This window comes from Glycine soja, chromosome 7 (genome assembly GCF_004193775.1).
Source record: "Glycine soja cultivar W05 chromosome 7, ASM419377v2, whole genome shotgun sequence".
In the NCBI taxonomy this organism is placed as follows: Eukaryota; Viridiplantae; Streptophyta; class Magnoliopsida; order Fabales; family Fabaceae; genus Glycine; species Glycine soja.
This window is the reverse complement of record NC_041008.1, coordinates 8618879-8763057: the sequence shown is the minus strand read 5'-3', so window position 1 is coordinate 8763057 and position 144179 is coordinate 8618879. Positions and strand designations below refer to the sequence as shown.

At 30.7% G+C, this 144179-nt stretch overlaps 14 protein-coding genes and 1 pseudogene across 21 annotated transcripts; 9 read left to right on the top strand and 6 right to left on the bottom strand.

Annotated features, from left to right (window-relative positions):
- The first annotated feature begins 9427 nt into the window (after window positions 1-9427).
- On the top strand, window positions 9428-16786 carry LOC114418615. The gene is made up of 10 exons (XM_028384049.1): window positions 9428-9732; window positions 10383-10653; window positions 10844-11078; window positions 11558-11727; window positions 13725-13867; window positions 14012-14189; window positions 14278-14857; window positions 15197-15309; window positions 15844-16087; window positions 16417-16786. Exons 2-10 carry the CDS (start codon window positions 10463-10465, stop codon window positions 16642-16644), a joined length of 2082 nt encoding a protein of 693 aa, XP_028239850.1. The 5' UTR covers window positions 9428-9732; window positions 10383-10462; the 3' UTR covers window positions 16645-16786.
- Window positions 16787-19221: 2435 nt separating this feature from the next.
- Window positions 19222-19785, bottom strand: LOC114419794 (VQ motif-containing protein 20-like). Its single transcript, XM_028385577.1, has one exon. The coding sequence runs from the start codon at window positions 19783-19785 to the stop codon at window positions 19222-19224; it is 564 nt and encodes a 187-aa protein (XP_028241378.1).
- A 7871-nt stretch (window positions 19786-27656) lies between these two features.
- On the top strand, window positions 27657-35349 carry LOC114418614 (synaptotagmin-4-like). Its single transcript, XM_028384048.1, has 14 exons — window positions 27657-28212; window positions 28840-28914; window positions 28995-29102; window positions 29313-29345; window positions 29467-29556; window positions 30122-30247; window positions 30555-30698; window positions 31270-31683; window positions 31855-31989; window positions 32812-33033; window positions 33148-33417; window positions 33613-33750; window positions 34263-34565; window positions 34771-35349. Exons 1-14 carry the CDS (start codon window positions 28018-28020, stop codon window positions 34996-34998), a joined length of 2481 nt encoding a protein of 826 aa, XP_028239849.1. The 5' UTR covers window positions 27657-28017; the 3' UTR covers window positions 34999-35349.
- A 1042-nt stretch (window positions 35350-36391) lies between these two features.
- On the top strand, window positions 36392-42806 carry LOC114418613 (CRM-domain containing factor CFM3, chloroplastic/mitochondrial-like). The gene is made up of 10 exons (XM_028384047.1): window positions 36392-37265; window positions 38046-38499; window positions 38581-38711; window positions 39322-39666; window positions 40135-40291; window positions 40369-40661; window positions 40751-40810; window positions 41508-41594; window positions 41930-42098; window positions 42353-42806. The coding sequence occupies exons 1-9, from the start codon at window positions 36522-36524 to the stop codon at window positions 42032-42034; spliced, it is 2376 nt and encodes a 791-aa protein (XP_028239848.1). The 5' UTR covers window positions 36392-36521; the 3' UTR covers window positions 42035-42098; window positions 42353-42806.
- Window positions 42807-44199: 1393 nt separating this feature from the next.
- On the bottom strand, window positions 44200-45471 carry LOC114417789 (caffeoylshikimate esterase-like). The gene is made up of 4 exons (XM_028382846.1): window positions 45351-45471; window positions 45123-45263; window positions 44919-45017; window positions 44200-44493 (listed from the first exon to the last, which is right to left on the bottom strand). The coding sequence occupies exons 1-4, from the start codon at window positions 45432-45434 to the stop codon at window positions 44266-44268; spliced, it is 552 nt and encodes a 183-aa protein (XP_028238647.1). The 5' UTR covers window positions 45435-45471; the 3' UTR covers window positions 44200-44265.
- Window positions 45472-52949: 7478 nt separating this feature from the next.
- LOC114418612 (NAC domain-containing protein 92-like) lies at window positions 52950-55917 on the bottom strand. The gene is made up of 3 exons (XM_028384046.1): window positions 55469-55917; window positions 54444-54709; window positions 52950-53939 (listed from the first exon to the last, which is right to left on the bottom strand). Exons 1-3 carry the CDS (start codon window positions 55620-55622, stop codon window positions 53385-53387), a joined length of 975 nt encoding a protein of 324 aa, XP_028239847.1. The 5' UTR covers window positions 55623-55917; the 3' UTR covers window positions 52950-53384.
- A 5735-nt stretch (window positions 55918-61652) lies between these two features.
- LOC114418611 lies at window positions 61653-65663 on the top strand. Of its 2 annotated transcripts, none has more exons than XM_028384045.1 (6): window positions 61653-62053; window positions 62147-62583; window positions 62683-63033; window positions 63660-64037; window positions 64496-64713; window positions 64874-65663. In XM_028384045.1, the coding sequence occupies exons 1-6, from the start codon at window positions 61908-61910 to the stop codon at window positions 65117-65119; spliced, it is 1776 nt and encodes a 591-aa protein (XP_028239846.1). In that variant the 5' UTR covers window positions 61653-61907; the 3' UTR covers window positions 65120-65663. The 2 variants fall into 2 exon arrangements, with proteins under 2 accessions (XP_028239846.1, XP_028239845.1); XM_028384044.1 differs by having other exon boundaries at window positions 61654-62053; window positions 62680-63033.
- A 15533-nt stretch (window positions 65664-81196) lies between these two features.
- On the top strand, window positions 81197-83150 carry LOC114418610. The gene is made up of 4 exons (XM_028384043.1): window positions 81197-81351; window positions 81696-81907; window positions 82023-82086; window positions 82363-83150. The coding sequence occupies exons 2-4, from the start codon at window positions 81753-81755 to the stop codon at window positions 82630-82632; spliced, it is 489 nt and encodes a 162-aa protein (XP_028239844.1). The 5' UTR covers window positions 81197-81351; window positions 81696-81752; the 3' UTR covers window positions 82633-83150.
- Window positions 83151-98407: 15257 nt separating this feature from the next.
- LOC114418609 (LOB domain-containing protein 41-like) lies at window positions 98408-100055 on the top strand. The gene is made up of 2 exons (XM_028384041.1): window positions 98408-98693; window positions 99344-100055. The coding sequence occupies exons 1-2, from the start codon at window positions 98504-98506 to the stop codon at window positions 99850-99852; spliced, it is 699 nt and encodes a 232-aa protein (XP_028239842.1). The 5' UTR covers window positions 98408-98503; the 3' UTR covers window positions 99853-100055.
- Window positions 100056-101201: 1146 nt separating this feature from the next.
- Window positions 101202-103056, top strand: LOC114418608 (NADH dehydrogenase [ubiquinone] 1 beta subcomplex subunit 10-B-like). The gene is made up of 3 exons (XM_028384040.1): window positions 101202-101555; window positions 101719-101781; window positions 102738-103056. The coding sequence occupies exons 1-2, from the start codon at window positions 101267-101269 to the stop codon at window positions 101748-101750; spliced, it is 321 nt and encodes a 106-aa protein (XP_028239841.1). The 5' UTR covers window positions 101202-101266; the 3' UTR covers window positions 101751-101781; window positions 102738-103056.
- Window positions 103057-103876: 820 nt separating this feature from the next.
- On the bottom strand, window positions 103877-111451 carry LOC114418606 (zinc finger protein CONSTANS-LIKE 16-like). 7 transcript variants are annotated; one of them, XR_003668062.1, is made up of 5 exons: window positions 110190-111448; window positions 109108-109583; window positions 108910-108977; window positions 104313-104401; window positions 103877-104222 (listed from the first exon to the last, which is right to left on the bottom strand). XR_003668062.1 is itself a non-coding variant. In XM_028384039.1 (2 exons), the coding sequence occupies exons 1-2, from the start codon at window positions 111234-111236 to the stop codon at window positions 109347-109349; spliced, it is 1284 nt and encodes a 427-aa protein (XP_028239840.1). In that variant the 5' UTR covers window positions 111237-111448; the 3' UTR covers window positions 109013-109346. The 7 variants fall into 7 exon arrangements, 1 of the variants encoding a protein (XP_028239840.1); XR_003668061.1 differs by having other exon boundaries at window positions 103877-104406; XR_003668060.1 differs by having other exon boundaries at window positions 103877-104401.
- A 4572-nt stretch (window positions 111452-116023) lies between these two features.
- Window positions 116024-121013, top strand: LOC114419787 (annotated as a pseudogene).
- Window positions 121014-122682: 1669 nt separating this feature from the next.
- LOC114417757 (ethylene-responsive transcription factor ERF117-like) lies at window positions 122683-124440 on the bottom strand. Its single transcript, XM_028382827.1, has one exon. It carries the CDS (start codon window positions 123708-123710, stop codon window positions 122769-122771), a length of 942 nt encoding a protein of 313 aa, XP_028238628.1. The 5' UTR covers window positions 123711-124440; the 3' UTR covers window positions 122683-122768.
- Window positions 124441-128591: 4151 nt separating this feature from the next.
- Window positions 128592-132358, top strand: LOC114418605 (syntaxin-81-like). The gene is made up of 7 exons (XM_028384038.1): window positions 128592-129105; window positions 129257-129340; window positions 129452-129556; window positions 130513-130656; window positions 131062-131304; window positions 131426-131557; window positions 131902-132358. The coding sequence occupies exons 1-7, from the start codon at window positions 129028-129030 to the stop codon at window positions 132043-132045; spliced, it is 930 nt and encodes a 309-aa protein (XP_028239839.1). The 5' UTR covers window positions 128592-129027; the 3' UTR covers window positions 132046-132358.
- A 1259-nt stretch (window positions 132359-133617) lies between these two features.
- Window positions 133618-140034, bottom strand: LOC114418604 (translation initiation factor eIF-2B subunit beta-like). Its single transcript, XM_028384036.1, has 11 exons — window positions 139903-140034; window positions 139731-139799; window positions 139392-139546; window positions 138571-138858; window positions 138018-138147; window positions 136687-136794; window positions 136487-136589; window positions 136281-136406; window positions 134625-134812; window positions 134379-134506; window positions 133618-133927 (listed from the first exon to the last, which is right to left on the bottom strand). The coding sequence occupies exons 2-10, from the start codon at window positions 139781-139783 to the stop codon at window positions 134410-134412; spliced, it is 1248 nt and encodes a 415-aa protein (XP_028239837.1). The 5' UTR covers window positions 139784-139799; window positions 139903-140034; the 3' UTR covers window positions 133618-133927; window positions 134379-134409.
- Window positions 140035-144179: the final 4145 nt, after the last annotated feature.

Below are 144179 nucleotides of genomic sequence, written 5' to 3'. Positions count from 1 at the left end.
AAAAAAAAAATCTAACATCTGCATCAAACGATAATTTACACCTCCAAGCGTTTGTTTTGTTGTCTTTTGCATGTCCTCTGCCTTGTTATCCTTTATTTTGGTTGAACTTTATAATTCCTCATTATCACTTGACAAATATTTAGTTTAATCATTTATTCACTTAAAATTAGATATATACAAACTCCGAGTACAATCAAAGTCTATGTAGACTCAACACTCTATCTTACCATTTTAATACTACATGGATGGATTGATACACTTGTCAAGGAGTTAATATGGGACGAGGTGGCGAAACCCAATCCTCAAGCAGGGGCGGGGATGGTCTAATTTTTGGACCTCTGAGGATCGAGGGCAGGGGCAGGTGCAGAAAGGATTTCGGGAGTTGGAGGGCACAGAGACTAAGCTCGTCCCCACCCCACCCTGTTGCCTTGCCTATTTATGAAGTTAAACATGTTTGCATGACATCATAGGATATGAACTATGTATGTATGTATGTATAATCTTAACTCACAACATTCTTCCGGAGTTTATATAAAAAATACAATCTCTCAATTGAATTGGGAAAAGTTATAACCAACCATATAATGTTAATTTTAATCAATAGCTATAATTAGTATTGAACTTGAAAACAATTTTATTTTTTGTTTTAATGTCATTAAATAATATCTAAAATAGTCTGTAAAAAATAATATTAATATAATTAATTATTTATATCTAATTAAGTCAATCATTGTTCTATAAAAATGTCAATGATTATGTATTTATATTATAATTAATTTTTTTACTGATAAATTTGATTAGATCATATCAACAATCTGTAAAATTTAAGTATCTACCAATGATTTACATTATTTTTAATTATTATTCTTCTTGAAATATATTTTAATAATGAAATTAAAAATAAACTATATATAAGGAGTGTTTGCTTCACATAATTATTTTGGATTTCAAGGAATCATATTTCTAAGAATATTATAGCCATGAATGTTACTCCTTAGCATATATAAAAAGTGTGTTTGGTTAACTTTTAACATTTCTAGAAATACATTTAAAGTTTTTAAATAAAAAATAAAAAAATGAAAATTATGACAAAGTTAAAAAATAACTTCTCACATTTCCATAGGAATGTAATTTTCCCACCTCATTAGCGTACAAGGATGGAATCATGAAAAAAATGTGTTGGTGGGGGAATTTAATTGCTAAATTTCTTTTTTTATCATTAATTGTGATTTATTAATGATACATACTCATTTTTTATGAAAGTAAATGCATTTATTGGATTATTAATAAAATAAGGTATGCTTATTGACTAAAAAATTATTTTAAAAAAACAAAAGTCACTTAAACCATTTAATGTTATGAATAATTTTGAAATAAAATTAATTTTTTATATTATTAATTAAAATTAACTAATTTAACTATTTTTTATTGATTTTGATGAATTAAGTATTTTTTTATTTTTATATATAGTACGAGAGATAGTATATGATAAGCAAAATCAACAATGACCGTTTCTATTATTAATAAATTTTAAATTAGTCAAAGAAATATCATATGTCCTACAAGGCAAATATAACTTTTTTCTTTTATGCGAAGACAATACATAAAACAATGAAGCATTTATTTTGGTATGTAATTCAAATTATATTTTTTTTATAACGTAATTCAATTATATTTATTAGTTTGGGTCATTAATTATATTACGTGAGTGTTGATTATATGGCTTAATTGCCCTCATTTTGTTCTATAATTTTTATTTATTTTAGTTTTTCTATGAATCATGAATGATAAATGACATAGGCGAACGAATGCATTGATCTAGGATTCAACTAGTTCACTAGCCTGCGTTGGCGCAGATAAGCTAAAAAATAAAAATTACAATAAAAGTGTGAACTATATAATTATAATATTATTATTTCTTAAATTTAAAAGTAAATGAATAAGGTAAAAAATAATATAAGCTAAAAAATAAATATTCAATACATACAAATTAAATTTGATGATGATGCAAAAGAAAAACATATATTATATACCAAAACAAAAACAACAAAGTCATATTATTAAAAACTAAATCCCTGCACTCCGTGTCCAAACATACAATTACCTAGTCATGCTCTATCCGGTTCTAAAGATTCAAAACATTTTCCAATGCTAAAAATCCTAACTTTACACGCAAATGGATGATCAGTCCACAAGCATGCAATAATTAAATGCAAATATAAGCAATGAATACATCAAAGCAACATTAAATAGATAGTAAAGAGTTTTTACATTAAGGCTCAGCAGAAATCCCCAACAAAAGCTTTAGCCTTCCATGGCAAGTTATCACCTTTTAGCCACAATAGGGGTTTTTGGAAGCAAATTTCAGATTACACAGTGGTGGGGATGTCTCCTCTACCTCTAGGAACCTATAAATCACTCTAAAACCTAGAATTCTCTTGAAAGCTGAGGTTTTTGGTGCTCCCTTGCCCTGTTGTGTCTCTCACGTATATCTCTATTCTTCCAAAAACTAAAAAGACTCCTCCTTTTTTATGCCAACTTCGGCTTTTAAGGGCTTTCTGTCCTCGAAGGCTCGCTAAGCGCGAGTTAATGATTTTTGGCTGAGCAAGTCAGGCGCGCTAGGCGCCAGAAGAGACAAATGACTCGCTGGACGAGCTAATGACGCGTTGAGCGCGTGCATGCGTGGCAGATTCTCTTCGAGATTCTCCTAACTCGCTATGCAAGCTGATGTCTCGTTTAGAGGTTGTTGCTTGCTAAGCGCATATACTTCGCTTAGCGAGACACCAGCTATTGCAACCTTCTTATTCTTCATCTTTTCACCTGAAACTGAAGTTGAAAACACATTAATTCACAATGAAGGGAATATCTACTGCATAAAAATTAAACTAAACATAAAAATATGTACAAACCTACAAAAAGAACTATAAATTGGAGGAAAGACATAAATTTCATAATGTTTTTCAATACAAAAGTTAGTCGTAAATGACGACTAACAATGAGCCTAACTCTCTTCAGACTTTGTTCTTGATCCCTCAACAAACTTGTTCTAAAAGAGTTGCACTAAGCCTACAATGCAAAATGAACTAGATCACTGCACTCTATTCCTAGACATACAGATTTCTAGCTTGCTCTATCAAGTTCTAAGATTTTAAAGCATTTTCCAATACTAAAAAGCCTAACTACACATACAAATGGGTGATCAAGCTACAAGCATGTAAAATAAGCATAGATAGAAGCAATGAACACAGAGAAATAACATTTAAATAGATAATGAGAATATTACATCAAGATTGTTCAATAGAACTCCCCAACAAAGAGACTGAGCCTTCCATTACAAGCAAAGCTTCAAAACTACGAGAAAGAAACTATTTTTGGTGAAAGAAATTGGAAGAAGATGATGGAGGATGTCTCCTCCAACATCTAAAACCTAACTCTCTCTGTTTTCCTGAACTAAGCTTTCTTTGTTGCTCAAAAACTTGTCTCTCTTTTGAAACTCCGCCAACCTCAGTATTTTAAAGGCTCTTGGACTTTTTAGCTTTCAAAGGCTCACTTAGCGAGCATATCTCACTAAGCGAGAGTTAGTGAATTTTCGCTTAGCGAGAGTGGGTGCGCTGAGCGCAAGAAGAGACAACGTCCTCGCTGGGAGGGTTGGCTGCGCGCTGGGCGTGTATATCATTGACTTATCCTCTTCTAGGGTTTCCCATCCGCTAAGCAAGCCGGATGCCTCGCTAAGCGGATGCATCTCGCTGAGCAGATCTACCTCGCTGAGCGAGTCATCAGCTGCTTTAACCTTCTCTTCGTTGGCCTGAAACTAAATTGGATTCAGCATTAAGTCACAAAAATGGAGTTTCTACCCTATAAAATCACACAATAAAGTAAAATATGTGCAATTCTACAAAAAGAACCATAAATTGGAGGTAAAGTGCTATTTCCTTGCAATTTTTCAATACCAAACTAATTTATGAATAACAACTAACATACCCATCATAAATCCACTCATTTGGCTACCAATAACTTGCTTATAGTAGCCACAATGACGCACACACACTCCTACAACAAAAATGATTCTTTATAAAAATGAATTACGATATTTCAAACCCAACGAATATATCAAATATTATCTCAAACCTTTTTCAATTGGCTAAGTTCATCAAAGCATTTCACTTGGGTATTATGCAGTAATCGATCTGCAAGAGAATACACTGAAGATCCCAAAATTTGACTGCCTATTTGGGTACACAGAACCGTTGTTAGTTGTGTCGGATCAATTATGAAATAAGTAAACATATGTATTGATAAATAAATTTAAAATATTCAAAACTAAATCACAACATAGATGGAAGTAGCATGAATGAAGTGGCGAACCGATCCTTGAATTCCATAATTTCTTTCATGTCAGTATTCACAAAAATTTGAGAACCATACATTAAATTCTGGATTGCTATTGGATAAGTTCCTATAGAAAACGAAAAAAGTTTATATTAGTTCAAAATGAAATGTATATTTAGAATATGCACTTACAATGAAACAACCTCTTGGTTCTTTGATTTTAGCTAGACTGAGCAAAAACACCACAAGACCAAAAACATGTTTATCAAAACAATCCTTAAACTCCAAAGCCAGTGACTCCCACAAAGTACAACTCATGATACTTCCATTGTGTCACATTAAAAATGAATTATTCATGCAACTAACATTTAAAACTGACTCAGGTTTCTATTTTGGTAAATAATAATGAATACCATCCATCTTTCATTGTAAATACAACTTTCTTTGGCTTTCCATGCAGATTCCATTGTCCAATCTCAACAACCTCACCAATAACATCTTCAAAAAAACCCATCATTAGAGAAAATAATGATACTAACATGTAAAGTTGTTCAATAAGCACATATTCAAAAATTGTACCTATTAAAAAGTTAATGTTGGTTGAGCCACTTAAAATGTCATCAAACATTATGAAGTTGTACATTATTTTAGGTATTTCTGGTATTTCGTGAGGTGTGAGTTTAGTTGCATTTACAAAATTTATTTTAAAGTCATGGTGTGTTGCTTTATAATGATCACTATTCTTTTCTACTTCAAAATTCTGAATAACATAAGTGTAACCAACATCAAAAGTTACATTATCGAGTTGAACATCAACATTCCTCATTTGTGCTAGAATTTGATTATCCTAGACAATCAACATGGGAAGTGATAGTTTTAAAAAGATTTGGTATAAACAACTATCAACAACCAATCCATACAACATATCCAATAAAAATAAGTTAACCTAACCTTCTTGTCAACTAAAATTAGCTCAACAATAGATTTAGGCGATCTTGTTATAGTCCACATGTTTATCACTCGAACAACCATCTTCCAAGTTTTCTTTTGGTCATCTATTTCAACTATAAAGTTCAACCTACGAAACAATGCTACACAAATACACAAATTACAGTTATTCCAAACAGAACCACTACACATGCCAGCTATTATCAATACAATCACTACAACTTAAAGGAACTGCTTGAAATCCATACTAGTTGCCATTAAACATTCAACACCAACTGAAAAAATTCCAAATATCCAAAACATGATTGTCAAAAAGACATTAAACATCCATTAGTCTAAGTGAGTCCATATACAAAGCGATACACACTTACGAAGCAGGGTGAGTTTGTTAATCTGACACTTGTAGAAGCTTCCTATAGCATAAAACAAAAATGCAGAATATAACAAATGTTAATGCATATAGAATCTCGATAATATAGTAAACACGCAGAAACTAAAAAAATAAGGCTCTTTATAGTACATAGAACAACATTATTCTATCTTCAAAACAGAACATGACCCTTACCAATTGACGTTAGGTTGTTGAATAACCACAGTTCAACAACCTTTGTATAACGGATAATCAAACTGCAAGATCCCGTTTAGGTTGCCAAGAATCCAACTGGAATCGAGAAATTAGATCGAAAAAAAAACTAATGGGAAGCTAGGCACAAATGTTGAAACGGAAACACAACAACTGATATCTGGTTGGGATTTTTGCTATGAAGTGCATAATGAAGATAGTCGGCTCAGGTCACCTCGTAGCTCTGGAAGCTAGTGAGAATAAAGCTATGAGTTTTGAAATTGGAATTTGAAATAAACTGCAAAATGAAGGAACGAAGCAGATGAGGAAGCTCAGCGCTGGTAGATGCAGTTGAGGCTCAACGATGTGACCTCCCAGGTCTACAACCTAGCATCAATAAGTTATCATTATTGGACCAAAATGTCAATCATTTTCTATTGTATCAAAATATCAATGATTTTTTGTTGAACATAAATATCAATATGTTTCTATTAGACTAATTTATTAGACCCCAAATATTCATTAGTAAACAAATATACTAATATGATTATATAAAATGTTCAAAAAATCAACACAAAATTGAAATATGATACAATATTAAACATTAAATAAAATACTTCTTCAAATAAAATTTCAATTAACGTCATCAAACATTTTTCTTTGGGTATTTTGTATTATTGTAAATTTTGAAATAAATTAAATAATATATGCACAAATATTAAAACTAAATATCTAAAAAAACTCACTCTTTTTATAATAAAGTAATATATATAAGATGAAATAAATTTATAAAGTAATTATATATTAAATTTATTTTTAAATTTTGCAATTTTTTAACTATCATTTTAGTTTACACTAAAATAAATGAGTATGTTTACATTCTAAATGATAATAAAGGTAAATTAGTTAAAACTATTTGCTTTTTTTCTATTTTTTGAGGCAATTTTTTTATGTACAGATATATCTTCTTCCTTAAAAAATAACCTTGCATTCCTCATTAAAATATAGTCATAATTAAGGTTATTCATTTCTTCCCAAGTTTGTTGAGTTAGTTCCAGAATTCAAGCTGAGATACACCTTTTGACACTACTACAAATATATGATTTTGAGTTGGTTGTAGATGATATTTTAGGACGGTTTTGAACTGTCATAAAAAGCAGTGTCATAATAAAGCATCACATTTATAACGACGGTTTTGAAACTGTCTTAGAAAGTAGAGGTTTCTAAGATAGTTATTGAATGATCGTCTTAGAATGATTCCTTTTTTAAGATAGTTTTAAGCATTCACTCGTTGTAGTCTTATTGACTTTCTAAGACGGTTATTCAGGAACCGTCATAGAATGTTTTACTATCTAACACAATCATCTAAGAACCATTATAGAATGGCATGTAATAACTAATATTATACAATCCAGTAGCACGTACAATATGATTTTACTCTCAATTCTTAACAGACAAATGCAATATATATAAACGATATTATGAAAGAAGCCCTCTGACACTATACCAATAACTTGGCTGCCAAAAATGTAACACGAGGCTCCCTAGTTGCTTCAATAAATTCCTTATGGGTATCAAAAGGCACTATACCAATTACTAATCAGCACATTATGAAAGAAGCCCCCTGCCCTCTATTGAAATAAACATTGATGATTAGCAGTTCAACATTACTTCTTTACAACTATATCACTAACTTTGACACCGTCGTAGCTAAAGAAACCAGAAATTGCCCTGGTACCATATTGAATTGTAGCAACAGTCCCTATATAACAGGGAGAAAAATATTATCATAGAGAAAAACATCATCTCAGCATCTCTTTTACAGGTCCATAATAGCAAGTGGGCAAAAATAGAAGAACATATAAAGCTATTGCATCTCCTCTCTCCAAATCTACAAAACAGCATTCATAGTGTGATTTTTTCCTTCAACAAATCCATAATTAGGAAACATTTTAAGATTTGAAGTAGATTTTTTTCCTTACAATTTCCATTAATTTTGGTTTTGATCCTTATATAATAATTTTGTTTCAGTTTCCATGTTTTCACTCAATTTTCTAAGAAAGATTGCTTGTGATACATATCAAGGCAATGGTCCTTGAGAGACCAAAATCTTAATAGTACTATCAAACTATAAGGACCAATATCCAAGGAAAAGAATTACAAGGATTTTTTCAAGTCAGGCAATAATAAGGATTAAAACTCAAATGAGTCAAATAGGGACCAAAATTTATTTTGCACCATGTTTAAATACACACACCAAGAAAAAGGTCTTGTACATTAAGATGGCAATGCCCTTAGAACCATGTAAATCAGAGATAGAAAATTAAAATTAGAAGTTAACCAGTGTTGAAGTTAAGAGGCATTAATAGCAACGATAGCCATTTTGGTATTAATATACTCTAAAATCATATGTCGCATAAATTAACTTAGTCACAAACGAATAACTTAGTCACATACTCTAAAATCATATATTGGCATTTGAGAGAGAGAGATGGTGAATTTAGTTAGCGGAGGCGTCAAAATGAAATGAAATGGAAAACGATTTGAAAACTATGTTTTTTATGTTACGGGGTTGCCGTGCTTTGCAAAATTGACCATTTACTTGAGTAAACCAGTTTTTTTCTTTAATTTAATTTTCTCGAAAGCTTTGAATCAAGGCTAAACTCATAAGTTACCGGTAAAAAAGCACTAAATAGCCATTTTGATACCTAAATATATTAGTCGTTGCTAACAAATTCATCCTTCAAAGATTAAAATTGAAAAATTGGGAAAAGTTTACCATAAAATTATATTTTATCCATAAATGAAATAAAATTTGGGGTCTAACAAATTATTCTAATAGAAAATACTGATATTTAGGTCTAATAAAAAAATTATTGGCATTTACATGTAATAAAAAATTATTGACATTTTGGTCCAATAATAATAATTTACTAACATTTTTGTCCAAAAAAAAAGTTAGTGACATTTTCGTTCAAGAAAAAGTTATTGACATTTATGTTCAATAATAATAACTTATTGACATTTTCGTCTAATCTATTCAACATGCCTACACTAGTCATCAATTTTGTGATAAATTTGTTCTTCTTTTTCATGTACACTATTTTATTAATAGTTACAGACAAAAGTTAATGATTGAATGAATTTGTCATAATTTTTATACTTTTGAAGATTAAATTTTGAATTTTAATTTTTTAGAGACGAATTTATCAAAATTTATACATTCAAAAATAAAAATGATTATTTATCCTAAAGTTTAAGACAAAATTTTTAAATGAAACAAAAACAAAAGTTGAAAAGGTATGAAAACCAGCAAAAAGTGAAAGTTCCATTTCTATATACACAATTAATATAAAAAATTTGTATTGTTAACTAATTTGTCCACTAACTGAAAATTAAAATAGGTATAAATTTTAATTTAATTAATGAAAAAGTTAACAATATAAAATTATACTGTCAATGCTTAGATTATTTTCTAAAAAATAAAGCATAATTTAAAAATGGAATATCTACAAAATTTTGTTTTTCAAAAACAGATAAAAAAAAAAATAAAGAAGAGAAAAAGAGATTTCCCTGCACCTGCCAGCTCCTGATTGTGTCCCAACACAGGGTAATGACTCGAATACTTCCACTTTGAGAAAGCGAAACCTCTGTCTTTCTTCCTTCATGCTTATCCATCATCATCACTGAACATTCTTTTTCTTTCATGAACCTCAATCCAACTATGCTTCCTTACATTATCTTACATCTTTCTAATCCAAGTTATCCATTTGTTCGTCTGTGTCGTGGAAGTGGGTTGGTTCATAATTCCTTCGCTCTCTGAGATCGTGGAGAATCTCGTAATTTGAAGCTACCACCATTTGCCAAAGTTGAGATTTTTACGCACCTAAGAGGTAGGTCACTTGGGTTTTGTTCGGTGCTGTTTGTTGGGGTCATCTGTGATTCAGTGATTGTCTAATTCATTCCTTTTTATGAATTTGGGATCATGGTGATCGTTGATGGGTTTTTGCAAGTGGAATTGTAATTGTGTGTTTTTGTGTGTATGCTTTTAGAGATTGAAATAGTTAAACACTCTTTTTGTTGCGCACCCTCTTGGGTTTATTTGTCCTCAATTTGCATGTTTGCTTTGTGGGTTAATGGCACATTGTCACTGGTGCTTAGATCTTAGAATTTGCAGGATTATGAAAAGTTTCATAATTCAACTTATGTTCTTCAACTTTTATAAAAAAAAAAAAAAGCTCTCTCGTTCTACTTCTCCAAAAGCTGAGATGTATAAATTAATTTTATCTGATGGAAGAAGTTTAGTTCATTTTTCTTCTTCTTCCATAAGTGCTTATTAACAAGTTTATTTACCATTGTAAGAATTGTTTTTAGCTTATTAGTTATATGTCTGATCACTCGGTTCCAACTGTAATACCTATATGTCAAGCAGATGGGAGTGGATAGGTTGAGCCTTTTTGGTTGGTACCTGGTAATTTGATTTTATAGTTTTGAGGATTCAATTTGGTGTGACTGACTTTTTTGGGAACCTTTTATGTTTCAGTAAATGCAAGAACTTTAAGAAAGATTAGGTACTGGGTATCTTGTATTCCAACTCAATAAGATAGTGGGGAGGAAAGAGATATGGCCGTCGCTAGCAAAACCAGAAATATGCTTGAAGGTCTGGTAAAAGAAGGATCATTGAAATGGTTGCTTGGCAAGAAGAGTTACTTTGGTGAAGAATTTGAAGAGATGGAAAATTCTCCTTCTGCTGGGAAGAACTTTATACGAGAGCTCTCTCCTGTTGCAAACCTAGTTGTTCGTAGATGCTCAAAGTAAGTGCATTTCTGTACATCTTAGCTTGTTTTCTTGGAAATTATTGCTTCATAATCAGTTTTCAATTTTCAGTCTTGTTGGATTTAGTTTGAGTATTTGGTATATTGGACCTTGCACTCCTTTTTGTTTGACACAATGGGTCATACTTTTGATTGGAAATTCAACTGTAATATAAAACAAATAATGCAGAATCCTTAGGACCTCTTCAAGTGATCTTCTGGAGAGCTTCAATCAAGAGGCTTCTGATTCTATGAAGCATCCATCACGATATGCGAGGAACTTTTTGGAATATTGTTGTTTCAAGGCACTTTTCCTGACAACACAAATGACTGGTCATCTCTTTGATAAAACATTCCGGCGTTTGACATATGACATGATGTTAGCTTGGGAGGCCCCGGCTGCTGACAGCCAACCTTTAACTAATGTATGATTTTCAGAGTACAATGAGATTTTCTTGGAGTAATGTGTCGAGATTGGTTTTTATCAGGAAATGGTTTTGAAATCATATATAGAATCTTGCCTTACTGAATACCTTTTTGTTGTTGGGATTGGTGGGCATTATACAATAAAATGTGGAAAATGGTTGATAAATAGCTAGAACTAGAATATCCTTAAATTAATAACATATTTCTGATTTTCTGTGTATGTTAATTATTTCTCTTTATATTTATGGATGAAAACAAATTATACTCAAAATTTATTCTTTCCTACTTTCTGAACTTGATATGTTGTTAGTTTCCATTGTTATGTGCATATCAAATAAATATAAATAACTATCAACTGTATGTCCTCCTAATGATCTATATTCTTGTGTCTTATATAATACTATATTATAGGTTTGTTTGTGGTGTCTTTAGTACTCCAATCTTTCTGAGTATTGATGGGCTTCAATTTTTCTAAAAGGTCGATGAGGACATATCTGTTGGTTTAGAAGCTTTCTGCCGAATAGCTCCTTCAATTCCTATCATTGCCAATGTCATCATTAGTGAAAATCTTTTTGAGGTGCTGAGTTCATCAACTGGTGGTCGCCTTCAGTTCCCCATCTATGACAAGTACCTCACTGGCCTGGAAAGGTATCAACCTTTACCTTGAAATACATTGTAACTTTCCCCTTTGTCTGGTATTGATTTGACTTCCAAGTTTTTTTATGCAAGCCACCTTTCCTTCATTTTGTGTATGTTTATGTATATATGTTTAATTGTTTATTTTTTCCTCCTATCCTTTCTTCATTTTTTGGGGGCAGGGCATAGAACATATTTGTAGGAGTGGCTGAACGTATATCTCTTTCACTGTTGATTTGTACTTTAAAAGGAAACTGACTGGATATACATAATACATCTGCTTAGATTGATTACTCACCCTTCACCTAGTTTTATAGAATTCCTACTTGGGTAGTGTTTCACCTACTGTTTTTTGGGCTTCTTTTCTCCTTCAAAGTAGAAGCTCCTCTAATGAGCTTCTACTGAAGCTCTGTTTTCTGGGCTTTTGTTCATTTTAAAAGCTACTTTTATTTTCCAGAGCTTCACTGTAATGGTGCTTGGTTTGACTTCTCCTTTTAAGGAGGAGAGAAGCACAAAAAAAGTTGGGTCAGATGCTACCCTGGCTGGAAAAAAGATGAAGACATTTAAGTTTTAGAATCCAGACGTAATTGTAACTTTTAGCACATATAGTTTAACATTTTTTTTACTGTAATATTTTTATGATATAATTTAATGGAATCCCTCCCATCTATTTTCTGTAATGGCTATCCTATGAATATAGAAGAGAATGAAACTGTGGGAGGGGCTTACAAGGATATAGATGGTACTGCTCTGCATATACCTGTTGAAAATTTAAGGGCATGGAAAGGGAAAGAGAGCTAGAGAGGGAACAATATGAAATATAATTCAGTACTAGAGCTTTGTATAGTTATGTTCGAACAATGGCATAACACTGCAATTATACCCTCCACTTTGTGTGCACTACAAGTAACTACATGCAATTAACCAAGAAGACTTTTCAAATCAAATAATAATAACATATGTTAATTAGCATATTTTTAGGAGGGCATCTTCTGCTTGTGTATTTTATTTCTTTGTTATTAGTATACATATATTTCTTTAATAGCATGGATAGCATTGAAAAAAATCCATTACGAGCTTTTAGTTCTACTTAAAATTCAGTAGCAATTTTTCAAAAGTAGTTTGAGAAATTTACGGAACCCTTAGAATTAATGTTTGTGCCAAGCCCAAGAGTACTCAGAGATGATAGAGCCAGAGAGTAGTTAGTAGTTAGAATAGTTGTTGGTTAGAGGCAGGGACTGTTTTGCCATCATTTGAGATCTGAACTTTTGTTCTGCTGTAGAAAGGGGAAATCCTTAGAAGGAGAATTTTCTCCATAGGTTCTTTGTTTATATAGAATCTGTGTGTGTCTTGGATGACCACACAGAGCCTTTATTTATAATGAGCAAATAGGATCAGTATTGATTACATAGGATCAATCTAGTGATAAGAGTAATAAGAAACAAATCCCTAATTGCTATCTAATAATAAATAAGAGAATATTATGTAATCTAACAGTTTATAATACAACAGAGTACCAAAACATTCTTTTTCGCTTTCTCTGTTTTTCCCATCTCTCTCTCTCGCTATGAAAACTCAACTCATTTCTGGGTTCCTTTAACAATTGGAAAAGGGGATGGTATTGTTTAGACATAAAACTGTCAAACTTAATTTTTTGAGCAAGCCCTTCTCCCTGTATTAATGAATGAGCGCCCTATTAAGTTTGTACTGAAAAATTTAGGTTAGTGTATGCACATAAATGTGATGGCTATTCTGCCAGACAGGCTTGTGGACTGAAGTCCAGGTTCATTGCTTCTAATCACACACCAAAATGATTGAACATTTTCAGTTTAGATTTTAGTATGTACTTTATGTTGTTAACTTCCAAGGTGGAATATCTGTATATCTGCTTCAGTGTCTGATTCCAAAGTCTGTAATTTTGTTGTATTATTTAGTATGTGATCAGTGGTATGCACTTTTTTTAAAAAAAATTGCGTAAACTATTTAATATTTTTTTAAAATTTTCACAGGGCTGTAAGAAAAATGAAGAGCAATTCAGAGTCGTCTCTCCTGGTGGCTGTAAGATCCTCTAAAGGTGAGAAGATTCTCGAGGTTGATGGAACAGTGACAACACAGCCAGTCCTTGAGCATGTAGGAATATCCACATGGCCTGGTAAGTGTGCGAAAAAGATACATTTATCTGCCATCTTTCTCAAGCATATGTTCCCGTGAAGTTATTATATATACTTGGTGATTAAGTAGAAGTATGCATTGTTTACCCTTAACTTTTGCAACACTTCTTTGTGGCATGATGCAGGAAGGCTAATCTTGACAGATCATGCACTTCATTTTGAAGCACTTCGCGTTGTATCATATGACAAACCAAAAAGATATGAGTTATCAGAAGATCTTAAACAAGTTGTTAAACCTGAGTTGACTGGACCATGGGGTACTCGACTTTTTGACAAGGCAGTCTTCTATAGCTCATCATCCTTGTAAGTAATTTCACAATTATTTTTTAGATAATAGATAACTGCTGAAAATTTATCTTGCCATCAACTTTCAAAAGTACTTTTCTTGTAGATCAGAACCAGTTGTACTAGAGTTTCCAGAACTGAAAGGTCATGCTCGTCGTGATTATTGGCTAGCTATCATCCAAGAGATTCTATATGTTCACAAATTCATAAGCAAGTATAAACTTAAAGGGGTTGCACGGGATGAAGCGCTTTGGAAGGCTGTTTTAGGAATTTTGCGTTTACAAGCCATTCAAGATATTAGTTCCACGATTCCTATACAGAATGATGCTCTTCTCATGTTTAATTTATGTGATCAGCTTCCAGGCGGAGACTTGATATTAGAAACCCTTGCAAATATGCCTAACTTAAGAGAGTCAGATCATGAGAATGATTTCAAGGGTGTAAGTGGAATGTATTCTATCTCAGCTTTGGACATGGTTTCTAACTTGGGATTTGTATTTGGAGCAAGTTCAAACAACTCAAATGAGAGTAGGATTGCTGTGGGTGAAATATCTGTTGGAGAAATGACTGAATTGGAAAGAGCAGTTAAAGAATCTAAGAACAATCATAAAAAGGTCATATCTGCACAAGCGACAGTTGATGGTGTTAAAGTTGATGGTATCGACACTAATCTGGCTGTCATGAAGGTACTATTTTAGTATCCTCTTTAACCTTTAGTTAAACTGTTATACTTTTAATGGTGAATATGAAATTAAAGGCTATTGCATTTTAGTTGTAATTTGTGAAGATACATTGGATTGTGGATCCTACTTACTCTTCACAGGAAAATCGATAAACATGCAAGCCTGAATATAGATCATGTAGTGTGAATTTTATGCAGTGTAGAACTTCTCTCTTTTCCTAAAATGATGTAATAATAATGGAATGAAGCCTAATCGTATAATAATCAATTTTAGAATTGTTAACCTGGTTTCCAAGAATTATCCTACTTTGACTCTGATACTTGTCATTTCATCTACTTTCAGGAGTTACTTTTTCCTCTAAATGAACTTGGGAAGTCTCTTCAGTCCTTGGCATATTGGGATGATCCACGGAAGTCTTTAGTGTTTTGTTTGTTTTTCAGTTACATCATCTACAGGTAAAACATTTTGAGATCAATTAGTATTCAGTTTACCTGTTTTTTATTGAGATGCAGGAGAGAAGCGAGGTAATTTTTTATGGAAATTTATGAAATTGTTATAGAAATTAGAGAAGTAATTGAGGGGGGAAATTCTGGATGATTTGATATGGATACTATTTTAATAATAAAAGTTGTTGGTATCTCTTTATTGTCTAGTCAGTGTTTTGTATATGTTTTCATATGATGCAATTTTAGGTTTTTCTTGTTAATATATGAAAATCCAAATATTTTATGCGAGAAAAAAAAAATACTGAAGACTTCAGAATTTGTTGGATTTGAGAAAACGTCTTCCTTTGCTTTGTTTACGTTTACAATTTCAACAATGTTGCTTTGTTTTCTTCTAGTTTCATATTTTTCAAAATATTGTACAAGAAATGATAAAAACAGAAATTGTTTTCTTCAAACAAAATACACCCTTTAGTTCTCATTTTCAACATTCTTTTTGGTGCTTGTTATGATGATAGACTTCCCTTCTTTTGATAACTATTGCAGGGGTTGGCTTGGCTATGCAGTAGCGCTGGTGCTCTTGTTACTTGCAGTTTTTATGATAATTACTCGATGTTTTAGCCAAGGTAGGTCAGTTCCTGAAGTTAAAGTAATTGCCCCACCACCGTTGAATACAATGGAACAGCTTTTGGCTGTTCAGAATGCTGTCTCTCAAGCTGAACAGCTCATCCAGGATGGTAACGTAATTCTGCTCAAGTTCCGTGGCTTGTTGCTGTCCATTTTCCCTCAGGTGCTCTCTCATTCTTTCCCCTTTGCTGATATTTTAGCTTTGAGTAAATAATACATGCACTGTTTACACTGTCACCAAATTATAAATTGTCCTCTGACAAGTTTGTTGATTTTATAATAACTACCTTAAAAGTCATATCTCTAATTGGTTGATAGGGTAAAAACTTTTACATTGATAGTGTATGCCTATTAAATTCTTCACAACTTTTGTCTGGACAGAAGCATGTATGTACTTATTAAAATATTATTTTGAGAATTTTATTCAATATTCATTGCAAACTTGAGTGTCACACTCACATTATTAATTGGTTCCATTTATATGATAATCAGGCCACGGAGAAGTTAGCCTTTGGTCTTCTATCAACAGCCTTGATTTTGGCTTTCTTGCCTACTAAATACATAATTCTGCTACTCTTCTTGGAGATATTTACAAGATATTCACCTCCAAGAAAAGCTAGCACTGAGAGATTGACGAGGAGATTAAAGGAATGGTGGTTCAGCATACCAGCAGCTCCTGTTACACTTGAAAGAGATAAAGAGGAAAAGAAAAGAAAATAGTATTGATGCATGGTGTAATCTGTTGTGCATATGTTTTTGTTTAATGCTGTTTTGGTCTTGTACATAGAGATGTTAAAGGTGTAAAACTCATCCGTGGAAGCAAAATAATAAATATTTATTAGAAAATAAATTACACTCTTACCAAAATCTCGTATAACAACATACTGGTTTTTCAATATATATGGACGTGAACTGAAAAAGGATCTATATTCAGTTACAATCATGTGTTGGGACAAGTAGGGGTGGATAAGCGGGCCGGTCCGTCCGCATTGGCAGTAGGCCGGGCCAGTCCGTCCCGCTTTTTACACGGATCAAATAAATTGGTTCATTCCCGCGGGTCAAACAGGCCGATCCGCGAGCCTAGTTTTAAAAGAATTTCAATTTTAATAAAAATACAATACAATCAAATTAAATTTAATACAGATGTAAATAAAATCTCAATAATTAGTCAATTACATCAATAAAATAAATAATGTCTTAACAAAAGAAAATTCCAACAATAAATCTAAAATATGAAATTTAAACATCTCTAACAACAAATGATTTCATATTTGAAGTAGCTTGAGCTTTCTCCATCTCCACATTTAAGAGTACAACACTGAATTAGTCCTAACAAAAATAGGATAAAAATAAATTCTAGAGAGGAGAGATGTACTTTGTGTGGTGGCGCTGTGTCGCTATTGGTGTGTGGCATGACTGCGTGAGTGGTGTGTGGCATGACTGCGTGAGTGTGAGTCGCATTTTGTTTTTCTTGTAAGGGAAAGAGTCGTATATGTGAGTTATTTTTTATAATAAAAATATATTGAAATATTTTTAAAAATATTTATTTAACAATTATTTTTAGCTTAAATGATAAAAATTGATATTTTTATTATTTATGGTTTGCAGATATAGAAAGGATAGATTAAAAGAAAAAAAATCGAAAAAATATCAAAAAAGAAGATTTTTAACATGTTATCACTTATCCTTCTTTATCTTAATCTTTTATCTCTGTTATCTTTTATTTTTCTCATTTTATCCTTTTTTATCTTTATCATCTTTTAATTTAAATCTTATATTTTTATCTTTAAATCTTTATCTGATCTAATATATTTCTTTATCTGTTATTTTAAAAGAAAAGTTTAAAGTGAAAAAGAGAAAATCAAATCTAATATAATTGGATCAGGGTCACACAAATCAAACCTAATGCAGGTTGCAGACAACCCGCGGATCCCGCGGACCAAACCCGCATAGTCTGCTAGTTAAGCGGAAAAGACTCAAAAATATGACATAACCATTGACCGTTTAAAAAAATTGGTTTATAACTCGTGCGGACCGCGAATCCCACGAGCTGAATCTGGGCCCGTTTACCCATCCCTACAACCAAGTATAACATGCTATTGTCTCACATGTTATTATTAATATTAGATAACATCTAAAAACATAAATTAAATGAAAAATGTTTTAAATTGTAAAAATATGCATAATTAATTAATTCGACAAAATTTAAGATATATATTTTAAAATATTAAAAATAACATGTATTATTTTAAAATAAATAATAATGACTTGTTGAAAGTATAATTTAATATAGAGAGCGGCATGATATTCATACATCTCAACTTCTTACTACTCATTTCTATTCTATTTTTTCTCTCTATTTCTTTCTACAATTTTTTTATCATATCACACTATCACTCCTCTATTTCTTTTGCCTTTCCACACCCCAAGATGGGGGTGGACATTTATAATTTTTAAACGTACATGACCAAATTTTCACCTTGCCTAAAACAAAGTGATACAGCTCGGGCTAAAGTTCAGATTCACAAACTTTGATCCTCCCAAAATAATGCAATTTATCGTCTAGGGACTAAAAAAAATATTGCCTGTCATCAACTCATCAAGTTTACCTACTTTGTTCATGCTGTCTTGTCATTTGTGTGACTTTTCCAAAAGTAATGTTTGTTTATGTTTTAAAAATTGAACAAAACAAACAAACAAATGTTCAGAAAATAGACTGTTGGGACAAGCCATTTTTTATTGCTGCCATTGTCTTATGCGTTTTGTTTCATTATAATCCTGAGTTGTCAAATATCATGCCATTTTACTTCGAATTCAAGCAAAAAAAATGGAGGAAAAAAATGTGATTCGTTCTTATTATAATTGATCACCACATGGATTATGCTTTTAAAAAAATTATAATATATAGTATCGCTTGAAAACTTTTGCAGCTTCATGATTAACATCATGTTTTTCCTAAACTATACATGTAGGTAGATAAAAACAAAGATGATTCACAAAGCATGCGGAAATTCTGAGAAGCTAACAAAGAAAGAAAGGATCATGTATATATAATGACAAACAAACATATAAGTTAGAAAGCTATATATTTCTTTATTATTCTGAATTACAAATCTATGAAACTATGTATCAAAGTAATAAATGGAATAATTCCTTTTTTCTACAAAAACAAAAACTTTAATTAATTCCTCAAAAAGGAATCCCCATAAAAAAAAATATTGAAGTTCTATCCTGGAAAACTAGAACTTTTATTGGCACTAATAAAATTTCAAACAAGAAAAAAAGCTTCAAAGATAGTCAATGCTCACGGAACTCTTTCATCCCTTCCAATGTCACAGATGATGGAATAGAGTTCCTCATGTTATGAGAGAAAAACAAAGAATCCGTGTAATTCAAGAATGGCTGACTCGAACACGCAAACTCCGCCGAGCTCGGTGCCAACACCGGCAAATTTGTCACGTAAGGGTTCAACCTAGGCTCTAGCATTGATGGCTCCCCCGTCATGAAACAAGAGTTAACTTGGTTTTCTCCCACGCTACTACAATAATTTTCTTCGGTTGTTATGACCGATGATGTCTCGTTGTCCTCATTTTTTCGACCACTTTCTTTGTCTCCCACGGCCACCGCAACGTCACCCCCAAATTTCTGGTTTGAGGGTTGTTGCGGCGTTGGGTTGCCACCGTCCTCATCCTCCTTTTCATCTGAGCGAGAGAGGCCGGTGAGCTTTTGCACCAATGACATGAAATCTTTAGGCTGAGTATGAATGACCTTTGGAGAATGTGTGTAGATAATTACCGGGTGGCATTGTTGTTGTTGTGGTGGCGTTTGTTTGTATAATGACACTGGCATTGCCTGTGTCATGGCACTATTAACAAGGGATGATGATGATGTTGATGATGATGATGGTGATGTAGATGATGATTTTTTTATTAAATGTGATTCCTTGTTGATTCTCAAAGATGGTGATAGCAACCCATTAATGTTGTTGTTATTGGTGGTGGAGGTAGTTTGTTTCTTTGCATGGAATTGTGAGGGACTCATGGCTTTGGTTTTGATTTTTGAAGAAAGGTAACAATCACCCACAACACAAAGAAACGAAAGGTGAGGTTATGGAATTAGTTATCATATTAGTTTGCTTTAAATGGATTTGAGGCAAAAAAAAATACTAAAAAAGTTTGGAACAAATGGAAGTAAAATGAAGATTATGGTTTAGATTATTAAGGTTTTGTGTTGAGATGGTTAGGGCAAAGATATATAGGGTTTGGGTTTTGCATGGTGCATGCAGATTTTGTTAAAAGTGAGTGTGATGACCAATAAAATTATGACACGTAGACAATGTAAGAATTGGGAAAGGGCAATTTGGGAATTCCGATAATGTGGAGGCCGTGTTGAGGTGTCGGAAGGAGCGGAATGGCGCGAATCAATTGAGGGGGTATGGGCCCCACGCGTCACTCTGAGCGGTACTTAATGCTGTCGAGGTGTGGCTGCGCATTCGGAGGAAAATGTTAAGCTTGTTCTTCCACAAAACACAAAAATATCGAGAATGGCGTTTATTAGAAAGAAAATAAAACATGTTTATGAAAAAGATGAAGCAATAGAGTTTTGCTTCAATTAATCCATTTCATTCAAATACTAATAGTGCTAGTAGGAAAATATTTATGATATATCATATATATATATATACATATATATATATATATATATATATATATATATATATATATATGTATATGTATATTTTGAAACAATCTTACTCATAGTAACTTAGTTCAAGATTTATTCAGCAAACAAAAAAGCTTAGTTCAAGATTAAATTTATGATTATATAATTTATTCTTTCGCATCACATTATCGTTTACTTACCGTGTTAAGCCAACTCTTTTAAAGTATACACCTTGAAATGTTTTATTAAACCGTTTTTCAATGTTAAAAAAGAGGAACGAATTAAAGAGAAAGGGTTTTAGCTTTGGCCCATGAGTCTTACGAGATTATATAACACTTCGTTTGGTATAGTTGAAATTTGAAAAGTTGAGGAAGGAATAATGACGGAATATTTATGCATGTTCTTCCATCTATTATTTCATATTGTATGTTTTTAGATGATGATTTTGTTTGTATCATTGACACTTAAGGAAAAAGAAGGTGTTAATATTTTTCTTAAAAAGTATATATTACGGTCATAAAAGACAAATAATGTGAAGCGGAAAGAGTATGTGTCATTTATCCAAACTCCAAGTCCTAGAACTTTTTGCATAAAGTTGATTATGATATTGTGCAACTTTTAGTATGACACAAATATGGAATGAAAGAGAGATTCATTTATGAAAGATGTTTGTTTTGCTTTTCTGGCCAGTTTGGTTTAGATAATTTAATTTTTAGATAAATAATTATTTAATTTATTAAAAAAATGTAGTTTGGTTTGAATCATAATGTCAAATCCAATCTTCTTGTAGGTGGTTTAAATTTTGGATTAACTATATTTGATTTTTCACTTGTTTTTTTTAAAAGAATGCAAATGTTAAATATTAAAAGATTGAATACATAATAAATACATCATCTAAAATATTATATATCTCACTATAACTTACAACAGCATCTAAATTATAAATTACCTGTCAAAATTATATTGAGTTTTTGAAACATAAAAATACATATTCATACATGAATTTATAGCCTTTACCTTGCATCGGACTGGATAGCCTATTTTGCGACCTCCATTTATTTCACCTACCTAGGTCAATATAATGTTGATATAATGATGTGTTTTCACATAACATGGAGATATACTTCACAAATTGAAAAACAAATGTGAAGTGAGAGAAGTGGCTCGTGTTGAAAAATAAATCACAATTAATTGTTCATCAACCTCTCTTTGAGCTTGACCATAAAATTGATACCACAATTACATGTACTACGAGTCTACAACCGTGGAATTACTACGCTCCATAAAAAAGTTAACGAAATGTTCAAACGAAATTTTGGCATCCTAGAAGCATGTTCTACATAAACAAGAAGCATATTCTAGTTGCCTAAAAAAAGCATATTCTAGATAAACATTAAAAACAATTATATATATAATATAATATAATATAGGATTAATTATTAGTTTTATTTTTGCTTTAAAGTAATTTACTTTCTCTAATTTTAATTGGAGAAAATGCCGTACTTTAAGTTGTTTTTATTTATTAAATCTATAATCTCAATTCGGCATCTTGTTATTTGATTAGAGCAATTAATGACAATAGTTATCCGTTTGTAAGAATGAATCCTGTTAAGTAAAATAATGATTAATATTTTTTTTTCTTAATCTTCAGTTCATCAGAAAAAATTATAACTTCTATGGGGTTCTACCAGAAAATAAGTTAAACCTGACCAATAACAACCTCCATTAAAGATTGAAGTTGTGTATTTAAATCTGAATAATTTAACTTTAATTTCATTATATTAATTACTTGTATTTAATAATTTAATTAATAATAATAATTTTTTAAGGAATAATATTAGTTAATGATACAAAATTTTATCAAGGATAATATTTGGTTAAGAAAATCAAGGATAATATTATATCAACTACTCTATTTTCTCTTTTGGCTACCAAATTAAATAGATTTGAATCGAATTTGTGTTTAAAGAAAATCATTGCTATGATAGACAATAAGAACATATATATTTGGATAAATTATGTTTTTAGTTTCTAAAATTTTTAAATTTGTTTATTTTTGTCTCTAAATTTTTATTTTTATTTTTAATTCCTTAATTTTATTTTTATTTTTACTTTTAGTCCTTAAGCTTTTTTTCATTCATACTTTTAGTCACTTTTAAGTACTAAAATAAAGAACGAAAAAAAGTTAAAGGAATAAAAATAAATTTAAAAAAAATCAAGAATTAAGGCATAAATTCTAAAAAATTAAGGATTAAAAAAATAATAAACTTTATATATTACTATTTTAACAACCAAAAGAGGTATCGAAGTAATATAAGAAAATAATATTTTTTAATAAATATATTAAAATTGAAGATTTTGATTGAAAATTGTTTTTTATTCAGCAAGACTAAGAGTGTGGAAATGAAATAAAAAGAAAAAAGAAAAAGAAAGCTAGTAAAAAAAGTTGGTCTAGACTCTGGTGGGTAATTCAACAACATTTTTTATGTTGTATACAGTAGTACTTACAAGTACTGAATCATTAGGATGTGCCTATCAATGAAGAAACGCCGCGTTGAAGAGGGGAAAATAACAAAGGAGTTTAATTTGAATATGTTTGAATTGGATTATTCCGTATTGAAATAATTTATAATTAAAAATTTATTAAATAAATATTTTTTTTCTTTAAAAAAAGAAAAATCAACGCACATTCTAACCGATACTGTGCTATGGTAGTCGTTTATGGATTGCCTGCAGCTATGCTGCCTCTGCGGCAGTGATATTGACCATTAGATTTAAATATAATGGTTATTAAAAATAAGAATATAAAAAAATATATTATATATTTAATGATAAAAGGCTAATAGGCTGCTGTTGGTGCGTAGGACGATAGTACTTTTTCTACTTGGTACGTGATGATTTTAAATAAAATTAGAATAGATTCTGATATTAAGAAAAAATTTAAATTTAACTCAATTTGGATGAGAATTGTCCTCACCTTATAAACTTTATCTTAAAATTATTTTTAGTTAATATTGGACTTGAATTTTTTCTAATTCATTGAATATAAAGCATCAATTAATTCATTGGTAATTTTGGAGTACTCTTCTTATTTCCAATTCAAAGAGCCAAGTTTTTGTCTGTGTTCAAAATTATTTTTCAAAAAGGATGAATAATCTTTAAATTGTCTTTTTGCCATTGTCTGTTTTACTTTTCTGTCACATATTGTATCTCTGGGAGACTTTTTTTTGGATACAATATTTGGGAGTCTATGTTTTCTTTATTTTGAAAACAATTCTCAATTAATTTTTGGAAGACTATGTTTTCTTTATGTTGAACACAATTCTCAAATTTTCGGGTCAGTTCTGTTGGCTTATAATAATTACCGCCTTTCTTTCTTTATCATCTTTTGAGACAACATTTAATAAATAAATAAATATTTCAAAAAAGATAAATTATCCTTTGTATAATAAATTGTACAGCGAAGTGTACAACTAAGATGAATTTTTAGGTTATTTAGTTGTGTTAAAAGTAAAAGAAAAGAGAAAATATGTGTGACAATGAAAAAAAAGACATATATATATATATATATATATATATATATATATATATAATGACACAAATATATTAGATAAGAAAACAATAAGTATAATAAATAAGGAGTTGTTTTTCTTTATATCGAATTTAGATTCAATGACATCGAGGAGAGAAAATTCTGGTGACTTTTTTTCATTAAATTAATCTGATGCTGCATATTTTTTCACTTGTTTTAAAATATATTTTTTAAATTTAATTATTATTTTTTTATACTTTAAAATCATAAAAAGTACTAATGAGAGTATAAATTAAACGTTATTTTAGTTTAACTAGTACTCTTGAGAAAATTTGTTACTATGCATAACATGTGGGTGTTTTTTTAATGTATTATTATTAATGATTAATATTGTTTATTTATTATCTCAGTTTCTTACCTTAATACACAACAAACCGTAATTAAAAACTAAACTAAAATTGTTTTGAAGTAAAAATATCCATATAATGAGTAAATAACATATATTTTAATTTATAATATAATAGTTTCCATTATATTGTAAAAATAATATTTATATAAAATCACAAATTATAAATATTTTAAAGCATCAAATTTACGATCAATTTAAGTATTTTTTTTTTTGTAGAGGATCAATTTAAGTTATGTTTGTAATCAAACTCAATAAATGGGTTAATTATTTAATATATTAACCATTGTCTTTATTAATTTAAGAATCTAAAAATGATAATTTTATATTATTATTTATTAAATCATAAATATTAAAGTAACAAATATATTTTTCGCAAAATTTCATTATGTTCAGATATTTAAAACTAATTTTAAAAATGATGTTCAGTCATATATGAGTACAATGGGTCAAGATAAGTAGGTGAATTTTAAAATAAATTTTTGTTTTCAAATTGAATAGTACTTTCTTCTATGTCTGTGGCTTCGAGCCCATTAGTTTTGACCAACTTGCACGCGTCTACACGACGTGCATGTGGGTCCCATGATACTTCCAAGTTTCGTCGAATTAATCACAGCCGTTGAATGTCCCAACTGAGTTTGAACCGCCGGCTGATCATCAATCTGTCTTCCATAATTGTGCCTGGGTCCCATCCACCTATTATATGTATTTTTATTTATTTATTTTACGATCTTAATTAATGAGTTAAAAATAAAAAGAAATCAATAACAGAAAGTGTTATAGAGTGTTTGGTTTCGGGTCCGTCCCACAAGATTCACATCCAATTCTCACGTTAAAGAAGAAATTATACTCTCTGTGGTATTTGATCCACATTCTTAAAAGGTTGAACACTAATGTAAAGTATAAAAAAGTATTACCAACATTTCTAATATTATATAATTAAGTATTAAATAATAATAAAATCAGGTGTAATAAATTAAAACTGATTATCATAATACAATGTTTACATTTAATAATGGTAATTTAAATTTATACTCCATGTATCTACACCTATATTATAAATTAAAATGTACAAATAAGATAACTCATTTGGTTGACCTAGGTTTGTTTCATCATTTTACACACACAAAAAAATGTATACAAATAAGACTCTCATTTTTTTCACTCTCTCAAATTAATGCTGAGATTGAGATAAATGCGAGACTTAGGTTTGATCAATTGTTGTAAAAAAAAAAATACAAATAAGATTCTCACGTTTCTCACACTCTCAAATCTTAATTAGACATTCTCAATATTCTCTCTTTATTTTTAAATATATTAAAAAAATTCTTTAAATCATCTCAAATTACTTTCTTTATATATTTTTAATGTGAATTTGATCTTTTTAAACACATTCATTTTCCTCTCTTTTTTTTTTATAAAAATACCCACATATTTCTTTCAATCATTTAACACGTCGATAAATTAGTGTGAAGTTATTTTAACTTAATCTATGATGGTTGAGCTAGCATGTAGTAGTTACATATTAAATATTACACACTCTGAAATAAATTTTTTATTGTCCATCATAATCTTATTTCATTCAAACAATATTATTTTTCATAGAGGTTCAATTTTTTTTGCAACACATCTCATAGAATTTACCTTTGCTGTGAAACATACATTTTAAATCTATTTTCTTTCATCTTTATTTTTAAATTAAAATAATTCAAAATAATCTTATATCATAAATTAAATTGTTCATTATTTTTCGGTCTAGACCATATGCATTTTTTATTGGAGATAATCATATTCAAACATTCAAACCATGTAGGATCATTATGGGAAAAAAGTTTTTCTTTAAGAATTTAACACAATTACATGCTTAGGACTAAAATTCAAGATCTTTGGATAGACTGAAACAATCTCATGTTAGTTGATTCACGTCGTTTGGTAGTATTTAAATTTTTTATTATAAATTCAAAATATAATTTATATAATAAAAAATTATTTATTATAATTTTTAACTATAGTGTAGTGAACCATTAAAAAATAATAGTAAAAATTATTATAATGTCAAAGTAAAATTACCACTTTATAACTGATAGTAAGAAATCTTCCGTACAGGCGCCACACAGACATAAATGGTATGCCGTATAATAGAGGCTAAGTTGCCATCATCCTGTTCCTGTCTCCCCGTTACTATCGCATCTCATCACTCATCTGATTATCGCAGTTAACTTCGCTGCCACATAGTATCTCATCTCTGATTTTTATGATGTTCACTTGTTCCGTTTCTTTTTGTTTTTTTTCCCACTTATCTGAAAAACAACATCATGAATAACTATTTGTTAAATAAAGTTAAACTTAACATGCACCTGCACCTGCTCTTCGCCAGCATGCGTTACAATGGCGTTAAATTTTATAAATTCTAACGTTCAAATTAACGAAATTTAAGGTTCCATTTAAGGAACTTAGTAGTTGGAGGATTGAATTTGATGCATGAACGGTGATTGGTGCAATGCAAGTGGTAAGTTATGAAGTAGGGCTATTTCATTTTCTTACAATGGCCCCCAATAAAGGATGTAATGGGTACCATACGCGTTAGGTACATTTTATATATTCATCAAAATTATTTCTCTAAAAAACAGCTGGAAATGATTTTTGTATGACTAGTAAAATTAGGTTCAACTTAGATTAAATTTTGTGTTTCTGATAGATTATTTTGTCATTTTCTCTTTTTTCGTGTTTATTTTTTCTATTTAATTAAACCCATTCATTCTTATTAAACAAGAAATGAGTTTTTCTTACTTATTTTAATTATAAATGTTTCTATAATAACATATAAATATATTATTACATCCTTTGTTTATAATATCTAGAAATTTTCTTAACATATATACCTATCTTTAATTTTTGTGAAACAATGAAGTATTTTATTTTGTACACATGTTTATGCCAATCATTGATACCGCACCAGAATTCATGCATAGCTCCAAATTAAACAGCTTATTATCCTTAGATTAGTTAGAGGCAAAATGATGTGACGCTGAAAAATAGTAATTTTAATGAAAAAATGTTGAAAATGGGACCCACGTAGCTTTTGGAACAGGAAGCATTACAAAAGTGGTGGCTGAAGGACAGAACTGTGGCACTATAGATTTGTTTCAGCGTCTACCTTTCCAAATTGTGATTACTTTCAGTTCTATCCAACACAAACGTCTTTTTATGCAACAAAGTGTTTGTTTTTTATTCCCTTCAGCTGACTTTTCCTCTTGTCAGTTTCTTCCAAGTTCTAACAACCCTTCAAGATTTGTTAACTCCCAAACATTTCTTTGGTTTATGTTTCTATCCCATCCCACGAGGTTTGAGTTTGACCTTGGTCTTGTAACAGCCATGGATAGGAAACGTTGACACTTGTGGAAATTGAGAGAACCGAAGTGCAAGATCACACAAATTTGAATACCAAAAAGTTCCCTTTTTTGTGTTTTTGGTACTGGCAAAGAGCAAAGCAATGAGCTTGAAGAAAAGGGCACTTTCCATTAACATTGAAGAGGCTGCTGTGGACTTCTTCAACCACCTCTTGCAGGAGAAGCCTAGGATTCCAGTCTTTATTCCTTTGATTCTGATTGCTTGGGCAATTGAGAGATGGGTCTTCTCTGCCTCCACTTGGGTTCCTCTTGCACTTGCTGTGTGGACTACTATACAGGTTCTCACTCCTCACTTTCATTCATTCATTACTATATTGTCTTTATTATGCTTTTTGCCCCTACTATGTTTCCACAAAAGTTATTTTGTTATGGATCATCTTGCCTGGTCAATTTGATTTCAAGTTAAAATGCATTTATTATTTTTTGTTCTTGTTGAATTGGGATAATTTCATAATTCATCCTTACTTGGGAGATGTGTGAGTTTTTTTTTTTTTTTTTGTTGAATAAAAGTTGTAGAAGGGAGAGACACCCCTAATACTACCGGATAGTCCGCCAATGCCAGCAGAAGCCTACCCGTAGGATTATTGCACAGGCAATGCATAAACTCATTTATATTACTTGGGAGATGTTTTCACAACAATCTATAAATATCTTACACTCTTCATTTATATTCATTATGAAATTATAATAATGTTTCCATATCTTCAATTTTTAAAAATTGCTGTATTTTGTACATGTATCTGTCACAGTTATCAGTTACTTTCTAAAAAATATGTTTAGTTAACTTCAAATTCTGTGCAAGGAAATCTCCCTGATTTGTCATCTATGAGTTATGAGTTATTGGCTACTTTTTGGTAGTGTACAATACTAGTAGTTAATGTTAGATGTTGCTCTTTCATTTTCAGTACGGTAGATACCAACGCAAACTGCTTGTGGAGGATTTGGATAAGAAATGGAAGCGAATCATACTGAACGTTTCGGTACCTTTTCCCTTACCTTTCCTCCCTTTGACATTTCCAGTGTGACTTTTGAAGTTAACTTCAAGTTTCTGTTCATTTAGCCCATCACACCATTGGAGCACTGTGAGTGGCTGAATAAGTTGTTGACAGAAGTCTGGTCCAACTATTTTAATCCCAAGTTTTCAATAAGGATATCTGCTATAGTTGAGGTGAAATTTCACTACCTTTTCTCATTTACTACACATTGATTAGTTTTTCATCCTTATTCAAGAGTCAATACTGAAAATGTTGTTAAAGAGCTTCTACTTATTATGGTTTCACTACACACACATATATACAAACTTGTTATTCTCTCTTCGGACATGCATTTTATACTTTGATATATGGACTAATTTAATTTCTTTCTTTTGTGTCTCTAGAAACGTTTAAAGCTCCGGAAACCAAGGCTCCTAGTAAGTAACCCACATTTTATTCTATGAAAGAATTTTAATTAGTTTACCAAAACAGCTTGAACACTTTATAGACTACGAATATTTGGTAGATGTGTACTGAACTAGAGCAATTCTTTTGTAGGAAAGAGTTGAACTTCAGGAGTTTTCGCTAGGATCATGCCCCCCTAGCTTGGCTCTGCAAGGGATGCGGTGGTCAACTATTGGTGATCAGGTTTTAGTTTTCTTTGCTTTCAAATCCTTCAGCTTTTTTATATATTTAATCTTCCAATAATTTTTACACTTTTCAAGTGATATTGGTAGGGAGAGAAAAAAATGTGGGGGAGGGGGAGCAGGGGTAGCATTACTAATCTGTTTTTGTGAGTAATGTGAGAAACATATTCTATTCCAAATCTGTTTTTTTTCCCCTTCATGTTATTTTACACCACCACTACAATCACTAGGAGCTGGTACTTCTGCTGCTTTTGTTGCCCTCTCCTCTTCTACTACCACTACTTTTGTGATCTATAGGAGCAAGTGGCCACTAAAGCTTTACTTACAAATTAAACATTCAAAAGATCATAATTAATGAATCTATGAACCTTTTGTACAGCCTCACCAAATGCTACCTAAATGATTATATTTGATTTTCCTACTTCTATTACCATTGCTTCTAAGGTAGTTTGCTTCTTCGCCCTTCAATTTTCTTTAGGTCTATTACTCTATGCTGTTTCCTTTAAATATTGATATATTACTAGATATTCATGATTTTGATCAAGCATTCTCTTGGCCTTTTACAGAGATTTCTGCAACTGGGTTTTGATTGGGATACAAATGAAATGAGCATTTTGTTGCTTGCTAAGCTTGCAAAGCCATTGATTGGAACTGCTCGAATTGTGATTAACAGTCTTCATATCAAGGGTGATGTATGTGAAGCAATGTCATTTGCATTTTTGCTTCTCTAATGCAAACAAAAGCTATGCAAACTGAAGTAAAGGACATTAAACAATTTTGATTTGATTTTTGAACCATGTAATTAACATTTGTTGCTTTGAGAATTATCTACTTTGATTTCCAGCTTATCGTAACTTTTCTTTGAAGTTTCCATTAGACTTTTTCGTCTTTAATGCTTAGGCTTGGCCACTGATTTTCCTGCATTACTAAGAAACTGGTTTAGTCCTTTTTCTTTTTTCTTTTTTATTAATCTAATCATCATTCATATTCATTTTGCAGCTTCTTGCCTCACCAATTCTAGATGGAAAAGCACTCCTGTATTCTTTTGTATCAACTCCTGAGGTGAGAATAGGAGTTGCCTTTGGAAGCGGTGGAAGCCAATCACTTCCTGCCACTGAATGGCCTGGTGTTTCTTCTTGGCTGGTGTGTTTCCACTAAGTTTAATATTATGCTTGTAGAAAAGTAACAAAGTTGTGTTTGTGTGTTGAATTCGCTAAACTAAGTTATATTTATGGTGCTGTTGTATAAAGTTACTCACACTTTTGGTTCAGCTGCAACTTTAAGAACTCAATTTGCCCTGCAGATATTGAAGCCAATTCTATGTGTCAATGGATTTCAATCTGATGCTTAGTTCATGGAGATTTGTTTCCAGATGTGTATAGGTTTAATATAAGGACTATTTATATAATTCCTCTCTGTTGCTAGCCAATGAAAACTCTATGAAAGAACAGATTTTTGAAGCAGGAAGTTTTTTTTTTAATTTTCAGTGAGAAATGGTAATATAAATCATTCTGCGTCTCTGTCAATTAAAGAGAAATTCAAACCAAGAAACATTTGAAGCAGGAAGTTTTTATATTAAAGTATCAGTTAGATGTTTGTTATCATATGCTCATTGTCTTGATAAATTCTGTGACATTTTCTTCTTCTAACTATCTATGTTTTGCACAGCAGCTTATTATGTATTATGCTGATCTACAGTTTACATTTTATGCAGGAAAAACTTTTTACTGACACCTTGGCTAAAACCATGGTAGAACCTCGGCGTCGTTGTTTCACTTTGCCAGCTGTTGATTTAAGGAAAAAAGCAGTTGGAGGCATTATATATATTAGAGTGATTTCAGCAAATAAACTTTCTAGGAGTTGCTTTAAGACATCTAGGAGGCAACCAAATGGTACATCCAATGGTTGTTCAGAGGATAATTTTGATGATAAGGATCTACAAACATTTGTAGAGGTAGAAATTGAGGAATTAACAAGGAGAACAGATGTCAGACTGGGTTCAACCCCCAGATGGGATGCACCATTTAATATGGTTTTACACGATAATGCAGGAACTCTACGTTTCAATCTTCACGAGAGTAGTCCCAACAACGTGAGATGTGACTACCTAGCAAGTTGTGAAATCAAGGTACTGTCTTTGATCAATGTTCTCCTTTTTGATCTAGCAACTGGAGAATATCAGTTACCTATAAGTGTTATATTTGTTCAGACAGGAATTCTTTCTCCAGCCTTTATTTCTTTGCAACAGTTACTTCTTTGTCTTTTATACTGATAAATTAATGTTTATGTCTTTGTGCAGTTGAGGCATGTTGAAGATGATTCAACAATTATGTGGGCAATAGGACCTGATTCTGGAGTCATAGCAAAGCAAGCACAGTTTTGCGGAGAAGAAATTGAAATGGTTGTCCCATTTGAGGGGTCCAACTCAGGAGAGGTACAATGTTTTTTTTATAGTGTAATAATCAGTTCCTCCTCCTACCCCTATTGGAGTCGAGTTAGACCCAAACCCAAATCTAAATCTAAAATAGTATCAAAGTCTATATAGCCTATCTCTGTGCATCACCTATCCTGGTAGGTATTACCTATTCTAGCAGGCATCTACAGAGGGGGGCGTCAAAAAGTCCCACATCCCCTTCCTCAATTCCTGGGGTGCAACTTATAGAGTTGTTGGACAATTTTACTTAATGCCAATTGGTTTTCAGATGAAATCTAACAGCTTATGAAAATATAATACAAACACTTGGTTATCTTACGACATCATAATTTGCTTTTCAACAAAGCTAACGGGGTTATTCTTTCCTATTCTTAACATATATCCTGATTAAATAAAGAAGCAGGAATCTGAATATAATTGTTTATTCAATACCTTTTCTTTATGTATGTCAAAGGAACTTGATTGTACTATCAATCATGTTGGTTGATTTGTGAAGCTGAAACATTGTATGGTATTAATAATTTAAAATGGAGAGTTTCATATTGGTAGTCTTTCTGGTGTAATGCTTGTAACTGGCACCAGCATTCTACTATCATCTACGGCTTGAGTTTATTGTATCAAATTGTTCTTTGATCTTTCTAAATTAAATGGCCTTTTTAATGCACCATATTCTTACAAAAGCATAGTCTTGTATTCTTCTCTCCTGTCTCGTTTTTAATCTTAGAGAGCTCAGATCTGAATGCCCTTTGGTCACACTCTGTATGAAAATAAAATTGGGATTGAATCAGAGATTTTACTTATTTAACCTCAACATTTTTTCAGTTGAAGGTGAGCATTGTAGTAAAAGAGTGGCAATATTCTGATGGTTCACATAGTTTGAATAGTCTCCGGAGTAGCAGCTCTCAGCAGTCAATTAATGGATCACCAAATTTTCAGTTAAGAACTGGAAGGAAAATTAATGTAACTGTTGTGGAAGGAAAGGATCTTGCTGCAAAAGACAAATCTGGAAAATTTGACCCTTACATCAAATTGCAGTATGGAAAGGTGAGTGGCACTGCATGTCTGTGAGACACTGACAATTCTTTCATTACTTGAATAACTGAGGTTGTAGGTTAATGGTTAGGCTTTAGCTAATTTTGTTATTAACAATTTTTTCAGGTTGTCCAGAAAACAAGGACTGTTCATACTCCAAATCCTGCCTGGAATCAGACGTTTGAATTCGATGAGATTGGTGGTGGGGAATACTTAAAAATAAAAGGTTTTTCTGAAGAAATTTTCGGAGATGAAAACATTGGTAGTGCACATGTGAATTTGGAAGGACTGGTTGAGGGCTCAGTCAGGGACGTATGGATCCCTCTTGAAAGAGTGCGTTCAGGAGAATTAAGACTTCAAATATCAATTAGAGCGGATGATCAAGAAGGATCGAGGGTGTGTTTTTTCACTTGGAAATTAGTGATTCTTTCAACCATTTAGTTACAAGATGAATAAAGGATGCAAAAGGCTAAACATATTAAATTGCATATTACCACTTCAATTAGTAATTCTTTCAGCCATTTACTCGGTTTTTTTTTTTCACTGCCTGGATATTCATTCTAACATGCTTTACTCCTTTGAAATGAGCAGGGTTCAGGTTTGGGCTTAGGAAATGGTTGGATTGAACTTGTTCTGATAGAGGGAAGGGGTCTAGTTGCTGCCGATGTCAGAGGCACAAGTGATCCATTTGTGAGGGTACACTACGGAAATTTTAAGAAAAAGACAAAGGTTGGAATACTTCATTCTTGCTTTCTTTTTCATGAAATTGAATGCCAAGATTTAAAATGTTATATTTACTACATTATACATATAAAAGGGGTGGAGAGAAATCAAGAAGACATTGGAGGAAATTATTAAGAGGAATCTTGTGGTGAATAATATTCATGAGAATTTGGTTTTTATCCGAGTCAAATGATGTGTGTAATTTATGTAACCCATCTCAACTAGTGTTGTCATTGTACTACATACATAATGAAGTGAATGATTACAAAGTGCTGATATAACTAATTACGATTTGGCTTTTCTCATTCCTCTCTTTATCCTTTGGGATTTGTCTATGTTCTTAAACTTATATATTTTACTACATTTTCTAAAGGGAAATCTCTAAACTTTCATTCATATGTTATACTCTTGATTTTTCTCACAATTACACATTTCCCCAGCATTTCCTTACCTTTTTTTACTTCATCCTTACAAGTTACAGAACTCAAAATACATACTAGCTGTGACATTGTCTGTAGGTCATATACAAAACTCTTAACCCTCAGTGGAACCAGACCTTAGAGTTCCCTGATGATGGAAGTCAACTAATGCTTTATGTCAAGGACCACAATGCATTACTACCCACATCAAGTATAGGTGAATGTGTTGTAGAATATCAAAGGTTGCCTCCCAACCAGACCGCTGACAAGTGGATACCTCTCCAAGGGGTGAAAAGGGGTGAAATTCACATCCAAATTACTAGAAAAGTTCCAGAGATGCAGAAGAGGCAAAGTCTAGACTCTGAACCTTCCTTGAGTAAACTACACCAAATTCCTAACCAGGTGAGATCTTCTTCATACATCATGACTGAAAAATGAAACAAAAAAAATAAAGAAGCTTTTGTTACATATACTAATTCAGCTCAAAGGATGAATTCTTAATTGTCTTAAAAGCAATGCACATACCTTTCTTTTGTGAAGTTATCATTATTATGGTTTTCAATTTATGCTATTATTCTAACACATTGTGCAAATTGGACCTTATCAGATAAAACAGATGATGATCAAGTTCAGGTCCTTCATAGAGGATGGAAATCTTGAAGGACTCTCTGCAACATTGAGTGAGCTAGAAACTCTAGAGGATACACAAGAAGGGTATATAGTTCAGCTGGAGACTGAGCAAATGCTTCTTCTCAGCAAAATAAAGGAACTTGGCCAAGAGATCATTAATTCTTCTCCTTCCCTGAGCAGGAGATCTTATTCAATTGGAAACTGATCTGGCATCAGCTTAGTATTTACAATTTAATGTTTTCCCATGCTAAATATTGCTTATGGGAATCATCAAGGACAGATTTTGTACATGTTTCACAAACTAGATAGTCTTCTTATACCACCACATATATTTGTACATGGTTCTTTGATCATTTTTTTTTGTTCTAGTAAGTTCATTGCTGGGTAGGGGATGCATAATAAATGGAAGTGGCTACTGTATTCACACTTGCCCAGGAATGAGGAAACTAGGTTATATGATTGGATTTTTTTTATAATTTCAATAGGAAAAAGAATTAATTCCTATTATATTGTGGTTGAAAGGAATGATATCTTTTGCAAAGATGAATTTACTCTTGTCTCTGCTTTCCATTTATTTTACATACTTTTCTCTTGTAAATTAGGTTTGTTTTGTTTTTCATTCTTAAAATGCTTTAAATAATGAAAAAGATTAAAATAACTTAAAACATAAAATTTGTAATCCTAAATTAATTCTTATTTTAACATAGTTAAGAGAGAAATGAAAATTTCAAGGATTGATTTGTGTTCAATAATAAATAACATTTAAATTACAACTTTAATAATTTTCTTTTGTTATCGTGATATTAGTGTGAAAATCAGACATTTTTTCATGAATAAGATTTGAACTTTAAATTCAATTATACTCAAGTTAATCATTTTAATAATTTTGTCATCTAGATATATTATATTTTTTAATATAGCTAATGAATGATAATATATTTATACGAAAAAGTCACAGACAATTTTTTTTTTGTTATTTAAGTCACAAATAAGGTTTTGATCAATCACTTCATTAAAAAGGATTATAGATTTTTATAATATTTATTTTAAAAACTATATAAAATGAGTTTTAGTTAGTTAATAAAACAAAATCTTTATATTACTACATGAAAATTAATATATTTTTTAAAATTTATAATTGTTCTAGACTGGTATTCTTACCAGAAAATACTTATACACCATAAAAAAGGGAATGTCTTCACTCTTTTCCTTTAATCATTCTTTTTACAGGAAGGATGTTCACTTATTTCAGAACCTTAATTTGCTAATTCACAGCATTACTTAAGTCCTATTTGCTTTATCATTGAAAAATGATTCTGACACCTTTTAACAAGAAATACACATTTTAATATAAATTCATTCATCATTAAAAAATAATTGGAACACAATTTTCAATTAGGTTTAGTAATTTAAAATTAATTTCATCTAATTTTAAAATGAAGGATTTCTAACAAATTTGAATAGATTCAAAATTCTCAGTGGAACAACAACAACAAAAAAAATAAAAGATCATGAAAGCCTAAAAATGCAGAAAAATCTACGAGAAAGAAAGAAAATACCATAATTTCCATTTTTTTGGAAAAAAAACCAAAATATCTTATCATCTTTCTCCTTTGCACTCTAGCTGCCTCACTTGGCCTCACTCTGCAACTGGTTCTTATCTCTCATCATCCTGTAAAGAAAATGCATCATCATCACTAGCACAGTAACACTACCCTCAAACCAACAATGGCGTTCCCCAACACTTGCAAGCTCTCAGAATTGTCTTTCAAATCATCATTCTCATCACTGAACCATCCTCATCCTCCTCGCTCTTTCCGCAAATTCCCACTTCGCACTCTCACCTTCGCTTCTCTCCCAACCCCTAAACCCAATCCCTCCGCCCCCTGGCTCACCAAATCCCCCTCCCCCAAAAGGGCCACCGAACCCCTCACCGCCGGCGACCCAATTCCCGACAAAAAACCGCATAACCCCGTCGAGAGAATCGTCCTCCGGTTACGCAACCTCGGTCTGCCCTCCGAAGAAGAAGAACAAGAAGAAGAGGAAGAAATTCCGGCGAATAATCCGGCTCCGGTGACCGGAGAGGAGAGGCTGGGGGAGCTTCTCCGGCGGGAGTGGGTGCGCCCGGACGCCGTGTTGGTGGGCGAGGACGATGGGGAGGAAGAGATGATCCTGCCGTGGGAGAGGGAGGAGGAGAAGGAGGTGGTGGTGGTGGTGAGTGAAGAGGGGTTGTTGAAGAAGAGGAGGGTTAGGGCTCCTAGTTTGGCTGATTTGACCCTTGAGGATGAACTGTTGCGGAGGTTGAGGAGAGAGGGGATGCGTGTGAGGGAGAGGGTGAGTGTCCCCAAGGCCGGACTCACTCAGGAGGTGATGGAGAAGATTCATAAGAGGTGGAGGAAGGAGGAGTTGGTGAGGCTCAAGTTTCATGAGGAACTTGCCAAGGACATGAGGAAGGCTCATGAGATTGTTGAGGTTCAGTTCTTGCCCCTTTTTCATAATAAACACTTAGCATTATCATAAGCACATAACATAGGACCACATACGACAATTACTAGTTTGAAAATGATCCATGGACACTCAAGTGTCAATCTACACCCATAGAGAGAACAAGAGAGAAATGTAGACATGGTAAGTGATATATAGCGTGTTTGGTTTTACATCCCAATGTAGTTTTTCATGTTTACTAAGAAACTAGTAGTTATGGCTTACACATCTTAGAGGCGATTTCTTGCTTCTCAATGGGTTTCCAAACGAACATATAATGTGACAAGAAAAGAGAGATAGAGAAAAATGCTGGATGTTAATTGAGTGTTTGCATTGTTGGGGTGTCAACAAATATTACTCTTACTAGTTAGTTCACTTCATTGTGGTTCTTGTCTTAGGCCCTTTTTGGAGAAACTTCTCAATAAAAAGCAAAATGTAAATGGAACTTTTTCCTTAAGTTAAAATCAACTTATGCATATCTGCTTTTGCATAAGTGAGAGCTTTTTACAAAGTTGAAATGCATAAGTTGATTTTAACTTATGAGAGAAGTTTGATCCATTTTCTTCACTTGTAAGTGCTTGTGGGGAAGTTTCTCCAATTAGGGTCTTGGTAGTTGTGAGTTGCATTTGAAATGTGCATTTGTTTGTCATCCTTGACAGTCAAGTTAGTATGCTGTTACTTGCTGTGTGATTCTGTGTATGTTGAATGGTGATGTTGACTTTGTGTTGTGTTTGAGGAACATGTTGACTGATTGGCTGTAGTGTGCAGCGTCGAACTGGAGGATTGGTTACGTGGAGGTCAGGCAGTGTTATGATGGTGTATCGCGGTATTGATTACCAAGGGCCTGACTCGCAGAAGGAAGTTAATGAGAAGAAAGGTGATGGCTTTTTCGTGCCAGATGTCTCAAAAAGGGAAGACAGTAGTACTGCAACCTCAACCTCTGAGAAGAGTGAGGTGGTTGTGAGGGAGCGAGAACATCCAGAGAATATGTCAGAGGCAGAAGCAGAGTACAATGCCCTCCTTGATGGTTTAGGTCCTCGGTTTGTTGGATGGTGGGGTACAGGGATTCTTCCTGTTGATGCTGATTTGCTTCCCCGGACAGTTCCAGGTTACAAAACACCTTTTAGGCTTCTTCCTACTGGGATGCGTTCTCGGCTAACAAATGCAGAGATGACCAATTTAAGGAAGCTTGCAAAATCACTTCCTTGTCATTTTGCCTTAGGTAAGATTCATCCACTTCCATATTCTATTAAATTTGTTTTCCTTTGTACTTATATGTAAATCTTTTCTGAATTTTATGAAGGGAGAAATAGAAATCACCAAGGTCTGGCATGTGCTATTCTTAAGCTTTGGGAGAAAAGTTTAGTTGCAAAGATTGCTGTCAAACGTGGGATCCAGAACACAAACAATGAACTGATGGCTGAGGAGCTGAAGGTTTGGTTATTTGTAATTTGGCAATTATTTGTTTGTGCATTCATGCTTGTATCGAATCTAATGCATTGCATTCCATAGAAGTCCTGACTGTTCAAGTAAAAATACACGATTGGATGTAAATCTTATATTAAGTTTTTTGGATCTAATCTATTTGTCCTTTGAAGCAGCTGGCTATGCTTTTATTCAGTAAGAGTCACCAACCAGAATTATAATTTGTTTTTGCATTTATCTTTGTGCAAACCAGTTGGTTTTCTTTTTCCTTTAATTTTATCAGCTAGCAAATAAGTGTAGCTACTAGCTAGGAATAATTAAAAGGATACTATATACTCACAATTAAAATGCCTTCTACATTTTTGCTCAAAACATCATTCACCACTAGAGTTTTATTTTATCTTTTAGTGTTATCACAAAACGAATCTGTTATATTGAAGATATTAACACATTCTCTGGGATGAATGTACATAATGTGGCTAAATCTTTATTTTCTTTTTTTCTTTTTTCTCCAAGGTCATTTTATTGCTAAGAGATGATAAGCTAAGAATAGAGCACAAGCTACTAGTTCTGTCAATTTGAATTTCAGAAAATTAATTTTTTTCCTGTTATGGTACAGATGTTAACTGGAGGGACCTTGCTGCTAAGGAATAAATATTTCATTGTTATATACCGTGGGAAAGACTTTGTTCCAACAAGTGTGGCTGCAGTTTTAGCTGAAAGAGAGGAATTGACAAAACAGGTACAGGATGTTGAAGACAAGGTGCGGTGCAGAGCAGTTGATGCAATTCCATTGGGGCAAGGTGAAGCAACGGCACAGGCTGGGACTTTAGCAGAGTTCTATGAGGCCCAGGCTCGATGGGGAAGGGAAATATCTCCTGAAGAACGTGAGAAGATGGTGGAAGAAGCTGCCAAAACCAAGACTGCTAAGCTTGTCAGACAAATTGAACATAAAATATTTATAGTAAGTATCTATATATTTTTTATAAAGATGTTATATGCATGAGAGTTGAGATAATACTTAGTTTATAATTTATATCACCAGAAAGTCGGACTAGGTTTATAGTGCATTAGTGGATATAATAAAACTTATTAGCATTGTTATATTAGTCCCCAGATTGGAATTATTGATTGATTAGAATATAAATCCTGCCTGTGTTTTTTCTCCTTAATTTTTGCTGATGTATGTTTGTTTGTCTGCTTGCAGCAGGCTGTAATTTATTTCTGCAATATATGCATAATTGCATATGGAATTCACCATAATTAGCTGTAACTTATTTCTACTATGTATGTGGTTTTGCTAAGGGCAATGGTTAGCAAAACTGATATATATATATATATAGTTTTTTATTGTTTTTATTTTTATTTTTATGGTTGTCTTAACAACATTGGACTTTCTTTATTCATATATACCATTCTAATGTCTGAATAGGCCCAGACTAAAAAGCTTAGAGCAGAAAAGCTCTTAGCCAAAATAGAAGCATCTATGGTTCCAGCTGGTCCTGATTATGATCAGGAAACAATCACAGATGAAGAACGTGTTATGTTTCGTAAAGTTGGTTTAAGAATGAAGCCATACTTACCACTTGGTGAGAAATTTTCAACTGTACAAAAGTTGCTCTATTCTAGCAATGCAAAGCTGACGCCTTTCTATGATAATCTCCAGGTATACGTGGTGTTTTTGATGGTGTTGTCGAGAATATGCATTTGCATTGGAAACACCGAGAACTAGTAAAATTGATGACAAAACAAAAGACTGTTGCTTTTGTTGAAGACACAGCAAGGTTACTTGAATATGAGAGTGGGGGAATACTGGTGGCAATAGAGAAAGTTTCCAAAGAATTTGCTCTTATTTACTATCGTGGAAAGAATTATAAACGTCCAATTACTCTTAGGCCTAGGAACCTGCTAACAAAGGGAAAGGCATTAAAGCGTCATGTAGCCATGCAACGTCATGAGGTTCTTTTTTTTTTATGTGACAATTACTGATATTTATTCCTGACTTTTATATCTATGATGTTACATTTGGTCTTGTGTGAATTGTGCAGGCTCTGAGTCAGCATATTACTGAATTGGAAAAAACTATAGAACAAATGAAAAAAGAACTTGTAAGTATGGACTTATCATAATTTTAGATATATTTTGATGTAGAGGAGAGGTCACTCCTAAGCAGTTAAATGACTTGATTGGTCACAGTCTGAATAAATTGTTACTTCATTTGAAGACACAGCAACCCCCCCAAACCCTCCCAAGATTATCCTGATTTTGCATATTTTATTTTTTTGGGTTATAGAATCTTCAATCAATATTTAACCCATCTGCCTTCTGTGCCTAGACTGACATTATGTTATGGGGTTTGCTTTAGTTATTTAACTTAAACATGTAAGATTGATCATTTTATGAAGTCATCCAGTGGCTCCCAAATGGGGCTTGGCCCCTCCCACTCACCAAAAAGAAAATGACTCGAATTCATTTAGAATGGTCTACATCTGAAAATCTTATATCCTTAGTCCTGCTTTGTCCCAATGCATTTATATGTTTCTAGAATTTCAATTTGCTCATTTATATGTGAAGTTGCCTGCCTATTAACAGGTCAGAATTGTGATTTATGTGCACGTTTGGTTTAAAGCTAGGTAGAATTGATTTTGATAGAATTAATTTAGAACAGATGAATGCGATTGAGATGTGTACCAAAATTAATCTGAACCACATATTTATGTTAGAACGTATTTTTCAATGGAAAATGTGAGAATTGATTTTCTAACTTTATCAGCTAGTCTGACATAGTTTTTTAAATATAACCAGGGTATGACTCAAGATTCGGATGTTGAAGATGGGGGGAGCATAGAGGAAGATGACCATAACCAAATAGACATCTCAGAATTGGCCCTAGTAAGATACTCCTAGTCTCTGTTAATTGACTTTATTCTCTTCTGCTTTATTTTGGTTAGGCTATCAAAAAGTTTTTGCCAATTTAATACTATTTCTAAATGGTAGCTATGGCATTTATAATTTCCTTGTACTTGTATTTGAGTTTCCCATGTAAAAGTCAAGTGTTAAGTTTTGGAATTTAATAAGAAATGATTAATATGGAATATGATACTGCTTAGAATATTTACTTATAAGCTGAGAGAGAGTGAGGAGGAGAAAGATTGATAGAAATAAATAAGAACAAAAGTAATTTTTAGTTACAACAACAATTAACTTGTCCAGTTGTTAATTTGCAGAGTGAGGATGAAGATTCCGATGGTTTTGATAATGAGGACAACAGTGATTGGGATGATGACGAGGACTCTGAGTTTTCAGAATTCATAAATGATGAGCATCCTTGAAGGCAGGTTGACATATTTGCATTGATGTTTCCTGGATCACATTTTCCATTGACTGCGCTAGAAGGTATTAGTTTTTGCTCTTGATCATGTAGCTCATACTGTTTGCATTTGCAACATATTTCATTTTAGGAAAGCATAATCTAGTCAGTTATGCAATTCTGATGCCATACCTTAGCTCTGTGATTATTGCATTGTCAATGCTAAAAGTAGTTTAATGGGCTGGTTGTAGTACTCAATATTTGTTCAACGGATGAGACATTTTTTTATCCCTTTATATGGATTAATTGTATTAAATGCAGTAATTTTCTCTACATGTAGGACAATCAAGAAGATGCAGGCTAAAATCAACTTGTGTGGTTCTTCCTCTATTTGCACATTCTTTAGAGCTGAAAATATGGAGTTCCATTTATTCAAACTTGTAGAAAGATGTGCCTAGATATCATTTGTGGTCCTGCAGCAGCAAAAATCCATCGTCCATTATCTACTTGCCTCAGGTGTTTTCATCATCTTTTAGGATGCTGGCTGACTTTTGAGCAGCATGGACAATTTCTGCTGTATACTGGATGCCCCCTCCAATTGTATTTGACCCGATTATTGTAAATCCTTCATTACATTGTAATAGGCTGTATGGTAAAGGATAATTCCTTTCTTGTATGATGTCATGCCTTTCTGAGATTTTATTTTATTGATATTCAATGCCATGGAGTAGACAATAAATGTACCATCCTGATGTAATGGTATAAGAGGCACAATTTTGGTTATAGCTTCCAAACTGGCTCTGCTGTCCATATTTGCGTTCCATGTTTACTTGTCTTTTGGTTAACATTGATATCATGTAAAAGGTAATCAAGAGAGAAATTTAATTTAGTGGTAAAACATTGAATGTGAAAAGAAGGTACGGAGGAGTTTGGCAAATAGCATCGTTCCCGCCACGATAGATAATAAACCTACTTCCCAGGCTGTTTAATTGTAATTTGAATGAAGTAATTTCTAAATGTAATTTGATTGCACATGCAAAACAGGCATTTATTATATTGATGTATGTACCAGAAAGAAAAGTATATGTTCCAATTTGCCAAATTATATTTCAATCTAAAGTTGAAAATGTTGCACGTGTCAACAAAGGACAAAATATATAATAGTATCATACGTGTTCCAATTTTGATTTTAAGTACTTGAGTTTCGTCCCTAAACAAAAGCTTACTGCAATGTTACTGTGATAGTTATAGATGAGTACTAACGAAGAATCATCATCACCAGAAATAGAACCAACAAATACATGCAAAGTGGGCAGTTTTGATTTCTCTTCATGTTGAAGACCTTTGATCCCATTTAAAGCGTAAGCTGAGTCAAGCCTTAGGTTATCCTTGCATTCATCTCAATTTTGGAACAAACTGGCATCTTACTATATTTTTGCCAAGGCTAGATTGAGCATGATCAATATTTGATATGCCTAGAGCTAAATACATTCTTAACTATACTATTTTCCCCCAAATTTTTCGCTTTGGTATGTTTGCTTTAACTTGTTTTTATGCAAAGGTTTTTTTTATAGCTTTTTGAAAAATAAGCAGTTATTTTCTCCATCCCCCCCCCGAAAAAAAAAAAACTTGCAAACATTGAATTAAATTATTATCATACCACTTCATCTTTCATCTCCTTTCTACTTCATTTTTTTTTCTACATCTTCACTTCTCTTCACATTATTTATTACTATCCTCCTCTTTTATGTTTTCTTTCTACTTTATACAGTAGGGCGTAAATTCATCATTTTCCTGATCGAAATAAGTAGAAAGCAGTGTTGAGTGAAAGTGATCAGCCTCAATGAATGGTAGTGTATGTTTGGATCGGATAAGCGTTTGTTACATACATTCACAGAAAAATTCATGTAGGAAACGTAGAAGTAACTCCTTATTACTGTAGAACATACGTGCGTTAGGTGGCAATGGCATTATGACGTGAAATCAAACACTCAGGTAGTCATTGTGAACATAAATTAACTGGACTGAAAGAAGAGAAACCAACTTTTGTGGAAGCTTCTACTTGAAAAAGAAAAAAAATACAAGCAACCAAACACCTGTAAATTAAAATTGCTATTCAAGCATTGAACATTAAAGTAGAAATTTGATTGTTTTATCTAACTCCATTTACCATACGAAATTCCCCTAATAAAGCATGAACACATAAACTGAAGTTAATGTCTACTTTTGTGGCGATCCAATATACCAAGGTGCTTAATATTTGTTTTTTCTGCTGCTATGCTCGTCAAGCCAAGATATGATATCACCAAGCACGTGAAATATAGTTTCATCAGGTTCACCCTCAAGTAGAGTATGGAAAGCATCCTTATAGAGGCAGAGTTTCTTGTCCTTAACTTTAGCTTTCTCATACAAAGCCTTACTAGCTGATGGATCAGTAATTATATCAGCCTCTCCATTCATGATCAACAACGGCAGAGAAACCTAGCAATTAAAATTCTTCAGTGGATTTCATTGACACAGAGAAAGTTCCACCAGAAACATGTGCAATAGTTCAATGAAGTTGTTACCATAAAAGAAACATGTGCAATAGCTCAAGAAAATAACAAGACTTGGTACCATAATTTTTTTTCTTCACAATTATGCATTAACTTTGTTTTATACGTGCAATCACCAGAATATCAAGAGAACTAAGACCAACTTGATATATGCTGATTGCTGTTGTTTTGTTTCTTTGGTTTTAAGGAAGTTGGTTGTTTGTTTTTTAAAGAATTCTTTTCTTTTTTTGGTGCAATTCATTTCTGACTTCTTATTCAGCATTTCATATATATATAATTTATCTTCATATTAAGGAAGCAAGAGAATTAGATAGTACTAGAAACCAAGTCAATGGGAAAAATATCATTTACTTCTTCCAGACGCTGTTCTAGCTCCTGTGTGGCTTTCAGCAGTTCCAATGCAGTTCCCAGTCTTGGTTTATCCTTGTAGAGTAACACATTATAGGGTGCCTGGAGCAAATCACTCGGAAAAATCATTAATAGAAGAGAAAACAAACATGGATTACTTCCTCTGTTTAACTTTGATATAATTCAAGCATGATGCGGTACACCCACCAGTTTTCTCTTGTTCACATCTCTAAATATATTATCTTTAACCTCTTCCTTTTGTGGAACTAACTTAGTTTTGGGAAGAACTTTGGCTACTCCAATTAGCATCTGCTTCACCAACCAATGTGGAATCATATCCTCCGCAAGCTATTCAAGAAAACTGGTTTAGTGTACACACATATGGATTAAGCAATAAAAAAATTATAGTTGTAGTTTAAATTCAAGGAGATACACCTTGCACAAAGGTGCAATAAGAGCAGCACCATTCCATGCAGCAGGTTGTTTGAAGTGAATATTCAAAGCAATGGCTCCACCCATTGATTCACCCAACAAGAAGCTTGGTACATCTTGATACTTCTTTTGTTCTGTCATTCAAAAAGCGCTAGAGTTATTCACACATAACTCAAACAGTGAAAAATGCAAGGCCAAGCACAATTTAGTTCAGGAACAAAATTTAAATACAATTTCTTAGGTGTTTCTGGTACTATTCTCCGGTTAGAATTAGAGTTTCAGAGGTAAAACTCCAATTCTAAGTGGAGAACACTAAAACATTAAAAGTCAATATACATTACCAAAGTACAATTCTAATTCTGATTGGATGACAACACTAAAAGCATCTATGAAATTGTATCTAATTTTTATCATTTGTTCAAGAAGAAAGCTTCTCGCAAACATGTAAGAAAATCCAAGACACAATGATACTATAAAGAGTGATCTGAAATCAAGGAAAATTAGATCTTACCTTTAATTTTTAAGAAATGCTCAATGGCATCATTCACTAGACTTTCCAGGGTAGTCCAATGCAAATACTCCATATCCAGATGATGCTAATTTCCTTGCAACTCCTAATAGAAAATACAAAGATAAAATGACATCTTAATTAGTATCTGTCTTATTTCTAGCATAAACAAATAAAACGAACTTCTCATTTAACATAGATATTTCCATGCCTTCAAAGTAAAATGTGCAAGTGTCTGCGTAACCATGACAGTAACAAATGATTGCTTTCAAAGGAGAACTTTCTGGAAGCCAACTTTTAGAGAATATTTTTAATCCTCTGGAGTTCACTTCATAAACCTGTACACAAATACTGTTAGCTAGAGAATGCATAAAAAGAATGTAACTAATGAGTAATTACTAATAACACGTGAAATTTTATTTTATTTTTTATAATAATCACATTAAAATTAAAACTTATGACCTCATGCTTATTACTCAAATCTTTACCACTAGGCCGATCCGATCCTAATAGGTCTAATCATGCATGAGCTAAGTGCTTATTATAATAATAATAATAATAATAATAATAATAATAATAATAATTATTATTATTATTATTATTATTATTATTATTATTATTATTATTATTATTATTATTATTATTATTATTATTATTATTATTATTATTATTATTATTATTATTATTATTACCTTTGGTTTATTATTTACAAAGGAAAATCTAGGAATTGTATATAAAGTAATAGATGCATGGTGATGGATAAGAAATTATTACAAAATGAGGGAGGTTAATATAATTTTCCAAACAAAATTACCTCCAAATGTAAGAACCACTAACTTAAAAGAAAGTCATTATAATTATCACCAAATTTATTCTTTACTCTCTAAGTTTATATATATATATATATATATATATATATATATATATATATATATATATATATATATATTATATCTTATATTTGATCTCATTCAATTTAAACTTAATCTTGATGACTCTAATTACATCATGTATTGCAGTCATTTTTGGCTTTAAACGTTTTCAGGGATCAAATTATATAATGTGTTTGTGTATATATGTGTAAATTGATCCCTGGAAGACATTTAAAGTTAAAGATAACTACAATACATAATGTAATTAGAGTCATCAAGATTAAGTTTAAATTAAATGAGACCAAATATAAGAATGAGAGTCTTTTACTTCTTTCGTCTTCACCCCATTTGATGGTAACTGTCGAAAATTTTAAAACAAAGATGAGCTACAATCTTCTCTATTTTTACATTTTATTATATGAAAAAAAAAAATATGAGCACCAAATAGTTAAAGTAAGGGAATTTGATTTTTACATCTAGGAAGACAGTCAAATCAATACAGAAGATACTAATAGAGATATTTGCTTGGGCATACTCTCCTACATAAACTATTCTATATATAAGTATTTATAAATTAAATGAAATGAAATAAAGTCAATTGAGTTTTTTCTATATATAAGCTAAAATTAATTTTAACTAATATTATTGATTGAATCAGATAACATTTTAAAAATAGCTTATGAAAGAAAAAAAATAGAAGTAGAAAAAATTAGTTTAATAAATATGCACTTTCAATGTTTACACTAGCAATTAATTAATCACAAATCATTTTTTTGTATATTTTAAAAATAATTATTATAAAATTAATAAAACTTATCATACGTGGTAATTTTTTATTGATTCACCGTGTAAAAAATCTATACTGTAAGTATATATATTATGTATTTTTAAAAATTAAATTTTTTTAAAAACATGTACTTGATTTATATTCTAAGAAACAAACCAAACAAAGAACCCCTTATAACTAATACTGCCTTGTAGTTCAACCGTAGTTCAATGTCTTTTGGAGCGCAAGATAAAAAAAAAATAAAGTGTTCTTATTGTTCACGTCTCGTGTAACTAGACAAGGTCACAAGTTCTTTTTTTTTTTTTTTTTTCGTTCCATGAGGATCAAACGGATGAGCAGAATATGTTAGAAATATATTCACTCAATATGTAGGTTTGAAGTAGATTATTAGTGTCACGTACAATGTGATCAAATTAATGCATGTCCAAAAATTTGATCCTTGTGTCCCTCATATATAGTTCTAATTAAACATAAAAAGACAGGTTTAAGTATAAGCACACAAGTTTGTGTATTATTTCATATTTCAAGTCCAAAAACCTTTTCCATCATGATTTAACATGTGATTAACAGATCAGAATTAAGATACACTAATTACATACCCGAAACAAGCAATGATCAATGGTAAGTTGAATATCCTTAAAAGCCTCACGAGCACGCCGTCTAGCGGGTGCCTCATCCAAGTTGGACAGAAAAATCGTTTGCAACTCAATTCTATAAATATGACCAACCACAAAATTCATTTGCCTAGTTAGATCTATAATGTTATGCCATCTATTTCTAAAAATCCAAGGAATCAAAAAAGTATTGTTGAAAGCTTGAACAACTAAAAAAAGAATCACATTCAAGCCACAAATTCAATCTAATTAATTTGTTGTCAAATCATTAAACAAATTGTTTTAGCGTTTGAAATCATTACCTTGTGCGTTAACATTAGGCATTAGAATCATTAGGATACTTAACTTATTTGTCAAATGTATGAAAAATACATCATATATAACATAAATGTGTGGAAAGTAATAATAACAGGAAATCTAACTTAAAATTTAATATTGTGTATGAATTGATGTAAATTTTTTTTATTACTAATTGAGTTTGATTTGTATGAATAAAAAAATGTGTTGGAAGTAAGAAAACACATATTTACTATTGCTAAATAATTATAATATTATAAAATCAAGCAAACGATAGCCTATACTTTTTAATACTAAATATATTAATTATAATTTTCAGTATTAAATAATTTCTTCTTTTATGATTTTTTTATTGTTAGCTTTCAATACTTTAGTAAGTGAAATATAATATTATTATTTGACACAATAAAAAATTATATTTAAAAATTTCTTATTAGAATAAGGGTCTTGTTAGGACATTGATTAAGAACTTAAAAAAGAAAATATTTTATTATAAATCATAAGAGAATACATTTAAAAATTATAATATAACGTATTTTTACACATTTTAATAAAATATTTTTTCTTTGAATCTCTTAGGTACTATTAATATTTGTCTTAGAATAAAAGAAATGAATTTTAAGCATCATTAAATTGTACTTGAATAATGAAAAAAGTTTACTGACCATGTAAGTGTAAAACTTTTTATGTTATTAATCAATCAAAAATAATTGTTGATTTTAAAATAATTATAATAAAAATTAACAAACTTTTCATATGATCGATTGATTTACACTCTCATGATATAGTAACACACTCCTTTAAATTTTTTGCCTAGAAATCACTCCCTTAAACTCCTTAATTAACAATTTTTTATTTATTTTTAATTCTAGGTAAAAGCCCAATTGATCCATTGTTTTAGTAGCTAAGGAGTTTAGCTCAAATTAGTTAAATTTATTAAAAAATTATAAAATTACAAAAAAAAACATTAAATAAAAAGTAAAAACTCATGATTTTTAATAAATTTTAACTAGTTAATATTATAGAAAGTGTGTTGCTGACAATTTTTTCAAGTTGAGGAGTATATATATATATATATAATTTCAAGTACTTTTATTTTAATTTGTTTTAAAGTTCTATTGGAATTATTTATGTATATACCTTTTAAATGTAACTACATATTAAATTAAATACACTATCTCAAGAGTGATTAAATATCTAAATATACTTTTTTCTTGAATAATAACACATATTTTTAGTTCTTACAAAAAATTAAAATTAATTATATATTTTCTATAAAAAAAATTTAAAGTTTCCAAAAAACAAACATTATTTAAAATATGAATTTTAAAGTAATTATTTAAAAAAATGACATTTTGCAACTATATCACAATTAATAATACATTACAGTATAAAAACCTTTACATTTTTAGTATATTTTAATTAAATTCATATTTTACACGATATAAAATATTTTTATCTTAATTATTTATTAAATCTATATTTTACTTTAGTTTAAAATTAACAATACACTTGCTATTTCCGTGTAAAATCCAAATCTCTGCAGCTCATTAAATTGCTCCAAAAAACATAGGTCCATATGGCTCTTGACCAAATATCGTACCAGATATGTTTGAAAATTGAAAACATGGACAAGGACTAGCCAACCGTATGTATTGTTTTCACTTGGCCATTTGAAAACTCACCCCTATATTTTTTCGTACCCTAAACTAAGGGACTTAGGGCTTACAAATTATAGAAAAACATGGAATTTAACTAAGAATAAAAATATAAACAATTAAAATTATGTTAATATAAAGTATAAAATAATTTGAAAAAATCAATCATTGATATAAATTATGATTATAATTCTTTATTCTATCTTTTCAAGATGCACCCATTAATATAGATGACCCAAAATCCAAATCCCCGGTTCCAAAAGTCCTAAAGTGGAAACAAGCTCACTTATTATATATAGTCACTCCTAGACAACATTTTTCTTTCATATGAACAGTTTGAAATCTGCCACTTGCTGATTTTGATCTAACCATGCATGTGCTCCCATCCCATAATCAATTACTATAATTTCCTTGTTCAGTTCTAAGAAACATATCTCCATTTTCCATCCCATTAATTCTCAAATGTGTGGTATTGATATAAAACTACTCTTTCATTGTATTCTGACCACTACCATGTTTTCTTCAATTTGACTGAACCCACCTGCATTGTTAATAAATGTCCATAACTTCCTAGCTAAGAATTATATATTTCTAGTAATGATTCATTTAACATGTTAATCATTTTAACTGGTGAATTTTTTTTATATTTATTTCTTTTTTATGTAAATAAAATAAATTTAGCTACTTATATTTTTAGATTCATTTAGAAAATTAAAATTGGTTAGCCATCTTTAGATTGTCAACAAGATTAACCATTCTTGATCAATTTCATATAACAATGTCTTTGGGTATAAATAAGGTTTTTCTCATTAAATTTGACGTAACTTTTCAAATTTGGTTCTCAATTGTACACAGACTTGGTTTGTAATATAACTTTTTTTAACAAAGTTGTGAAGACTAAATACGGCTTATACATTGTCTTATTTTATTTTTTTATTACAGCTTGTAATATATGAAATTTCATGCATAAGACACAACATATATAATTGTGTTTGGTTCATTTTCTTTTGCTGTTTTTCTACATAAAAATAAATGTTTTTTAATCAGGTATTATAAAAATGTTTTTTTTTTCGGAAATTGATTCTTAAAGAAACAATTTTTAATAACTTTTCGAATAACCAGAACTTATATTTATGAAGATTTCATAATTATGGACCATGACTTTATCTAATAAGTTGTTGTGGTCTTTAGTCTTCACTTATGATTAGGGATGAAAATGAACCAAGTCATTTGTCAAGAGTCTTTGACTCAATCTATTTAAGGCTGGACTCAGTTTAACTTATTTACTATAAAGGTCAAACTCAAACTTTATAAAAAGTGTTTTTAGATAAAAAGACCAAAGTTAAACTATAAAAAAAACTTGTTAAACTTGACAAGTCGGCTTGTTTAAGTTTATTATTATTATTATTATTATTATTATTATTATTATTATTATTATTTATACTATTTTTATGACATTGTGAATGACAAACTGAAGTGACATAAAGTGCTTAGAGAGTTCACTTGCATGTGAAAAATTTTCAAAAAGAAAAAGATTAAGTTAAAAGGATAATGCAACCAGATTAATACATACAAAGAAGAGAATGCTTTGTAAAGATATTTTTAAACAATTTGAATATTTTTATTTAACTATATTAGTATAAATCATCTCTAATTCATATATTTTTTAATATTATGTTTTTTTCATTTTCTTTTGATATACTTTGTGTTTTAACTACTTGAATTCAATATGATTTTGTTTATCAATTATTTTTGAATTTATACATTACTTATACGAAATTTTATAAGTTTCTTTTTTTAGTTAATATTTCATTAGGTTTTAAAACAATTAATTGATCAAAAACGTCTTTAAGCAGACTTTTAAATAGGCTCGTAGGCCAAGCCATTTCATGTAAGTAGAGCCGAGCCTTTAAAAAAAATCTATAATAGGTAATAAGTCAAGCTCAAGCCTTGCGTATTCAACTCAAGCCGAGCTCAAACCTAATAAAGTTTGATTTGACTCATTTCCATCCCTACTTATGACTTCTATCATTTTATATATAAAAAAATATTAAATTGTTATTATCAGAGAACAAGTTCTACATTAATTAGTGGGTTAGAAATAAATTAAGAAATAGATGAGAGAAAAGTGTCAATATATTTTTAATAAATACAGTAGGTTATTTAAACTAAGCCCGCTAATATACTCTCTCACTCTTGGACAAAGATCTACTCACAAATTTTAATGTATCAAAGTTCATATTTAAGGAAAATCCTAAAGCCCAAACAAAAAGGTATGGAAAAATATATATTGACAAAATTAATTGACATGCTAAAAGAGAAAGAGAGAAAGAAAGAAAAGTACAAGTATAATAGGTGATATAATTTGATAGAAAGAGAAACATAAAGAAAAAAAAATTATCATTAGGTGTTTAAAATTTGTAAGTGTAAAAAAACAACACTCAAAACATATCGAGAAAAAATAGAATGGCCCAAAAGAGAAAAAGTTAAGTGCAAAAAGAAAAGAAAGAAAAGTGACCTAGTAAAAAAACCTAAACCTCTAAAACAAGTAAAAAAACCAAAAACTTGAGAAAAAACAAAAAGGATACAAGCCATAATAATGGTTAATGAAAGTAAGGCCTTTGGTCTCTGAGGTCTAAACTTGAAATACAGACTCAAGTTGAAGATTGAAAAATGTTACAACTAAGCTAATTAAGAGCCAAATCAATTGAATTTGAGGGAGAGTGGTATACTATGAATCCAAAGTCACAATATTTTTTTCGACCAATATAGGTCACGCGTACTAAATCTATTAATACACTCTCAGTTTTGGATAGGGTGTCTCAACACATGTACAAATTTTAATATATATAGTTTTTCATACATATGATAATAATGATATGATCGATTTGGATACGGGCATGCATGGATCTAAATATGATATGATCCATGCATATCCTTTGTTTTCATATACTGGGATAGTCATCACTTGTCATCATGATTACATCCATGCATAACTGCATGCTGAATGAGGGGTTGGATACAAAGCAAAGAGATTGGGCAAGATATACAAATTATTCCTTTGAATTTACTTAATACTAGAACATGAAACTTGGAACGAACCTAATGATTGCACATCAAAGGACTTTCAACAGTAATTTAAAAGCTGCCTATTTTAACACCTACTTACAATAATATCTGAAGAGCAATGTTTACAACATCAGCAATTGTGTTAAGTTTGGAAATGGTACCATTTTATTTATGGGAGCTGGAGGGTTGTTGATGTAATTACACAATGCCTAGCTTCATGTTCTAAACAGATTCACCAAATGGAGTCCAAGTTGAATGGTTGCTCCAGCTGTTGCTGCTGTGGCATACATTCTAAAACTTTAGAAGAAGAGGCAGTGAGATTTGAACTTAGGTCAGTTCCAACATGGGACACTCCTTGAGGCACATATGATGCTATTAAATGATCTGTTGCTGCTTCTCTTTGTTGATAACTCCTGAGTTGCAATGCCTTGAGAAGCAAAGAATTTACAGAAATACTTGGATTTAACAACCCAGAAGGCCATGGGAGTGATGGAAGAGTGGGAACCTGAATTACCTCACTTGCAACTGGCCAATTCATGGCCAAGTTCATATTTGTGTTAACACTATTAATAAGATCAGCATTGAAGCAGGTTTGTCCTGAAATGTTGTTAGTGAGTCCACCTGATGAATTTGCAATGTTATTTATTAGATTAGGAAGCTCAACATCACCAAATTCATTGACCATTGAGGCTGTGTCACATGGGGACTCTGGTTGTGAGGAGGGTGTTTGCTGTGGTCTTTTCACTTGCAAGCTCTTCTGGAAAACCCTGCAAACCACCCATTCGTCCTACAGAAGCAAACATTCATCCAAAAATGTTAATTCTCAAACTATACATGAAACATGTGATGTACCCATAAGCATATACATGCATATACTAGATAAATTCTTGAAAATGAACCCAAGTTAAGTGTATTACATATGCTAATAAATATTGATAAGTTAAGTATTTACATATGGTTAGTTAATAATTATTGAATAAGTATTAGAATTAGAATAAATAATAGTATATGCATTTGTAGTGTAAATATGTTTTATTGTTATTCAATTACAAAAAGTATTATATGTATAATAAGTTTATTAATTTTTATAATTAATAATTATTTTAAAATTCATGTGGAAGATGATTTTCAACTTGTGGACAATATAAAAAATTTATATCAACAGTGCAAGTTCATCAAACTCTTAAAATTATATAAAATATTAATGTTGTTAATTAAGAGAATAATGTGAGTATGTATTTAACTTAAAATATTTGTCAAATGTGATGCATGCATTAATATATATACTAACCTTCGAAAGTCCAAAGTGATGCTTGTTTTCTAGTCTATATTCGTGCATGACCCAATTGCTTTTCTCGCCCCTTGGAGCTCTACCCCTATAAAAGACTAGGGTTTTCTTCATTCCAACCAAAACCCCTGCACGAAAAATTTCCTTGTCTTTCCCTGTGGTTTTCCAGTACCCTGATTCAGTGGCTCGGTTTGTTCGAAGTCCCGTTGGATACTTTCGATCTCTTAAGCTAAAAAAGTACCACTCTTTCTCTCCCATTGATGCCTTACCTGTTAAATCATCACAGAAATTAACGCGTCAAATAATCCTTATTTAATTATTTTTTGTCCACAGTACAAAAGATGACATGCCAATGAATTTGTACTCAACTACATACTATTCAAATTAATAGACCGAAAAATAAAGTTGAAATACCATATATATATTCACTAGGATATTATATATTATCATATGCATGAGTTGTAAACCACACACCACACTCAGAAGTAGAATGGGTCAAACTTCTATATATGTATATTACGAAAAGCGGAATCAAAAGAAAAAAAGTCATTTTTTATTAATATTTGCTTGGTTGATGAAACTGAAAGGGCATGTTAAATGATCCATCGCAGACTCCAGAGACCAGAATGAATATAAAGTTTTATATATGTATGATCAATTGAGGAACTTAAGCTTCTAGGGGAAAAAATGAAAAATTATTAAGAGATAGAATTATATAATCTTAACTCTTAATGGATGAACTTAATTTCCTTCCATTGTGTTGTTTTCCTTTTAATTCAGAATTTGTCTACATAAATATTTTTCAAAAATAAGTTACAATCCTTCCGAAAGAATCAATATGCATGCCAAAAGGTTGTGCCTATATAAAGAACATAAGCCCTTGCAAATTAGTAGTCATGCAACCATGACAACAAACTAAGAACCAAAGTTTTGTGTATAGCTAGATTTTTTAAGGAGAGCTAGATGGACAGTAATAAAGTATATTTATAAGAGGAGAAATAGTGTTGAAGAAAGTGCTCTCAAACTACCTGGGAGGTCCCAAGGTTCACACTTGTTGAGATCAACAACTGCTATAGCTTTGGATGTGAAGCTAGAATCAGAAACCTTCCTTGTAAGATAACATGTGATGAGCTCTTCATCTGTAGGGTGGAACCTGAATCCGGGAGGCAGATTTTCCTCCATCAGATTGATGAAACCAACCAGCAGATTTTGATACCCCTTTGAATTGAAGAAGTTTAGTTTACCAAAAACTGAAGAGGGAGCACCACAAATATATGAGAAGTACCAATGAGTTGTCCTCAAAGTAAGCTCAATACATCACCAATAAGAGCTTTTAAAGGCCTCTTTACTTTATGGTTTTATAACTCATCACCCTTCAACAAGAAGCATTTCATAGATAGTCTTCTTCATGTTTTTGTTAAATATACAGCTAACCCTTTGACAAACATGGTATCATATCCTAATTAAACTTTTTTTTCCTTTTTAAATATTACTATTAAGCTTCAGCTATATAAAGGGTATAGATTTCCCAAATTGTTGCTTGGATTTACTTATATTTACTGAACAAACCAAGAATTAAGTTGCGACCTTGACTCTATCAATGTGGTGTGTTATGTGTCATATTCAATATGTAATGTGAAAAGATCGATGTTATAATTTTGCGAAATTTAATTATTAGGAAAATACTTGTTGATATATATGATGTTGTTTGTGCACGAGGGGGTTGATCGAGTCTCTGTTACACCATATTTGAGATATATTAATTTCCATATTTTTCTATGATCCTATCCAACCACCTTCACCCATTTCTACCCACCGGAAAAACCTTTCACGCTAGTGATCCAATATGGGAACATGGACTTATCATAGCCATATTCTCTTTAATTAATTTTTAATTATTGACACTTGTATGTTGTCCACACTCACACCGTCACACCGTTACATATATGATCTTAATTTTAATTTAACTGATCAGATATTTGCCAAGGCTGTTTAGTTTTCGTAATATATATACTTTAGTGAAGAAGCAAAATTACCAATATATAGATTACTTGTAGCAAATTCATATATAATACATGTATGAATTATATGCTTAACCAAATTTTAAATAACAATTTATATAAGATCAAAATCATGCATATCCATATTAGTTAAGGGAAGCATGCATACAGAAATCCCAATTAAAAAGAGAGAATGTAAAATCTAGCAGAAAGACTATGTACAATGTCGGCATTACCTTTTTTTGTGCGTGTGGTGGCTAATATTACCGAGTGGTTAAAATCGTCACCAACCCGCAAGATTATGTATACATCTTAAGATAAGCCTTTTCTGTTTGACCTTAACTTCATGTGTTAATATTTAATTATAGCGTCCCCTAAATGTCAATCCTAATAACAAGAATTTTGTGAATTCTACGTAATGGACACTAGGGTTTCTAGAAGCACACTCTCATGTATCCATACCCTTCTCTCTCTAACAATAATAGCCTTTTTAATTTGGCAATTGGGAACTGAAATATATAGCACAAAGTCAAAAAAAAACAAAGATCAAATTATGGGTTGTTCTATTTGGCACGTGTTTCCTTCGGGTAGCTCAAGCTGAAATTACTCAGAAATTCTACATCTGTCCTTTCGTCTCATTGCATTTCCCAAATCCCTTGTTTCTTTCCGACCTAAATGTTGAACAAGAGTTCTAATCTCTGTGTCTGTTCAACTTGAAGATTAAACTATAATAAAATCTTTCTCCCCTCAATAAGTGTACTTTTTATTCACCTGAAAAATCCATCAAACGTGTTAAGAGACTTCATATTCATTGATGAAAAACCTATTAATTCCAAAAGAAATTGTGCCATTAACATCTAAGTTATAGTTATAATTATAATTTTCATTACACTTTTTTGCCACGTAATTACATTTTGGTTTGTGTGCGGTTTGTGATTCAATTCCTATCTCTTTGTTACTATATAAACCTTTCGTACTCTCTTTAGCTTCTCAAATTATATGATCGATAGTCGGTAATTACGTACATCAAGAACATCTATTACTCAAAATAATGAAAAACTTTCACATAAATATGTTATGCATTGAGAACACTTTAGTACCACATTAATTAAGATGAACGGCATACACTTTGTGTTCATTCATCTAAAACTATTTCAAAATAATAATACTATAACTTATCTAGCGTATTTGACAAAAGAAAATTTAAAAATTAACAAAAATAAATAAATAAATTAAAGCACGTTTACAGCACTCATCAAGTCTATATCTAATTACATTAATTAATTACAGGTACGTATCTTCAATGTTCTTTATTACTTATTTGTTGTTTCAGATAATTGTCATTTCCTCTTTTAACTTATGTCAGCATACAGATATAATAAATATAAACAGCAACAGCAAAATGTTCCCGTTCTAAGAATGATGATGATGGCATACATTGAATATGTTTGATATGATATTTCATTTAATTTTTAGTTTTATTTATTTATTAAAAAATTTATTTGACTGTTTGATAAATAAATTCTTTTTCATAATTTCTTAGATTATGTTTGATAAAACTAATTGAAAAATTAGTTGGAAGCTAAAAGTTATGTTCCACAAAATATTTTAGTTAATTTTTAATTTTTTTTAGTTGAAAAGTTTGTTTGATTATTCGATAAACAAATTTTTTTAATAACTTTTAATATTTTTTTAGAAGATTACTTGAAATAACCTTTTGTAAAACATTGACTTATAACTTCTAGCTTTATATATTTTCTTCTATTTTCATTCTTAATACATTTATTTAATTTTCTTATTATCTTTTATAAATAAACCATAATTTTTTTTTTATCATTTTACACTTTTCAGCTACTTCTAACAATTAATTTTACCAAACATAATCAATGAATATAAAAATTATCTTTCTTAAAAAAAAGAATATAAAAATTATAACAAAATATATATATATATATATATATATATATATATATATATATATAATAACTATATATGACTTATATAATTGTTAACCATGCATGTATTATTCTTCTTGAAATAAGTTTTATCTTCACATGCAACATAACTCAGTTGTTAACGTTTTATTTAACTAAACCATTATCACATGTGATCTCACAAAGTGTCACTTGGTGTCATACTAAAGCCACAATTTTAATTCAATTGTGACTATAATTAGAAAAAACATTATTTGGCCACTTGAATAATCGTTGTTAAATAGTTCCTTATATTTTTAACAGCGATTTTAAATTTTTGGCAATGGTTTTTCTTTGTTATTATAGGTAAAAAAAAAAAGTTTAATGTTTATAGACTGATAATATAAAATAGTTTTATATTATTATCATTTAATTATGAAGAATTATCATTTGAATTACTTCAAAATAATCATTTCAAAAGTTAAAAGATTTATCATACACAATGACTTTTGATTGGATGATTGTGTAAAAAAATTTAGACTTAAAGCATAATTCTTTCTCTCTGAAAGAAAATGTTCTAATGGGAGTAAAATGGAACAAATAAACTATGCTGGGCCTGGGTATTGTTTATCACTTTCTTGAGTCTGGTTGGCCATGACCCGCCCGATTTAAGATTTAACTTTTTGGTTGGCCACTTTCTCCTACAAACAGTGACAGGCAATGGACTAAAAATAAGGAAACAATGGTAGCTGCGGCCTTGGTTCTTCATGCCAAATATATGTAACATGATTCAATTAATGAACCACCTTAATTATAGGCACTACCAAATGGGATACCAAGTTAAGGATTATGATTAATGAAATGCAATTAAACACTATCTGATAGTTAACACCAAAAAGATGAAAATTAAACAGCTGTATAGTAAACATGGATAGAAAACAAATAAAATTGTCAACTACCATATCGTATGTAGCTGTGAGGCTTTCACTCCTGTGTTGATTAACTTCGTCTGCTTCTCTCACTAATGATCTAAAATGATCAATTGTTTTTCTCTTATGTGCATGATTTTCTTTCCCTCTGTCCCTTTCTACACAGTTTTAATTCCTAATGATTGGAACAGTGTGTTGACGCTAAAGAGGTTTGGACAAATACACGAGTGACCCCTGACTTTTCATTGTAAAAGTAACAAACAAAGTTGTGATGAACAACTAATAATAAGTCTGCAAAACTCCATAAAGATTAAAAAAATCAAAAAATAATAATAATAATGTGAGGACAACATCTACACTGAAATCTGCAATCTTAGGAGCCAAGTTCAAGACAAGGATCAATTAAGGGGGTTGCTAAAAGCTAAAAGCATTTGCAATTGACACAGACGACATCATCTTTTTAAAAAGGCTTTTTATTATTCCTTCGGTAGGTAAAGAATACACTCAAAGCCTCCATTAAGCAGAGAAAAATCTTTCCCTATATTTGAGGGAAGAGGCAAAACCTTTAATACTACATTTTAATTTGGTAGACAAAAACTTTAATATATTTTAATTTGGGGGAAATAACATTTAATACATTTATACAAGCGTGCTGAATATACAATGATAATTTGATTATAAACTATGTTATGTATTCAACTTTTTTCTTCTTCTGAAAAATATCATATCATTCTTTCTATAAAGTGAAGTTCATACCTGTCAACCTTAGTGTATGGTTTGGTTTTGGTCTCTTCTTTTTTGCATTTGTTTCTGTACGTGATTTCACATATGTTCATATAGGGAAAAATAAAAGGACCAGGTTACAAACTTGGTTCTGTGTGTTATATACACACTAAAAAACAAGAGTTACAAGCTTTTGATGAAAAGCATAGTAGAAATGATTCTCTTGTTTTTTTTCTTTTCCTGGCAATAAAAAAACTATGCAACTAACCAATTCTTAGACAAGGTTTAAAAAAACAATGAAAAAGCTTGCACAAGTAAATCAACGAACTAAAATCTCATTTAGGTTATTTAATTATGAAGGAACATGCGTGAGACATGAAATGATAATACACTTAAATTTGAATGATCATATTTGAAAAATAGAATTTTACAAACTATTCATGTTGAATTAGTGGTTAAAGAATTTGTTTTGGACTGAAATATTAGGCCTGCTCTAAACTTACTTGTTAGGCCCAAATTTACAAAGCAAACATGGGGTTTTGCTAGGTGCATCAGAAATATTACTTGTGCATCCAGTATTAAAATAAAATTTTAAAAATATCCTTAAGTGTTTTTTATTTTTTACAGATTACATAATTCATATAACTCATACGGATTATGTGATCCGTATGAATCATACGAATTACGTAATTTGTATGAATCATACGGATTACGTAATCTGTATAAGTTAATCCGTATAAGTAATACGGATTATGTGATCCGTAAGTATTTTTTAAAAAAAATTTAATAAATTAATTTTTAATAATAAATATTTTTTATTTATAAAAAAATATACAAATTAAATAATTCGTATGAATTATATCAAAATTAATTATCACAAAATTAATTATTTAAATTTACATACACATTAAATATATATTAAAAAATTTAGTATTATATATAACAATATTATTTATTTTATAAGTTAATTGGTCTATATAGCAACTCCTGCTTGAACCACAAAAAAAAAACTTACGGATTAGACTCATATGGATCAAAATCACCTTTCGTCTAGCATTGCATTTTTTTTATTCCTAGAAATTGATTTACAACAAAATTCAACTAATACACTTACACAACTAATACTAACCTAACAACAAAGAAGTTACAATACAGAATACAAGATAGACATTCACTCTAGTCGTTATTCCCTTCACCTCTTATAATCACTGGCTTAAGCGTTGTTGACTTGTTGTAGATGACCACATCAGAACTTGTCTTGAAGGATGCCTCTAGGGCTCCACCAAAAAAGTTCAACCTAGCTATTCCAACAAATATTCAACTCTCCTTGGCCAGTGTAGAACAAAAAAAAGTGTTATAAAATATAACATATAGTGTTATCAATATACTCTTACATTTATAAATAATTTTTTTGCCGTTCATTGATTCTTTAATCATTGTCTTGCGATCATGAAAAGCAAAACCATTTTAAAAAATAAAGAAATCATCAAACATTTCTCTGGCAATTGAAATTTCATTACTAAATGCTCAAATTTATTTATACATAGGAATGTCCTTCAATATCCTGAGTATAAATAAAAAGCAAAATCCCAAGTCCCAATATATCTACATCTAGAAGGCCTACAGATCTTATTGTAAGAGAGAAGCCACAATTGTCCAATCTTATAAACTGAGTTCTACAAGTACGTGACAGATTTGCCCTTGTGATTGCATCTTACAATAGGAACATGATGAGGGTAAAACTAAAAACCATTGGGGAATATACTAGAGACTGTCAGTAATTTTGGGGTATGTTGACAGAGAGGGATAGATGTTAATATGTTACGAAAGCAACCAAGTCCACTTTTTTTTTAGGAGTTGCTTTGCTTTGTGGAGTAGTGCTTTGGCGCAACCACAAAGAAAATGCCATGTTCCAAAGAAGAAGCTCTTGTTAGACTCTTTTACAATGCCTCTAGCTCCTTCCACCTTCTCTTCCTCTTCCTCTTCTCCTCTTCGGTTCTCCTTATCAAGTTCATAAACTTCATTGGCAGCTTCAACATATTCCAAAGGTCTTATGCTACTCTTCTTCCATCTTTTATCTCCCTCACACTCACTTGCCTCCAGCATCTATCTAACTCAACTTTTCTTTTTGCATGTTGCAGAGATCACTATGAATATGTGTCTTCTGAGTATGATGAAGAAGAAGAAGAAGCAGAAGAAGAAATTCAAGAAAGCTTCTCTTATGTCCATGATTCTATTGAGTCAGATCATCTAGTAGCAGACATCATTTGTGGTGGAGAGACCCTTTTGTTTGTGCACAACAACAAGCCTCAGAGGATTCTTTCTTCTTCTGAAGAATTCTCAAGCCCCCGGGATAGCCTTATAGAAGACTCAGAAGAAAACTGTTCAACAGAATCTTTGTCTTTTCACAAGTCACCTTTGGTTTCAGACTTTGAAAATGAACAAGATGCAGAAGAATTTCCAGCTGAAGATGCTGATTCTGTTCCAAATTCTGTCCCAGCTGAAAGCAGGCCCACATCGTCCATCACCCTGAACCTCTACAAAAGTGACTTAGTAGGCAGTGACAAAAACTATGACGGTATATATTTCACATCACATCATACCAAAGTTTGTTACATTATTCACATGCAAAATTTACATATACTCCAATTCTTGCTGATTCTGTTTTGTGCAGAAGATCATGTTGAAATTGGAGTTATTGAAAATAAGAAGGTGCAAGAGGAAAGCCTCGCACGAGATGAGAGATTCTTTGCCTATGCTCCTACCCAATTGGAGGCTAAGAAGCTCATTGTTGAGGAAAAAGATTATGAAGAAATATATGGTGACTCATGCACTGTTGGGTCCACATCTAAGAGCTCCTCTGAGTGGAGGAGTTCCATTAATTGCAGGGATTCTGGAACTGAAGACCCTTTTTCTTCTTCGTCAAGAAGAAGTTGTCCCAAGTGGGAATCATATACAGTTTTCCAAAAATATGATGAAGAGATGTCATTCCTAGACAGGATTAGCGCACAGAAACTTCATGAAACTGGTAACACAACACAATCAAGTTTCCCATTTTTTTTGTCCATTATTCACTCTTAAAATAACTTCATTACTAATAAAAATATACCTTATATTAACAAATAATTCTTTTAGTATAAGAATTCTGATACTTAGACAGAGATGCTGCAAACACCCAATTGACATATCTGATTTCTTTCTTTTTATGACGTTATTCGTCACTGATCAAAGAGTAATGATACTTCATTGACATTCTTTATTTTTCTCAATTCCTTTTTTTTATCAAGTCATATCACCCATGCACTCATCTTTCTTTTATATTTATCTTTCTCTAGATGTCTTATTGATGTCCATAAATTATATTTTTTTAATCATATCAATTATTTATCTTTTTTCTGTCTCTTTTTCCAAGTGTTTACCAAAAGGGTGTCTATACCGATCTTTTTTTTCTCCTAATATAATGCATGTATTGCTAGATGCACAATATTTATATTAATAATTTGATCTACATTAATTAAATAAAGGTTAAATTGGTGGAATGTCATCTTAATGCCTAACTTTTTTTCATTATGATCTTTTTTTAGTGATTACAAGTGTAAATTATAGCTGAGGATTGATTTTACTAATTTCATGTGACTAACAACTCAACTTCAGAGTCTTTAAGGTCTATCAAGGTATCTCCGAGGTCAATTTCAGATCGTATTGTGTTCAAGTTTTCAAGTATGAATAAAAAACCAGGTGACATGCGTCACAACCCATATCGTGATCTAGAGGCTGCATACGTTGCACAAACATGCTTAACATGGGAAGCCCTCAATTGGAACTACAAGAATTTTCAATCAAAAAGAGATTCACGAGGCCATGATGTTGATGTGGGTTGTCCAGCCACCATTGCACAGAGATTCCAACAATTTCAAGTGTTGTTGCAAAGATACGTTGAGAATGAACCTTATGAGCATGGTAGAAGACCTGAGATCTATGCTAGAGTGAGGCATTTGGCTCCAAAATTACTCCTCGTACCAGAATATCGAGGTAGATATATAATTACTACTTTCTACTTTTTCTTAATTACCCTTTTTGTTATTTTTCTAATGTTTTATTCAACTAAATTATTTTCAAGATAAATAAAAATTTGCGTTTAAGTTTCATGTTTAGATAGGTTTACTAATATTTTATTTTTTGCTACAATTATTATAAATATTTATTATAAATTTTTCAACAACGTTACAATTATGAAAGTTATATATCATATATATTCTGCAAGTTAAAATATTTCTAATAAATATTTATAGTGCATGTATTTTTATTATAAATATTTATAATAATTGTAACGTTATTTTGTAGCAAAAAATAATTGTAAGGTTATTGAAAAAATTATAATAAATATAGGATCTAGTGTAAAGTAAAACTATATTTTATTTATCACTAGGGTATAGCATTTGTCATGCATGATTAACTAATTAAGATTTCCTTTTGTGTGTACTATATAGAATCGGATGATGATCAGAGGGACGATAATGGCATTCACTCAAAAATATCATCAGCATCATTTCTTGTGATAATGGAAGATGGGATCAGAACGTTCATGAGTTTTCTGAAGGCTGATAAAGAGAAACCATGTCAGATTCTGGCAGCTTGCTTTAGGAGAAACCGAAAACCCTTGGTTGATCCAACACTCCTCCGCCTTATCAAGAAAGTTAATCAAAAGGCAATTATTCCATTCCCAATTTTTAATTATTCTTAAACTAATAATTTTCTTAAGTGCCTTCCAGATCATTACTAATTAATTTCCTATTTAATTTATATATATTTATATCCTATAGTTTATCCTTACATGTACATTTTTGTCTCCACTGATGTACGTGCAGAAGAAGATGAAAGTGAAAGATCTTCGGCGTTCCCGCAAATGCTTGAGGAAGAGAAAGTTGAAGGGAGAAGAAGAGATGGAGATTTTGATGGCACTCATAGACCTCAAAGTGGTGTCAAGGGTTTTGAGAATGAGTGAGTTAAGTGAGGAACAGTTGCATTGGTGTGAAGAGAAGATGAGCAAAGTGAGGGTAATGGATGGAAAACTACAAAGAGATTCCACTCCACTTTTTTTCCCAGCACATTGACCCACAGAAAAGATTTATATATATTTCTCGGTGTCTGGATCATGAATGTGCATGGCTGCACCAAAAGGAATATCCACATAACACAAACTTTTGTTTTGTAAATATGGTTAAAGAAAATGAGGGGGACCCTGCAAATCAAAGTGAAACATGTGGGGTGGCATGGATTTTGGAGCCTGAAATGAGAGGAAAGTTGGGTAAAGATGAATGCTAGGTCATTTGATGAATATTGAAAGTGAAAGACCAAAGACAAAGCAAGGAATGAAGATAGAGACAAGGATAGCTTTAGTTTGCTTTAGCTTTTTAACTACTTAGGGTTTATCTATAAGGGTTTTAAGCTGAAATCAAAAGAAAGAATGAACAAGATTGAAGCACATGTAGTTGAATAAAAGTAGTCTTGCTCTCTTGGGAAAAATATTATGTATATCACACGATTAAGGAACGGTAGACTTAGTGATTTTTTTTTCAAAATAATATTGCAGAAAGTACCCCACTTAGTTTTGTGAAAGAGGGGGAAAAATAAAGGAATAAATCAACCATCAAAGTAGCACCAGGACCAGGACTTCTTTCTAGGGATATGTAATATTATTTCTTACTTTAAAAAAATGAGTCACAGGAATTATCATTTCTTGTGGGTTACTATTTATTTATTCTACTTTGGTAATTGGGAGGTTAATTGCAAAAATCTTCTACTTTATAGTAAAAAGTGATATTGTCTCATTCGAGTAGCATCTGAGTTTAATTTTTAATAAAAAATAATTATAAATTAATTTTTATTTATTTTTTATCGAATTCTGAATTAATTTTTTTTCTCATGGATCGTAGGATTAAGAAAAAAAAATTATTTGTATCATAATATAAAAATATTTTATATGTATTAATTAGCTAGTTGTCTTATTAAATTTCTTTTTTTCATGTACAACCTTATATTTTAAATTTCATACGTTCTAATTTTTAATCTTATCTCACGCCATCTTAGTCAAGTAAGTAATAACTCTAACACGTCGTTAAATACTTTCATAAAAAAAGTTGTTAAATACTATTTTATATAATTTTTCACGTTTTCTATAGTATTACGTTATTCTTCTTACTTTAAATGACTCAGTTAACGTTTACTCAAACCTAATAATTGTAAATAGTTTCTTAAATGAAATCATATATAAGTTATTCATTCAACACTTTGATATTTCATTATTCTTCTCTATTTTAAAACACGAGAGCATCAACAGCTCTTTGCAGCATTTAATACACTTTTTCAACGATTTCTAGCTATATAGTTACTATTCAAGTTACACCAATACTGTGGTTTTTGAAGAGCAACCTTCAATTCAAATGCTCTTAGACTGTATTTGAATTTACGCTCCGTTCTGTTAATAAACAGCATACAAGTGAGAGCCCAGTTCATGTTGCAGGTGCCTTGGAAAGTGGAATTGTTGTAAAACACTAAAACAAACTACCGTTACATTTCTTTTAAATTTTTGTCTTCCCTATTACATCATTTATTATAAATATATATATATATATATAATATTTTTTCTTATATTTCTTAACGTGGATTCCCTGCAACTAGAAAAGTAAAGCTGAATCTTGTCCCTTTATTTTATTTTCCAAACCATGCAAAATTAATGAAATATAAGTGTAAAAATGCTCTTGGATTATGACTGTAAAAATGCATAGAACTTGGATGCAGCCGATTTAAGTTCTCTCTTTCCCCCCATAGTGTATTATGTATACACCAAAGTATGTACTAAAACCATCTTTATACACGAGAAAAAAAATTATGCGTGTGAAAAAGTTTTATACTATTATTTAATTATAAATTATCATATTTATATTAAATTTATTAACTTTTATAATAATTACCTTAAAAGTTTTATTTGTAATTGAATGATAGTATTAAATTATCTTACATCATGATCAAGGTTATCAAACTCGAGAATTTATATAAACTTGTAAAAGTTTCATAAATTCAACTTTTATAGATTTGTAAAAATTCACTTTATAATAAAATAATAATAAAATATCTATAAATAATATATCAAATAAACATTTCAATAATACAATAAAATAGTAAATCATGAATTTTACAATACTTAAATAATCAGATTTAATAATGTATCACTACTAGATAATAATCTTGTGAAGGTGATAGTAGTAGTAGAATATTCTCATTGAAGCTTTAATGTTGTTGGGGAACAAAGCTTACTTGTTGTTACAGGTTAGGGTTCTTCGATTCATGAATAACACATCAAATGGAGGTATATTTAACCCTAAACACAAAAAGCAATTCAAAATAACGTGTTTTGATCTAATCTTGTTTTTAACTTGCCAACTTATTGACTTGGTGATAAACTTGAGAGTTTATTGAGTTTGCACCTTATCAAAATTTACTAAAAAGAGAATTTGACACAAATCAACTCATAGAAAATAAATAGACTTGAAAACCCATAAAAGTTAACAATAATAACTTTGATCATGGACATTAAATTCTATAATTAATTATCATTCGTTTTCTTTTTCATCCCATTTCTATTATATAATTTATCTTTCTCTTCATTCTCCATTACATCATTAATTATATATATCACTTTCCCAATTTCCCTCTCTTTTTTATTTTTTCCTCTCAATCTCTTTCTTCTTCTTACCATGCACTCAAAAAATAGTATTTAACTTCAATATTTTCCTTCTCATACGGGCATATACCCTCTCAATAAATTTACGACTTCAATTACCAGTCCATAAGAGTGATCAGACATATGGGCTTTAGGATACATCATGAGGAATACGATTTTTCGGTGGGTTGGTGCCGTCGTGTTTAATGCATTGGAATGCATAAATAACAATTAGGCTTTTACTTCCTGCACCTTCCAAATTTCATAGTTTCCCAACCTCTCATGGTCTCAGATTTTTCCATATGGTAATCTAACCCGAAACGAAACTCCCAATTTCATCTCCTCAGTCCTCAAATTAGGTTTTCTAATCAAACTTTAAAATGATTTGTGTTTAATTTTGTTTTCTAGCTTTATAGATTGAGTAAGTACGACTGAGTCAAAGAAACTCAATGAAATTATTGATTCATATCTATATATTAATTAGACTATCAAAGCATGTTTGACTCTCCCAATTTGATTTTTTGGACACAATCTAAAATCCACTTGCTTCTTTCTAAAAGTAATTATGGACTTCAAACAACATTTAATTATATGACGGAATCTAATAGACTTATATTCAACTAATTTGATCGTCACAAAATATATTCCATGCACCTTCGTTCCATCCAATTAGCTATTTGACTGTCAACTATTGAGAAGAAGGAAAAAAAACTTAAAGAATGTGCCTTCCAAAAAAAAACTTAAAGAATGTCATTTTAGTCAAGATATTAGATTTAGACGCAGGATATTTTAGTTAAAAAAAAACTCGCATGACAAACTTAAAGAATAAATAATAGGAAGGAAGGTACGTAGAGACATATGGAAAGGTTGCATGCAAGGTTGTGAGAATCGCTTTTATGTAAACTCACTTAAGTTTCGTAAACTCAATTCATAAAATTGAATTGTAAACTCATAAGAGTTTACTCAATTTAAAAAAAATATATTAATATTCCTATATATAAAATCATAACTAAATATTTTAATCCTAAAATAAATCAAAATAATAAACTTTAACAATAATTCATCTAAGATACTCTTAATAATCATCATATTATGAGATGTGTCTTAGATATTCTAACTGACCTTATATCTATCGCTTAAGAATGGTTATACTTGTTGGAGTTGGATCATACCTTACTACAATGGCTATTTGTAATTCTGCAGTTGAATGCAGAATAATACACACTCAGGAGATGAATGCAGAGGGAGAGGGAAGTGAATGTTTGTACATATACTCGTATTCTATTATTAGTCTGAGACTCTAAGTAATACTTATCCACAATAATACTTATTGTTGTTTAACAAAAATGCAATACTTGGTAAACCATTAATGGACATGAACATGATTATCCATTCGGAAAATCAGAAAAAACACAAACAAATAAACACAATTGCACACATTTGGATTTGACAATTGAAGCAAGATTTGAAAACACACAAGACTTGAAATGATGTTGCATTTCTCCAAACAAGGAAACAACATAAACATAAACGCAAAGAGAAGAACAATGAGGTCGAGTGTCATCAGATTGGCCACGTCAAGGTAAGCAAAAGAGTCAGACTACAAATTTAACAAGAACCTAAAAATTTAACAATGAAATAGAACTTCAAACAGAGAATAGGAAAAGAAGAAAACATGTTGCAAAGGATGAAAAGGGAAAACATAACACAAAAGAGAATAACAGTTAGTGACTCTGTCTAACTCCCTTCAACGTCATCGCGACCACGAACTTCACCATCGCTGCGGCCACCATGCACTCACACGATCGCAGTCTTGCAGAAGAAACACACACTCAACGTCTTGACCACTCGCACTTCCACTTTGCATTGTCGCCACGACCACCACGCACGAGCACGGAGCACCTTGCCTTCGCTTTTGTAGTCGCACTGTAGTGATGGAGTGACGGAATAGCCGAGATGGAGTGAGGAAGAAAGAAAAATACAAACCCTCAAACAATAAGCACTATAGCACAGGTACAAAGGGAGGAGGAAGAAAGAAAAATGAAACAAACGAAATAGCGTCATTTCATTTTTTCGCAAACCTGCAAACTCGGTGCAGACTCGCGAGTCTATGTTATCCCGCTCGAGTCTACACAAACTCGCTTGAGTCTACTCGAATTGTACGATTCTATGATTTAAAACGTAATTTTGACAAACATGGTTGCATGTCATAAATAATTAAGAAAAAGTTCATTTGTACTACAAATTTAAATATTTTTTCATAACAACGAGAAAAAAAAGTATCAAATATATAAAATGATTGATATGATAAAGTGATAAAATGGAAAAAAAAATATCATAAACAAAATATAATATTAACAATATAACTTATAAATTGACTTAAACTTTTATTATTTTATAAATTTTATTATTTAACTTTTATTATTTTTTAAATTTTATCATTTAAGTTTGTTTTGTTACTAACATAGTTATAAAATATGCAAAATTAAAAGTTTAGGTAGTAAAATTCGTAAAAAAAAAACAAACTTGAGTAGTAAATTTCATAAAATAATGAGAATTAGGTGATAAAATATGTAATTAAATCTTAAAAGTTAAAAGCCAGTGATAATGAAGCGTGAGAAAATTGTTGGACATTGTTATATGAAAGCAACAAATAAACTTGTCCCTACCAATTGAATCAGTAGGAATAAAAAGCAACCGAAAACCGAAAAAAAAAAAAGAGGGGAAAGCCGGTGCGATCCCCACTTCTACGCATCCTCATTTGCGTATCACATGCCATTGCCAGCATTGAAAGTGCTATTTGTCAGTTCCACTTTTCAAATGGAATATATAAGGCCCATTTTTGGCTTTGGATTCCTTTTTCTTTTCACCTTTTATTGATCACGTTATAAATATATATAATTAGAGTACTTTCATCGTGGAGGTTTGAGAAGTATTTTGGCTTCTTTATCCTTACTTCAAATATTATCAATATATGCATCCCTTATTAATTTCTTTCTTTGGCTCATTATCATGTTCATTCATGTGCTGATTAGAAAAGGTGGAGTGCAGTGATTTGACTTGTTCTTGAGGTAGAAACATGACCTTGAATCACATACCTAACATTGTGGACTCATTTCCCAGCGAATACAAGTTTGGTGTATGCAGTTATATATCTTATGTACCATCACAATGGTTGTATATTGGACAGTCAATTTTGTTTCCATATGAAATCAAATAATGAGTGTGCTTCTTCTCATGCTACTTTTTCCATGCATGGTTCACTGCTCCCTCTAGTTTATCCTTTAAAAAACAAAGTCAAGATTTCCAATCGACAAAACAATTTTTTTAATTAATCAACAAAAGGGATTTTAAAACCTGCAACTGATCACTCTCTTTAATATGAAAGGTACCAAAATTTGACGAAAAGATGAAAAGTAAGGATAGGTTATAGTACTATCACTAATTTTCTTAGAAAGAAAAGGATTATAATCAAAATATTCATGGAAAAATTGACTAAAAAAACTATATTTGTATATAAAAAAATATCACAAAAGAAATTCCACACTCATTTCCTATGTGCTATACTGCTATATGATTGTCAATCGCTGAGAAAAATTCTTAATGTCATTTTAGTCAATATATTAGATTTAGACGCATGACATTTTAGTCAAGAAAAAATTCGCATGGTAAACTTAAAGAATAAATATAGGAACGAAGGTGCGTATAAATGTAAAGAAAGGTTGCACGTAATTAAAAAAGATTAAGAAAAAAAATTGCACTAAAAAAAATAAAGATTTTCCATCGACAAAAGAATTATAAAACATACAACTAATCGATCTTCATTGAGAAATATTAACAATACACTATTATTTTGAATATATTATTTATCATCCGTTGAAATTAATTGAGAATTACAAATTTTTGGTCGTGTCTCACTTTTCATTTAACCCTAATTTTATCATTTTTAATAAATTTTAACAAACTATAAAATATATATTTAAAAAATATGTTAAAGAATATATTTACTAACACTTCTCATCTTTTTAATATTAAAGATACTATAATTTGACGAAAAGATAAAAAAAAGTAAAATAAATTTTAGTATTATCATAATATATATTGTTATAAAACTCATTTAGGCTTCTTTACCAAATTGGGATATATTTTTTAGACATTTTTCATTTGGAGTAATTTCAAATTATTATCAAAAATTTAGATAAGTCGTCAATTTTAAGTTAGAAATCATAACATCGATTACGATTTATTATTATTTTTAATTGAAGTCATAAAATTTTTATGAATTTAATTTAATTTTTTTAATTTATGACTTTAAAGTTATATTTTTTTATATTTTATGACTTTAAAGTTATAAGTTTAAAATTTATTTCTTTTTTTATATATTTTACGACTTTAATTAAAGTCGTAAAGTCCTAACTTGTTTTTTTCAATTTTTTTATTTACTTGTATTTTATTTTCTTTTGTTTTCAATTTTTTTAAAAATTGTAAATAATTTTATTTATTTAATCATTAAACAAATATTTTTAATTTTATTTATTAATAGTTTTATTTAATATCTTGTATCTACTTTTTATATGGTTTTAAAAATATGTTATATTTTTATAATATTTTTTATTTAAAATTTAGATAATTTTTTAATAATGTTATTGAATTTGATTTATTTTTTAAATAAAAAAAACTAACATAATATTATTTAATATATATTTTAAAATTTAAGTATTTAAAATAAATAAAAAATATTCAAAAAAATATATTAAATAACATTATTTTAGTCTTTTATTTCATTTAAAAAAATCAAATTCAATAACATTTTTAAAAAATTATCTAAATATTAAATATAAAAAAATATATTAAATAAAATAATATTCAAAAAATATAAAAGATATTTTAAAAAATATAACAAATTAAATATATTTATTTAATAATTAAATAAATAAAATTATTTGCCATTTTTAAAAAAAATGAAATCAAAAGAAAATAAAATACAAGTAAATGAAAAACCGAAAAAAAAAAACTAGCTACAACTTTAAAGTCGTTCAATATTTATTAAAAAAAGAATTAAACTTACAAGTAAAATAAAAAAAATATGATTTTGAAGTTGTAAAAAAAATTAAATTGAAGTAAAATTTTTATAATTTCAATTAAAAATAATAATAAATTATAACATATGTTAGGACTTTTAACTTAACGACTCATCTCATTTTTGGCAATAATTTAAAATTTACCCTCAAATGAAAAAATGGGTAAAAAATATACCACATTTGGTAAAAAAAAAATCCCATTTAGCCATCCTCATGTGTCACCATTTTGTGTTGTATGTACCCGCTGTCTTTTTTTTTTATATATATACTTTTTTCATCTTTACCCTCTATCTTTTTATTCTCTGTTTCTCATTTTCTCTTTCTTACCAAGCTATTGATCACTAGCCGCTGCCTAGTTTTTTTATATATATATAGAAGGACTATAATTAAAAGATTCAAGGAAAATTTGACTGAAAAACTATATTTGTATAAAATTAGGATAAGTTGCAGTTTACTCCCCTAATTTTATCCCTTAACTTTTTTTTTTATCATTTTACTACATTGCTTTAGGTCAAAGATAATAAATAATTATTCCATCAAAATTGGCATCGATTGCTTCTTTTATGTCATTAAATTTTTTTATCACTTAACTATACCCTCTACTTTAGATCAAAGTATAATTGTTAATTTTTTTTGTTAATGTTAATGCTGGTTATATGTGTGAATCTTTTTTTTTTTTGTAGGCATTATATATGCAAATCTTGATTTTTTTTTTCTACAAGAAATTGTCGTAATGGAGCTAACTTATTTTGCATATGAAAATTATATGCTTAGCCATGATGTGTAAGGTTAATATATTTTTTTGGTAAAATTATAGATGACTCTATAATTTTAATGGTTTCAAAAGGAAATCTGATATAGGAAAATGCTTATATTCTTCATTATTTATCTATTCGTCCTACTTCGGCAATAATTGACTTATATGATCTGTTGGAAAAAATAATAATCATGATAGCATATTTAAGGAACAAATATATACTGCGCTATATATTCTTGAACAGTCTGTAATGCAAATCGTTACGTCTTCCACGCAAAGGAAGCACTAGTAGTTGTTTGAAGGAACTTTATTAAAGTAAGTTTATAGTTATTTTTCATTAAATAAATTAACAGTGCATTCTCTTGAAGCAAATTATACTAACATTTATGACAAATTCATATATCAGACTTGGAAATTTGTCAGCATGCATTGTGAAAGCCAAACTAGACACACGAAAAACGTAGAAATTGGTTCCTGTAGCTTTTACCTCAACGTACGTAGATCAAATATTTGTAATTATGCAACTAATTAATATGTAGTTCATACATGCAATATCGTCTTTCATGGTATGTATATCTTCTTGTGTCTAGCCCCGGCCCTGCTTGTTAAGGTAATCATTGTTTTGCTGTGAAAAAAAAATGCAATATCCTCCTTCATGGTACATTTTCTTATATTATTATCAATAAAATGTTACAAATAACTTTCATTGAAGAATTCAAATGTGTTGAGAACTATTTTAATTAGAAAAGATAATTGGATTTGGATTAGTAAGAACTTGCAAAATTACTCACGATAAATTATAGAGTATTTATCTACCAAAGAAGTTTAAGCTGGTACCTGAAAATTACATGCAAAAATGTGTAGGCACATGCATGGGTCCAGGTACTATATTACTCACCTCACTTTATCCCCAGACTCATAATAAATGTTTCGGGTTCCATTAAGCCTGCTTAGACACATGGAAATTAAGAAAGCAAACATATTAGCTCCATGTTACCAATCCTAATTATCAACTATTTGATCATCACCATAACCTAACACCCCTCATATGTCTCAACAAGAACCTTTCTCATGAACACAATCTATTAACAACAAACACGAAATTTAATTATCTCAGTAGAACACCTCTCATGCATCGATAAAAAAAGAAACACACACACACAAAGACTCAACAAGGAACCACATAAGTAAGTCTATCAAGCCTGAAAAATCTAACTAGAGCTTGACTTGCAAAGGATCATTTCAGATTCCTAAATCTGTCATAAATATTCTTCACTTAGATTGGTATATTCAAGATTCAACAATAAATATATTAGTATTATAACATTTTAATTTTATTAGTTTAATTATTATAAAAATAAAAGGTAAAATGTATTTTAGTACTTTGTAAATTTAAGTTTATTTGGTTTTGATCTTTAAAAAAAATATTTATTTTGATGTTAATCAACAAGTTTTAAAATAAATTTTATCATTGTTTAACAATGAAATCATAATACAATGTATACTTAATGATTTCACGTTACATATGAGTCATCACTTTAAAATATTTGTTAACATGACATTTTAAATGCATAACATGTCATTAATAAATAATATTGATAAAGACTATAATTAAAAAAATTACGAAGATCAAAATTGCTGAAAGGAATAAAAAAATAAATTATATTTATAATAAATAAAAACACATTTAAGCGTTATCTTAATCAAAATACAGATAATTAATGCTTGCGGGTAAATCAGATCTTAATTGATTGACAACATCTAGATTTTTTTTTTGGAATAATTTACGAGTGCATCGATCATGTCTTAACTGATTTTCTAAACTAAGCAAGGATGCTACCTTTTGCTTTTAATTTTTGCGACCATGGTCCATGGTGGCCTTGGTTTTGCAGATAAGATATTCTTGTGCATTTTGTTTTCTTATGTTTGAGCAATTAGTTGGTGTGCCCATACTACTAGATCGATTATTCAGAGGCCGTATATGGCTATATATTTTAGAAGATTACGTTACATGTTGAATTGAATAATCTTATTTTTACAATATATTCTCATAATATCTTTTATAAAAAAATAAAAGAAAATAAAATGAATAATATAATATAGATATATAAAAATAAATAATAAATTATGTTCGTGTTTGTGTGTTCACATACATTTATTGAATAAATGACTACTGATATATATATTCTCTAATATCTGGTATTTGTCTGGTTCCTTTTGTTCAGTACATGAGACATGATATATTGCTTACTACTAGTATTTATTTAGTGTATATATAGGTGGTTGTGTCTTCCCCACACAACTTCATAATTAGATTGAGAGTACACCAAGTTTATATTCTTTCTCTATTCAAGGTTCTTTTACGTTAAAAAAAATATATTTATTTTGAGAAAAATCAAACCTTACCTTATCTGTTTCTTTTCTTTGCTGCTATTTTGTCTTTCTGAAGCGTAAAAACATTAAAAAAAATAAAATAATAAACTTACCTTTTACATTTTATGCGGGGACGGTTCTTATTTAACTAAAGCTCCCTTAATTGAACTAAAAGTAAATGTTTTCATGTTTAAATTTTACATGATCTTGTTATTCGAAGAAGTTGCATACTAATATTTATTTATGTCCTCTTAATTAATATCAAATATGCAATAAAAATAAGGCTTTGTCAAAATTTATGAATATTTATTTACAGAGAAAAACAATTACACTTCAACATAATTAAGGACATCATATCCTAAATCTTTATATTCTTATAAATTACATGAATCCAAAATTATGATAATAACATAATTGAGATTTCTAATTACAATAGATTCGTTAAATACAAAGTGAAACTTACATAACTTTATATATTTCAATTGATAGTAGAAAGTATGTTTCAGCATTTCTTATTGTTTAATAATTTATTTATTTATAAATTCTAATTTTTGCTGATGACATTTGGTTACATAAAAATGTTTGTGAGCACCTTTCTAGTTAGTTTGTAGTCTTCACCCCAAAAGTGCTAGTTGCGATCGATTTGTTGATTAGGGGTTAGATGACTCATTGGCTGATGATGATCGATGATGGACTTGGTCAGCAGGTGTGGCGTCAGGTTTAGGGAAGCAAATTATACATGAAAGTGCTCCATGATTCAGTTTATTAGAGTCGACAATCAAAATAATTAAGATATTTTAATTTATAGTAGTTAATGGTATATCAAGTAGCAAATACAAAATAAAACAATGCAGGATCCTAATATAGTGATCTGTTTGTTTTATATATTGTCTAGCTACGATATAAAAATTACACATAGATTGGGGATAAAAAAAATACTTGTTTTATGATGTGATGAATTGAATATTCGGTATTAACAAGTTAATTAATTATGAAGCATACATCTAATCATTAACGGTCTTGAAACTTGAAAATATCATACACGATTAATTTAATAACTAAAATTTAATTTTATCAGCAATCCAACTATTATTTTATACTTTTAGAGAGGGGAACTATAAAAAAATAAAAAAATAAAATTGAAATTTGAAAACTTCAATTGTGTATTTATAAATTTTTTATGGAAATTATTGAAATAAATAAAAACTTAAATGGTTTTTATTTATTTTAAAATTAAAAGGATGAAATAAATATATTGGCTAATCTTTTAAGTAAACTAACTATTATTGAACATCTCAACCTGTTCTAAAAAAATCTCAACCTTGAATTATTTGTAATAATAATAATATATAGAAACTTTAATGTCAATTTTTCAACATATTTTTACATGACAGAGTTTAATTACACGCAAATTAAGGCACAAGTATATTTTTTAATAATGTTAAATTGTCACAAAATGGAAATGTCACTCGAGAGATTTTTTTATAAGCCTAAATTCCGTTGTACGCTACATTAATGTTTCCAAAATTAACATGAAGAAAATATAGTGTATATATATATATATATATATATATATATATATAAAATAATGTGATATTTTTCTTCTTCTAATATAATTTATTTCATATTTAATAAATCAAAATTCAAATCTTAAAACATTTGATTAAAGAACACAAGTTATTACTATTTATACTAATCATTGTGGATTAATTTTTTTCATTATAAATACTTATAATATGAAAATAATTATTAATAATTTCATATTATTAACAAAGACATGTGACATGTGAAATTTAGTTGAGAAAAACTATTAGTGTATTGTTTGGGGTCCATAAAATTGACATAACACTAAAATATGCACGTCAATTCTTCTAGTTAACCCTCATACTAGAGCGTCAATTCTTCTAGTTAACCCTCATACTAGAGCACACATGTAGGTCTCTCAATAGTCAGACTATTGTGCTGACACAATATTAACAAATAACAAATATTTATATATTTGAATCTTAATGATAATATTGTTATTTCTTTTTTATCAAGTTGTAGGTATTTACTCATCTACTAGAAATGAATTATCTATAAGCAAACAATTATCTATAAGTGATAAATTATTTACTAGTTATTATCTACAAGTTATAGTTTATTTACTAGTTATTACCTACAAGTTAGGAATTATCGAATAGTTATTTAATCATTCCTACAATTAAGAACTCAAAACTCCTATCATACGTTATAAATACATGTTTCTATCTCACCCTTTTCATTCCATTCTCAACTCACTCATGTAATTGAGTGTTAGAGTATTTTGTTTTGCAAGTTTCCCCTCATGTTCTCTTAATAAAAAATACCTATAATTTGACTTATAAAATCGTGAAACTCATCCAAGCTATGTCTACCTTGACATAAATCAACTCTAGATTTTGATTAGTACAATTGCAAAATATTTTCAATTTCAAATTGTGTTATTCAAGTGGTTTGTTAGTAAAGAAATTGTGAAATAGTAAAATTGATGATGCGTTCTAAATGAATTTTTTTGACATGCTGCTTAAAGGGATTCTAGTTTGGTATTACTTGAATTAACAATATGATTGTTTCTATTTTCAAATGTTGATAAACTTTAAGGATAATTCTCTGTAGCATAGATTCCGAAAGCAAAATTTATTTTCAATTTCATTAAAATAATTTCTTATACTTTTTTTTTTATTAAGAATAAATATATAAAAGTTAGATTTACGGTTGAATCAGATTCTCATGTTGCTATTGATCTTCTTTGTAAAGGTTGTACCAATTATCAACCTTGTTCCACTCTTGTTGATAGATTCTATGAGATTGTTTAAAATAAAGGGTGGTAGTTTTGGCTTCAAGTTGTGTGAGAAACTAATCAAGTCGTTAATGTCTTGACTAAGTTGTTTTATTCTCTTGATGGTCATATGAGAATTTTTTTATGTTATTCCTTCTTTTTTTTTCTAATATCATTTTGGTTGATCTACTATTATTTTTCTTCGCAAATTTTAATGCTTTGTCTAGGCGATCTTTCCCCTTTTATTCATAGAAAAATGAGAGAGTTCATTAACCTATGCCAAAAAGACCATCATTTTAGGAAATTAGATAATTAATTAGAAAATCTCATTCAATATTCCACGAACATTTTTTTAATGTAAAATAAAGACTGGAAAGAAGAATTAAGTCAATATTTTTTTCGTAAAAGTATATATAAGTTAATAATCAAATTATAGAAAACAAAAACTCTAATGATTTTTTTAGAAAATCAAAATCTGATTTCCTTATATGAAGAAGTCAAGTTCAAATAATTTTGTTAAAAATATAGATGAAGTTTTAATTGTTGTTTTTATTAATTTCGCCCGCGACCTTCCTTTATAATTTTCATTTTTCAAAGCAAGTCTCTCACTCTCTCTCTCTCTCTCTCTCTCTCTACATATATATAAACATAATTTAAATTATTAAATTTATATAATTAATTTCATAATTATTTATTTATTGAACAATATAATTTATATTATTAATTTTGTATAAAATAAATAATTAATTAAAAAATATATGTAACCCAAGTATAATTTTAAAATTTATTAAGTGTAAAAATAAGTCAAAATATTTTTAGTTCATGTGATTCAAGCTACTCATATGAATTAAGTCACTCATAATCTTCAATTAAATTGAGTTTGAACTAAATAGATTGTTATTGAGTTCGAGTTGAATTAATTGAAGTTGAACTTAACACATCTTTAACCTTAATTAAAATTAAGACAAATATATATTTATGTATTTTTTTTTAAATCATCATGTGATTATTAACTATTTTTTTAAAAAATTTATCATCCATATATAATTGTTTGAATTAAATTTATAGTACTTATATTCTTAAAATGAGTATTATTTTCACTAAATATATCCTAATATATATATATATATATATATATATATATATATATATATATATTAAACTCTGTACACATAAGAATAATGTATCATATTTGAATAATTTGTCAATAAAAAAGTATTGAACTCTAATTAATAAGATTATCGAGCATATGAATTAGAAATTTAAATTTAAGTATTTAATTGTATTAAATATTTATAAAAAGAGTTACATCCCAAAACATTGGAAATCTATAAGTGTTGGAACTATAAAAAAAGTTAACTTTAAATATTACTAATATTGAGATTATAAGTGTTGAAAGTACAAGTGTTTAGTATTAGGATTGTTAATGTTGAAACTTCTTAAGATATTATTTTTAGGTACATTTTTATTTGTTTCACTTTTTTCATATTTATTTTGGGTGTCATGTTTATAATATTAATGGATCATATTTTATTTATTTAAGCAAATTTGGTTACAATACATCTGATTGTAACAAATCCGATTGCAATAAAACTTATCACATGAATTAGTTTGTAAGAAATAATTGTGATTTAGATCATTATACTAAATCTGATTAAAAAATATTTTATTTTAATTTGGATTAATTTATTTTAAAATATTATGTTAATAATATTAAATGAATCAATTTTATTACTCTCATATATTTAATAATACTGTGTTAATTATATTAAATATTTGGATGAATCGTAGTATAAAATAATAATTTTAAAAATAAAAAAATTAAATTTAAATAGATAATCCGTTGATCGGAATTATATTAAAAAATTCATGAATTAATTGGATTGAGTTAATTTTTTTTTTTAAAAATATTATAAAAATCAAATCAAACTAAACTAATTGAATTAGATCTTAGATTTCATCAAAATCAATTCAAATCAGTTGGCGAATACCATGTTGATAAATACTATATAGTTTGTAAAAAAAAAAACGTCAGAATAATTAATTAACTGCCCTTTTGCCTGGGTAACAAAAGTTAAGCATAGGTCTAATCTTTCAAAAGCAGAATGAATATATGAAAAATAAATAACGTTTACTGTGATTAGGAAACAGCATCTTCTTCCCATTGATATCAGAGACCACATTACATTGAATTTGCGGTGCTCGTTATTATGAACCGTACGAGAAGAGGACAGACAACACAGAGGTTCATGAATATAGGAAGGCCAAAATGGAAAAAACACAACAAACACATACACTCCATGTCCCTTTAATTTTGGATCAGAACGGATCTCATCTCTTTTCCCTGTCCACCTCACCTACTCAAAAGTCCACCCCCACTAATCATCAATCACACGCTCCACAACTGCGGTCTCACCTTATAATCCCTGCCCCTTCTCGTACCCTATCAGTCTCTCTCATTTTCTTTTTTTATTTTTTTGTTTCTCTGGCCTTCTATGAATACCCAACTAACTCTTTCTCTTTTCCCTCTCTCTCTCATTGCTCCTCTGATTCATTCACCCAATTTTTTTCTGTCCTCTTTTCCTCTCAGAGGAGCCTCTGAGTCTGCTCAGGTACTTTCTATCTCTAAAAAAACACAAACTTTTGAGAGCTTCTGGCTTTGCAGGGATTTGAAATCTGAGCTTAGGGTGTTTGTGTTTATTCCTGTGTGCAAGGCCTTAAATTTGAAGGCTTTTAACAAAAGGGTCTCTGTGTATTTGGTTAACTCCCCAAATTCTTAGCTTTTGTGGGTTTCTTCTAGTTCAAGGGGGAAAAAAAAGGGAAAAAAAAAACTTGGAATAAAGTGGTTTCTCTATTTGTGTCGGTTAATGATTTTGTTAGATATGGTTTAATTTTGTTCAGATTTGTGAGCAACCTGGGGGAAAATAATTTATTTGTTTTGTGTTTGGTGTTGCAGGTGTTCCTTGTCAAGAGATCCTTTTGTTTTTGAGGTGTGAAGGGAAAGAGAAAAAAGATGAATCAGTGTGGTTATCAGCAGAAGAAGGCCTTGACAAGCTGTGAGGAGATGAGGATGGAATCTGTGGTGTGCCCTAAACCTCGAAGATTGGGCCTGTTGAACCACTCAACCTTTGATAACCACATCAGACCCTTGAGGCCACCCTTTATCAAGTATTCACCCTACTTTTTCCTAAAAAATTACATCATACCTTTATTTTTGTTGAATTTTTTCAATCAATTTATTTTGTAAAATTTCTGACTTTATATATTTTTTTTACTCATACAGCTACCAATCAGAAATTGAAGATTCAGGAGTTGGGGCTGAGCTTATGGACATTATTCTCCCCAAGGTTATTTTTTGTCTCAATCTTCATGTTGAAAAGAGTTTTTTTTTCTTTAAAATTGTTTAATTTTTCCCCAAAATATTTTAAATGAAAAATATATATGAAAAAATTGGTTGGTTCGTGTGATTCCTCAAAGATGTAACAAATATGAAGTTTTAATTTTGGTGTTGATTGCTAGGGAATAGAGATGCCAACATCTCTATCATGTGGTTTAGATGTTGTTGTTGATTGAAAGAAATGTGAAATCTGACGAATGATTGCTTCAATTTGATTGTTTTGCAGAGATCTGGGGGGCAAGTGGCTTCATCACCGCCATTTTTCTGTGGATCTCCACCTAGCAGGGCTTCAAACCCTGTGATCCAAGATGAGCAATTTGGTAGTAATGGTAATGAGAGTTTTGGTTCATTTTCCTTGGCACCCCCTTCACCATCTTCCTCAGCAAGAGGCTGTGTTAGGATGAAGTTTGGTCACACCCCAGCAGCAGTGAGGATTGAAGGTTTTGATTGCCTCAGCAGGGATAGGCGCAACTGCAGCATTTCTGCTGTTGCTTAATTCAATTTTAAACAAAGAAAAAGAAAAGAAAAGAGGATTAAAGAATCACCAAAGTTCTAAGAGCAGAGGAGATTTTTGGAACTGAGGAGCTAATCTTAATTTCAATCTTATTGTATTATATCTATATGTATATACCGTTGTTCATGAGTTAATTAAGGTGTCATGTATAATTGAGAGAAGGTGGGAATTTTATATTCTTAGTTTTATCCTTTTTGAAGAATAATAAAAAAAGGGGGACACATCAAGGAGAAAAGAAAAACGCAAGCAAAAAGTCTTGTTCTTCTCTCTTGTTAGGTTTTATATGATGGGGTCTTTTAGATTGAAACTTTCATGTGAGTTTCATGGAGAGTCTGTAACTTATATGTAATTTGAAACTCAGCTCCTCCTTTTGTAATTGGAATGGTGGAGGAATTTGAGGATTTATCTTTGGAATCTTGTAAAATATATTTTTTGTGGGTGCCCCTATTTGCAGGTGTCGCCTATTGGATTATATGAAAAGAAATATTGTTCATACTTTATACATGGTATTTTCTTTTACAGTCAAAAGACAAGGTTGAATATTATTATTTGTACATCCGGTAATGGGTCATTAGTCCAATGAGAAAAACAATACTAGCAATAATAAAGAAAGAATCTTAAGAACCTTCATAGGGCGTGCTATGGTCAGCTTTGGGGGGCTGTTGTCTAGTAATATTTTAATCATTGTCGCCAAAATTCATTTGATAGATACTAGATAGAGGATTCTTTATTATTATTATTATTATTATTATTATTATTTTCATTTGAATTTTTGGGGAATACAAGAATATGGATAACTATTTGATGATGTGAAGAGGTGCCTGTGGAATGGTGTGAAAGGGTGAGTGGGAGAAATAAAAATTAGTCAAGCAACGTGGGATGTGGATAGGTTATAGTATATATAGAATGTGGGGTATGGGGTGTGACAAGCACAAATGCAGAAACGTGTGCTTGTTGCTTTATTGTGATGGATGGAAAGTGGTTAAGGAGAGGGTGGCATGCATAAGGGTTTGTTTGGTGGTTGAAAGTTGATATGATGCATTCATTTCAATATTTCATTGTATATTATAATTATAAATAAGGGTATAAGACACAGCTAAGATGAATTGAGAAGTTGCGTGGGGCATTCCCCTTCAGTAACAAGAAGCGCGTTGGCAGGTGCTACTAACTGGCTTAATTGCTAGTTGGAAGGCCCATTGCTTGCACATACGGCATGGGAAGAAATTTCTGAGGGAAAGGACTAAGACCAGTGGAAAATTTTGCTTTGCATTAAAATACAATAGTTGAATAATCTACTTTCTTTTGCAACATCGTGTCATTATCATCTTATTATAAAGATACAAGTTTATGCGTGTATGATGAGATTGGTGCAATGTTAGCAACAAAGGAGTTGCATAATTGTTAATTAAATCAGAGAAAATCTACCCGCGAGCTTATTTTTCTAATAATACGTTTATTAACTATATTAGTTTTAAAAGGAACAAAACAGATCACTTTCTAAAATAAGTTTACCTTTTTAAAAAAATGATAGTAAAAATATAAAAAATATGTTAAAAAGATTACATTACCATTTCTATATTGTTGAATTCTTAGGTCAATTTATAAATGTGTGTTTGTCTTCTACCTTATATATCAATGCCTTGCTTTTAAAGAGATTTTTTTTTGGTACATCTTTTAAAAGAGAAATTACTATAGAGGAAATAATTTTGTTTTGAAAGAAGCTAATAGTAGACATTAATTATATTCTTTTTGTGTTCAACCATTTCTTCATAATTTCTTTTGGCGTCTTTTATAGTTATGTCCTTTTCTTAAATAATGAGTTTTTTTTATATATTGTTGAATGTATTTTTTAGCACAAAAATATATAAAATTAGTTCCTAAAAATTGAAGTTTGCAGATTGTATGTTTGAATTCACTTCATTTTGAAACATAAGTTTTAAAAATATTCCTAATATTGTTTTCATTTAAAACATGGTTTGAAATCACACATAAGTGAATTATCGAACACAAATTAAATATATCACGAGATTGAGTTTAATTAGTAAGACAAACGTACGTTCAAGACAATTAAACAAAAAACTAAATGTAACCTAAACCTAATACACTTTAAGTCAACAATATGTACACTCTCAGGGAACATTTACTTCATGGTTTCTTTGTTTCATTCTCGGGAATAATATTCATAAGTATTTTTTATAAAGAAAAACATGTTTGGTTAATATTTAAAATTCATGAGAACATTTTTTATATTTTTAGAAATAATTAAGACATGTTTGGTTTACAGTATATTTTCTTAGAAATGTATGTTATAATTATTAAAATTTCTTTATTATGCAAAATATTTTTTTTATTTTATTATAATGCATAAAAAATAGAACAAATATTATAACTACGATATAAATAAATTTTCATTACATTTATCCATATAAATTATTATAATTTATGTGTACTATACAAAAGTTTTACTTTGACAAATACGTAAACTATTTTACACTTTAAATACATAAATTAAAGTATTTACCGCAAAACAAATTTTTTTATCATAATTTATGATTAAATGATATATAATTTATACTATAAATATATAATATTTTTAGCATACTCTTAGCACTGTTGTTATTATGTGAGTAAATATAATTAATGACATTATTGTGACGTATAAAGATATTATGGTAAAATATGTTTGAAATAAAAAATATTAATTTTGTCCTTATAAATTTTTTTTATTAATTTAATCCATATAAAAATAAAATATATTTTTACCTTAGTCCATGTCCATAGTGGTAAGTGATGAATTTGTTAAATGATAATATAACATAACTAATAAATAATAATTTGATTACAAATCAATTAAATAATATGGGACATTTAAATCTTTAATGTGAATTAAATAATTATGGCAACTAAAGATCCTCCAAAATTGTAATTTTTTTGTTTCTTCTAGGATAATTTTTGTGTGGTGAAATTAAAGAGAAAAATGAAATAATAATGAGTTTTATTGTCTTTTGAGTGTCTTGAAAAAATAGAGAGGAAAAATAATTAAGTTTGTTAACCACGTTAATAAATTATCTATAAAATTATCACTTAAAATTAACAAAAATATGTTTTATTTTTGTAGAAACTAAATTAATGTGAATTTTTTTTATCAAAACGGAATTGATATTTTTTAAATTTTAACCGCACTCAAACATATTTCATCCAAGATATTAATAACATTGAGACAAATAGATAATGTTGTATAAAAAATAAGGATTTTTTTAAAAAATAGAAGACAGCATTTAAAACTAACCCGATACTACTTAATTGAAAAATCTGACACCATATTTTTAAACTTGTTCTCCTCTTCGATCATTAATTTTTCTTTATTGCTTTTGAGTTTTTGACATCTTTCACTTTTCTTAAATATGAACAGATACGGATTTGTAATAGCCTCAAAAGAACCCTCTAACTACTTAACTATTTTATTTTATACATTTATGAAAGTATTAACAATTATTGAGGAAGAAAAATGTAATATGTAATATGAACAGATACTATTTCTTAAATAATGATTTATGTAATATGTAATCATGAACACTTAAATTATTACAATTTATATTATCGAGTAATTCTTGTCCGCATTGAAATTTTACAATGGTTATCCTCAAAAAATATTTATGCATCCAGGGATGAAGTAAACATAAGGCAGTGGCTCTCTAGAAGAAAAAATTATTTAGTATTAATATTTATACAACTTTTATTATTAAGTATTCTAATAAAGGGGTAACTCGTGTTCCTAGAATATCTCCAACGGTACAATTTAACCAATTTATTCTGAGTACTTTATCATATATTGCTTCATACAATATCACATTACAGTTAACTAGCTCATATATTTTGCTTTAATGATATAGTTTTAAACCACTTTTAAATTATTTCTTTAAATGATTCTTGATAAAAAAAATTATTTTTTTACTTCTAAGCAACCAAAATTTAATTTTAAGCAATTCAATATGACAAATATACCCCCTTCAATGGTAAAAAAGATTAAGTAAAAATATTTTAAAATAAACAACTTATTAAACAATTAGCTTTAAATATGGTTTTATGAATAAAAAAATATTTTTACTTTTTTTTAAAGCTCCTAATTTTACTGTTATTTTCTCACACTTAAAAATTAATAAGTCTCTAAATATGTTTTAAATTTCTTAAATTTGAGTTACTTTTTATCCAGATCCTCCAAATTTAAATTTGTTGAAACCGTCTGCGTTAGTTTGTGTCAATCGCGCGCGGTATAATGTGTTTGCACTGATAAAAACTGAACATTGAACAAATAAAAAATTAAAACTCATAATTTTTTTTAATGCCACTTTTAGTTTATTATATTTTACAATTACTTAATTTTGATATAATAAATTTTAAAAGTTTTATTATGATATTTTAAGTTTTTAAAGTGTTTTGATATTTTTTTTTCAATTTTTGTTAACAACGTTATTATTCCATTAAAATTTGAATTTTAAAATAATTAAATAACATAAACACAATTAAAAATCTTCACTATCATTATTTTATTTTAAAAATATAAACCATTAAAATTTTGTCATTTATAAGCTTTGATGATTTGGCAGTAGACTATCAACTATCAATGGAACTCCACATTTCAGTTGCCCACGAAAATTTCAAATGCAGTCCAACAAAGTGACCATTTTTTTTTCTTTTTCATTATTCAATCAAGCGTTAGATGTAGATGAGTTCCGAATGTCCAAATCATCCTCTGCTCCTTAAATTAAGCATAACAGCCTTCAATTTTTTTCATAATCCATTTTACAAATTATTCTTTATCTTTTTAAAATATAAAAAATAATTTTTATCTTAATTATGTAACTAAGTCTTTACCTTTAAAATTTAATTTTCACGGTTAGTTATATGTTTACGTGATAAGTTTTTAGTCTTTGTTCATGTAAACAAATTCATATAACAAGTTTTTGTCCATGTAAACATACCCATATGAAAAATCTTTAAGCTGAATTGAAAAAAAATTTCATTCCTCTCACAGTTCTTCATTTCCCTCACAGGAGTAACCTCATTCCTCTCTCTCAGCAAAAACCAAACTCATCCCTAAATTCCACAGATTCAACAACACCTCTGGCTGCAGTATTTAGGCTAGCATGAAGAGTTAGGAACTCCTCTACTGCAAGCTGCGGGTTTTGTTCCTTAGCAGAATTACTAAGCTCTGCGTATACACTTCCAGAAACAATTAGTATGCTACTTTTGTGGCTGGCATGGTTATTCATTTTATGGCATGTGTATACTCTTCGCTTGATGTGTAAGCTTCAACGCAATTCCCAAAAAACCCAGATTTTCAAACCCACGTTTTAAAGCTTATGTCTTGGTTGTTGTTAATAACTTCATATACGCAGATTGTTAATATTTTCACTATTAAACTAAGTATGAACACATTTAATTTTATAAACATATATGTATTTCAAATAAGCGTGAAAATAAAAATGACCCTGCCAAATGTACGATGAAGAACTTGAAGCTGGTTCCCTTGGGACTCTCCCTTTCCACCTTAGACTTGGAACGCAACCGCCCCTTCTTCCTCTCTACCATATTGAGAAACACTAATGATGGGATGTACTGATCTGACATTGAGCAGTTCATAGTAAAGTTGTTCATATGAATATATTCTTACCTTAGACATTGCAGCAAACTCTCTGCAGCAGCAGCTTCTTGTATAGCCTCAGTTGCAGCCATATGTGCGGCATCTCTTTGCTTCATCACTTCCTATGACAAAAATGAAAATATAAAATAATAATGAAACATTACAATCACAAAACTTCTTGTCCAAACAGCTGATTCTATGAGTGAGATAATTTAATATGGGCAGAAAACATGGGAGTGAAGCCGCTAAAAGTGGAAGGAAAAAAAGAGTCAATGAAAATTATAAGATTGCAAGATTGCATATAACTATCTTCAGCATTTAGCATATATACTTGACAACAAAGAGTCAAAAAAGCTAAAAGTGGAAGGAAAAAAAGTGTTTTCGGGAGATTTACCCTCCCAAACTTTGCAATAGATGACGGGAGTGAAGCCCATGGAACACTTGCATCTTTCACTTTTCTATTGGAGAAACTTTGACAAAGTTTTCAGGGAATCCATTGTTAGAAGCTTCTAAAATTGCCAACAATGTACCTCACTAATGTCGTTACTTTTAAATCTAACGGTAATGACTATTTTGTAAAACTTATACAAAAATAGGGACTATTTTTTACATTTCAAAAAGATAGGGACTAATTTACAAAATGGATACAAAGACAGAGACCAAAATGCTTATTCACTCTATACTTTACACATATCTAGGTCACCATCTCCTCCGTCTTCTCGTTGAGAAGAATCCTTCGCCGCAACACTTACCTTGCAACCAAGCTCGCCGAGTGCGGCCCACATGCCCCATAGCCAACACATCTTAGACCAAATCATGATCAGGGGCTACACTTGCAACAACTCTCCCTCGAGGGCCTTTTTTCTCTACCGCAAACTGCTGCATTTTGGTCAAAAGCCCGATAATTTCACCTACCCTTTTCCTCAAGGCATTCGTGCTTTGTGCTCAAGCTGCGAAATTGCTGTTGCACTGCATTTTCGATTTGGATTTTGTACCCTTTCTGGTCGTTTTTCGATCGAGCAGGACCTCAAGCCTCCTCGTATTATGCGTTTGAGGTCGGAGGGTTGTGTATCCTTCTTGGTTATCAGCCGACTGAGTAAGACCTCAAGCCTCTTTGCATTATTCGCTTGAGGGCATAGGACTATTAGTGTGTTTGGATCCACGTCCAACCTCCAAAAACGTGGATCAAATACGTGATAATCTGAAGCTACAGAGAGTAGCTTCTCCTTTAACGTGGGAATTAGACGTGAATCTTGTGGGACGCGATACGCAACCAGACACACTATATGTATTCTTTTCCGTCATCTATTGATCGAGTAGGAACTCAAGCCTCCTCACATTGTCAACATGAGACTTGAGAACTCTGTACATCTCTAGGTCATCCATCCAGTGATCCCATTTAGTCGCCTATCTATTGACCCATGATTCATCCTAGATACTTATCCTTAGTCAGTCTCTGACCGCTTTTACTACCATTTTTGTTAGGTCATGTTTAGTACCCCCAGGTCGCAATGGCCATAAAGGGAGCATCGTTATGGGACACCCTTAATGACAAAATAAATAGGTAATTAAGTTATGAGTAACAATCATCTGAAAGAGAAGGGACCCTCACCAAGAAGAACCCCTAATTAGAGCAAAGAAGATAGATTACATTTCTACAATCTCAGCTGAATACTTTTGGACTAGGTCTTGTAAACCCTAAGTGAGATGTAGTTACAAGAACAAATTCCTTTGCCAACATGCTATGCTTTAGGTTTGGTTTCAGATCTCAAGGAAAAAGAGGATTGATGAAAGTGGATTTCAGATCTGATCCTTAAAAAATGTCATTAGAATCTTACTTATACTATTCAAAATTTGATAACACCATGATGATGAGAACATAATTCTTATGTAGATAGGGTGGTTGATTCGAGTTCTCCTTTTGTGTTTGATGATGATTGGGTCTTGAATCAAAAACAAAAATAAATTAATTTATAATTTTAAAAATAAAATAAAGATAATAACAATTAAAAACCATTATTATATTAATTAATTATTTTTGAATTCAAATGTCAACCTGACATTTACATTTGCTAAGAGAGATAAGAAAAAATGATTAAAATAAGACATTTTAAAAATTTAAAATATCATAATAAATTTTTTAAAAGTTAATGTATAAATATAAAATAATTGTAAAACATAATGAATTCAAAATGACCAACAAATCATTTTCGAACATTATAACTATGCAATACGAGAATACAAAAATTTTAAGCATGACGCGGAGCCTTTCGGTGACGCCAGATATCTCCATCTCAATGGCATGGTGGTTGGCGCCGGAGATGACTCGGATTTTGTTCCATTCTGGCGACTTTGAAGTTCGAAGTGACAACGTCTCGGTCACGCATTTTGTCAAACACCTTGTCGCATCGTTCATTCTCTCGCAACTCGCGTAAAGCTCTACCGTGGCGATGTGGATTGAAGCGTGGCGCGCGAAGCCAAGGCGAATGACATGCGCGTGGATCCACTGGCCAGGTTTCGAAGCCGCCGTGACGCGACTCAAGTGGGTTTTGAAGCTGGGTTTGCTTGCATTGCATATTGCATTTGACCATCTGTTGATAACAAAAAAAATAGCGCCATTTCTGAAAATAATTGAATATTTTTAAGTAGTCGCATTCTGTTTGTTCTCAAATTTAACGGTTGAGTCATGATTTCCTGCTGTTTATTGTGATTATTGTTTGATTGTTTCTGACCATTCCATTAATTATTAAACATTTTAAATTCTTTTCTTGATTCTTGCGGATTTAAAGTAATAATATTTATTTTAATATTAAATTAAAAATTAAATTTTATTGGTAAAAAATCACTACAAAGTGTGAATCCATTATCCTGCAATTAGCCCACAGACTTAAAAAATATATTTAAATTTAAAAGATTAAAAATAAAAATGAGCAAATTTAAAGGAATAAAAATATATTTAAATCATTAATATATTACTGAAATTTAACAAATTAGAGTGTGGCGGTTAATGACATTAAGGAATATAATTTAATTTAATTTATATATAAAAAAAATTATACATAAAATCTTTTACACAATCATCTAATCATAACTTATTATATATAATAAATTTATTAATTTTTAAAATAATTATTTTAAAGTAATTCAAATAGTAATTTACGATTGAATCGATGATAATATAAAATTATATTATACTTTCAGTGGATAATGTATAAGCTTTAAACTCTTTGCATGTATTGTGTGCATTATTTTTAAATCACTATGCCATTTTTTAGAAGATTACTTTCTAGCATTTTTTTTTTGGAGTTTAGAGCTATGTTTTTGCTAGCTTGGCATACTTCAATGTATATAATATTAATTTTTTTCCTTTTGAAGGTATATATTTTATTAAATATTAAATGGTAGAATATATTGATTTTTATTTGAGGTTAATAAGATAAAAAATTAACTAATAAGATAGTTATTAATTTAGGAGAAAAATATGCAATTTTAATATTTCAAATCAATGATTAATAGATTCTTTCAGTTTTATTTTTTAGAAGAAAATATTTATAATTAGAAACATTTTTTGGGACCTTTGTATTTGGTCAATTATTTTAGGCCGACCATGCTAATCTCTACCTTAGATCAATGCATTTCTTTTTAATTTACTAACTAATATAACAAAAGTGTTATTTTAATAAAAAATATATATTTATCATCACATATATATATATATATATATATATATATATATATATATATATAAATTAAGTGGATATCGTAATAACAAAAATCACATGCATACTCATAAATTTTTTTTGCAGGTAATTATCAAGGTCCAGGTCCAAACATATACTTAAGTAAAGATACTACACATTAGTGGATAATTTTATTTTTCCATGCTCACATCAGGATAAAACCCAATTGTCATCGATGATAGCAAAAGTTCAGGGTGACTTGTTTGAGGTTAAAATTCAAACCCCAAATTATTATTACAAAGTCAAAATTGGTTACCATATATACACAAAATTGTTACGTGACTACAAATCAAAGATCAGAACAATCAAACAATTATATGTTTATATTTAAAGAAAAAAAATAATATGTGTATCTTATATGCATGTACGAGTGTGAACATTTCATGAATTAAATGTTAACCACTGCCTCCTACTTTACTTCTACAATTTTGAAGCTATAATGTATCCCATTCTGAAGTTGCTTTGAATACCTGAAATGAAAATTTTGTGGAATTATTTGAAACATTTATGAGCTGAGTTTCTAACAAGCAAAAGACAAATGCAGTAGAAACCTACAATTTTACATATATCAAGACATTTGATAGTAGAGAAATTTTTAGTTTATCGGAAATCATAATTTGGGAAATTTAGTTTTGCATGTTTGATATGTATTTAAAAAAAATAACATTTATAAAAAAATGATATTTTTTAAAAATGTTTTTAAATAAGTTTTTCACAAAAATTCTCCATTGGAAAAGTGAGAATTTTATTTTATTTTCATTGTTTCTAATTTTTGCTTCAATGTCGAAACTTCCATATTTTTGTCCTCCAGCTCTTTAACATATTTAATAATCTCTTTGTCATTTACTATTTTTTCCGCATCAGCTTTTGCTTCCAACTTTGAGAATTGTACTTCATAGGTTTTTCTCATTGTTTCTAGTTCTTGCTTTAATGTTGAAATTTCCATATTTTTGTCTTCTAGCTCTTTAGTATATCTAATAACCTCTTTGTCATTTGCCATCTTTTTGGTGTCCTCAATCTGTTTTAAGTCATTCTCCATCTCTTTTTCCATTTTAATCTTGTGAGATTGTTTTAATTCTTCTGTCTTCTTGTCTTCTTTTTTAGTCCTTTGAGCCTGTATTGAGGGGCCAAAAAGCTTACAATACAAACAAATGAAAATAGTTCAATTTTATTTGTTTCTTTAGCTTCAAAACACACAAAAAATTTAAAAGGGTATTATAATATCCTATTTCTAAAAGTGTGTATACACATGTTACTTGCAATCACTTGCAAATTAAGAAAATATTACCTTCACCTACTAAAGTTGATTAGTTTCTTATGAATGATAAATAAAAATGTTTGTACCATGTACTCATGTACTATGTATTAATTCACTTGTAACATGATAATTGGTAAAGCTATTTGGGATACCTCAGTCTCTTCCTTGATTTTAGATGCAAAAGCCTCAAGTACTTTGATTTTTGAGTGATATTTTTCTTCACGAGCCTTAAAAAGATTGTTTTGCTAAAGGCAAATAGTAAGAAAATGGTGAGAAAAAATCAATTGAGTAAAAAACAAAGGTTAACTAACTTTTGAAAATAATGTTATAGTAATTGACTTACGGTTTTTAAATGTTCTACTTGAGTTGATATACGTCGCTCAATTTCTTGTACAACTTTTCTCAATAAGCAAGCCAAACGCTAAGATGTTAAGATATTTGTTAGACAATACTTCAAACTTTATTATACATGTGTAACACATTTTACATGAACTTGTATATGTGTATTTCATGAATACATTTATGATATGTGTAACACTAAAGCCTCCAATGCCATACATGGGGTATTTCACCATTTCTTCTTTCAACACTTTCTTCCAAGATGTCATTCACTACACTCAAAAGTTATTGAGTAGGAGCATTCTGCACCAATAAATGCTGAAACAAATCATTGATGCATAGAACTAGAAAGATGTGCATAAATTGGGCAAAGTCAAAGATAATGAAAAGAATATTAAAATTTACATCCAAACTAGTTGATTTCATCAATTCTGAAATTTTTGGTGAAGGAAGATCTGCATAACTTCCTTGTCTTAGTCGAAACACTTTGGGGAACTTATGACCTACTTGGCTTATTAACGTAGTTGGTTGCTCTGTACAAGATATGGAATAAGTACTATAAAGACAAAACACTATCTAATTGGTCTAATGAATCACAAAATAAGAAATATATTTTGATTTCCACAATATATATGTCTTTCACACAAGCATTTATTTCTCCCTTCTCTATTTCTTTTTCATTTCCTTGTGGATGGACACGCTTGGAGATAGATTTATTTCTAACAAACCGAGCTTATTATTAATTAAAGCAATCATATAAATTGTATACCATGCAACTAAAAAAAAGTTTAGAGCTCCATTTTATTTCTTTTATACACAAGCATAATAATTGCGCATATCACATGTAGATTATTCTAGTTTTGACAAACAAATCATTTTGAAAGTTAGTAAATTAGTTATGTTTGTTTTACTATAAATTTTGTGTTTAGCTTAACAGTATGCATAACATTTCTATTCAAACTTCCTTTGCCTTGAGAATGTCCTAGCATATTCCTTTATTAAGGGAATATGTAGACATAAATATCAATATGTTTCCTTGTTAATATAGCTATATCAATACAATAACCTTATCTCATTAAGTGAATTCATTACATGGATCACACAACATCTTTTGACTCAACGAAAAACTAATATATATTTATATAAATAATAATTAAGAAATTGTTAATTTATTTGTATCTCATTATCTCTATAAGCATCAAAACACACTCACAAAAGGTAAGAGTTGGGTTAAAATTCATCATACCTGTCATAACTGGACTTTGCAAAACACGTTGAAACTTTGCCTCAGATGACACCTTACTTTGGAGTGAGTTAACTCCGTTGAAATTGGCACTTGAATTGCCCAAGTCTTTGGGTTCAACGGTGTGGTTATTCGATGATGGATTCATCACTAGGTGATTCCTCAAGGACAAGACTTCATACATTCATGTGCAGATGTTTCATAACAATTGTCATTGTATCATATCACCCAATAAACTCTTCTAACCTAATTAAATTTAGTATCCAAATTATCCCAACAAAAATAATAGTAAGAATCATTGTATTGACGTTAAATGATTTAATTATACAATATAATACAGTGCGTGTAATACTTGTAAAACATTTTGCTTTCAATTTCATTCACTGACAAAAACCATGGACGATATATTCAAAAGAGAAGAGTAGCAAAAGGCAAACTCAAAGGGATCAAAGGTTGAATGTTTATAGATTCCTAAACAAAATTAAACAACCAAAGGTTCTATAATTTTGTATTTCTAATAATTAATGTAATGGAGTATATATGTTAATCTCTTTCTAGTTCTCACTAATGTTCAAATGATGAAAGCTTGCAACCACTTCAAATCTGAACATGGTTCTAAAACATTAAAATAAAGAACTAACCATGCTACATCATCCATGACAATTTGTTGAAATTATAATCAACACATTCTTAATTTAATCAAGCTACATCTTAGTGTGAATATCAAAATTACCAAAGCGGTAACATGGACAATGTATAAAAGCACCAGTACTGGAGAACCCAACGTTAAAGATGTGTTAACATTTATCAAATGTTCTTGCTGTGACAAGAGTTAAGTAAACTCGAATAAACATCAAATTAATGGATATTTTTCTACATAAATATAGTTACGTTTAAAATAATTTAATAATACTTTTTGTATGGATTTGTGAGAGAGAAGGAAAGGGGGCTCCTCAAAAATAGGAGAACAACATTCTCTACGTTAAAATCATTCTAGTGGAAGAACACCATTGCATGCATGTCTCGCCAAAAAAGGATTTGGATCACCTAAAGTGAGCCCTGACTTTAGAAAACAAATGAGTTTATTTATACCATTTAATTATTTAATGGTTTGGGTTTATCTATTTTTAAAAATTTTGATAATTAAAAAAAAGAGAAACAAACAAAATAATCACGCACAATTTTGCCTTGTCCACCTTTACGACACATTCCTTCATCCGCCTCCCCCCATTAATTTGAATTTATAGAATTTCAATTATATATTTATTAAATTTTATGAATTTTGATACATGTCTAGATATGATTAATCATTCTTGGAAATCACAAAGAACTAAATGTAAACTCGAGCGGGACACAAGTTTATTTCAAAAAATTTAATTTATAAGAAATTTATTTTAAAATTTTGAACCATTTTTATCTTATTAAAAAATAATCAAGATAAATATTATGATTATGGAAAAAAAATTGAGAGTTGACAAGAATATATTTAAATTTTTATTTTAAATAAAATCTATTTTAATTGCATGTAATTTGTGGGATCAAATAACAAATTTATTCTTCTTAAGTCTTAACAGTTTAGATGCTTTAATCCCCAAAGTTGAAAATAATGTGAACAAGAGAACATAATGTTGAGCCTTCTTTGATTTTGCAATCATACAGTTTTATTTTTCTACAAATTATTGTTAAATGATTAACCGTTTCATGCTCTGCTGGAATGTCCAAGACTAACCAATAATAAATATATATGTGATATTCATATGTTGTAAACTCTTATCAATTAAACTCTTTAAAAAAATTAATTTTTTATTTTATAAAAATACCTTATCAATTAGAGTAATTAATTGATCAATATATATAAGGGCTTATGAGAGTATATGAAAAATCTTATAAAAATATTTCATGGGTGGTCCATAAAAAATTTTGAGCTTATTTTAACAAACTATATAATATAGCTTATTATTGCAACAACATGTGATGCTTTTTTTTTAAGAAAAAAACTAATGTTATAAAAATATATTAAAAAAACTAAGATCAAAATCTTGGCTAACTCATTATTAAGTGTATCAGTTTTTTATTTTTTGTTCGTGTCAGTTTATTTATTTTTCCGTTTGTTCCCTTACTTTTTGACGCAGCGTAACAAATAACCCACGTCTCATGGAAACCTTCCTCATTTTTGTCTCATAAATACATATCTCTGTTCGAAATATTGGAAACCTTTTTCACTTTTTTTTATTATACATTTTTTTTGTTGCTTGATGTCCAAGATACCCTGTCACTGTTTTCTCATAATATATAATGTTATTTTTTAGTTACATTTTAAAAAAAAAATGTTTTTTTTGGATAAGAGATATTGAATAAGATATTTTCTACTAAAATTTCTTACTTTCTACTAAAATAATTAGTTAACTTCATAGAAATTAATTATTAATAAAACTTGTAAAGAATATTTTATAGTAATATCATGATAATCAAAAGTAAAAGAAAAAGAAATAAAAGAAAAAATATATTATATAACATCATATATAAATATAGATGACCAAAGATGGATCAAGTTGATAAGGATCAAACTCATCCTAAAAAATACAATTTGATCCTATTGTTAATGTGATGACTTTTTTTTTATGAATGATCTATAAGTAGTTTTATAAATACTTAATAAGCCTTTATATATATATATATATATATATATATATATATATATATATATATATATATATATATATATATATATATATGTGTGTGTGTGTGTGTGTGTGTGTGTGTGTGTGTGTGAACAGAAGGTTGGGTAGGGAGGCACGGAAGCAAGAAGGAAAAAGGGTGTGGGGTGAGAGATACAGTCTCCGCGTTTACAGGACGTATGGGATAAGCAGAAAGCAAGTGGGGGCCATTCATTCTCAAAACCATTGGCTCCCCTTCTCCACCAGCGCCCACAGTCCTCCTACCATTTCCAATCAATAATCACTACTTACACCTTCTAGTACACACAAAATTAACATTCAATAGCATAAAATATTATTTACCATTTAACACTATTATTATCTTTTCATTTATATTAGTATAATAGTTTTATAAATACTTAATATGCAACTTCAATATATCCAAACAGAAACTGTTTATTTCAAGTACAACATGCTTCTTCGAAGAATTTCATGACTTTATATTATTGTAAAGTAACATTTAGTCTTTTAAAAATTTGTATCAAGTTTAAAACTTATGCTTGCTGATTTATTTAAAAAATACAATACTTGAGTTTATAACTTAATTGTCATTTTTATCAAAATTATTGGTCAAGTAAGTAATTTTAATATTGCAAAACCACTGTACGGACTCCCACAAAACCGGGAAACGAACTTGTGTGAATTTGGTGATGATTCATTCATGATTCATCTATTCAGACAACGTGGGACCCTCCAATCCCTTCAAGGACAACCAAACAAAACCACAGTCCCCATTCCCAAAACTGCCATATTCTTGGAAGCGAAAACAGCTGCGCTCTATTCCAAACCCACGTCCTCACTCCTCACTATATATAAAACCATAAGTCATCCTCATTCATGATAGTAATAAGTACTTAAGAATTCCATTTAGGGACTTCCCAAACACGTCACTAATCGTATCAACAATTCACCATGCGCTTGAGCTGCAATGGATGCCGCGTTCTCCGCAGAGGGTGCACCACTGAGTGCCCCATTCGCATCTCCCTCCAATGGATCAATTCCCCTAACTCCCAATCCAACGCAACCCTCTTCCTTGCAAAGTTCTATGGCCGCCAAGGCCTCCTCACCCTCCTCACCAACGCTCCCTCACAACTACAACAAGGTACATGTCAACCATCACTAACTTCTATTTCATCATGATTATTGGATTCTACAATAGTTTCTTGTTAATTATGAAATTTCTATTTTAAATGAGTTTAATTTTCAGATTTTTTTTTGTTGGTCGTATTATTGATATAAAATATTTATCAATTTTAATAACAAATAATCTCTATCGTAGAACCTGATTGATTATTTTAGTGAAATTTTTTCTTTCAATTATTTTTTTTATTCATGGAACTTAAATCTAAAATCTTGCATAAAATAATTTTCATATCAACAATTTGTTGGTGTTTAATTTTAAAATATTGACATTATTGATTAATAACATAAACCTTATATGATTTTTGAAGTAGAGGTTTAGTCTAAACTATTTCTATTTAGACTATATATATATATATATATATATATATATATATATATATATTAATGAATTGATAACATAATTAAATAGTCAAATTTGAAGGAAGTGATATTTTTTTAATAATATAATATAATACTCGTTGGCTAAGAGTAGCGATCTTTATACCATCAACAATGAATTTCAGTTAAATTCATTCTCCATTTGCCACAAAAATTGTGGGATTTTTTATTCTAAGATTGCATCTTTCTATTATTAATGTTGGAGCATGTTTCTACTTTTGTGCTTTTCAGCCGTTTTAAAATCTTTGCTTTACGAAGCATGCGGTCGAATAGTGAACCCGGTTCTCGGCTCGACCGGGTTGCTCTCCACCGGGAATTGGCATTTGTGCGAAGCCGCGGTCAAAGCCGTTCTTAATGGCGCGCCGATTGAGCAGGCTCCTTTGGACGGCGCCACAAGCCTGCAGCTCAAGGCTTGTAATATTCGCCACGTGGCAAAGAGTGATAAATCGTGCGGCTCTGATACACTTCGCAAGGTGAAGTCTCGCACCACCACGTTCAAGCGCCGAGCCGCAAAGTCCAGAGTCGAGTCAGTTGTGGCTGAGTTGGCTGAAAGCGAGTTAGATGGTCATGGTTCGATGAGTCATGACTCAGGATCCGGGGTGACTCGGATGAGTGAGAACAAAATCGTTGGAGGGGAAGCCGATAGCGGCTCCGTGCAGAGTGTGGGGCCGGCACGAGCCGATGGTGGAGAAATGGAACTTCAATTAACATTGGGGTGGGGTCCACTGAAGAGACAATGATGACGCCACGTGTAGGGCTTGATCTCTCTGGCTAGTAGGGTTGGTGTTAGCTAGTGGTGAAATATGTTTTTTTTATCTTCACCCCGTTTAGTTATATGATAATATTTTTGAATTTTTCACATATACATCGTGAAAATTGTTTGTAGGAGCATTTTTTTTATATTATAAATTACAAAAGAAAACAATTAATTAAGCTTTTCCAATTCAACCAAACTTATATGGCTGCAAACTAAAAGGTAATAACTCAGACTATAGTTGATTTGATGAAAATGAAATCAAACGAAATCATCGTTCCCCATGTGATGTTTAGTATGGTTAAAAATGGAATAACCGTTCTATTGTTTTCAACGTTTGATGCATTGAAATGAAAGTAAGAATGAAAAATAAATAAAAATATTGGCATAATAATAACAACACCTCATACATGATTATCTTTTTTTTAAAAAAAAAACACTCATACATTGACTAATTTTCTTTTCCGCGTGAGCTAACAATTATGGCCGTTCGGTAGTGATAAAATTTGAGGTGTCAAAATGAATGAGAACGAGGGAAAATGACTGAAAGTAAAAAAAAAAAACATTGTTAATTAATTTTGTGTCACCACGTGTGTTTATTATAATTCGAACTAAAAGAGACACGAGATGTTTAAAATTTGTGAGACCTTCGCTATATCTTTCGTCGCAAAAATGGTGTGAAAACGCCACTGAAATGAAACAACATCTACACACTTCTTTTGTGAGCATAACAGCTTGATAACCAATTATGGTTTTCTAATTTCGATTCATAAGTAAATATTCCGTTAAAATATAATTTTTATCTTCTTCTCTTTGTTAATTTTTCATTTTGATGTCCTCATTTCAAAATTATTTTTTATAAAATAAAAAGACTAAATGTACTTATTTTAAAATGATAGACCAAAATTATATATTAAAAAAATAAATGAATCAAAATTATATTTTGCCTAAATATTTTATAATTACTATTTTATCTTTTTAAATATTATAATGAAATGGTAATATTATAATAATCCTTGACTGTTCGAAAGCCGAAAAGGAGATGTAATTTTATATGATTTTGTTAATAATATATTTATTAAATAAATAAATAAAAGCATTTATTGTGAAAAATATAAAAAAAATACAAAAAAAATCATGACTAATATAATTTTATGTCTCTCGATAAGAATTATTTTTTTAGTTAGTTAACCCATATGTTAAGGAAAAGTGTTAATACTTGTGAAATGGAGAGAAGTTTGCTCTTGAGCCCAAATATAAGGAACAGTTTATTGGGCCCACGGTAATGGGTCTGTGACAACCGTGAGCCCATAAGGGAAGAAAGTGAAAAAAAAAAAAAACAAGCGAACTGCAGAAACGCAATCAGAGGAAGAGAAGAGACACTGAGGTCGTTGGCGAGAATGGGAAGAAAGAAGGGGTATGTTGAGTTCGAGGAGTCGCCGCCGGACGATTTCGATCCGGCGAATCCGTACAAGGACCCGGTGGCGATGCTGGAGATGAGGGAGCACATCGTGAGAGAGAAGTGGATCCAAATCGAGAAGGCCAAGATCATTAGGGAGAAGCTCCGCTGGTGCTACCGCATCGAAGGCGTCAACCACCTCCAGAAGTGCCGCCACCTCGTCAACCAGTATCTCGAGTCCACCCGCGGCATCGGTTGGGGCAAGGACGGTCGCCACCCATCTCTCCACGGTCACCCTTCTCTCTTCCAATTTCAATCTACTAGGGTTTTAGGAATTCTCAATTTGGAAAATTATGAAACATTTGATGATTTCCTTAATGCTGTTTGGAATTTATATTCTTCCTTGTCTGTTGATGGTTTTGTGATGATTCATTGTTTAATTTTCTGAAACAGCTCCCAAGGTTGACCCTGTTGAGTCTGAATGACCTTCCTGTGGACAATAATAACAAAAAAAAGGTAATTTCAAAAATCAGTTGATTTTCTATACTCAATGATTGTTAAATGAACCCATCGTGAGTTATTAGTGTTTGGAGATGTTTGGGGTTTCGACAAGTTTTAGTTGAATGTTGAGGGTCTAAGACATTCCTCCTTTCAGACTAGGATAGAGTTATTCATGTTTAGGGTTTTGATAAGTTTTATATTGGTTGGATTGGGAATGGCTATGAAATCATAGGTGGAGTTAGTTCTTAAATGAATGCTACTGGAAAAATAAATGGACAAGTCTGTACTGGCCATAAATCTATTTATGTTGCTGCTGGCTTTCCATGCTTGCGTCTCTAGAATTTCTATTCCTTGTTCAAAAGTTTGGGTACATGGCAAGTTGTTGTACTTTGCTGGAGGGAGTTAAAAAATCTGCAGTATTAACTATTTTTTACTATGCATAACAAATAATAAAGAGCTAAATTAAGTTAATTAACAGCTTTCTTGAGGATTGTCACTTGATTGTTATCACCTTAAACTTCTCAGTGCAGATCCTCTCATTTCTGGTTATGACACTAGTGCAGATGACTAGTGTGATGGTAATAAGGAGAATTGCTCTTATAAATAAATTAAAGGAAGTGATGGTGTGCTTAGTGCTAAAAATAAAGTGGTGTTGTTACTAGTCAAAATAGTAGTCAAAGTTATTGATGACTCATTGGATCGTAGTTAGATTCTATTTGTAAGAGCTAATCGGTAGAGTTATTTGATGTATTTGGTCAGGAACATTTGTTTAGTTAGTTTGATAAATACAATATCGTTGGGTGAGTTCTTGGATCGCATACTAGTGCACAAATACATCTTTGATCAAATTGGAATCTTAATTTGTAATGTCATGTACATTTTTGGTTGTTGTAAACTTGTAATATTCTTTGCTTTATTGATACCAATGATTTTGCATCTGTGAATGAAGATAAGTATTGTTCCTTTGGCAGGGAAGACCGTTTATCCAACTGATCATATTGCTGAATCGGATATTGGGTTGGAGAAGTGCTTGTTGCAGTTATTGTGTTCATGTTCTTTTTCTTTAGTTGAACTTCCTGCAAACTACAACTGTATTTTGACTTAGCCTTGGCTATTTTTCCTTGGCTCATTAGTCTTATGTTGTTTGTTACCATTTAAATGTAAACAAGCAAGGAAAGGCTATCAACAAAGTACATCACAATCAGATTATGAAATAAGTTTATTCGTTCCCTGTTGATTGTACATGTTATCCATTCCGAATATTCAAAGTAAGACTCTTTGAAACTCAAATACCATACATCTATATGTAATCATGAAATTTCACCATCATGTTGGATTTGAGGGTGCCAAGCATTTTCTTCACCAGAGCCCGGGACTTGTTGAAAGGGAGAAATGTCAAAATGCTTATGCAGCTATTACAATTACTGTGTTACCGTTGCATGTGTATGAATACAGAGGAAACTGCCGGAAGACAGCCATTTTATGGCGTGTTTGGAAAAGTGGTGTGTGTCAATAAGTTTCATGTCCAAGAGAAGATATATTTAGTGCATGTTTAGTTGGACGCCAGAGAATTTTGATTTTGAATATATTTTTACATGTTTGGTTTCATGTTGAAGAAGAATTCAGAATTATTTATGGGTTGAAGTAACTTTAAGTAACTTTTGTGTTCGATTTAAAATTTTATACTGAATTTTGTTTTTAACTTGATTTTATAACAAAACATTCAAATATAAATTGCATTGTTTCAAAATTAATTTCATTCAACATCAATTTTGTTGATGTCCATTCAAATAAAGTTGCTTAGCTTTCAATTTTTCACGTTTTGGATCCATGTTTGAGGTTCTGACACAGAACCAGACATGCTGTTAAGCGATAATCAGTGATGGTCTAGGAATTAAAGTTTGGGTCGGTAAAAAAAAAATGAATTACAACCAAGTGATTTCCCATGGTCTCCTCTCAACAATTCTTTTAGCACATTTTATGTTGACCGTTGATGGTGATATAGAAAGGGAAGTTACACCTGCCTTACGTATGTTCTTACATTACTTGGTATAAGTTACACTTCCCTTACAACTCAATGGCAAGTGAAAGAAACATAACAAGTACAATAAAAAGAAACAACAGAGTACCTGGAAATGTTTATTTCCAATTTGATGCAATAAAAGAACCGAATGCAGTGTACATGCTTGGATTAGCTTCTTTTGTGTATGAAAGTAGTAAGAGCTTTTAATCAAGCTTTATTGACAGATTTTTCAATTAATAAACAAGTGACTTGTTTTTTTAATAAAATAATCAAAACCAAAGATGCTACAAGTGTTTTGTCATTCAACAGTAGAGTAAAATACTTAAAACCCTAATTAAGAGGAGTAATTGTTAGCGGTCAAAACAACTGTACCACCTTTCACTATTATTTGATGATAGACGGCTAGTTCTGGAGCTGAAAGATCTGTCTATGGCTGAAAGATTTCGTACAAAGTAAATACTTGATGCTGTGTTGTGGGCAAGTTAGCTTATCATGCAAAGCTTGAGAACCTGAGAGAACAAACCTGTTAGAGCTTGAAACAGTAGACAGAGGAGGTAGGAAGAGGAGGCTGTAGCAAAGGTGTCAACGATCCTTGATGAATGAAAACAGGGTCTGCACTGCAAGCAGAAGAAAATAGTAAAAAGAGGTGGAAATAAAGAAGTATATTAATGATAAATCTCTTGTAGTTTTAGTTTGTTTGACTGTGGCAGGCTACGTAGAAAAATAACAAAAACTCACTATAGTATGTAGTTGCCGCAAGGTGCTATGCTACTTAAGAACAACTGATATGGATAATGGATAGCAATATTAATTTTGATGTTGTACTTTACTCTTTTAAGCCATATGTTGTCTTCTTTATCTTAAACCATGCGTCCATGTCCAGGAAAAAAAAGGAAGTCTTACAAATGACAAATTATCTTATGATGCTTTTTCAAAAGAGTTACGTTCTGATTAGGCGACAAGTTTTTCAGATAAAAAAACATTTTCAAAGGAACATACCTATACCATCTCATGACGGATAATAGATTCAATACAATCTGCACTGGTATCAAGTAAAAAATATGATGATGACTAGCCAAAAATATTGATGTTCTAGCGAGAGTGAAGAAAAAAAACCATTTATTGACACTTTATCATTTGGCTAATTTCCATTGGTATAGTATTTTGCAACAAAAATCAAATTGTTAGTGTGTAAAATATAGTATCCTAACAATATAATTTAGTTAGGATACATATAAATTTCTTATTATATATAATACAATTATCTACTACTACAAACATCATGGTATTGTAATTTATAAAAAAATTTACTAAACTGATTTATTCTTGTTGGTACATGGACTAGATATTTAAAGCTCACTTTTAAGGGAATCTATAACAAGACAAATTCACAAGAAATGATAAGATTTGGTTAACCAAAATTGCTTTTAATGGGTCAATGGTTAGAATTGAGCAAGCCAGTTATATGTTAGACACTTTATCCGTGACTTTCTTCTATTAATCATATTAATATATGCTCCATTAGATGTAATTAGCCATGATTACACCTTCTAATTAAGACTAGTGCAAACAAACCGAACCTAGGGTGGGTGTATCTGTTAGTCACATTGCATATGCACAGAGTAACAATTTGTATTCAAATTTCTGATTATTATCCACTACACAATTCTCCTTTAAAGCAATTAATGTAGTTATATGTCTGACCTTGAGAATGCTGATCATTAAGATGTATTGTAACAAAATATCATTAATGATAAATCCTATGTACGCGTAGTCTTCTGTCGATGGAAGGGAGCACAGATAAAAGGAAAATAGATGATCATAGATGAGTCACTAAGAGGGGTCAACTAGTTACATTGTCCCCACAAAAATTAATGTGACTCAAATGATGCAACTAGACACTGATCATATTGAACTTATGCAATAACTGGTTGTATTTTTTTATTTATTTGTTTAGTTTCTTTGCTATCACTTTTTAAAAAACATCTAGTCCATTAACCCCCTTAGCCATAGCCTTCCCGCGTTTGCTTGATCATGAACATCATGGTAAGAGAACCAAACTTGTATGTGAAGTTCTGTCATCTCCTACATACCAGGTGACACTTAGAGTACCAAATTATCAATCAAACAACAAAAGTTGACATACTCATCATGAGGGAGGGTGTTTGAATATTAACAAAATATATTATTATGGTATTGGATAATCAAAGTGTTCTAGTTCTAAGGATCGTAAACTTAAAGTTTTGAATTACAAACTATAAACTGATTTTTAAAATTTATAATATAAATCAAATAAATAAATAATGACTCATAATATTTAAAATTTAATATACATGTATTGTCAATCAATTAGACATCATTCTTAATAAAAATTTAAAATAATTATTATTAAAAAATTAAGAAAATACAACTAGCTAAATATTACAATTTATAATTAGATACAATAGTAGAAGATGTTTACACAAACAGAACACATATTATTTATCCTAACATTTAATATAATATTCTTAATAAATTTGAGAATTGTAAAACACCTTAATTAAACTAATATAGTATTAGTGTGTTCTTTCTTCTCATTATCTTTTGCAACTCATCTTTTCTTGAGTAGAAGTGAGAATGTGATGATTTACTTTATAAAAGAGGCTCTACTTATGGTAATTATTATTAAACTGGGAGAAATTCATCATATTGAACTCAGATGCACAAGATTATTCTTGTTTAACCACTCATCTTAACCATTCATTTTAATCACAAAATTATACTTCTTATGGTAGATATGCAAGGGCCTAGTATAAACTCAAAAAAATAAAAATATTCATATTTAAGTAAATGTTTGGATTAAATTAAGGTTTGTAAACTTTAAGTTTAAACTAATTTTATTTTGCAAATTTATCTATTTCAACCTAATTGAAAATTAAATAAAAGACCTTTTTAGTTTTATTTTTTGAATAGATATTGGAATCTCCTGACTGAAAACCACACATGACCTAGGAACCTTAACAATAACTACTTGGTGCATGCATAGCATAGGGTAAGAAGGTACCCTTCTTTTTTTAACAAGATCACATGTATTTTTCATGATTTTTTTTCTCTAAGTCATAATAAATTCATGAGTTAGATGTATACACTCAACAAAATAGATTGAACTTACCGACACACACAATTAAAAGTTTAAATATTCCATTCTCCATAAAAATAAAACTAAATATCTTTTTCATCATAAGCAAATTATTAGCCACTACATCATGAATTTTAAAAGATTACAAACATCCGAACAAAGATATAGATAACATTCAAATAATTACCTCAAAGAAACCTTTAAATAATTGAACATTATTATAAAACACTTGAAGTCATAAACATGTTATAATTGAGTTTTGTTTATGATTAATCTCCGTAGAAGAATTTAATTGAATATCTTTAGTGAAGTCTCATCTTTCAATCACATATTTTTTTCATTCTTAGGATTTGAATTTCAAACTTTACTTAGGGAAACTGAAACCTAAAATTATTTATACCAACAACTTGTTGATAAAACATGTTATGATTTGAAAGACAAGACATATTCATTTTTGGTAACAATCATAATTACTACTTTGACTCTTTGACAGGACCTCAAAATATTTTCACAAATTTTTGTCTTTCATGTTAACTATGTGAGTAATAATTCTCAATCCATGACTTAGTCATAAAAATTATTGGATAAAGGAATTTTGTGGTAGATAAAAAACATGTTAAAAAAATTAATTTTCCAATCAATCATAGTTGCATGAGAATTGAATAAATTTAAATTTATCAGAATCCAAAGAGAATTATTAGTATAAGAAGAGTAAAAAAAATACTTCTTCATACACACTTATAGAAAAAAATAAAAAGATAAAATAAATTAAATTTCTTTCATAACTTAAGCACTTTAACTTTTATAAAAGCTCACTTATTTAACTTTTCTAAAAGTTTAAATGGATCATAAGTTAATTTTAAGTTATGTGAGAAGTTTAATTCATGTTATCTCCCTAATTTTCCCCGGTAAGTGTTTATGAAAAATTTATTCAGAACTAAAAAACAAAAACAAACAAGAATGCGGATAAGCTTTCAAAATTCAAGTTTGATACTATTTTTTTTTTAAAGAAATTACTGATTTGACTTTTAAAAAATACAAATGATTTTCTATCAAATGTATATTGATTTATTGGTCAAATTCTGGAGAATTACTGGTATTAATAATTTAAGGAGGGATTTCATGAATCTAATTTATTGGTCAAAATGTCATTTTTATCTAGGGTACTGAAAATCAATTTTGGATTTGTTTATGAAAGGAATGTCTGTTTTTTTTTATAAAAAAAAAAGATCATATATAAAATAATGACAAGCACTTTATAAAACTTTTGCATAAAATTGACTCACATATAATTATAAATAGAGTAGAAATAGAACATAAATCATAGATAAGGTAGGATGCTCTTAACGTTTGTATTTTCTTAGCTCACCAAGAAGACAGCTTTACCATACATTAGGCCACATTTTTGTCCTCTAGTGGTTAGGTATATGCAGGAGCGAATTTGAATTGACTTGAAATATAGTGGTTTAAGTTAATTGGTTCATGTAAACAAAACAAAAAATGTTAGTTGATTCATGTAACTAAAAACACTTAGATAGTCTTACAAATCTAGAACTAATCAAGCCCGGCCACGAAATTGAAAGAACCAACCAATCTCTAAACCGACAAACTTGGGAGAACCAACAAATCTCCAAAGCTCATAGCATCAAGCTGGTTGATAACAACATATTTCAGTGAGGTTTAATTAGAAATTATATATTCACTATGATATCAGTATCAAAATTTTAGCAATTTAAGAGAAATTAATTGATTGTTAGTTGGGTGCAACGCTCATTAATTGTTATTTAAATTACATATATAACTGATATATGTTCTTTAGTATGCTTGTTAATTAGTCTCTATATATAAGTTTATGCCATATGTGTAAGCTATTATTTGTATCCACCGTTGAAATAAAGTTAAGACTTTCCATATGTGTATCTGTTCTTATAACATTTGATAGTGAATTAGTTCAAATATTTGAAGAGTATTTTAATCTTTTATATAGTCCATTTAATTTCACCTGTTTGCTTTCGTTCTTCTTCTTCAATTCCTATGCATAGCAGATGTAAAACTTGTACATATAAGTACCTGATATTAAACACTGTTAATCAGTACCCTCAGAGTTAAAGGTAAACATAACATCAGCATAGATTAATTACAGATTCTTATATATATCATAATTAAGCAACATTGAAAAAGGGCTCCCGAAATTGATTACCAAAGTCTTCAACATGCTGAGAGGGGCTACCATTTCCATTAGTACTAGCTAGACCTGCTAGAGAAAGCAATAAATATCCCAAGCAAGAGAAACCTGACCTAGTGATGATAATGTACATACATGGCAAAACCTAGTAACTAATAATTAATCAAACTAACTTTTCCATAAAATCAAACTTGGAAAAGTTAACCATTTATTTGATCACTTTGATGATCAATCATGTCAGTGGTGATTGATGATTAAGCTGGCAACGCAGTGGCTCCAACAAAGGGTGTCCTCTTCACAAATCGACCTTTCATTCTAGGTCTTTTCTCCGCGTTCAACTTCCTCACTTCATACCTTATCTTCTTTGCAAATAAACGCGTTCTTCTCTTCTCTCGGTACCTTGACACTCTTGCTTCCCTTCCCCCATCTGCATGCACCCTTAAGCTTCCCACTGCCCCATAACAGCATTGAACATTCCCACCATTCGAACCCTTAATTAACAAAAAAAAAACTTCCATGTCAAACAGTGATCATCAAGTTTGAGCTTCAAAAGAATGTAAAAGGTCATTCTAAATTTTTCAAAAACTAAATATTTTCGGTTGCAACAAATTCAACAAAAACAAAAACAAAACTATGTAATAAGGAGCTATATACACTCACCTATACAATACAATTGAGTAGCTGCATTCTTGTTGAGACTTTTTTTAAAATAAAAAACAATAGCTTTCTTTTGAGTGATTCATGTTTGGTATATATAGACGAATTTTACATTGGTTACTGAAGACGTAACACAACCTTTCTCCTTTAGCCAGATATGAGACTATGAGTGATTTTAGGTATATCGACGAATTTGACATTATTGTTTACCGAAGGCATAACACAACCCCACTATGAATGGATTTGAGGTATATCAACGAATTTTACGTTGGCTACTGATGACGTAACACAACCTTCCTCCTTTAGCTAGATAAGAGACCGGCTATGATACTATAAGAAAAACTGATCAAAAAGTTATTCTCATAAAAATAAGTTGAACCAAACACGCAAGAAGATAACACTGCTGCATGAATAAGCAAAGAGGGTTGAAGAGAATTTACCAAGAAGTCTAGCCAGCAATCATCAGAGTTGAAGAACTTAGGTGGGGTCCCATTAGTCCATGGAGAACCTTGACTTGCCCAAGCAGTAATGACTTCTTCATAGTTTAATCTCAAAAATATGTCCTTCTTAGTTCCCACTTTACTCACTTCATCTTCTTGTGCCTGTGCAGGTGATTCTGATTCAACAATATTCCAATTAAATGCCTCGCCGTTCATATCAAGAATCGAATCCAAATGGCAAGCTGTGTCATCATCAGCATCAAGTTCTTCTTCATCTTTGACCTTCACCATTGCATCTTTGGCTCCAATTAGTACTCCATCAATACATTCATCCATTTCCTCATCTCCTTCTTCTTCTTTGCAATCAAGAATCAGTAGTTCTGATTCTTTCACGTGCTCATCATCATCAGGTGAATCCTCATCAGCCCCGTTTCCAAGAAAGCTTTTCACATCAGCAGTAAACTCAGCAAGGTCCGTATCTGATGGAAGAAACTCGGAAGAAAAGTTTTCCAAGTCCAAGGCTTCTTCACCAGCAGCTACAACCTCGTCCTTCACTTCATTGTATATGCTACAAAGCTCAGCATCAAACACCGGCACGCGACACAGTAGTTGCTCCTCAGTCTCATCATTAAGCAATGGCTCTTCACTTCCAAGCTCAGGCACAAGGGGAAGAAGACTAATAGTGTTATTGAAAAACACTTCTTCCTCTCCTCGTTCTTCATGTAATGGTTTTTTTTGTTGTTGTTGTTTCAATGATGAGTGTCTGTTGTTGTTGTGGCGTGGCGTTCTTGCCTTGCGTGTGAATCCACTGTGCCATGCTACCTTAGGGGTCACTGAGTAGTTGACCTTAGAGGATGCAGTTTGAAGCTTAACCCTTTCGTGTCTACTTGCTAATTGGTTTGCTGAGTGAACCATGTTGTCACAGCCATGGCAAAGGAATGCATCATCAGCTGCACAATACCACCGTGCTCTTACTTTTAGGCAGCTCTCGCATGCTCGTGCTGTTCTAGCTCCTAAGGCACTTGCTTCTTTCATTTCGTTGGTCATAGAGCTTGTTTTTGGTTGCAAAGACAAGTGCAAATGGAATGGTTACCAACAAGGGATCATAACAATGTTGAGGAGGGGGAAAGAGGGGGTAGTGTTTGTGTCTAGAGACCCAAATGATTCAAATTCAATTATTGGTTATGCTGAAACTTGAAAATGTGATGAGAGTGAAGCACAGTGGGGTCTTATAGTTTGTTCTTACTTGGTTCCTTGCCCCCCCAGTGTAACGAGAAACTATTACATAGCTTTAAGACTACTGCAAATCTATGGTTCTCAAATCATTACGTGTTAATTCATGATTCTGACTAATTTTTACTTGAGATATAATGAAGACTTCAATTTTTGATTATCAGACATTTACGTGTACATGGTTGATTAATCTTTATTTGACATATATAACTAAGATTTTTAATTTACAAAAAAGATTTTAATTAATTTAATTATGTGTCATGCATACATAGATTAATTAGGTAAGACTTAAGACCATAATCATCCTAAATTATGTAATAATTTATCCAAATATAATCAAGGCCCATGTAACATTAGTAATTTGCTACAGGACATTGGGTGAAAGCCTTAGGGACCCACGACTTGGTCTCATCGCAAAGCTCATTGGCTGGAGCTTTGATGTTCATCTTGTTCTCTAAATTCTTATTGGTTGCCTTTCCTTTTATGGGATTTCTAGTGGATCCAACAGGTTATGTGTGAGGGTCTACTAGTGTCAGTGTTGTTGGTGTGTGTTAGAGTAAGACCTTTTTTGTTGTGTTGCAACTGCAATTCAATAATTCCTTTCTGTGGTCCTCACTTCACGTTGCTTTCACTTCGCCTGTGGTTGCCTTCAACTTCTCATTTGTAACGGTGCATTTTCCACCAATAGATGCAGCCCTGTGTTTGAATAATATATGGCTCCGGTTGACTAATTTGGAAGAGTTCAGCTTTAGAATTTGGTACTTTTGTTTCGAGAAATTTCAACCAGAAATAAATTTATGCTTTGTGTTTTGTTATTGAGTGTGTCCAAAATATGGTTAAATTTAGTATGTGTGGATTGAACCTTGTTTTCTCTTTTTTATCTTTACACCGGTGGCTCAAATTTTTCAAACATTAAAGTCCCACCAACCATACCATTATTGGCCAATCACATGATTTTCCAATTTGTGGGCTTTATAAGCATTGATCTTAATTATACATAAATGGGGATGATTTACTTGATTGATGTATATAACCACAACCAAGAGACTGAAATGGATATGTCCTGTCAATGGGTTATACTTATAAATCAATATCTTCACTCAAGTTTCCATACATGAGAGGCAATTTTGATGTGAAAACATATACAAGAGCAATTAGATAGTGAAATTGTAACAAATTAACTACAAATGTGACATTCTAGGAATCAGTCCAAAGAATAGTTTACCATCAAATTTCCTACATTTTATTTGGGCCCATATATAAATTTTCTATTCATCAAAACCACAAATTGCACATAGACACATATAGATGCAGCCAAAAATGTTGCTATTTAATTTTGTACTGGTTGTGCAATACTATGAACAGTGACCAGTCTCTTCCAAGAGCCTCCTTTAGCACCCTTCTACAACTTACCTTTCAATAAATTGCCTGTCACGGGTGCCATGACGATCTTATCCTTTCGTGTAAATTTACAAACAAAAGGGAGGGAAAAAGGAGACACAGACAGGCACAGAGGGAACAAACTTTGGTGCTACTACACAGTAACTCGGGGTAATATAGAGGGAATCTTAATACAATGTCAATTTGATGATGATTTAATGAAATCTTCAAGAGTTTGATGGAACAATAAGAGCAAGCTAACTTATGACACCTGTTGTGTGTAATGAGATATGAATGTAACAGATCGATCAGATATGTTTTGTAGATTTATAACGGGATCCCAGGATATCCATGATAAATTTGTTGCCGATAATCACGGTGAATATATGTAAGTGATAAAATGTTTGTATGTTATTTATTTATACTTAAATTAATTTCTCATTCTCTCAATTTTTTCATATTCTAATTTTAATCTCTCAAAATAAATTTATTATTCTTAAATTTTTATTAATATTTTTTTTATATTTTTAGTTCCTATAAAAATGTTTGTTTATTTTTAATCTCTCATTTATTTTTGTTCAATTTTTTTGTTTATACAATTTCGAAAGATGAAAGAAAAGCAATACACACTTTTAACACTCACTCACCGCGCAAAACAAATTGTATAAACATTCCAAACTCCTCAGTGAGAAAAGTAATACACACTAAAACACAGGGAATAAGACACAATCTAGGACCGATTTAGGTTATCTATTCACTAATACGAACTTCAATGATATGCATATTTGTTGCCTTGTTGGTAAAGGCGCGCTTCCTTCCAACTTTGCTTCCATACACGATGAGCCAAACCTCTTTTTCCAACGCCTGGAACCGATGTAGTCATTTAATATGAGTCTGAGCAAAAACAGAAGGAAATAAGAGTAACGTTATGAGCAAGTATATGTCAAGAAACATTCACTTAGTATAATTTTTTCGATTCTCCTAGCCTAGTATGCTCCCGAGAGTGTGTGAAAGGAATGTCCAAGACATTTCTCACAATGTACATGTCCCTCTTATTTTCTTCTACTGAGACTTTTAAATTTTCCGATAATGATGTGATGTGTGTAATTATCTGGTGTGAAGGTGACATGTTTTCTTTCTATATTACTTTTTTTTGTTCAGAATAATATATATGACGTTTTGGAAAGAAAAAAAATTCATTTTAAAATATGTGTCGTTTTATAAAATTAATGTTATATTAAGATTATATTTTTAATAGTTTTTTATTAGTTAAAAAATTTATTTGATTATTGAGTAAATAATTTTTTTTAATAATTTTTTAATATTACTTCAAATAATATTTTTTTAAAACTCTAACTTATCACTTCTAATTTTTTATATTTTCTTTTATTTTTATCCTCAACATATTTATTTAATTTCCTTATTACTATTTTTAAATAACTCATCATTTAATTGTTTTAATTTTATTTTACATTTTTCAACTTTTGAATTTTTTGTCAGTTTTTTAACTAATTTTATTAAACATAAATTAGATACTTTTTTTCAAAAATATCTTAATAAATACTTAGTGAGACTAATACATAAAAAGAATTAATGAATCATTAATTAGAAAAATAAAAAATATATTACACAATCATATAAAAAAAATTGATATTATGAAACTAAAAGATTACTATATAACAAATTTCACATCACACTTTTAAATTTGATAATAATCACTCATAGATTGAAATGATGTATATTCAATATAATTATAAAAAAACAATATTTTATAATAAATAATAAATTCATTTGACACAGTAATTATTCACTTCAATTTTTTAAATCTAATATTGAAATGGTAAAATAAATTTGTGTAGTAATATGATAAATATAAGAAAAATACAAAATTATCATGGTCTGATATTTATTTTTTAATAATTAAATTTTCTTGTATTATTAGTGTAAATTTTTTAGATTGCTAACCAATAAAAAATTATTCCGTTTACTAAAAAAACCAGAAATCATTCCATATATAATATATGTATTTAAAATATAAAATAATTATTATAAAAATTAATAAAATTTGATAATTAATGATTAAATGAGTGTGAAAAAACTTTACACCATATTAATCATTCAAATTAAATTATGATTTTAATGTAATTATAAATTAATTAATAATATAATAGGTGCCTTGAACCGGAGCAACTATGGTGCGGCGCAAGCGTGGGAGGCCTCCACCGGAAACTTCTCCGTCCAAACGGAGAAGAAGACGTTCTCCGTTGGAATGTTGTAAGAGATAGGTTTTCTCTTCCAAAGACTCTTCCAATTGCACGGTCAGAATTTCAAATACAGCATTACATACCTATCTATCTTCTTTTGTAAATAATCATTAATTCGAATTCTATTGTACTTTGAAATTCTGCATTCGCTGCCAATTGTGTTCCGTTTGTGTAATATTGTGTGGAAATGTGAGGAAATAAGAACAGAGAGAGGATTCAAAATTATAGAAAAAGCCCTTTTGGAATATACAAAAAGCCATACAGATACACAATTGATTAAGATAGGTACCAATTGATGGATTCCGATATCAACTTTGTAGAATTGAGGAATTTTATTTGATTTGGTGGAGGGCTTAGGTGAAGGAAGAGACATTTGAATTAATTAATGTTTTGTGGCAATTAGTAAACGCCTAAATGGTATCTTATTTGTGTGTTCTGCGTGGATTCTCTCTATGAATGCTACCTACATGATGATATGGAAAGATATGTAAAATAGCTACCCGTGAATGACACCCTACTGTGTGTCCCCAAGAAGCAATAACTGTCTTCCTAAGTGAATATGAAATCCTAGACCTAGTTGATTTCACATGCCGCCACCGGTCCGCCACCATCTACCTGTTTACAATTGCGGAGTGTGTTCCAGGAGATGGGTTTTCTCTTTGAAAGATTGTTCCAATTGCATCGGTCAGAATTACAAGAAATTTGCATGCTTTTGGAGGAAAAAGATAATTACTTTGAATTCTATTTCACTATGAAATTGTGTATTCAAATGGCATCCAAATTTATCACACATGTGGGTGTGTTTGTTTTGGTGCTTCCGTCTAATTGTGTAGAAAAGTGAATACAATTTGTTGTGGTTATTTTCCTGCCAAGGAAAAGGTTAGCATTTTAGTTTTACATACATTTCTCTGGTAGAGATTGTCACCAAATGTAAAAAGTGGAGAATTTAATCGCCAGATGCCATTCTACATATTCAAATACATTTTGGTCAGTGCCTTCTCCCAAATTGCAGTTGCTTTAGGAGGAGGGATGGTATATTTATCAACAAAATAAATAAATAGATAAAAATTTGCACAAATGTAAAGAAGATGGAATTTGCTTGCTTACGGGTATTTTTTTTTCTTTTTACATTAACGAACAGTCCATGATGAAGGTAGCTAATACTTTACTCTACATTTGGGTGCCAGTGCCACTGTTAACCTTTTGTCATTTAAACTTTAGATTATATTGTGCTTACCTCATAGTTACTATTTTGAACAATTCCATCCAGATCTGTATTCTAACATTCCACATAGTTTCTTGGAGTGGGAAAGGTGGAAAAGGCTCATACTTGAATAGATTAATAACTATAATGCCAGCATACTGTGTTTCCAGGTAGTTTAATAGTCCTTTCTTTTGTTATACATTGAATAACAGCACTACTTGTTACCTTGTTACAAACATTAAATCATTTCTTATCACTAGGATTTATGCATCTCTATTGAGCTTTGAAAGGTAGAAAAGAGTAGCTAGTGACTCTGATATTCTAAGCATGTTACATAGGATTTGTTGGGATACAAGTTACACTGATGTTAATTCCAGTTGGCTCAAACATCTTAATTTTACCCGATTTTGTATTTATTCCCTGCTTGAAATTGTTAGCTAACTTCGTGCATCGTAGAATTGGATTGTCAAGAATTGCTTTCTCATAAATTTTGTTTCTGAAGGAGGTTGATCATTTTAATGATCTAGATGATCTTTTCCAGAACAGTGGCTTTAAAGGTGTTTACAAGGTATATTACATACCTATTTGAACTATGTATAAGTTGTAAAAGTCCAAATATTTAATCAAGTAACTTATCTGGGTCATTATTTTCATTTGCCACAGGCTCACACAGGAGAAGCACTAAATGGATGTGCTGTATTTTGGAAAGACAATTTGTAGGTTTGCCTTACCCATAAGTAATTGAGTTTTTGTATCCTATATTAATCAATTTATTTAATATCTTACAATGTTGACCTTTGACAATAAGTAAATGATATGCCTAAGTATTCCTTGATGCAACAGAATACCAATAGCTACAAAATGTGCTAATAGAACATAGCAATTGAGAAAATATTCTTTATTTGGCCTAATTAAAGTATAGTTTGGAATGTGAAAGCAGATTCAAGCTTTTGCATCAAGAAGATATAGAGTTTCAAAGATTTGGTATGCGTAACAATGTTGCTCAGCTTTGTGTTTTTGAGGTATTGTTTTCTATTTTTCTAAGTTGTTTCCCTCCTATGTTTTATATTTGCTCTGTTGCCTTTTATTAGAAGAATTTATGATCTGTGATGCATATTTTTACCCTTGCTCTTAAAGTCTGTTTTACCTCCTGTATACTATGCCTACATGAGTTCTCGCTGCAATGAAACCTATTGTTTTAGGTTTTGGTTTTATATCTTATTACTCTTTATTTCATTATCAATGTACAGGCAAACCATGAAAAAAAAGAATCTGACGCATGTAACCTAACATCAATGTAAGTTTTAGATGTCTAAAATGGGTAGTATGAACACAATTGTTTGTTGTCTTTGACATATCTTTTGTATAACACTTGGAAAGTGTTTCCATTTCATTACCCTGGAATGGTTACTATTTACTAATGTATACCATTTTACTAGTTTCTATTATTTCCTACTCTTCTTAAAACCTTTATGTTATCTCTAATTTTTAGCAACAAAGCTAGTTTAAAACTGAAAATTTTGGAAAGAATAATGTATACACATAATACACTCATGTATTCCCATTTGCTTACACACACATACACATGGTGCCTATTTCATGGCCAATGATTTTCGTAATTTGATCTACATCTATAGAGCACCATCCACCGGAAAAAGAAGATTTGTAGTAGGAAATATACATGTGTTGTTCAACCCAAATTGTGGTGACATCAAACTGGGCCAGGTACTTCTTGAATTTTCTTAACTAGATGGGTAGCATTATGCTGATTTTGCATGTGTAGGCATTTGTGTTTGTGTATGTGATTCATTTTCTTTTTTTTAATAGTATTTTTTTCTTGGGCTAGGGTTGGTGCAAAGCGTTTTACCTCACTCAAACAAAATGCATTTAATTCTCCATAGTTAATTAAGTTGTCTAATCTATTTTACTGATTCTGGGAACTTGCTACATGACATAATGGATAGGTCAGACTTTTACTTGATAAAGCATACAAGTTGTCACAAGAATGGGGCAACATTCCTGTTATTATTGCTGGGGATTTAAATAGTGTTCCACAGGTATGGTATTGCTTTATACTTAGCGATTGGTCAATTTCAGATTAGTTATCTGTGATCTAATATTGCTTCTGTTTTTTTCATCTCACACTATCAGTGCCATATATAAATTTCTGTCTTCATCAAAGGTGAGTTTTGCATCTCCTTGTCATTGTATACTCTCAAGCCTTTTTGCTTATTGTTGTGCTGTATCTGAGAAATTTGACTGTATGCTGAATCTCAGACCTTGAGTAAGTAATTTATCTGTGTTTGGATTACAGATAATGGGCTGAACAAAAAGGAATGAGGGAAAGGGGAACTAATTCCCTTGTTTGGGAGTTTGAAAATAGGTAGGATGTAAAAGGAATTCAAGAGCATCTATTCACCCTTTGTTCCTTTCAAAAACTCAATGTTTGTTACCCTGAAAATTGGTTGGAATTGGAGGAAATCAAAGGTTTCTTGCCCTTAATAATCTTACGAACAAAGGGAAAGTTAGCTTTGTTCCACTCCTTACCCTGCCTGTCCAATTTATCCCTACTTGTCCCATTCCATTCTATTATCCAAACACTGTTAGAGGTGGGGCTTGTTCTTTGAGGGGAGAAGGCCATTAATGAGTATTCAGTGTTTATAAGTATTGCTCCATTTATTGCAGTTAGACATCCAATTACATGATCGCAGAAAAATGTCAGGACATCTTGAAATCCAGACTAACAGAGTCTTCAGATCATAGATTGGTGATGATGCTAGGTTGTTTTTTAGTCTTTGCTAAGTCTTTTTTTTTCGGTTACTATCTGTTATAACTTCCCCTCCCGCTCCTCCTAATGAGCAAGGCAACCATCAATTATGAAACAGATTCACGATCATTTATTTGCAAGACTGTAGATTATTGTTGATTGTTGATATTTATAATGTGCTTTTTTATTGCTCTAAATGATAGTGTGTGCTTGTTTTACTTGAATCTCACTTTTCAATGCACATTCAACTGAACTCTACACTCAAGGAGGACTGATGCTCAACTTAACATGATGACAATTCAAACATGCCTATAATGATAGTATTGCCTTTATTGTTGTTGATTATTTCCTTGGTTATGCATTAAATTTTGGTTGTAATCTACGCATAATTAGGGTAGAACATCTTGTTGATTTTGTAATTTTCTTTCCCTAATCATGAGATTCTGTTTGTACCATATTTCAATATAACTGATAGAGCTGAGAGCTCTCCTCCCAAGCAAGATTCACTCAAAACTAGTTTCTTGCCTGTGTTTCAAGTATATTATTATTATTATTATTATTATTTGTCCAATTTTAGAGGGAAAGGTTGCCTTTGTTGATTATGTCAAATTTTAGGTATTTGGTATTCTGTATTAATTATTTGAGTATCTGGTGCAGCATTTCAATGTCTGTTTTGAGACAATTGTACAGATGGAGTGTGGAAGAACTAAGACTTGCGTCTGGGGAAGAAGGAGTAACTCGTCTTCAGCACCAGCTCAAACTCTGTGGTGCTTATAGTGGTGTTCCTGTATGCTGTATTCCCAAGTCTACTCCAACATCAATAAAATTGTTAAATCAAATATTTCTGCAACTTCTTTGTGATTGTGATATAAAGATTGTCCATGAAATATTGATATGGGAAAAACTCTAGAATTTTTTCGTTGGATATTCAAACAGTTGTGATATTTCCCTTTCCCCCTTGATATTCATAAAGTTCATATGGTTGTGGTTGTGGCTGCAGGGAAACCATAGAACGAGAGATGATATTGAGGAGCCCTTGGCAACATCATACCACTCCAAGTTCATGGGAACTGTTGATTATATCTGGTAATTATATTGTTTCACACTAAGCATAAAAAAATTGCATTTACAATTTGTGCTAGTTGTTACTGATGTCATTGGTAAGCAGGCATTCTGAGGATCTTATTCCTGTTAGAGTTCTTGAAACCTTGCCCATTGATACTCTTAGAAGATCTAGAGGACTCCCTAGTGAGGTAATCTACTTAAATCTAGTTCTTGAAACCTTGACTATTGATGTGCTTATGTATTTTGTTCCACTGTGGATTTGGATTATCAATATCTTTATGATTCTTTTCTTGACTTGTAGAAATGGGGAAGTGATCACTTAGCTGTTGTATGTGAAGTTGCTTTTGCAAACAACGGCAATGTATCCTGATGGCTTCATTATGCAATTCCAACCCCGTGCTGAATGATCTCATTCTTAAAATCATTTACAAAGAGTATGTATGAGGTCTGAGCTTTAAGCTGATCAACAAATATGGAGATTTAGGAGAGTCAAAACATTGCCACTGTGCAGATCTCATTGAATCATACCATTGATGTCCACTTCTATCCCTTTCAAGATTTCCTACTCTGCTGATTCCTCTTGTGGTATAGGAGCATGATGAGATCTAACTATGAATTGCACCTGATAAACATCACGTTGCAACAGATGTGCAAACTCTCCTTTCTAGCTGTGATGTTGCTTGGAACATGGAATTGCTTTAAAATTTATCAAGCACTTTCTGCATAGTGAGCATGCTAGGTAACCTCTCATTACGAGGTTCAGAGAGTAGTTGATGTATATCTAAAATATTATGATATTCCAAGACAAATTGGCTGCCACTGTCACCAATTTTTTATGGAGTTCTATGCAGCACCTTCAAACAGAAACTCCAATTCTCCAATTCATGAGATATTGCTTTTTACGTCCCTCATCTCCCCTCCTATCCTTCAAATAATTATACATTGCATTATTCCTGTTTAGGTCTAACGCCCCTAGTTACACACTACAGCTCCTAATTATACTTAAAAGTTTAGTCATATCATGTTGGTTTCTTTTTTGTTAACACAAGTTTTAGTTAACGGCTTAGGCTTTGTTTATCGGTTGAGTTATTACCCGTGTATTAGAAAATTTGAAAGATTTTTTTTTCATTAGACTATTTTAACAAAAACCAAGCACAAACTCGTTATAAGACTACGTGATTTGATTCAACCAAAATATGTATCTTATTGTGCATTTATATCCTATACGTCCTATTTTGCATCATGTACCTTCCAAAAGACTCCAGCGGATAAAAATATCCCTTTACCAAGTATCCTCATTCTAGAACGACTATTATGAAATAAGATGCTTTTTTGAAATATAATTTTTCATATTTTGAAATATCTATTTCAAAGTAAGTTATCAAAGTGTTTATTCTATTTTGGAATATGAAAAATAATATTTTGAAAGAGTATCCTATTTTGAAATAGAATACATTTTCGGAATATAATTTTTGTATTCTGAAATAACTATTTTAGAATGTAGGTTTTTGTATTCCATAATAGTTATTCTAGAAACATGTCCTATTATGAAATAATCATTTCAGATAGGAGGCACGATCCCTCTTCCCTCCTTCAAAGTCGAACTTGTACCACTAAGCCACCGTCCATCATGTGTCACATCTACACTTTCGCGTCACTGTGCACCACCTTCTCGCATCAACCTAGGGTTGCCATGTGGAACGATAGGGAAGGTTCGAACGACAACATTTTTTGTGTAGTCGAAGAGAAGGGCTCTATTGCTGACGAAGATGAAGAGGGTGGAGTCCACGTTGGGGAGGAGGTGGTTGGTGGAGTACTTGCGGTGGGCAGAGGGGAGTTCGAGCCAATCGCAAGTGACAACGGTGGTGGGGCGGGGGAGAAGGTGTTGACTTTGTTTTTGTCATCAACAGGGGTGGGGCATGGGCGGCACCGCATTCATATTCCAGAAGAGAGGGTGTTTGCGCGGGGTAGGGAAGAGGGAGAGGAGGTGTTAGGGCTAAGGGTGTTTTTGACCATTTAGGCTTTTTGGAAGGTGTAAGATTCATATTGGAGGTGCATGATATAAATGTCATCTCATTGTCTGCTACTGGAGTCCCCTCCAAACAGGAGGAAAAAAAACTAATGAACATTGGATCCATGTAGGTTGTTTTATCTCATATGCTACTTATCCAATTGCAAGAGATTTTATGAGAATCCACACCATTGTGTAGATTGTCATTGTCAGCCACCCCAAGAGCAAGGCAGGAATGAACGGGAATATTTTCAAATGGTTCTTCTTAATTAATCTTTTTCATGTTTCGTGAAAGGGGAAAATAGTTGCTAAAAATTTTCATGAGGGGAACATTTATTCCTTGTGATTGTAATGCTTTTGCTTTTTCCTTTACTTTGGCATTTTCTTTTTGTTTTGATTTTCCATGCATTAACAGTAGCCAAAACCAAATAAAGTACAGTTTGGAGCAATGTATTTTCAAAGTGTACATAATAAGAAGAAAGAAGGAAAAGATTGAAGACGTGAGGACACAGTTTGAAGAAAGTATGAAACAATTTTAGTTTCTTGACAAGAGAACAAAGCCTCTACAATTGAATGCAACATGCTTAAACTCATTTGGTTGCCTATATACTTTGTAATAATTGTACCACTAGTTTCACCAACTTAACTACAAAATTTAGGAACATTCCCAATTTAGAGTTTCATCAATCCAAGCTAACTCTTCAAAAGCACTGTCTACAGGGGGAAGGGTGGTGCCCTCCCCATGTTCCACATTCCACACAGAACCACCTTTCATGTCATTGTCCAAGAAATTATAAAAGTCATTACCAAGCAGCATTGTCTCTTTCTCTATTTCATCCAAATAGAAATCATCACGACCAGCCAATGATGCCACAACTGGCTCCTCTAGCAAATGCAAAATTGAATTGTCTTCACTATAAACTGGTTCCACATCAATGCCTCCTCCTTCACCATTTGTTTCCACATTTGCCTTTTCTTTGACTGAGCCATTAAGGTCATTAACATCTAGTGGAGCTTTTGTAGTGCTGACATCAAGCACTGATGACGGAGATGGATGAAACAATACTTCTTTTTCTTTGGAACTTTCACAAGCCAATGCATCCCTTTTGCTCAAAGCCAACAAAGAGCTGTCAAACTCATTCCTCTTTCTCTCATATGCCACAACAGCCTCTTCTTCAGTATCAAAAGTACCAAGCCACATTCTGACCCCTCGAATAGGGTCTTTTATTTCTGCTACATATTTCCCCCATTTCCTACGTTGAACTCCTTTGTACATGCTTGATGGTTTCCTGTTCCTCCTACTTGCTTTGATCTTTTCACTATTGACATCTTCTTGTGAAGAATTCTCTTCATGTAATTTGCTTGGCATGCATGGAAGCGAAATTTCCTTGACAACCCGCTTAGAACATCCATTTAACCGATAACCATTGCTCAAAAACTTATCATCTTCTTCACTGGAAGAATCTGTGGCATCAGGGTCAGTGTACACAATTTTAATTTTCCTCAATGTGTTTATGTTTTCTTCTTTGGCTGGAGCTTTCTCTTTTCCTCTCTTACATTCCATTCCTTGTTTCTGAGTTTGCCTAGGAAATGACATTTTTTGAATGAGATCACAAGTATCTTCAACTAAACACAATCTTGGTCAAGCCGAGTAAGATTCGGTGCCAAAACCTGACATTTTAAGCCGGAACCAAAAAAAAACTTAAAGAAAATCTAAATAAACAAGGAAAGATCAAGATTTTTGAGTATCAAGAGAAACACAAAATCTCACAACAGCTATCTCCCTTACTTGTGTCAAGAGCATTAAAGCATTCAAACCCAACATAAGTCCTGCATTTAAGGGTAAAACAATGAACATTTCTTAAGCGAAAAATGATAAAAAAAAATGTAAAACCTGTGTGAGACACTGAATTACAGATACCAAGGTGAACTCACATGCCATTTTGATCTCAATCTCATGTAAAAAGGTTTTGTATCTCTGATCAAGAGACCATAGTTGCATGCAATGGCCAAAGGCTCAAGGAGTGCATGAAAGTAAGCACAACATAGAGAAGACTGCTTCAGAGCTTCACACTAATCAGATTCATGCTGTTTTCTGCAGAAAGCATTTACTTTATAGTGTGGAGGTGAAATGAGGGACGTAGAAACAAAAAAGTAACATATCAATGGCTCTATATTATACTTATTATTTGGGAATTGTGAATTTTGTTTCTTATGGATACAACAAGGAAACCAAATCAGCAGCCAGTGATGACATTATGGAAAGTAACTGATGTTGAATTTGACTGGACAATGATGCTGAAACTTGTTTCTGTTTCTCTGAGTATATTCCCTCCCTCCAGCACTCTCTGTCTTGAATTGTGTCTCTTTATATGTTCTTCACCCTTCAGCTTTTTCCAATTCACCTGAACTCACATCTTTTCAAATGATTGAAACAAATTTTCTCTATAAACAAAATGGTGTAAAATTAGTTAAGATTAAAATGCCAAAAATTATTTAAATTTAAAATAATGTCTTTATAAATATATGTATTTATTGTTATTTCTTCCTTACATGAAAAGTTAGAAAAATGAGGAAAAGGAAAACTAATATCACATGGCCCCTCACACGCTAATTGGTGGACTCCACTAACTTACTTATTCCCGTGCAGTCAAAATCTCAGTCCCTTAGGGCAGAACAATTTTTATTCAATTCACGCGGGGACAACTCAGCTTCAATTCAATTTCAAGACACATTCCTTCTTTGGTTTTTACTTTCTTTTCTGCATTTACAACTGTGCTCTTGACAACTCAGCTTTAAGATCTGGCCTACATTAGCAAAAATGTAACTTAAACAAGTTAATCAAATTTGAATTTAGTTTATATAGAAAGTTGGTGTAAACATTCAATAAAATTTGACTATTTTATCCGTACTTTTTATTCATTAATTAGAATCTCTAGTACTTATGTCCAAAAAAAAAATAGATCTCTGGTCCTCCGGTAGATCATGACATATTTTTATAAACTTTAATTATTTGGATCAGCTATACGACTCATCATTGATCTGAAATGTATTTGATAGAAAAGAAATATACCTGAAAATACATTCTTAGGAATGTTTACACATGTTTCCTAGGAGCAGAGTATTATTGAAACATAAATATCTCAAAACAAGCACCTTTTCATCAAAAATATACAAGGGATCTTCATCATGCTGAACTTTCATGTAAGAGACATAATCCTTGAACTTCATGGAGATCTTCCGGGAACTCCTTTGAGAAATTTTAAATGCTACATTTTCTTAGTTTAGCAACAGCTGATCAGTTGTCCATTTATGCCTGGCAGGCCGTCTATCAGCCAATCCAGTGAGCATAACCTGGAATGCATAATTCATTAAAATTCCATTCCAATAAAAAGAAAACTATTCATAATTGGTAATTCAAAATTGATGAATTTCAAGATATCTAGAACTCATAGCATGACCCACAACTAGAATACTATCATCTGCAAAGGATCCTTTGTTAAGAAGATAATGCATTCTCATCTCCCACTTTCCATCTTTACAAGGAAAAAAAGAAGACTAATAAATTGGACAAAAACAACACCACTACCTAAATATTTCAGAGATTAATAGTAAATGTGCATACATCTATACGACTAGAGGATACTGACATTGTCAGTCACAAGAGCTATGGTATTTCATCTATCTTTTTTTTTGTCTGTGTGAGCATTTAACTTTGTTCATTACTTAATAATTTTTTCTTGGTTTTACACAGGAGGAGATTAAGAAATGAACAAAAGAATAGCTATTGAAGTATGGGTGAAACTGTGGAAGAATATGATGGACTCTTCGTAAAGCCTTAAGCCAGTAAGTCTTTTATTATACCTATCATTTTTTGCATCATATTTGTTTGGTTTGTCCTACTGTTGCTTATGCTATTTTCCTTTAACAGGAATGATGAGTATTTAAAGGTACTACAATTAGGGTTCGATCATGTGGAGAAGATTTTGTTAACAGCAATAAAATTTACTTTAATGATCTCTATTTTAAGAGTTAGTCTCCTTTGGCCTTGGGAATACCTTACTTTCAAGAAGAAGAAAAATACTACAATTCTTGACTTAAGTAAAGGTTTTTTTCTCTTTTTATTCTCTTCTCCAATTTTTATTTTCATTTCTTTTTTATTTCTCCTCATTCTTATGTTGGATATAATGGAGTGAATTTTTTTTATTTAAAACAAACATGTGATTTTTTTTCATCTATATTGTTTTACGATTTTTTTTCATCAGTTTCATTTTTAACATTAACATATTAATATTAAAAAAATAAGTTAAAAAAAAAACAGTTGAATTACACACTTGCACAATTATGGGACCATCATAATATGGGTAGTTTTAAAATCACTTTCAGTTGTAAAATTAAACAATTAACAAACCAAAATGAGTTTTAAAATTTATAAATAAAAAAAGCAATTTTAAAACTGGATTTCGAATTATTTTTTGTTTTATATTTTTTAAAAATATTTTGTGTTTAATTTTAATATATATATATATATATATATATATATTTAAAATTAAAAAACTTACATTTTATAAAATGATTTTGTAAAATGTTTTAAAAAATTAGAGTATTTTAAATTTTTTTCTGTTTTTACTTTCTACTGTTGATTTTTTATATTGTTCTTTAATTTTTACAATTTTTTAAAATTATATTTTCTCCTGATTCTTTTATTTGTGATATTCAAGTGAACCTCTTTTAAAAAACCATTAAAAGGATATATTTTTGTTTCTTATTTTAAAAATTATTTTTTGTTTCAATTTTTTTTTAAAAAAAATGAACGGTTACTAATTATGTGGCCATTATAATTGATGAAGACATATTTAAAATTGACAGTTTTAAATCAATGATTTTACATATGAAACTAAAATGAGTTTTTAAATCACATAATGATCATTTATTATGCATCCAATTATTTGGGTTTGATCGAATTAATGTTGTATTCAGCTTCAAATATTTTTGGCTTGTAGTCTTATAGGTGTGCTAAATATAATTGAGTGTTAAAACTTCATGTAAAAAAAAAAATTGTGCTAAACCTGATGGTGACTTCTAAAAAAAAAACAAGTCATGTTTATTAGGAAGATTTTCTAATTTTTCTTCTAAAATTTGTGGTTGACTATGTTCTAAAATTTTGCTGACCGAGTATTTTAAAATACTTGAAGATGTTCATTTGCTGATTAATTTCTATGGTTATGTAAGTTACAATCGAGATAGAAGCTATCAACAAGTGAACAATACATGAAGTTATTTATAGTATGATTATTGCAACTGATATTTTGTTAAATTTAGGTTGTTATGTTATCTATCACTTTCAATTATATATTTGTACTATATTTTGCTTTTGATTTTTTTTTTAAGATCTTTTGATTTTAGTTCCATGTAAACCTTAAAATTCATTATTACAGTAACTTTTTTATTTTCATATTACTTTCTCTCGTAACTTTATGGTATGGAAGATGAATAATATCACTTCTTGGATTTATTATTTTGTATATATTTAATATATATTTATTAATATGTCATGAGTGGATAGTGCAAATGGGATAATAGAATGCTGAGAATTCTATGATATTTATATATTCAATGATTCCATTTCATTTTCAATTTATGTTAAAAATTCTGTTAGATTTAAATAATATAACTAATTTCTTAATAAGTGAAGGATTTCAACTATAAAAAAATGAGTGAGGAATTTGTTTTAAGAGAAAAATAAACTTTTTAATTAGTATTTAAAAAATGGAAAATTAAATTGTTGATCTACATCAAATTAACTATCTATCAAATTAATTCTTAAGTTAATATAAAACATAAAAATAAAAGGAATGTGTCACTAAATCATCACAGCTTAATTATTTTATTAGACAAAAAAATTAAATATAAAATTGTTAATTAATTTTATTTTTATTTATTGTATTTCAATGCTTAAAAATAGAAATAAAAAATAAAGAAAATCAATTTCATTTTCAAATTAAAAACCAGATAAAATTAAGGTGATATTTGTGATTAAAAATAGATTTTCAGATCCTTAATTTGTTATGCAGAGAATAAAACTAAAATACCAATTTATTCATAATATTTTTAAATTATTTTGTTTTCCTCTTTCCTTTAACATTATTCAGAAAAAAAATAAGTATTTCATTTTTTTCTCATTATTATTGATTCAAAATTATTCCATAATTAAAAATTAAAAAATTAAACACAAATAAATATACACATACATGCTTTGTTCATTTCTTGAATTCTTGTAATGTCAATTAAGAGATACGGCTATCTTTCAAATGTTGTAAAATTAAAATAAAAAAAAAAATCTATATGATTAGAATATGACTCTCAATAATGAACAAAAATAAAATTATCATAGGATCATAAATAGTTAAGACAAAAGAAGTAATATATATATATATATATATATATATATATATATATATATACACGTACATGTCTTCATGAGACGGTGTTCTCGAGTTATGCCGGAAATCAATTTTTGCTACGGCGTGCGGTGGTCGGAGAGTAGAAAGGAAGAACAAGAATAAGGGTTTCAGGTCTTGTATTCTCCCAAATTGGATTCAAATATGAGTGTAAAAGGGCACAAAAACAACACAAGACAACCCAGACTATGAGGTAACCATTTCTCAAAGGTTTTTCTCCGGTCGCCGCCGCACCGCCGCGCCGTTAAGACGAAGAGTAGAAGACGGGAATAAGAAGGTTTTACAGAGTTCCCTTCCCTTCAAAGCCTTTCTTCGACCCATATTCACTCTTTCAAGCGCAACGACACGATAAATATAATCAGAATCATTCCAATTGCGAAATCGAAACTCATTGAATCGTATCGTATTGTATCGCACGATAATTTGGTTCCTTTGCTTTCTCTGAATTGAGAGATGGGAAAAGCAAGGGACAGGACCGAAGATTTCAAAGACGCCGTGCGCCACACCGCTCGCTCTTTGGGCTACGATGAGGTTTCTTTTCTTCTCAATTTCTATTTCATGATCCTCATAATTCAATTTATTTTTTGTGGAAATGTCACTCTTTGGATCGACTAATTAGGGTTTCTGGATCAATGAGCATTGAATTGTTTTTTTAGTCTCATTGTGATTATTCGTTTGGCAGGCTAAATTGGCGTCCGTTATGGCTTCTTTCATTATTCATAAACCGCCGCAAAAGTCCCCGTTTTCCAAAGCTGCATTGAAGACGGTATACTCGGCTTTCGCATTGTTCTTTTTAGTGAGCTATGATTATGTTTGTGCTTTGTGTTGTGTCGTGCTAGTTTTATGTAATGTGGCATTTTTTTCTCTTTGTTTATAGTTGGAGAGTATTGGAGAGCTGGATCAGTTTTTGTTGAAGCACAGAAAGGACTACACGGATCTGCATCGCACAACTGAAAAGGAGAGAGATAGCATTGAGCATGAAGTAAGCCGGGGACACTTGTTTTGAAAGTATTTTGGTGTCATACTTGATAATTGGAAAATAGTACTTTTTGATATACTGCTATCGATATTAGATCAGATTGGTTCACTTGATTTTATGCTAGATGTTGTTGACTGACGTTGATGCTTTACAGCTTTCTCACTACTGTGTAGTATATGATTAGACATGGGTTTTTTTACTTAGGCTGCCTAGTGATTTGGTCTGTGTGAAGTCCTTTGTCTAGGGAGAGAAACAACCGATTGAAAGATAAATTAGCAAGAAACTGATAAAGGAGCAAGTGATGGAAAGAGAGAAGAGATTAAGATAAAAAATGGAAGGACAGGGAGAGAACACCTTCTCGAGGCTAAAATGCTGAATCCAAGGCTTGGTTTTCTCTCAGATAATCCCACTTCTATAAACATGTCCCCCCATTATTAACTATCACCTCAACATTCTATCTGCTTGCCAGCTCAGACTAACTAACTTCCCTAACAGCTGTCTAACAGTTTCTCTAGTTTGATCCTTCACACATACAACTTCCAGATCCTCACTTCATTACGCTGGGGGCTAACATGTTATTAAATTATGGTCTTTCTTAGGCTGGTATTAATTTATGCTTTCACTGCTAGCACCATCATCATTAAATACCATTGTTTCTCTCACTTTACTTCCATCCAGAGGGATTCCCACAAATCAGTCAAAAGTTTAACTTTCATAGGCTGTTTGGTTTTTATTTTTGTTGTTCAGTCCAATGTCACTCAAAAGTCACAACTCACAACAATGTATAAGTAGAACTTATTTTAAGCCTGCCAAGTGATTTGGGCTTCAGCTACTTATATGTCATTTCTATTAGCCTCCTCTCTTTATGGGCCAAGAAGAATTGTTATCCTGTTATTGTATAGCATCCTTGAAAAGTTGTACAGAGTTTTGCTGATGACTTAATAATCACTTTGGTGCAGGTTAGTACTTTTATTAAAACTTGCCAGGAACAAATTGATATTCTTAAGAATAGTATAAATCAAGAGGAGGAAACTTCGAAAGGTTGGCTTGGCATTGCAACCACAAAATCTAATGCCGACATCATTGCCCACAAACATGGGGTGGTAAGGAACTCTGGTGCTTGTTGATTTTCAGTTATTAGTTACTTATGTGGGTCAACAGTTGTATCCTTTTCTAACACCTTAAAAGGAAGATATTTTATCTATTTTTCTTTGTCCATGTTGATCATGAAAATATGAATAACATTTTCTGCAGAGTACTGTTACTCATACTTTTTCTCTAACAACAGGACAACCCAAAAAAAAAAAAAAGAAAGAAAGAAAAACATGATCAGGTTACATAACATATTAGCAACTATGAGACAATCATCTTGATCCCTTATGCACAGTCAATGCTTGATAGTTGATAATGTTATTTCATTGAACTCCTGAATACTAATACATTCATGAATTGAGATGGTTTTTTTTTATTTGTATGCTATGCTAATGTTTAGTTGGCCCCAATTTTAGGTTCTAATTTTAAGTGAGAGGCTCCATTCAGTTACGGCACAGTTTGATCAGCTCAGAGCTGTACGCTTCCAGGATGCTATTAACAAAGCAATACCACGAAGAAAACTTAACCGTGTAGCCAGGAATGATTCTGCAGAAACCTCTAAGTCAAGTGACATGGAGCTCAGAGAACCAGAGGAGTTACGCGCTGAGCCTCTAAGAGTCCAACAGCAACTCTTGGATGATGAAACACGTGCCCTTCAGGTGATAAAAATTGATTTCCTTATGAGTTTATGTAGGAGTTATTCTATCATGTGTCATTTGTTAAATTGAAGGCTATTAGATTCTTATAACTAACCCTTTGCCATTGTTTCTTTTCCTGTAGGTGGAATTGACTAGTCTTCTCGATACAGTTCAAGAAACTGAAACTAAGATGGTGGAGATGTCTGCACTAAATCACCTCATGTCTACACATGTTTTGCATCAAGCTCAGCAAATTGAGCATCTGTATGATCAGGTTATATAACATATTAACATATCATATTCTTCACCCTTGTTCTCCTTTTTTTGTGTGAACATGTTAAGGTTGCCATCTATCATATCTATTTTGCAATCTAAATATTATGCAAATCCCACTTGATAACCCAGTGATCCTAAAAATAAATAATCAGTATTTTATTCACCTAAAAATCCTAGTATCCACATTCTATGTATTAGTAATTCATACTATGAAGGTTTATATTTTTCACAGGTTTCAACATTGTAGTGCAGTAAGTATTGTGCAATTTGTTTAATCTGCACAAAAATAGTTGCATTTCCAATTTCCAAGAAATATAATAGTTCTTCTGCTGCCTTTTACAGGCTGTTGAAGCTACTAACAATGTTGAGCTTGGTAACAAAGAACTCTCACAAGCCATTCAGCGGAATAGCAGCAGCAGGACATTTCTTTTACTATTTCTATTTGTGCTTACTTTTTCAATTCTCTTTCTTGATTGGTATAGTTAAATGCTTTTGGTTTCCTGCTGTCACGGTGTATCCTATAGATACTCTCTGCCCCCCTTTCTCATTTTTCTAGATGCGATGCTTATTGGAGAAAGAATTTTAGTAATCAATTTATGAAGGGAATGACAAAAGAGACATGCCTACTGTTGGGTGGAGGGATGGGAAATCAAAATATCTTATTTGGTTTGCAATTTTGGAGGAGATAAAGGAAAGTGAAGGACTAACATTTCTTCCTTCTTTTCCTTTAAATCAACAGTCTGATGGAAATGTTAAAAGAATTCCTCACTGAACCTGTTATATACCATGCATTTTCATATCTTCTGGAATGAAGTATTTTTACTATCAACTAATTAAGAGATTGAAGTTTCATTATCAATGATTAAAGACTTAAAGTTTTGGTACTTAAAGAAAGAAGACGATGACTTCAAATCCTTTTGAAAATATTGGAAAAGTATAATAAGGATTATCGTATAAACAAAACACTTGCCATTTATAAATTAAAGTTTTTTTTCCAATCAATAAATATGAAATTTTTTTAATCAAAGTGGGAGTATTTATCATCACTCCTTGTTGCTTATGGTGTAAAAGTATGGTACACAATTTGAAGGGCTAGATGTTTTTCAGAGAAGGGCTGGATAATCTATTTACATAAATTTTTGAAAGATTACCTATTAAAATATTGACATATGTAATGATGTAGAATGTCTAAGGGTCTATTTTTAGACGTGTACATATGTAATGGTGCACCCAAAAAAAAATTATCTGTTTTATTTCTAATTTCTAAAAATATCCTTAATTAAAAAGTAATTTCAATTTTAGTTTGAATTTAAAGACTAAACACTGTTAGTGTAAATTATATAGTGAACTAATCAAAACTCATTATTGATATTATGAGTTTGAAGATAGTTATTACAAAAACTATTTACAATATAAAATATAATTAACATTCATTTTTGTAATTGGATAAAGTAAAATTTCTCTACCCTATCAATGCATAAACTATTTATTCTTAATAGTTTATTTCACTCTTATAATAGATGTGGAGTTGGCAATAAATACTCCCTCAAAGTTGTGGTCAGCCAATAATTTTATTCCAAAGTTGAATTATATTTTGAGGTAAAATGTGATTACCATTTGATCTATTCGTTAAATTTATCTAGACCTCTTTAATATAAATATTTATTAAATTATTATTATTATTCAATAGTCAAAAGTGCATAAGATTTACTAAAACAAACTAGCATTAATTAAAGAAACTACAAATTCTTTAAGGAACAATTAATCAAAAGAAAATAACTATAAATTTAATTTAATATAAAATAAAAACCCTCTTAAAATGACCGAGACAAGTGACTGCGTATTATGTAAAAAAGGAGAGTTCAAGAGATTATTCTACTTTAAAAAATGAAAAATCAAATTTGTTATACGAAATTAGACTACTGACACATGTCATGACAAACCATTCTCTTGGATTTTTATGTGCGCAAAAGTCTACGATTTTCATTTGTTCAAATAAGAGAATAACAAACAAGATGCTACTATCACAACCACATTTTTAAATAACATTCAGATAGCTAGACTAGAAGTTTGTATATTATAGACGAAAATAGTATTATCATTTCTTTATGTGGAAACAAAGATGTACAATAAAAAAAATGGTGACAAGTGATACTCTTGAATGCCCACGAGTGGACCGAAAACAAAAACGACAAGGTTATGTCCAAGAAGTCAGCAACCACAAAAATATAATTTTCCTTGTTTCACTTTGTATTTTCCCATATCATTTCCACGGTTACAATTTCTCCACCCCAATTACTACAATTGAATAAGATTTTCTACTACACAAATATCTCCGGCTCATGGTTCATCAGAGACCACCAACAACCTGAAAATGGACCACCAAAATGTCATTAAATAGATATTCCTTTAAAACAGAAAAACCATTGCAAGCATTGCTACAAAAGCCTTCGTTAGATGGTTTAACGATTCTAGTAACTTGGAAGTTTCCTCTGTATTACAAGGGTATTTTTAAATTTAAATAAAATGTTTAAGTAAAAATTTATTAAAGAGAGCAACAAAAGTTTTTGTTATTATTTGTTAATAATTAATATCCTATTATAAGTATAATACATGAATAAATTGAAGAGTCCCATCTCAATAAGCTCAGATAGCATCAGATTTTACTAGTCTATCACAATATTGACTATGCACAAACGCCAACTTCTTCACACAACTTTTTGTTTCAGAAATTAACATAGTTGTTTCACCAGTCCTCTCAACCAATATAACAGACACAATGAAAACAGAAGTATAAAAATACTTAATTGCTTACTTACAGTTATAGGACAAAATTTGGGGTATCTGAACTCAACTCCCTGTAGTGGGTCTTCGTTTCACCACCAAATCATCAGCTGAGTAGTAATCAGCTATGAGCCGGTACATATAGGAAGGATTATGCCCTCCTCTGAGAAGAAGTAATTTCCAAACAAGCAAGTGCAGAAAAAGAAACCAATTAGTACACACATTTTCCATAGTCAATGATAAAGGAAAGCAAGTTTTCCAATCAAGTCAGTTCAACTTACGTGTCAGTAATAAAGAGACTAACAAGTTTTGGTGGCACGTAATCAAATGTTGGATTAACAACATGAAGAGAACCGGCACCGCTTGCAGAATCCATGCAATCTGAGAATTCCCCAAAGTCAAGTAGCTCAGATGGGGATCTCAGCTCATTCAGTAGGACTTCAGGATTGTGTGGATACAAAGGGCACAACTGTCAACAAAATATAGCAAATTTCAACAAAAGCCAAACAGTTGGATTTTTTTATAAGAAAAATTTATTAAAACAGTCTATACTGAGCACAAGAAGTGCCCAGAACAGACTAAGGAAATTACAAAGAAAGGCTTAAGCCAAATAAGTAAAACACGGTTTGTTAATACAATCAACCCCTTGCATATCTACTAATGCTAATGCTCCAGTAACGAAACTTGAAAGTTCCCCATCACACCCAACAGGCCAGTAACAAAAGCCAAACAGTTGGTAAATGAGATGATGAAGGAGATCACAAATTAATTTTAAATGGCATCAAAGTCTCCTTAAAAGAAATTAATGGAAAGCCTGGAGGTATTTTGTATTATTAGTAATCAGTAATATTATCACAATCTGGAATCTGGACACATCTTAATTAAGTCACACAGAATGTTGTTAAATTCAGAATTTCAAATCTCTACAAATTCCATCATTACATCAAGAGTAACCAATTTAAACAGTTTGAGATATCTAGACTCTAAACTTACATTACATTCAATAGAAATAGATAGACAGCAGACAATAGGAGTACAATTAAGCTGCTTTCAAAAATATATTGACACTCAGTACCTTCAAAGTTCAAACTCTGATAATATCAACTCTTAATACAGAAAATGAATTTGGGTTTCTCCAAAACTAGTAGAAATGGAATAATTAACGTCTATATGGATATATATTAGGAATTCTATGCTTCACTATCACCTCATCATGATAAAAACTTTAGTACCATTATTTTAAACTAATGGCTAAAAATTTTACACACTTTAGTTTAGATCTATATTTCAAAGATTTTGTATTTTATATACATTGAAAAGTCATTCTTCAAACCATTTGTCTCTTCTTCCTCATCGGCCTTTTAATGCCATAATAAATTGTCTAAATACCCTAAAGAAGGACTAGCATTTAATGGAACCTTTTGGGTTGACCATTCATAGTTGGTTAACTATTCTATATTTATCCCTCCATTTCTAGTTAAAGAAGAGGAAGGAAGAAGAAAAGGGGCAAAAGTTAAAACTACTGCCGTATATCCATATAAATTTGACTTAAATTCAAATCATACTTTTGCCTAATATTTGGTTTGAACCTAATATTTGGTTTGAACTATCAAATATTGTTTGGTGATACATTTTGAAAATTCAGTAAAACAAATTAAAAACACCACATTAATTATGTATTTATTTTGATTCTGATATTTCAATTTACAAATATACAAACTGTAATGTATTATCCAGATCAATTAACAACTAATTCTCAACTCCACATCCACAAAAAACAATTCATATTCTGTCTCCCATGAATTTGGCAATAAACTATCATCCTATTTCCAGATTTAACAACATGAAGTTACGGGGAGACATCAAAAGTCATAAGCATTCTTGTTTCATAGAACATGGCATGTGAGGCACAAAGATATTAAATGTTAACAACTCACCTTGTGACTCCCAGCAAGTACAACAAATGGAACAGCATGCCTTTGAGCTGCAAGTGCAGCCATATTTAACCCCACTGGTGCAATAACTCCACCATTAGCCATGACAGCATGAGCTCCAACTATAACCTATTTAATGGTAGGTTTAAATCAACTTAAATACCGCATGAGCCCTTGATTCCAAAAATTATGCCAGGATTTTCACATACCATGTTCACTCGAGAAATCATTGCAAAAACAGCTGAATCAGTAATTACTGTGGTCTGTAAGCCTCTAGCAGCCAATTCTTTTGCAAGGAGATGTCCCTGATATCTGATTGCACACACAGTAAACATTATATTGTCTTATGAAGAATATAAACAAGTTCATTGCTAATAAATGCAAATGTTACATAGCCACTACAACCAACCTAGGGGCCCCTTCAGCAACAAAGACCTTAAATGATCTCTGTTTTTCCTTCGCAGCATAAAGAAATTCCAACACTGTTTTTGAGCTGCCTAATGTTAATATTACCTCACTGAAAATCATGCAAACAGAGGTGTTAAATAATGAGAAAAAGAATAAAAGATTTTCTTCTATCTAAAAAAAAGAAAATAAAGAAAAATAAAAATAAATCATCATAATACATACACAAAAATCAATAGAAGAACATTCTCCTTGGTTATTAAAGATACTAGGGAGTAGGGATACAAGAAAAAAAGATAAGGAAAATATATGGACCCTAATAATGTTAGTCAACATTAGGCAATCTTCTGCAACACAAAACAACCTTAAATTTGAGAAACATCAACATGAAAAATAACTCATTTTCCCAATATATAAAAAACAAGCCACAACAGTTACTTTCAAAAAGATAAATATTGAAGACCCCGTAGTTTGATGTTGTAAATTAAATGGCACTTATCAAATAGACACATGATATTCTAAGGTAATGTTATGTACTTCAAAATTGTTCTTTGACTAATAATGTCAGCCAATTGTAGCTACCCCAAATACAATTGCCATATATTCATAAAATAAGGTACTATTATCTGTTTTTTATCCTAGACCAGTAATGCTATCATACTGTACATTAAGGCAATCCATACTCCACAGGAAGCTAAAAAACAATTAGGGTAAGACAAGACAGCCTCCAAGAGAAGCTTTAACAAAAGTGTGGCTTGATAAACTCAACCATATAAGAAGCTACATAAAAAATTTAGTTGGAATCTTCCAATTCTGCTATTCTTTGCCATTTCAGTCCAATCTTCTTGCATTAACAAAATAATGTAGAAAGTGCTCAAAAACAATGTATTGGACACTTAACATATGCATTGCCTCCTATACAATTGTTATAAATAACAATAACAGTTTAGTTTGTGATTACATATTAGACCATCTAGAAATAGTTATAATGTAGTGTTCACTATTAAGACCTGGTAAAGAATACTCAACTCAGGAAACAAAAGCTTTCAATAAGTCATTAAGAGGATAATTCTTGGGTGTTGGTACCCTTTGTAAAATATCCATTTATGACCAGAATAAATCTTAGGATTGATGCCAAATAAAATAGAATGATTCCTGACACATTGTAGGATCAAAATAAATGGTCTATAAATACGTAAAAATTTCCATGCAAGCTTTTCAAAGTCACAGAACAATCTGGCTTTTGAGAAGCATGTATAAGTATTTTAAAACAAGCACTTTCAAGTGGCTAAAGATAAACAATTTATCTTTATAATAATTTCACGGGAAACAAACTTGTGATGAATGTGCTCCACTGCCTGCTCAGCTATTTGTTCATAGCAAGTAGATATGTCTTGAATAAGTTCATTGACTGCTTCGATGACATCATGCTTCAATTTCCTCCCTCTTGAACCTTTTTCCACAGCTGTAACAAAAGAAAACAAAACTCAAAAAACGAAAATACATGCAATTGAACAGCAAGAACAAATATTTCATCAAATGCCACATAAGAAGTAAACAATGTTAATATCTATTGCCACATAAGAAGTAAACAATGTTAATATCCTTTAATGTCAATGAAGCATTCAAATATCTTTAAAAAAATGCAAAAAAATGAATACCTGTAGCATCAACAGAAGTTTATCTAGACTAACGGAAATCTAGTGTCTTACATGAACTTTTACATGTAAAAGGACGAAATAAAAAATAACCTCTCTATAGCATTTAAGCATGAATTTCTAAGTATCCAGAAATGCAAAAGCCTTTCATTATTAAGAAGCAAAAAGAATATATCATGGAAAATATTATAAAGGTTCTAAAAATCTCAATAGCCTAGTGCAATCCTCACATCTACTTCTCCCGTCAGATTCACCCCCTGAGGAAGATGTGGGGGGAGCAGCAGCTGAATCAGATGTATCCTCTAGAAGAGTTTGCAATGACGGTGGACGCAATGTGCTTCTGGCAGCAGCTGCAACAGCAGCCGCAGATAAAACAGGATTTTCATCTCGCTCCGCATCATCTTCATCGTCACTTGCAGCTGATACCCCCAAACCATCCATAGCAGCTGTTGCAAGGGAAAGATCCTCTTCCCTTATAATGTGCAAAACACGCCTCACAATATTTCCAACAGCTAGCTCTGCAATCACATACACTACATGTCATGATAGGTTAACAATAAATAAATCTACATAATTCCCAAATCACAATAAACTTGTGCATGTAACTCTATAACATCCTTCAACAAAAGAACTACTAATCTAGGAAATCAGGCTGCAAATAAACCCAAAAATACATACTTCAACGGTTATAAATCATTGAACACAATTCATACAAAATGCATTCTGAGAACTAGGATTTGGACCTAACTCAACCCCAAAAGTTAGTTCATGAAGTGAGGATTACTCCCCCACTTATATACACTCATATGACTAGTCAATGGAGGATCTCTAAGCCACTCCCCTCGCACTGAGGGACAAGGCACTCAAGCATGAAGTTTGGAGGATTGAACAACTGCAAATGATCCAATAATAGCCATATAGGCCAAACAGCAACCACTAAAATAGGTTCTAATACCTTCTTAGAATTCTGATTTGAGTTTAATTCAAACCCCAAAAGCTAGCTATAGACAAATTATAAAAAATAAATAAATAAACATTTATCTTAACATACCAATAGGATTAGCAGCAATAAGCTGCTCCCCCACAGCCCTCACTGCATTAATCAGAGTTGTGGCTTGGTTCGTGTGTGGCACTCGCTGCTGTGAAATCACAGACCGGAGCAACTCTGCTGTGAGCTTTGCTGTGGCCTGAGAACCTTCAATTTTACTAGCATCACTCAGCAAAATAAATAAATAAGAAATCACAAATATAAACAAATAACAAATCAAACACACACACACACTCCTAAACAGAAAAAACAAGAATAAATTCCTCAACCTCAAAAGTCACATGATGGTTCCTAATACACCATTCATTGAACTCAAACAGTGTCAGAGGAGAAAAAAATTACCGTTTTTTAAGCTGATTCAGAAAATCATTAACGAGGGTATGAACATCCGGCATTTTGGCCAAACTCAACCTGAAAATAAGAACAATAATAAATAAAATAAAAAATAAGAAAAACAGAATAGGATTTTAATGTATGAAAGTACAAACAAAAGGGTAAGCTAAAGTAGTATTACAATGTCAAGGGTCTTTACTTGGAGCTCGAATTAGAGTGTCTACGAGAAAAAAATTTGACAATGGAAGAGAAAGGGGTACTGAATTTCATGAATTTTCTGCGGTCGGGAATTTATCGAATTCACGCAGTGAGCTAATCATAACCGTTGGATGAAGATCGACGAATCATCTTTTGCCTCGTAAATCAGACTTAAAATATGCATCCGAAATTTTATCCGTTCGATCTTCATCTAAAGGCTCTAATTCACGACTTCGTGAATGCGTAAATGTATTGAAACCGGTTTCGTGTCAGGCTTTTATCAGTTCACTTCGTGGAATCCGATTGCCCATATTCGGATCCGGATACCCACCAGCCCACAAAATTTCAGTTTTTTTTTTCCTGAATTTCTCACGTAGTATTTTAAATTTTAATATATAGTTTTTTCATGATTTCGCACTGGTCAAAAGATAAATTATGAAAATAATTCATCATTTTGTCAAGATTTATTTTTTAGTTTCTAAAAACACTTTCACTTATCTTAGTAACTCAAGTTCTTTGTTTGTGATTTTAATCCCTCTCGATAACTTGGAGTTATTTAACTTAATAGTTTATCAATTATTGTTCTTACATAGTTTATATTATTGTTATTATTATTATATACTTTTAATTCAGTCAAATAATTTTTTTCTCAATATTTATTTTAAATTGGTCAATAATCAACTTAAGCCATTATACGATCTGAAAAATAGGTTAGGCCTGCCATGTGCTGGGCCAACTTGAACCCACCCTATAAAATTTAAGCTTAGGCTCTAAATTTTGAAGCTATATCAAATACGGGTTTTTCTAAATATGAAACTAGAAGAATTTTTCATAAGAATAATCACATTATTTATCTTCTTGCTCTTTTTCTTAATGTAATAATAAAGTAACATAATCATCTATATTTTATTTATTATACTAAAATATTTAGACAATAAAAATAATAAAATCATCTTGAAAGAAATAAGATGATGGAATTAATTAGACTTCTCAAGCAGTCTTAAAACCAATTAAAATTAATGTATTGTTTTTTATCATTGGAGAACACAAAATAGCAAAAATACAAAAAAGAAAAAAGATTGCATGTAAAGGACGATCCAACATGTTAAGATACTAGTCTTTTGATAAAGAGATCCCAAATAATTTTTTAATTGGACCTATTTGCGAAATTATCATTACGAAAAAACAACCACAAGGACCTAATTAGTCCATGAATCCAATATGGTTGTCTCTGTTAGTTTACACTAAATATTTGTACATATACAAATTCTAAACTTAGTATTCTCAACAGAGTTATTTGATAACTATTCTCACCTCTATAGGTTCATTCAACTCAAATACTCTTTCGTAAGTCTCTCTAGGTTTTACATTGCACCAACTTTGCTGTAAATTCACACAACTGACTCAAATAGTTAATTTTTTGGAACAACAATTAGATGAAAAGATGTAATCAAAAAACAAATATAAATTCATGGACGTAATTTTAAAAAGAAAAATAGTTTAAAAACCTCACACTAAGAGTGCTGCACTTTATTTTCTTATGTTTCTTTGGCAGGGTAAAGGACATACGGGTGCACGGGTAGTATGAAAGTTATTACAATTGTTGTATTTTGGGTATCGGATCTACTTAAGACAACAACAGTATTTTGGTTGTAACTCTGTGTTGGTTTTGTCATGTCTTGTGCCCATGCTAATGCTTTCTTTCATAACATGATTTGCCTTTTCCCAAAGAAAAAAATAATAATTAAAAATTGTCAAATATTTTAAGAACTAATAAAGTAATTTAGGCAAATCTCTATGTTTAAAAGTGTAGAATTTAAGTTTCCAGTTCACATATGATTCATTTCACAGTCGCGCTTGGATGTCAAACTATCATGACTCTTTCATATTTGAGTCTTGTGAGTTGTAACACGTTTTGTAATGTTCTTTTTTTCATGTATTATTACTCGACTAAAATACTTAATGAATCAAGTTTTGAAATGTATTTATAAGTACATTCACTTTCACCTATGTTCTTTTTTTCATGTATTATTACTTGACTAAAATACTTAATGAATCAAGTCTTGAAATGTATTTACAAGTACATTCACTTTCACCTATTTGTTAGGCTAGCATATTTGTCTTTTAATTAAAATAAAGGTGTATGGCAATTAAGTTTATATAACTAGTTAATAATGTTTGTTCTATATCATTTAAACCAGTGTTTAAGCTTATTAATAACAATTTTTTATTTTTACTTTCAATTTTTAATGGAATACTTTAATATTCTCTCGTTTATTTTATTATTTATGTTAATAAAAAATTATTTTAGTATTATACAATTTATTTTAATGTTAATTATATTTTTAGTCTCATTATTTTGTGCTATATGTTGTTTTAATTTATGGTTTTTTTCAAATAAATCAAGTTTTTTCTATTTCTAAAATTAAGCTATTTTGAACTTTCTTCATTTTTTATGTAAATCTCTCCCGGTTTCATTTTTAATTTAAAATATTTATAAATTTTTACCCTCTCGATCGTAAAGACAACAATTATAACTATTAAACTTTAAAAATCTTCAAATCATGTCTTTCATTAATAGAGAGAGCATTGATTATAATGAGGCATTAAACAGACAAGGTTAACACTTAACAAATATAATGATTGATTGTGTGGTTCCCTCACCAATCCTCGTTAAAGTTGCCCAAACCATACCTTAACAGAAATGAATTGCTCCCAAAATAAGAGTTTAATTTTTTAAAATAAGAATTTATAATTAAAATATAAAATTTTAGAAGTTATTAACAAAATGTAGGAATCAAATTTTTAATCTAATCTTACTTTCATGATCCCGTAGCCCGTAGGTAATAAGGGTGGAAAGCTAGCTAGATGTATTTTATATTTTTTTAAATATTAAAACACACTGATATATATAATTTGTTTTTCATTTTAAAAAAAAACTATATATACCTATAATCAAACATAGAAAATAGTAGTATAACATTATCGTTCTTAAATAAACCTCAATCATTTCCAGTAATATCTAAAGTAAATTAGTTTCTTTATTATTTTTCATTTATGTTAATATTTAATTTTATAATTTAATTTGAATGGTGTAATTTTCAAGAAACAGCATGAGACAATTGAGTAAGAAATAATTAAGTAAGAAATAACAGAGAAATCAAATTCTATCTAAAGTATCATATGACTTAAAAGCCAGAAGTGCATTTAAGAGGATTTACCACTATTTTTTTCTTTCTTGTTGGTGGTTGCATGCATATATGGCTTTCTGTTTTCATGGACCAGTCCTAGTGGTGGAAAATTGTTTCAGACATCGGTCAAATTAATCTTTTGCAGGGGCGATGAATTTGAATGTTAAAGTCCACTGTCTCGTGGGTCATGTGTTCCTTCTTCCTCCTGTTAGGTTTCTTGGTGGAATCTTGGAACCAACCATTAATTGGATTTTTTCCTCTTCTTCTTCTTCGGTATCTTATTAGAAATAGCTTGTTTTTATTTTTATTTTCCAGATCTATGAATAAAAATTTTCATAATTATTTAGTTATCCCTTGATATTGGACAATTGGTTTTTAATTTAGAGCTTTTAAAAACATTGATGTACGGATAATTGCTTTTATTTATAAAAAAAAAAAAAAGTAATAACAACATGCGTTTTAATACTAATTTTTTAATCCACCCCATTATTGGAAATTGTCAATTTAAGAGTATTAGTTCTAAATCAACAAATTTAAGAGTATTAGTTTAACTTCTTTAAACCTAAATTTTTGATAAAATTATATTACTTAAATTTAATCAAAAATCGATAGAGTAATGTGAAGACACATTTTCTGACTTTTTTTAAAACTACACTTTTTATTATTAATTGAAACTTGTTAAAAAATTGTATATTTTTATGTCTCCCTTATAATTTTGTAATTTTTAGAAACTTTTAATTAATAATAGAGGATGCTTTAGATCGAAGAGAGTATGCCAGGAATTGTATTGCACTTTTCAACTCAATAATATAGAAGACAAAATTTGCGTAGCCTAATTTATTGAAATTAAATAAAAATATAATAAATATTATGATTAACGACAAATCTAAAACACTGAGTCAACATGGATGTAATTTCTTTTGATTTTTTTTATAATAATTATTATGATAATAAAATATAAAATAGAATGAAATGTCCAACTAACTTAGGTAAAGCATAAAAGATATTTAATAGTTAAAGGAAAATAAAACGTAAGAAAGAAACTAATTAATAAGAAGCAAAATTTGTT

Excerpts from the sequence above, each read along its gene's own strand:
- LOC114418605 (XM_028384038.1), top strand. The coding sequence starts at position 129,028 with ATGGGAAAAGCAAGGGACAGGACCGAAGATTTCAAAGACGCCGTGCGC. Across the intron at positions 129,557-130,512 it reads GAGATAGCATTGAGCATGAA|GTTAGTACTTTTATTAAAAC; the intron begins GTAAGCCGGGGA and ends ACTTTGGTGCAG. Across the intron at positions 131,558-131,901 it reads TTGAGCATCTGTATGATCAG|GCTGTTGAAGCTACTAACAA; the intron begins GTTATATAACAT and ends TGCCTTTTACAG.
- LOC114418610 (XM_028384043.1), top strand. The coding sequence starts at position 81,753 with ATGAATCAGTGTGGTTATCAGCAGAAGAAGGCCTTGACAAGCTGTGAG. Across the intron at positions 81,908-82,022 it reads TTGAGGCCACCCTTTATCAA|CTACCAATCAGAAATTGAAG; the intron begins GTATTCACCCTA and ends TTACTCATACAG. Across the intron at positions 82,087-82,362 it reads TGGACATTATTCTCCCCAAG|AGATCTGGGGGGCAAGTGGC; the intron begins GTTATTTTTTGT and ends ATTGTTTTGCAG.
- LOC114418615 (XM_028384049.1), top strand. The coding sequence starts at position 10,463 with ATGGCCGTCGCTAGCAAAACCAGAAATATGCTTGAAGGTCTGGTAAAA. Across the intron at positions 14,858-15,196 it reads CTAATCTGGCTGTCATGAAG|GAGTTACTTTTTCCTCTAAA; the intron begins GTACTATTTTAG and ends ATCTACTTTCAG. Across the intron at positions 15,310-15,843 it reads TTCAGTTACATCATCTACAG|GGGTTGGCTTGGCTATGCAG; the intron begins GTAAAACATTTT and ends TAACTATTGCAG.
- LOC114418606 (XM_028384039.1), bottom strand. The coding sequence starts at position 111,236 with ATGACCAACGAAATGAAAGAAGCAAGTGCCTTAGGAGCTAGAACAGCA. Across the intron at positions 109,584-110,189 it reads ATTGCTGGCTAGACTTCTTG|GGTTCGAATGGTGGGAATGT; the intron begins GTAAATTCTCTT and ends TTGTTAATTAAG.
- LOC114419794 (XM_028385577.1), bottom strand. The coding sequence starts at position 19,785 with ATGACACAGGCAATGCCAGTGTCATTATACAAACAAACGCCACCACAA.
- LOC114417789 (XM_028382846.1), bottom strand. The coding sequence starts at position 45,434 with ATGGGTGGAGCCATTGCTTTGAATATTCACTTCAAACAACCTGCTGCA. Across the intron at positions 45,264-45,350 it reads TTATTGCACCTTTGTGCAAG|CTTGCGGAGGATATGATTCC; the intron begins GTGTATCTCCTT and ends TTTCTTGAATAG. Across the intron at positions 45,018-45,122 it reads ATGTGAACAAGAGAAAACTG|GCACCCTATAATGTGTTACT; the intron begins GTGGGTGTACCG and ends GATTTGCTCCAG.
- LOC114418609 (XM_028384041.1), top strand. The coding sequence starts at position 98,504 with ATGCGCTTGAGCTGCAATGGATGCCGCGTTCTCCGCAGAGGGTGCACC. Across the intron at positions 98,694-99,343 it reads TCCCTCACAACTACAACAAG|CCGTTTTAAAATCTTTGCTT; the intron begins GTACATGTCAAC and ends TGTGCTTTTCAG.
- LOC114418614 (XM_028384048.1), top strand. The coding sequence starts at position 28,018 with ATGAGCTTGAAGAAAAGGGCACTTTCCATTAACATTGAAGAGGCTGCT. Across the intron at positions 29,103-29,312 it reads GGATATCTGCTATAGTTGAG|AAACGTTTAAAGCTCCGGAA; the intron begins GTGAAATTTCAC and ends TTGTGTCTCTAG. Across the intron at positions 31,684-31,854 it reads TAGCAAGTTGTGAAATCAAG|TTGAGGCATGTTGAAGATGA; the intron begins GTACTGTCTTTG and ends GTCTTTGTGCAG.
- LOC114418613 (XM_028384047.1), top strand. The coding sequence starts at position 36,522 with ATGGCGTTCCCCAACACTTGCAAGCTCTCAGAATTGTCTTTCAAATCA. Across the intron at positions 38,712-39,321 it reads TGATGGCTGAGGAGCTGAAG|ATGTTAACTGGAGGGACCTT; the intron begins GTTTGGTTATTT and ends GTTATGGTACAG. Across the intron at positions 41,595-41,929 it reads ACATCTCAGAATTGGCCCTA|AGTGAGGATGAAGATTCCGA; the intron begins GTAAGATACTCC and ends GTTAATTTGCAG.
- LOC114417757 (XM_028382827.1), bottom strand. The coding sequence starts at position 123,710 with ATGTCATTTCCTAGGCAAACTCAGAAACAAGGAATGGAATGTAAGAGA.
- LOC114418604 (XM_028384036.1), bottom strand. The coding sequence starts at position 139,783 with ATGCCGGATGTTCATACCCTCGTTAATGATTTTCTGAATCAGCTTAAA. Across the intron at positions 136,795-138,017 it reads GTGGAGCACATTCATCACAA|TGAGGTAATATTAACATTAG; the intron begins GTTTGTTTCCCG and ends CATGATTTTCAG. Across the intron at positions 136,407-136,486 it reads TGATTTCTCGAGTGAACATG|GTTATAGTTGGAGCTCATGC; the intron begins GTATGTGAAAAT and ends ACCATTAAATAG.
- LOC114418608 (XM_028384040.1), top strand. The coding sequence starts at position 101,267 with ATGGGAAGAAAGAAGGGGTATGTTGAGTTCGAGGAGTCGCCGCCGGAC. Across the intron at positions 101,556-101,718 it reads TCGCCACCCATCTCTCCACG|CTCCCAAGGTTGACCCTGTT; the intron begins GTCACCCTTCTC and ends TTTCTGAAACAG.
- LOC114418612 (XM_028384046.1), bottom strand. The coding sequence starts at position 55,622 with ATGGAGGAAAATCTGCCTCCCGGATTCAGGTTCCACCCTACAGATGAA. Across the intron at positions 54,710-55,468 it reads TGAACCTTGGGACCTCCCAG|GTAAGGCATCAATGGGAGAG; the intron begins GTAGTTTGAGAG and ends ATGATTTAACAG. Across the intron at positions 53,940-54,443 it reads ATCACTTTGGACTTTCGAAG|GACGAATGGGTGGTTTGCAG; the intron begins GTTAGTATATAT and ends TTGCTTCTGTAG.
- LOC114418611 (XM_028384044.1), top strand. The coding sequence starts at position 61,908 with ATGCCATGTTCCAAAGAAGAAGCTCTTGTTAGACTCTTTTACAATGCC. Across the intron at positions 62,584-62,679 it reads CAGTGACAAAAACTATGACG|AAGATCATGTTGAAATTGGA; the intron begins GTATATATTTCA and ends TGTTTTGTGCAG. Across the intron at positions 64,038-64,495 it reads CCTCGTACCAGAATATCGAG|AATCGGATGATGATCAGAGG; the intron begins GTAGATATATAA and ends TGTACTATATAG.